The 124764-nt window shown below is 35.3% G+C and overlaps 4 protein-coding genes and 1 long non-coding RNA gene across 15 annotated transcripts; 2 read left to right on the top strand and 3 right to left on the bottom strand.

The window, feature by feature from the left end:
- Window positions 1-4077: 4077 nt before the first annotated feature.
- Window positions 4078-41144, bottom strand: TMTC3 (transmembrane O-mannosyltransferase targeting cadherins 3). 4 transcript variants are annotated; one of them, XM_042889680.1, is made up of 16 exons: window positions 41060-41144; window positions 30084-30198; window positions 29255-29471; window positions 27724-27942; window positions 23639-23738; window positions 22829-22944; window positions 21062-21234; window positions 19495-19747; window positions 14728-14876; window positions 11654-11774; window positions 10887-10998; window positions 10072-10175; window positions 8763-8932; window positions 7877-8103; window positions 6266-6294; window positions 4078-4599 (listed from the first exon to the last, which is right to left on the bottom strand). In XM_042889680.1, the coding sequence occupies exons 3-16, from the start codon at window positions 29441-29443 to the stop codon at window positions 4585-4587; spliced, it is 1977 nt and encodes a 658-aa protein (XP_042745614.1). In that variant the 5' UTR covers window positions 29444-29471; window positions 30084-30198; window positions 41060-41144; the 3' UTR covers window positions 4078-4584. The 4 variants fall into 4 exon arrangements, with proteins under 4 accessions (XP_042745614.1, XP_042745611.1, XP_042745612.1 ...); XM_042889677.1 differs by having other exon boundaries at window positions 4078-6294; XM_042889678.1 differs by having other exon boundaries at window positions 4078-6294; window positions 30084-30194; window positions 41060-41130.
- A 174-nt stretch (window positions 41145-41318) lies between these two features.
- Window positions 41319-93746, top strand: CEP290 (centrosomal protein 290). 5 transcript variants are annotated; one of them, XM_042889437.1, is made up of 55 exons: window positions 41319-41397; window positions 42307-42382; window positions 43452-43508; window positions 44076-44198; window positions 44340-44417; window positions 45150-45219; window positions 45420-45466; window positions 45844-45987; window positions 46210-46263; window positions 47140-47292; window positions 47661-47843; window positions 48189-48278; window positions 48354-48476; window positions 51002-51125; window positions 52311-52483; window positions 53609-53771; window positions 54386-54486; window positions 54571-54658; window positions 55128-55240; window positions 56352-56436; window positions 57756-57898; window positions 58423-58587; window positions 59467-59616; window positions 60354-60469; window positions 62351-62453; window positions 63435-63665; window positions 64166-64339; window positions 64999-65110; window positions 66152-66357; window positions 68304-68455; window positions 69143-69254; window positions 69994-70449; window positions 71260-71424; window positions 71654-71761; window positions 71849-71983; window positions 72538-72804; window positions 73879-73986; window positions 74524-74723; window positions 75634-75847; window positions 76053-76190; window positions 76297-76518; window positions 77081-77197; window positions 78547-78692; window positions 79617-79772; window positions 80658-80781; window positions 83053-83187; window positions 83450-83536; window positions 85165-85329; window positions 85647-85769; window positions 86133-86305; window positions 89723-89864; window positions 91447-91520; window positions 91656-91759; window positions 92607-92713; window positions 92973-93746. In XM_042889437.1, exons 4-55 carry the CDS (start codon window positions 44097-44099, stop codon window positions 93159-93161), a joined length of 7410 nt encoding a protein of 2469 aa, XP_042745371.1. In that variant the 5' UTR covers window positions 41319-41397; window positions 42307-42382; window positions 43452-43508; window positions 44076-44096; the 3' UTR covers window positions 93162-93746. The 5 variants fall into 5 exon arrangements, with proteins under 5 accessions (XP_042745371.1, XP_042745372.1, XP_042745373.1 ...); XM_042889436.1 differs by lacking the exon at window positions 41319-41397 and adding an exon at window positions 41446-41531; XM_042889438.1 differs by lacking the exon at window positions 42307-42382 and having other exon boundaries at window positions 41327-41397.
- Window positions 75182-84621, bottom strand: LOC122189926. 4 transcript variants are annotated; one of them, XR_006182021.1, is made up of 3 exons: window positions 84395-84621; window positions 81883-81969; window positions 75182-75826 (listed from the first exon to the last, which is right to left on the bottom strand). It is a non-coding gene; the product is annotated as an uncharacterized LOC122189926 (long non-coding RNA). The 4 variants fall into 4 exon arrangements; XR_006182023.1 differs by lacking the exon at window positions 75182-75826 and adding an exon at window positions 80666-80683; XR_006182022.1 differs by lacking the exon at window positions 75182-75826 and adding an exon at window positions 80922-81655.
- Window positions 88831-99434, bottom strand: CUNH12orf29 (chromosome unknown C12orf29 homolog). The gene is made up of 7 exons (XM_042889441.1): window positions 99323-99434; window positions 98488-98605; window positions 97858-97953; window positions 97384-97500; window positions 96826-97020; window positions 95234-95403; window positions 88831-94685 (listed from the first exon to the last, which is right to left on the bottom strand). The coding sequence occupies exons 1-7, from the start codon at window positions 99410-99412 to the stop codon at window positions 94497-94499; spliced, it is 975 nt and encodes a 324-aa protein (XP_042745375.1). The 5' UTR covers window positions 99413-99434; the 3' UTR covers window positions 88831-94496.
- On the top strand, window positions 99411-116212 carry CUNH12orf50 (chromosome unknown C12orf50 homolog). Its single transcript, XM_042889904.1, has 12 exons — window positions 99411-99490; window positions 99599-99704; window positions 102945-103068; window positions 104961-105137; window positions 106441-106518; window positions 106678-106797; window positions 107089-107208; window positions 108827-108931; window positions 109316-109423; window positions 109655-109858; window positions 112092-112183; window positions 113429-116212. Exons 1-12 carry the CDS (start codon window positions 99411-99413, stop codon window positions 113465-113467), a joined length of 1353 nt encoding a protein of 450 aa, XP_042745838.1. The 3' UTR covers window positions 113468-116212.
- The last annotated feature ends 8552 nt before the right edge of the window (window positions 116213-124764 follow it).

The following is a 124764-nucleotide window of genomic DNA, read 5'->3' as shown; positions in this document are numbered from 1 at the left end:
TTTTTTTTTTTTTTTTTTTTTTGTACTGGTAAGTTAGTGCTACAGCACTGCGCTGCAGCGATGATCACGTACAACAAAATACAGCACTGGGTTAGCAATTGCCAATCAAATAAAAGTGAGAAAAATTTCAAGGTATTCTAAAAATCGAAGTATGACTCCTACTTTTGGTAAGACATCCTGTAATTGTTGCATTTTCCTCCTCCACCTACTTGCATTGTGTGTGCACAAATACACATATAATTAAAAATATCTTTCTACGTGTATTTGAAAAGACAATATGCTAGTGACTACGCATAAAGAACAAAGACACATTCTGAATAGGTGTAGGAAGTCTGAATAACTTCCTTCATTTTAATGCTTGCTTTTATGCTATCCAGCATCCATCACACTTCATGTTCGTGACAGCTGCAACTCAGAAAAGATGCAAAGGATTTGCAACCTCATATAAAGCTTTTATGCTGTATCGTCCTTCAAACTGTATCAAATACAACAGTTTTTCCTTACTGCCAAGTCACTGGTAACTAGAATTTTTGCCGCCACCACCACATTTTTCATCTTTCCACATTTTCAAGGTGTAGTCTGTCACACAAAGCCCCACACACCCACACTTTTATTTTTTTGTACCAACATCTCAACAAAGTAAAATAAAATAAAAGACGACTCATCCAGACAAGTGTGTAACTTCTGAACTCGCTGCAAAGCACATTAATGTCTGGACTTGTACATTAATGTGTGGGTTTGTAGTACAAGTCACTGACAGTTCTGTAAGAATGTTTGAAAACACCAGCTGAACACAGATTTATCTATGCATGCTTTTCATTTATTTTCTATATTAGAAAATAAGATGCAGAAGGTGAAACCTGCTTGCATTATGCTGGAGTCTATAAACATTATAGCAATGTTTTGTTTTAAAAGCAAGATTCCTCAGACTGGAGAACCTAGTAACTGTGAAGTCCAATTCTCTTTCAAGTAACCTTTGAAAAAATTAAACTGTACTGTGGAAAGTTAAATTTAGTTTTCTCAAGCTCTTAGCTCAAGGAAGTTACACGGCTGTTGTGGTTTAACCCAGCAGGTGGCTCAGCACCACACAGTGGTTCACTCATTCCAACCCCTTCCCAGTGGGTTGGAGGTGAGAACAGAATACAAACAACAAAGTAGAACTCGGGGATTGAGATAAAACTATTTACTAAGTTACAGAAAAGGAGGAAAAAAAAAGATTACTTTTATATTAATAGCTATTATTATAGCGTTCTCATCCCAGAAGAATTATGCAGAAGGTTCTGTGGTGGTTTTTCTCCCTTCTTATTTGTATTTATTAATTTTTGAGACAAATAACTGTATATGAAAACAAAAGATACACATCCTGTGTGCAGAGCCACTGGTTTGTGGAACTAACACTAACATCAGCCTGTAGAAAGGAGGATTTAAGTTCTGAACACTAGCTTCGCTACCATTCACTGTTGTAAAGATAACGTTGTATTTATTTACAATTTTTTTTCCTTTTGCTTTAAAAGTAGCATAGAAACGCATGTGAACTAGTAAGTAACCCTATTTTGATCACAAAGAGGAAAGGTTTACTTACCTTTTTGTAAGCTAAGTTGGAGGTTTGTGGGGCAGATGCTCCTGGCTCAGCTGAAACCCTACACAAAGAGTGTTACAATTTTGTAAGTAGTGGAAATGAGATGAAGAGTAGATGGAAGGAGAGGTGTCTTCCACCATCCTTCCCATTTTCAATCGTTTTGCCTAAGCAAAGCAGGATTCCTAGACTGAACTTAGGCGCGTCTGACACAGGTCCTTAGAAATAGATTCTGCTTCAGTTCCAGACATTCCGCCAGGCAGAGATGGATCAGAGCCACAGTTGTGAAAAGTCCCAGCAACATACATTTGCCCAAACTGGGACTTCTTTTTGTGCCTTTGTGGGATACAGAGCCTGCAAGAGCTTGGGGCGGGTACTGACTTCCCAGAATTGTTTTGATTTCCATTGAGCCTCAATGAAATTTCAAGAAGAAACAAATGCCACAAGCCTGCGTGTTCATAGCTCTGTACCTTGGATTCAGGGTGGGCAGCTTTACAAGGTGTATACAGTCTGATCTTGCAAAAACCTAATCTGACCATGACATAGAAGGTGACTGAAGTAATGGACTGGAAAAGCTGTTCTTTGTGCCTTCTAGTCTTGTAAAGCTCTATGGATGAGAGGAAGGCAAATGTACTCAGACGCTGTGCCAGACAACCTATACGCATAGTGCCAAAACACTTCAGCAGCTTTTGAAGTACTTAACTTCTGCAATTGACATTATTTTCTGTGAGAAAGGTATTATTGCTAGCAGGTCAGTGCTTTGTTCTGAACTTCCATTAAGAGTGAGGTTGCCTCAGAATCCCACAGCCCCAGTTCAGTTCAGTGAACAAGAAAAGGACAAGTAATCAAACATAATTTTGTCAGCAATATACGTTCCATTTGTGAGGAATATGGTCACAACAGTCATAGCTCCAGAACAACAAAAAACATGTGCATCTTTTGCATCCCACAGGCACAGAAGAACCTTGTTTCTTCAGAGTAGGAGGATCTCTCAATCTGTCTGCTTCATGCCAGAGGGTCAGTGGGGAATGAGAATCTGCATGAGGAGTTGCTGTAGGCTGTAAAGGCATTATTTCACAGCTTAAAGCCAGGACTCACACTTCCCTAAGATTTCAGCACATAATTTTCCTTTTAATTAAATGCACTGAAATTGTGTGAGGTTTCAAAATAAGGTACAGACCAGTAAGTCTCTGCAATGGCAGAAATAAAAAATTCCTATAGCATTCAGTTGATTCAGAAGCACTTTTTTTTTTTTTTTCCAATACCTTCCTTGCAAGTGAACCTCCATCTACTGCTGTATTTCTGCACATTTACCCCCATCCTCGCCTTTTTACTTTCAGCATTACCTAAGCAAGGTGCAAACAGCACTGCACCATGGAAAGAATTCCTCTTGCACTTGGTTCTTTTTGACGCCAATCTGTGAAATTCTACACATGCCTGTTCATAGGAAGATATTTCCTATTCTTCATAATATCCAATAATTTCCCCTGACAGAGTCCATAAAAACAATACATTAAAAAAATAGAGCAGATATGAATGAATGTATAATTTGACTATTTTTAGCTGCTTACCTTTACTGTAACATTTTTCCTATGAGTTTAAAATGGTTGACACATCCTAAATAGCTTAAATCCAACTTGGCACACTAATAAAATACTTGTTTTTTCTACAACTTCTCTAAAACAAAAGGCATACAATACCTGCTAAGAGACCAGAAGACCTACTATGAGCATTCTCTAGTTTACATCACTCTGATGATTTCACTCATTTAAACATGATGACACCTTTGAATATCAGTGAATCTAATGCTTCTTGCTACTTCCTTAAGAGCAGGTACTTGGATGGTCAAGATGAGAGCCAAGTGACAGAAACTCAAATGCCAAAACTGAGAGTGGGCTCTTTCTCCTCTTAAATGTTCAGACCAAATTTTTGCACACTTGGTCAAACAGAAAGTATCTTTTCAAAATGGCTTTCAAATGAATTTTCCTTTGTATCAACCAGAACAATGACTACTTCATTCCTAAAGCTATGGTAAGGAGGGCAGACTTCATATGCTACTTTGTATTCCCTCAGAGCTCTACATATCAAATATTTAAGCAACAAGCATCCAAGTTATTCACCAATTAAGATAAAACAGTGATTTTCCAGGTGTTGTCAATAGACTTCTGGTGCTATGGGAAGAATTTAAAATTTGTACATGAAGAAAGGCTCCACCTAGTTATGTCTGCAGCTTTTAAATCATGGTTTTAAAAACCCACACTCTTTTCCTAGTTATTACTCTACAAGCTTGTTGTAGTAACATTACAAATGATACATAATAGTGGCAAGGTCCCTGCAAGGCCTTCAAACACCGAAGAACCCTCCCACAAAGATAAACACTACATCTTACATACAGCTGGATTACTGCCAAAAGGCAGAAAGCTGAGCAGTTACAGAAAGGACTATGGTTAAACAGTACAGTTGCTAAGGAATAATTCTACATCATTAAAGGAGACAGAACATGAAGAACAAAGTTAGATTTAATGATTAAATTATTACTGAACCGATCTCCTCTTTTCCTTTCTCAATAGTTACACAAAGTATCAGGTTTTGGTAATAGGCAATATATATGAACAAAAATATATGCATTGCACAAAGATAAAAGGAACACTGAAATTACAAAAAAAAATAATGTCATGTAGGAAATAAAAGTGGTGTATTAGTGGCAAAATGTAAATGGAATTATTTTAGTAGTCAAAATAAATATTTAATAAAAAGCACACATTCATGACAAATTATCAAAATGAAGAACTTAAGAGTTTGGAAGGACCTCATCCAAATTTCCTTGCATTAAACATTGCTAAATTCAGTGGTTTAAATATTATCAAATGGCTCTGAGCAATCACTCTTAAGTTAGTGTCATAAAAAAATCATGAGACAAAAAATTCTGTCCAATGAACTGTAAATCCACTATACTAAAAAAGAATTTCCTACACCAAGGAATCAATCCACAGTCATTGAAACACAGTTCACAAGAACCACTGCATAGCATACTGCTTACTGTACCAAAAGTGCATTTGCCAGCATTTAATGAACTGAGGGAAAAAAACAAACAAAAAACCCCCCTTTTTTTGTATATATGAATATACATTTAAAAAAAAAAAAAAACAACAAAAGCCAAACCCCAAACAACTAGGTGTTTCATAGTTGAAGAAAAAACACATTTTCTTTAAAAGTAAAAGTAGACTCTAATGATCTTAAGAGCACCATAGGAGTTATCAAGTAAAATCGTACAAAACTTTGCAGTAAGTGAAGAACAAATAACAATTATTGTATCATTCCATATTTAGAACACAACTGAAAATGTTAGTGTTGTTGCTGCATTGTCCTATGGTCTAATGGATACATACCATGCCAGTGGCATTTTATTGATTTTTTGCTGAGCCCTGGAAACAAGTAACACAGAAAAATGCTTTTCTATGTAGCATAAAGGTATAGAAAGATTTAAACTGCTGATGTGCAAACGGAAATGTAGAAAATGTTAATACAAACAGATTTTTATGGCAGCAGTGTCTGGCTTATCCCATTAGTCCTCCACTCAGTTCTTTTGCTGACTCTTTTAAAGTAGCATTCCTGAATATCCCTGGCTTACAAATAATTTTTGAGTCATTTTCTCAATTTTAAGATTCTGCATTTAAAATTGTTCTCAGCCCATTATCCTTCAATCCCCATCCATCCCCCTCATATTTAAAAGTTGTAGTTTTGTTGCATAAAACATTACTGCGAATTCTGCTTCTTATTAAGTGACAGTCAAGATGTTCTATCTGCAAAATACTGAAATCACCTTCCAGTTGGCTTATATATTAAACAGCAATTAAAAATAGTACACCCCCATACTCTATCGTGACATAATAAAGGCTATTCACCATTTAATATACGTTCAATCTCTTCTAGTCTTTTCAAAGCAGCAACTCTCTTTTTCTCAATATCTTTGATTTCTTTTGTGGATTTTTTGGGAGTCTCTTTTTTTTCCATACTGTTTTTCTCTGCTTGTTTCTTATTTTTTGAACGTCCTTTATTGTTACCAGCTGTTGTGCGGGAGGATTTCTGCTCATTTTTCACTTCTTTTGAATTCTGAATTTTTTTTTTTTCTTCTGCAGCAGCAGTGGCAGTATCATCTGCTGGAACTGATGACTGCTCCGGAGCACTAAGTGATGCAATTTTACTTCTAACTATGTTTAGATGACGTTGAATATACTCTTCATGAGGTGCCAGTGCTAGAGTTTCCACCAAACATTTTTCTGCTTTTATTAAGTCTCGTTCTTCAAAGTAAACTACACAAAGGTTATGTTTCCCTTGCACATTGTTAGGATCCAGTTCCAAAATTTTTTCAAAACACTTTTTTGCTCCAACTATATCCTTCTTTTGGTTCATTAGGATATCTCCTTTCAAAATTAGACCTTTGGTATGATCAGGGTAGTATTTCAATAAGTCTTCCAGGATGGGCAAAGCCATCAATTCTTTTGCTGTCTGAGAATAAAGCAGTGCCAAATTGAACAAAGCACTTCGAAAGTTTGGCTGTAACTTTATGGCTTTCTTCATCCATGCCTCTGCTTCTGTATCTTTTTTGTCATCCATTGCCAGCATACCCAAATTGAAATAACCATTTGCATCCTGTGGTTCTTCTTTCACATAATTTAACAGTCTTTGTTTAGCCTCAGGTCTAAGCTGAGCATTGCCTATATGACAGAAAATACATTTAAGTTTTACTCTAAACACTTGTAGGCCAGACCTGTAAATTGCTGATTTCTATATAAATTAAAATGTAACATTTGTGAAAAGGAAAGGGTTTAAAATACTACTTTTTATTTGTGTTGTGTAACAGTAAAAGTAAATGACAGTTACCTTCTTTACAGAACAAAACTACTTACAATGGACTTGTAGCCAAAGTAAGCATCATTATCTTATTATCTGTTAAATTATACTAAGATTCAGTGCAACGAATACAGAAGGTGTCTCTACAAGATTAAAAGCGGTTATTTTCATGTATGAGTGAGCAACTGGAATGCAGAGAAGTCAGTTCTAGCAAATCACTTTCAACAGAGGCAAACTTAGAATAAATATCATTTTCTTAAAGACATAGAATCAAAGAATCACCAAGGCTGGAAAAGATCATCCAGTCCAATTGTCCACCAACCAGGAATATTTCCCATTAAACCATGTCCCTCAGTACAACATCTAAATGTCTCTTGGACACCTCCAGGGATAGTGACTCAAACATCTCCCTGGGCAGCCCATTCCAGCATCTGATCACATATTGAAAAGAACTACAGTTGACAGAGATCACATACAGTGATGTTAGATTCAGCCACAAAATATATTCTATTTCACACCAAACACTTTAAAAAAATTAAAAATAACCTTCTGTCAGACAAAAGCAGCAGTTCTGGCTTGTAGTCTGTGCTATTTTTGTGAATACTTCAGTGAACATATCCTGTAAGGAATTACAGGCACAGGCTTACTGAAGGATGGGGGAATAGGAAGCTCATTTTAAATATCTTCTTCCACCTTCTCAAACAGTTCTGTACCTTCCAGTAGGGGTTAATGCAAAGCTAGATGTCTAATACTTCTACTCACTTGAAGCCTAGGTGCTACTTCAGACAAGAAACAAAGTGTTTCTTGTACTGCCTAACTTAAAAAGAGATGAGAAATAATCCATTTGGAGCAGCTCCAATCAATTCTATAATCTCATTTGGATGATAAATTACCCCTAAGAAAAAGGGAAACAAACCTTACTCATCACTTGCTAATTACTTTCAACAGCCTTTTTTATGGCAACAGCCACACATTTACTCATTAAGCTAGCAGCTGTACATATGAAAAACAAAACTAATGAAAATCCAACTTGATAATTAGAAATATTGCAGAAGAAACTACGAAAACATTTTACAGTGTTACATTTAAAACCCAAAGAAATCAGATTTTTTAGTCAGTGAGGAATGGATAAAACCAAAACAAATTCAGAACATTAGTATTATACATCTCACTTTTTTTTTTTTTTTAAGATTATAGAGGAAAAATTCTGAAGAAGAGTTTTGTATAACACTACTCTTAACAAGATGTTAAAGTGTAAAATAGCTTTCAAGGTGTTAATCAATTAGAGTATATGTATACTTGGCATATTCCACATGCTACCAATAAATTACAAAGATGACTATTATATAATACTAAAAATACTATTCCTTTTCAAAAACACATCAATTCATTAAAATCCTATAAATGCAAAGATACAGTAATTGCTTACAGAGACAACTAACTTACCAGATTCCTGCATTAGCAGGGCTGAGTTGAACAACGCCAGCTTATGCATTGGGTTGAGTTCTAGCGCTTGGTTAAAATTCTTCAGGGCTTCTGTTGGATCTTTCAGTTCAATGTAAACAATTGCCAAGTTGTACCACAAGTCTGCATTGGTTCTGTCTAGTTCTAGAGCCCTAAGGTAAGCTTCCTTAGCTTTCAGAGGCTTGTTCATTTTTAAAAGTAATTCTCCCCTGTTAAAGAATCAAATTTAACCTTCAGCAAGTTTAACTGATAGAAGTACAAAAACAATTGACAGTGTTTATTTAGAAGCTTGTTTTCCTACAGAAAGTAGATGTGAAACTTTTTTTTTTTAAATGCAAAACAGGACTTTATTTATATACCATTCCAAAAGCTCTCAGAATTTTGCACACGGGAGATGTGTGACGAGGACAAAAAAGCCTACAAAAAAAAAAAAAAAGCCCACACAGAAGTCATCAAGGACTCCTGATACAGGCCCTGGAACAGCTACTGTCAAGGCATCTTAGAGAATCATAAAATCATTTGAGCTGGAAGTGAGCCTTAAGCGTCACCTAGTTCAAGTCCCCCGCAATGAACAGGGACAGCTACAGCTAGATCAGGCAACTCAAAGCCCCCTTCAGTCTGACCTTAAATGTCCCCAACTGATAGGACACCCACCATCTCTCTGGATATCTGGTTCCAGAGCTTCAATTTCTTCATTAAAAACAAACAAACAAACAACTTTTTCCTTATATCCAATCTAAATCTTCTCTTTTAGTTTGAAAACATTTTCAATTTTATATGAACAAAATACTGTTTCTAGCACTGCAAATAAAACAGAAGTATATTCAAGAATATCAAGAATACATATCTCTAAAATTAATAAAGATACCTGCTGATGTAAGCCTGCTTGAAATCTGGCCTCATACTAATTGCTTGTCGATACAATTGATCTGCTTCTTCGAGGCGAGATTCATTTGCTCGAATTAAGTTTGCAAGATTGATATAAACATTCAGGTGGTTAGGAGCAACTCTTGCTGCATATTTTTTACCTGGAATAATCTGTCAAAAAGAATATATTTCCAAATCCCAATGAATGAAAACATGAAAAACAACCAGTAGAAATCTAACACTTCAGTCTGCCTCATTTGTTGTAGGGTACCAGTGGAGATCATTTGTCAGACTCTTTAGTCCAGAAAAAAAAAAAATCATACAAACACCACACTATGTCTCCTTAATTCTATAAACACATACAACATCACCTTAAATTTGATACAGACATTATCAGTTAATTGATCTCTGCTACTTTGTGATGTGGCTCATGCAAATGGCCATTAACAGCCAATCAGACCTTGTAAAAGGTTCTCACTCATACAAAGATTATTTCTTAAAGACTAAGCTGATATTCTATGAGAATACTTTTTCTGGGGGGGAGAAAGGAAGGAAGGAATACCAGCCATTGATACAGCAGATGAAAAACTTTTATGAGATATGAAAATGCTATGGCACTTTAAATGATGTATTGTTTACTAAAGTCTTCAGACAGCAAACATTTTAATGCCATATTCTCTGCTCAAGGGATTGATGTAAGTCTGTAAGTCTAATGTAAGTCTGTAAGTCTAATGATGTAAGCCCTGTAAGTCTAATTTTGACCTTAACTGTTTTTGCCTTTATGATCCAAAATATTCCTCCCCTTCTCTCCTTAACAGCTAAAATGCATAACAGTTGCTAGATACAAATACAACCTGACATATGGTAAAGGTAATAGAGCACATGTTTACAAAAGCAAGTTGAAGCAAAGGTGTTCTTTTTTGTTGCTGCTGCTTCAGCTGCCTTGTCTCATCTCTAACACTGCATTTAAGCCTTCCCCTATGAGTTTGAACACTAAACATTATCAATGTATTGGCTGGACGTGAAAATCAAAACAACTGTGATTAGAAACTGTAAGTTTGTATTTCTAACTTGCTTTTTTTTTTTTTTCCCTCAATTTAAGAAAAAATAAATCCAGAACAGTATAAAAACTTTTTTTTTTTTTTAAAACAAAGAAGGTCTAAGTTAGTATTTTTAAACAGCACACGATATGACCTCATTTAAGAGATTTAAGGTTTAAAACAACAAATATCTTCAACAATAAATAAGAAAATTGAATATAGGTATGATAAAGTTGCCTCCTCCCCCATGCTGATTATGTTACTAATTACCTGTGGCATCAATGATTTAGCAATCATGTATGATTTCTCAGCTTCTTTAGTCTTGTTTAAGTTTTTGTAAGTTCTTCCAACATTCATGTGAGCACCAATGTCATCTTGAAGAAAAGAGTGAAACTTCTAATTTTTCATGCACTCAGTAACGTGAAAAAATATCTATGCTTTGAGAGTAATATTAAGAACAGGTACTGCATAAAGATCAGCAAAAAAAAAAAAAAGCAATTCTAATTTATTTTTTAACTTCATTATGAAGTTAATAATTTAACCATAAACCAAAAACGTATTATACTTGGCCAAAAATTAGAGGTCATGCTTTGATGTAGTTCGTCTTTAATTTCCCACTGTAGTAAAAGCACATTAAAGTTATTTATAAGGTTTGCAGAAGGAAAGGTTGTCCAGTACTACCCAGAACTTCTTTAGCAACAGTGTGAAAAAAGAGTAAATGTGCACTTTGATATATCATAGATTGCCTATCCTTAGCATTAAATGAGGAAATTAAATAACAGCTAATTATGCTTCAAAAGGAATTATAGGTTTGATGACATTCTGTTTGGATGAACTTCACTAATAGCTTTACATGAAAAGTCTTCATTTTTGTACAGATGGAAACTTATATTGAATTTTTTTTGGGGGGGGGAATTCGTTATCTCTTAAGAGTAACTTTTATTGTACTGAGAAACTATGGATCAAGTAAGGGAAACGGTTTGCTGTTCAACTGGTGCAAAACATAACATTTTAAGGAAGCAGAGTATAATGCAACATTAGGAGAAGCGAAAAGCCATTCAATGGCACTTAATCAAAGCTTTTACCTGGCTGTACTTGAGTGGCTTGTATGAAGAACTGCAAAGCTCTTTCAAAATTCTTTTCATTTTCTAATGCATGCCCCACATTGTTCCATAGCTTTGCATTGTTCTTATTTACCTAAAAACAATAATATATATATAAATTTATAATGTATTGAGTCTCAGTTACACAACACTTGATTTTCTTCTAACTACACAGAATCATAGAATCAGAAAAGTTGGATCATCTAAGATCATCTAGTCCAACATCTCAAGGTTGGAAAAAACACACAACAAATAACAAATCAAGTTGTTACGTGTAAAGAATAACACTGCGTACAGAGCAATTGCATTTAACTTGTTGCTCAACATACATTTACCTTAGTTATTAGTGCCTAAAAATCTGCAGAATTTTAAAATACATTATAGTTGTCATGGAAAAATGAATAGATGGTTGTTCAAATTGTCCTATCATGCCATAGGCACATTAGGAAAAAATAAAAACTATTTTATGGAAAATTTTTGTAGATTTTGTATTCAAGCATATTGTGCTAGCATAAAGAGAATATATTCAACTGTTTTAACACATTAAGAAAAAAATCTTCTGTTTCTTGCACATGAATCACACTGCTTTTAAAGCATTCCCAAAAGCAACTAATTGATTTAGATACTGTCACCACAAAAATCAAAGTGGCAAAACAAGCATAATTTCTCTTCATTCTTATCATGCACTGTCAGTTTTTGTGAACATCAACATTAAATTCCATTTATCCTTTTCAATTAAGATACGATACCTTTAAAGCTGACATAAACAATGTGTACTCTGATTCCCAATCCCAGTTTCTGTGCAGTGTTTTCAAGGCATGTGTGAACAGTACCACAGCCAAACAAACCCAAGAAATTTTTCTTAGCATGCTATTAAATAGAAAAAAGGCAACAAAACAAAGAATTATTAAAAGCACGCAAACAATTCTAATTTATATTAAATGAAGCATCTTCTATGCTAGAAGCCAAATAAACTGAGGAATGAAAAAAATATAAAATATTATCCCATTCTTTTATTTAATAATCCATACAAGTTCTTTACTAAGCATATTACTAATGTTTTCCACACTATAAAACACTTCTTATTAGAGAGGTCTCCTGTAGAGACCGTTCAACATTCCATAAGCAAATAAAACTCAAACAAAAAGGAGAAAGATTCAGTATTTTAACAACTTATTTTTTATTATGAAAACTGCAAATCAGAATCATAGAACAGTCAGTGTTGGAAAAGACCAGTCCATGCAGTCCAACTGTCCACCTACCACCAGTACTTCCCTACTAAACCATGTCCCTTAATACAACATCTAAACATTTATTGAATTACTAGGAGAAGAAATCCCGCTCTGACCAGACTATCAGCAACTATCATCTAGATCTAGTTTTTGTTGTTTATTTTCTGAAGTTTAAACATTTGGTTTAACATGAACTAAATTTCAACAGACGGATCAGATGGATCTAATTGTGAAAACACATACTAGATACCTACCTAGCCTTCCTCCAATTAAGAACATCACTTCATTAACAATCATTAAAAACCTCACTCTCAAGCAGACATTACTGTTATTCAGCCTTTCCAACTATTTCTTCGTCTTTGCAAAAGTTGTTCACAGACATATGTACTTCAGAGGCTTGATAAAAAACACAAGGCTTCCCCTCACATACAAAAAGCCATACATTTGATCAGGACAGTGCTAGATTGTACTGTTATTTTGTTTTTTAAATGAATTAATATGTAGAACAGCAGAATTATGAGAGATATTTCAACATTTAAGCAAAGCAATTAGCAAGAACTGATGCACGCACTACTCCATATCTTCGCCAGGCTCATAAGAAAGCTATTTTCCCCAATCTTGTTTCTGAAGTAAGGAGCCTTTTCCACATCGGAAGACTTTTTAGAGCACTGACTGCCTGTATTTTTGTAGTAAGCCACACTGCTGCCTAATTTTCCTCCCTGCCTGTCCTCTCCTGGATCCTTGTTTTCTGTCACATCACTTTATTTTTTTCGCATCATACTGGGATTGTGATAATACTTTCTCCTCACTCCCACAGGGTATCACGGATTTTTCCTTATCCAGCTGTCAGCTTTGGCAGTGCCAATTAACACAAGTCATCCTGCAAGGTCTCACATCTAAAGACAGCAGACAATGTAGACTGCTGCCTTCCAGTTCTCCAAGCAAGCACTGGGGTAACAAGGTTAAAGCACTCGTGTCAGGAAGAAGCATTCACAGATCAATGTAGAAGACAGCAGAAAACTGGAGATACATTCAAAATATGCTTTTGAGCAGAATTTCCAAGTGAGAAATTCTTATCTAAAACATTCTTTAGTCAAACAAATACTGAACAGCTCTGATATTCATTCTTAGAACTTGAACTCTGAATGTTTTATCAGTAAATAAGATATTTTCATGTGCTGCAGACTGATATACACATGCAGTACCTAAACTTTAGTCAGTAAACACCTTTAATTGAGGTATAAATTGAATTTAGTCTAGAATGCTTTTGCTTAATCCTTAAAAATGATTTTAAAAAGAGTATCATGTTTCTTCACATAAAAGAGATGAGATAACTAGGCAATCCATTTCACAGCAATGTGTAGCTTGCGTTCTAAAATGTTTGGTGCCAGAAGTATTTAAAATATGAATTTTCTTTCAAATTAACCTTCTAAAGCCCTCAGAAAAGTAACAACAATGCCTTGTGCTGGAGAGGAATCTCAGCATTTAGTATCAAGACTATTCTTTGTAAAAGGCAAAGGATCAGTGCACTAAGGTGCACTTTCTAAGATCCTTAAACTCATCCTGTACTTCTATTAATTTGGTTTATCTACTAAAATAAAAATACCAAAAAATCTCATTTTCTGAAAACTTTTCTTAAAATCTGTCTCACTCTCCAAATCCAACCTCTAACGAATTTTAAACTTACTACTTCCAAATCATTACAAAAATCACTATTTGGCAAAATGGTCTGACCAACTATGGCAAGCTGCTATCCACTAAACTAAAAACATACTAAAAAAAAAAAAAAGATTAAAGGCCATGATGTCATGATAATGTCTGCTTAATCAAGTCATGAAAATTTCACAGTAGGCCGCATACTTCTATCAGAAGTTCTGATCTTCAGCAAAGATTTTAAGATTTTGACCTAAAAATCTAAAAACTAAGTTGAATAACTGAATTAAATACATTATCCTTTCATCTTACAAGCTGTACATCACTTTTACTTCACAAATAAGAATGTAGCACCGACTGAAAAGATCATGAAGTTACCAGTTACGATACCATGGAATTCAAATAGAACAGCAAAAAGTAACTTCTAGTGTACCTTCTTTGTAGCACTAAGCTCAACAACAGTTAATTTTTAAATACTTAATTTTAAGTACTTAACTGGATGAGTAACTTAAGATGTCAAGCTTCTGACTGCACGTCCAACATGCACATGGACAAATTTAATCAAAGGTACCTGCTGACGTAGAAGCATTTTTCCTAATAAACTGCCTAGCAAACGGCTATCCCTTAAAGCAGCACTAAACTCTTCTACAGGGAAAACAGCTAATCTACTGTTCTGAAAGCAATGTTGATGATGATGCATGTGTGCTTATAAATGAAAATATCCACTGGTCTCCTAAGTTCCTTCTTGTCATCTGTTCACACGACAGCCAAGCTGTCACTACTCCACATTCAATAATAAAAACTGGACACAACACAAGAGTTGTAATGTAATAACACCACTAAAAGATCTACAGGGAGAGCTAGCAGTCATAAATAGGTTTATCCTTTATTAAACAAAGAGAGATGAGTTAAACCAGTTACGGATATACCTACCATACCTTTTATTTGATAATTTCTTCCATCCATGCGCTACTAAAATGCAGAATCCCATGCTAGGAACATACAACACTCGTTCTGCTACTACAAATCCAACAGGAAAAAACAGATTTGATGCAGGAATGAATGGCAGCACTATTAAGCAGAGTGCCTAGAAAGGAAATACAAATGAATTAGTAAGCAAGATTGGGTTGTGACAGACTGTACTGATAACCAGATCTGTTTTACATTGAGACCATTCTGAAAATGGAAACTTAGAACTTGCAAATGACACTCCTTTTTTAACAATCAACAAACGTATTTGGTTTACCGTATTACAGAAAAGAGCAGCTGTATGACAAAACACTAACATGAAATGATCAAGCACAAAACAGGATTTTAATAAGTTACACATACAAAAACATGGCAGTCCTACAATCTTGGACATTATCTTCCATAACAATAAAAATTCTATACCAACTTACAGTGTAAAAAAGCACTTATTTTTACAATGAAATCAGTTTTTAGTTTCTCTTAAAAATATGAATAAAAACCAGAATCAACTACTGAATTAACATCTATGTTAAGACACCAAACTACTAGCACACAAAATACCTAAAATGATAATGAACTCATCAACTTCCTTAACTGTAGCTCTTAGATTGAGTACAGATAGAAAACCATCTGTTTCAAAGGATACAACCTTTTGCTTTAAGTTCTGAGTGACTAAGAGCTTTACAATCTCTGATATCATCAGAAGGTTTAAGTAGTTATTTCTAAATACATGGCATCCAAGTTACAAATAACAAAAACAAAAAATCCAAACCCCTGCATAAACTGAGTACTACTTTTAATAAAATCTCGAATTTTCTAGAAATTTGTAATTAGCAAACTTGTACAAAAGAAAATCAACAGAAAGCATCTTCCAAGCATACTTGGAAGCAAAAAAAAGTGCTGCTGTTTTGCAGACTTTTTAAATACAAGCCATTCACAATGCAGTACAGTGTACAATCTATAAGACTTGTACATTTTTTTAAACAAATTAACTCATTTTAAAACACTGATTTGAAGAAGTCATCTCTGAAGATTTTAAGAAGTTAGTTTTTTCCGTTATTGCTATTTTTTATTTATTTATTTTTAATACAGTAAGGACATTGATCTGAAAGCCCCAAGGTTAACATGTATACAGCAAAACAGTGAAATCCACTGTTTTCCAGTGGGAAGCATTCTGCAGCTCACACAGCAAGTGCCTGGTAGCACTGAGTGCTTACAATCTAGACACGTAATAAAAAGAATCATCCCTAAGTAACAAGGTTTTTGCATGGTCTGTTCTTTTTAAATTTTTCTGATGGCAACATGTTACACAATGTTTTACTGAAATTCTCTTTCAGTCCCTTTGTCTCTCCTTAGTATACTGTCCTTCAAATACAATTTTGTAAGTGACAGGCTCAAAGCTCCAGTAGATAAAAATGTCTTCTTTTCATTCACTCTCTTTATCAGTCTTTCAGCAGGTGCAGAGGTTCAGCTGAAAAAAAAAAAAAAAGTCCCAGTCAAGGCAACTGAAAAACCTAGAAGAGAAAGAAACATTTAGAGTGTGCAGAAAGCACAAAGCACATGACAAACTCTGAAATATGACCATAAACTATGATGAATAAGTGAACCGCCAGATTACTGTTCACAAGGAAATATTTCAAAGACTTAAATGTAAGCACAGAATCAAGTATCAAAGAATTTAGAAGTACTGATGTCTTGGCTGTTACATCACTTAAAAGTTCTAAAGACTTTCTCTGAGAAGCCTAAAGATACTCTCTCTGCTCTTGACATTTGCACAGTAAAAAGCCAAGAAGTTTTTTGATTGAGTACAGATCTAAACATAAGAGAGACATGAAGAAGGATAATAACAAAGCATCTTTATTAGGAACACTAAGCATTTATCAAGAGATAAGCTTTATTAAAATTTTGGTAGCTAACAAAGGCAAGTGTATACCCAAAATACTTCACATCAAAAATAAAAGCCATCACAGCTTGATTCTGGAACCTAGTGAGAAGACATCAAAGTAATTCTAGATCTGTGCTATTTTTAGTACTAAATATTTTCAATATTTATACTGCAACTTATTTTGAAAGGTCACTTACTCTGACAGTAAGTTATCTGACTGTTCACAGGGACTGAGCAAACAGCGAGTATAAAATACTTCAGTTGCTTAAGAGAATTTTGTTTCTATTTACGTCCTTCATTAATGACAAAATAATCAATTATTTCAAGCAGCATAATGTCATTAACATGCCAAAGCATGAGTTCTGATTTGCTATACACAATTCCATTTTTTTTTTTAGTTTAATGTTATCAGTTGAAAAAATAAATTAGCTACTTCAAAGAACCAATTTATCTGTTTAGAACTGTTGCAGTTCTGTTATTTTGAAAAGGCAATTTTAGGACTTATTGCAAAAATAAAAACATGACAAAGTAAAATAGAATGCCATCAACTTACCAAAGTTATTCTTCGTGGACATAACTGGTTTTAAATAGATTATGGCTGAAAATGGGTCCTTCAACTTCCACATTTCTTCTTAGTTCATTCTGTGAGAATACTTGTAAGGAACTGTGGGATGTCCACTGTCACTTGCAGAAGTAGGAGGAGGAATCCATTCTTCTGTCTCTTGTTACACAAGAGACATCCATTCTTCTGTCTCTTGTCTCACAAGAAGTACAACACCCACATCCATACCCAGCAAACGCGGAAAGACATACTGAGACATGCTTGAAGTCTCCCTTCTGTCTTGTATTTTGGATCTCTCTCATATTTTGGTTCTGTCTCCTTTGCATTTTATTTGCAGTGTATAGGAACTGCTGAATCACAGCCCGAACCTCTGACTGACTACCTGAGGTGAGCAATGAGTCAGCCCTAGGAGCACAGGTTAAGGCAATTCACCTGTGCTACGGAAAGGGCTGGAGCCTGGCTCCACCTCTCCTAGACCCCATTTGAGAACTGACTACCACTGGGGAAGGATCTCTTCTGGAAATTGCTCCTGTTGGAGTCTTCTCAGCAAGCCAAGGACCAGGATAAGCTTTCCATCCATTCTTCTTTAGCATGGTAACCTGTTTAGCTTAACTTTCTTGTACATTTCTAAATTATAATATCTATATATTCATTGATTACATGCAAAGTAAAAATAAACATGTCTATTTTTCCAGGAGGCTTGAAGTTGTACTGTTTTCAATCTCATAAAAGAAAGTCACTTGCGAATCTACCTTAGGCTTCAGCATCAGACCTGAGGGTTACAGGGGGCTAATGGAAGAACCAAAACGTGCTAGAGACTGGTAAAGTTCTTTACAAAGCCCTTTATAACTCCATTGGAGTCAGACTCATTAAGAGTTCAAAATAAACAGTATGAACAGTCACACTTTCAATTGTGATGTGTTGAAAGCACCTTTATGTTAGGAGCAATCCATGCAGACAACACACAGAACTTACACCTGTCAGGGCAATAATTTATTTTGGCTAGCAGTCAAAGTCAAGCTTGTATTGGAAGTACTAAGAACTGAGTGTGGAAAAATGCTTTCTAAAAACAAACAAAAGCCTGAAAAACAAACCCTAAGAAAAGCAAAACAAACAAACAAACACACACACAAAAAAACAAAAAAATCCAACCTGTATTCCAACATAGCTATCTGGAAAACTGCTATAAACTGTGAAAGATTCAATTTCTTCATTTTAAAGATGGTATTACAACTCTCTAATACGTAAAACAGACAAGCCACAGTGAAGAAACCTTGTAACAGAATATCCTGTATACATCAGGATATTAATGGTTAATTGTAAGACAACACGGCTTTCACCTTACAGTGTTGTTCAAAGTTATAAAAAAATAATTTTAAAAAATAAGAAGATTATATACACAACACACGTATATATGAAAAGAACTTTTGTTAAATAGTGATTATACTATCTTAAGCCTCACTGTAGTTCACAGCCTTTACTTAACGATCTCAGAAGACCTCATTATTATATTAGAACTGTGTTAGGTCATGACATGAATTGAAGTCTGTCTGAAGCCTGCTGATTAGCAGAGAAATTCTTACTGTTTAATTGTGCATAAATATTCCCACCCATTTGAAACTTCTGTTGGCTAGTTACATATTAAAAAAAAGCACATTTCTACTAAGAAAAGCTTAGATTATGCGTGCAGATCTGTTGCAAGCATAATTGCATCACTGACTTAGAACATAAAGAACATGCTATTAGCTAATCATTCATCTTATGAGATTCTGCAGTAGCAGCAACCCAAACCTTTACTTCTTAGATGAAAAATATTTTTCATTTGCTCCACTTCCTCCAAAATACTCTTTCCTGAGAATCCATTTCAATTCCAAGATCATATATTAGCAAAAAAAAAAAAAAGGAAGTGATTTTTTAGGTTGACAAATCTAGTTTTCATTTAGAAAACAAAAAAGACTAAAGAAGAGTGCTTTTATTAATGCTGAAAACTCCAGTTTTCTAGCCAACTTCTGAATATTTCAAAACAGCCATAATACAGTTGGCAAATAAAAAATAGCCATATTTATTCTTGTTTATTTTACCCCATCTCATCCCTGACACATACTTAATTACAATTCAAAGGGTTAACTGCTATAACAATTTTTCTCTTCTCTTACATGTTCACTCTAGTCCAGAAGAAGATACATCATAGTGTCACCAAAGATTAGGTAGGTGATGAAACATCCTAAGCCAGTTACACTCAGGGAGAAGAAGGATTAAAAAAAAAAAATACGAATGCATCAATCATACCATCAGTACAGTCTTGGAGGAATCCCCAGGATATCGGAGACTGAAGACAGTCAAAGATCCCAGAAAGCAAAAGAATGTAAGGGTGGCAACATTTCTGATGTCTAACAAAGACTCCACAAGTGGGATAGTTCCCATTGTCCAGTCACAGCATAATTCTGAGGGGTTGAGAAGAAGCCAAGCATTTACAGGGAGGAGGTAGTTGAAAGTCAGCTGCCTTGCTGGAGATGGACTTACAGCAGCTGGGTTATCAAACCTAAAGAAAAATAAAGGAGAAAAATGAGCTTTTAATGAAAGCAAATAATGATCTTCATTGATTTTAAGACCAGAAGCAAGCAACTCTAGATCACAGCTTGAACTGCCAATTACAGCTTCGTACTTACGTCACTCTGGAAGTAATGTCTCCTATTTATTTCCGTGGAAACTACAACAGATACAAATAGCACAATAACACTGTTTGACAGAGACAATTCTCAGCCACAGAACACAGTTTTTCAAAATCATCACTACCATGAGCTGATCAAGACACTCTTCATTTTGTGGTGTGACCGTTGTGCACTGACATCTGGAAGTGGCTTGTCTTTCACACTGTTGTCACCACTGCTTCACTGTACTCACATCTACTGTCTATCTCCATAAAAATTCAGCAAGTGCCAATGGGTACCATTTTTTCTGCATGGAGGAATTCAATGACACCTTTGCATTTATGCACTTCCACATCAGATGCCATTTTATCACACTCCCCCTCTGCTGCCATCTGTCACATGGCAACAAAATGTAGCAAAATATTGGCGGGAAGATTCAGCGTCTACTGCCATACTACCAACATCTGCTTCTGATATTGTGAGCCAACATCAGAAAGTAGAAGGTATTAGTTACAGAGCAGCCTTTGCACAATAGCTCTTGCACTGATCTTCCTGCATTTGTAAAGTGTGTACCCTGGTGACTCATGCATGACATTGCATCTTAGCATTGCAGGACAGAGCCTTCTCTGAAACACTTTAAGAATTGGGAATGTTTAGGAATGTAACCGTTCTGTTTTAACAAACTGAATGATTGCTTAAGGAAACAAATGTTTGTTGATTGATTGTTTCAACAATGATTTACAGCCCTCTTCCTGAGAGTTGCTCCATTTATCGTTTTAAAAGTTTTTGAAAGTTCTATCAAGGAAAAACATTACACTTTTATATTATTTCACATTTTCACAGTAAATTACAGTTTTTCTGTTCTACCAGTATTCATATACATTTATCCTAGATTCTGTACGTGAAGATACACGTGTTCTCCATAGAAAACAAAACAATTAATCATATGTAGACAAGGAAATACTTGTTAAAAGTTCTGAAGTACTCAGACAAGTTTCAGACACGAAGTCAAAAAAGAAAAAAATCCATAATGAAACTTAATTTCTACATCATTAGAGCTAATTAGCAACCAAAAGGTTTTTTTTTTTTTTTTAAACAACATCTTTTTAGACACCTTAGGTAAATGCATCTTTGACCGTTTTATTCAAATACCATTAAGTTACATCTTATGTATCAGTACCCGTAAGCAAGACACTTTCCATTACCTTGTAAACACTGGAAGTTGAGACTGGATAACCTGGACTCTGACAACAACAAGAAGCAGCGTACTAAACATTAGGACTATGAGCTTCAACAGTGTTTGGAGCATGGAGAAAGGAATACTGCCCTTTCCTCGAAGAATCTGAACAGCTGTATCCCACAGAACTGGCAAGGTATACTGCAAAGGAAAAGGTGTTGTTAATCAGTGTATTCATTAACTTAGGTAAATAAAAGGTATTTCATCTTTTTTTGACTTGTTTTTCTGTAAAAGCATGCTTCAAATACTTAATTCATGTTTCTGTTTTCCACATGCCCCACTCCCTAAGTGCACCATTCTAATAAAAACAACTCTACCTAGATATTATTACTAGCACTATCATAGCAGAACTCACTTTCCTTTAATACTGTATTTTGTACTGACAGATGAAAAAGTGTTCCATCCTCAAGCACAGAATTCATAAAACAAAGTATGACCATGAAATAAATTTTATTTTTTTTTTTATTAGCTCCTTTGAAAATTTGTCCAATGAACAAAATATCCAGGTACAGTAGAAATACCTTATTTCTGATCAGCCATGGCTTTCAATTTTACTCCTCTACTGCACTAACCTACCAGTCCCTGACTCGAGTGTTACAATCTTGAACATTATGTAACCTGATTTCTTCCCAGTGCACCAACTTCGTTGCCTGTGCCTTCATTTCTTGCACTAGGGACAACTTATGGCTTCACATACACTGTCTAACTGAAGTACAGACATTGATAGGTTCATGCTACACTTACACTCTCAGCAGAAGACTTTGTTTACATTTTATCTATTCTACTCAACTGACCTGCACAAACTTGTTAAAAAATTTTAAAAAATTAGATTTAGATAAAAAGTTACTTTGAAAAATAGAGGCGTGAAAAGTATGGACACATACAGATCATTCCTTTAGAAATCCAGTTTGAAAATGACATGCTTATTCACTTGACACATAAAGCCAAATAGTTGCAAACAGATTTTTTCCAATTACAAGTATGTGTAATTTTAGCCTTGAGCATGCTAAGGTAGACAATCTTTCACCTTTTACAATATAACAATTCATAATTTAAATAATTAAGGAATAGTACATTCAACATATTTTCTTGCATTATTTATATATATTTTTAACTGCCTATGAGTTGACTATTAAAAAGTCAGTAAGTCTTTCACTAAAGGAAAAATGCTTCTCTAAAGAAAAGTTCATATATGGACTTAGCAAAGCTCAGCATGAAGCCTTTAGATTAGAAACTGAAGTAATTCTTAAAGCAACAGATTTCATTAAAGTAATACTGATTCAAACAACATACTCCAAAACATCTAGTTATTCATAAGAAACTCATGAAGTGCATCTTCAGAATGTATGTTCTCTACTTTAAATCCTTTAACTAAAGGATTTAAAAACAAATCTCCATCTGTATGTACCTCAATACTTTAATCAAGACTTATACAAGTCTTTGCAAGCCTTAATAAACTAAAACATGAGGTTTTCATACAGATATGGGATTCCTTCCTCAAGTAATTCAGTAATATGTTTCCTATGTAAAAGACAACTTAGAAGGCATATGAATCCCTGTCCATGATGAATGTATTTTAAACATCAATTAAGTCAAAAAGAACATCTGAAGATTTTAATGTAACTACAGAATTAGCTTGAGCTGACAAAATCAGTGATGAAATATTATGCTTCTATGTCTTCAAGGCCTTTTTACAGAATTCTTGAGAAGAATCTGAATTTCAACTGCATCTTACCCCTTGAGCAATAAATACTTCATAGACACAGCATATCCCCACCACTGTAATTCCTTGTTCTTTACACAGTGTTGCAACAGCTACTAGAAACACAGTCAATGCAATGGGAGTCCACACTGCAAATCAAGAAGACACAATTGAAAATGTTTCATATTACAACAAAAAACTTAGTAAGTTAACCTGAGAGATGAAGACTGATTCTTTATGTTTGAACATGCTCTATAAATTTACCCAACATGTCAGCTGTTACTCAAGGCAACATTCCCAGTCTTATTCTACAGAAAATTATTTACAAGTTACCAGTTTTAAAACTGCCTCCCTTAAAATGAAAGAACTAATTAAAAGGCAAAGGTTGGATCTCTTGATAAGAAAGAAAAAAAACAATCTTTCCTAACTCACCAGGATAACTTTTCAAATGTATGTTTTAAAGGCAGTCATAAATTTTCACAAGGTCAAACTGACTCTGGAAAAGTGATAAGCCTCCTACACCTCTACTGAAACTCTGCAGCTTACTTGGGACCAACTGAAGGATCTAAGAATACTTCCACCTGCATTCAATGGAGTTAGTACAAGAATCTCTGTCATTAGAGAACTCAAGGTTTAACAAAACATTTTAAAAAATGCTTTAGTCTTGAAGAAAATAAAACGCAATTTGTGACTGGAAGTACTGCTACAGGGATATTATGGGGTTGATGGCTTTTGGGACATTCTTTGATATTTGCTTAATAACCAGCATATGTGCATTGCCATTTTAAGAGCTCTTTATCACTAATACAGAAATTAAGATACACATATTTGAAGATCATTTACCTATGGTATTATCTGGTCCTTTAGATTTAGTGTATGATAAAAATGCAGCTAGAAAAAAGATAGATGATAAAAGCTCTGCTCTGCCCACAACTCCAGTTACCTAAAAGAGAAAGAAGAAAAAAAAAAAACAAATTCTAGTTGGCTTCTAGTATTAGACTAGCGCATGCCAATATTTGGGATATGAATAAACACAATCTGTAAACTAGAAGAAAAGTTTAATAAGATCAAGACTCCTTTCAGTTCAATCACAGCTGAAAAATAAACACTACGATATAGGCATCCTTCAGATACCTGATGTACCACCGCTTATAAGTACCACCATAAATGAGATCATTGAGAAATGCTATATTGTCTTATCTTCAATAATACCAGCCACAAATAGCACTTGAGGCAGAATTTGAGTAGAATAATGACTTTATTTGAAGTAATACTTCAAATAAACTGGCTTTCATCAACAAAAATTCGAGGAAGATCTTGTCACATTCACTTACACACCCTGCAAACAGTGACATACAGAAACTACAATTGTTATTTTTATCCATGCCTTTTTAAGCTGAATAAATGGAGCTGAATCTGAAAGAAGCACTCACCTAAGTGATGCTACAAAGTTATATGTACACTGATGTCAAACTGAGTAGTGAAGGTAAAGAACGGCTCAGGCTTTACTACAGGTTTGACAATTTTTGGAATGATAATTTTGCTGGCAATATTAACATTACAGGTACTGCCCTCTCTCAGTAGTTGGACACAGAGAAAAGGATTCTACGAAAATGTGGAGAAGCACTACATTAGTATCTACTGTAGTAGCCACTGTTCTAACTATAGTATCATTTAGGACTGCCTGTAATGCATCTGATTACTCTTGGGTTCTTTTTGAGCAAACAAGTTGAAAGCAGCGTACTATAACAAGGTAGACAGTCAAATTTGGCTACAAAAACCTCATAGCTCACCATGTAATTACGATGATGCTCAAATGTGACTCTCGGCCATCCAGATTGTGCTAGAAATTTTTATAGCTAGGTACATTCCTGGTCAAGCACGATTGATCCAGCACAGCATTAACAAGAAAGTAATTCAATATCCAAGGTCATGGTGTTAAAAAAACATTCAGAACTGACTTTGAAATCATTCTCTGTTGCTTCCATTGGCAGTACAGTTCACCAAGTTTAAATTTACCAAAGGACTCACTGAAACATGCACAGTCACAAAGCATATTTCAAAACTGGTATGGCATCAGTAACTGTGTTAACATTTTGGGTAGTACAAAGGTACTTGTTTCAAAACTGTTTGGTCTCAGATGTTTCAAAGACTCTTGGTCTGCACCACAAAATTGTCCAGCATGAAGTAGAATTCAGATCTGCTGAAGGAGATCATAGGTAAAGTAAGTTTGCTGGTGTGCCTCCACAATCCCGAGCCAACAAAAGAGAGACTATTTCTGGATACAAAGCTGACTTATGAAGAGAAGACTCCAGCATTTACAAGGTTACTTGACATCCCTTGAGCTCAGTGGGTGGTCAAAATGCTTCTGGCCTGAATGGACACAAGCTAGGTAGAATGTGTGAACTGGAACTCAGAGACAAGTACAAGTGAGATGGATGGCATTTTTCAATCATTTTTCCTCAAAAATGATATATTACTTTCTCAACAGCCCATTTTCTCTCTCAAGTCAAGCAGAATTTTTTCCCCTCTATTTATGCTGTTCCACTAGATTTTCCAAGACTTTTGTCTTTTTTGCCCTTTGTCAACAGACAGGAAAAGGTTTGATATTGCATGTATTATATCTCCTATTTCAAACTCTTTTGTAAAACAATAAGACTAAATTGAAGGAATTAATTTCAGATACATTTCAAATATCCAGCAAGATATCTGAAACAAGAAGTACTATCAAATGATATGAAAACTAGGACTGCAACCTTTCTAGAGTTCTTATTGAAGTCTGAGTAAGTCACTTGACACCCAAATCTAAGATTCTAAAATACAGTCAGTTATTACCTCATTTCCTTATGCATAAACTACAACTTTCAAATACAAGAATCTTTTCTTAGTTGTACGTTACATGGCATTCTCCATGCAAACACTAGAAAGAATAAAATGCAGTATGTCTCAAAATCAGAAAGCTTAAATTTAAATGTAGGGAGAAATAAATTATTTTTCTGTTGAGTACCTACATACACAACAGCAGTGGAATCTCAAGACTATATAAAGGTTTTAAGTACAGCACAAAGTTCTAGTAATTGTGCAGTGTTAAAGTGCCCTCATGTGGCTAACATCAAATACTGCACACATTACTATACTATTTTGCTTCAACTGTATTTTATGGCTTCATAATACATTGCATTAAAGAATAAGCTTGCATGGTTTCACAAGCCTTATGCAACTCTTTGGTAATTCTATTGCAAGGTATTAAGAGCAGTTAACTGTGTTACTGTTATCTCAAAAAGAATCTGACAATTCAAGCAAAATAAACTAATGGATTCATAGAATCATACAATGAAAGAAGTGAAAAAAGTATTACACAGACACAAATCAGTAACCTAAGTCACTAGCAACTTGCTAATGCTCCTATAAAGATGCTATCACATTTACTATAAATAAGCAAAGCCAAACTTTGAAACTTAAGCATGTTTTTTTTCAAAGAAACAGAAAAGCAAGCAGAACTAACACATTACTAACCCTTCCTTTCCCCAATAATTTATTTTTTTAGAAATTTAACTTCTGCAATTTTAAACATGCATTCATTTTCTTACAGAAAGGACATAACAATAGCTCAGATAGCAGCCAATTATAAACACTCTGAACTTATTTTCTATAAAAATTTGCTTGAAATACATAGATGTAGTTTTCTGAATTTCTACGGAAAGAGATTTCTGACTTAACAAGAAAGAAAGATTAGAACTCTGGATGGATATGTCCTGAAGTAGAAACCTGTGTTCAAAAACGGCAAGCTGTGTCCAACAGGCCAAGAAAAGGTCTCTACATTACTTCTATGATATAAAAGTTACAGGATTATTATCTTTATGAGATATTCACTCCTCAACAAGAAGGAAAGCCACAAAGGACAAATTTCCTTCCCTGTGCTCTAGAGAAATTCATTCAAGAATTCAGGGCTGTCCAATCTGGAACCCAAAATGGTATCTGCACCTGTGAATGGTGATGGGTATGGTGGTGATGGGTGAACAGTTGGACTCAATGATCTTAGAGGTCATTTCCAACCTTAATGATTCTGTGCTTCTAATATTTACAATTTTCTGAAAGCTATGTAACAACATAAGAGAAAAAAGAGTTTTTGAATAGGCTTTGCAACGAACGTGAAGTGAAATCTAGGTGAGCCAACCTACATGATACGGAAGGAACAACAGAAAATTCTACGTATCTGCTTTATCATGGTTTCTCCTGGAAACTTGATCAATCACATGAAGATTTACTTCAAAATATTGCTAGAAGACTGGTTAAACATCAAATAGCATAGAATCAGGCAGTTTGTATAAATACTGCTTTCCACTGCAGAGAAACACTCCCACAGAATCAATGGAAAGGTAAATAAGAGGCATATGTATTTCTTCGTTCTGATGTTCGTTCAAACAAAGTTAAACTAAGTTAAATGCAGTATAGCAGTAACAATACTACCAAGAGTCTTACTAGCAGGATATACTGGCAAAAAAAAAAGTAGAACAGGCTCTGTGATTAGCTATAAGTAGCTTGGCAAATGAACTGAACTCATGAAAATGAATTGAGAGGTACTGATAGTACTTGTAAAACACTACATCGCAAAACACAAATATTATGTGAGCTAAAGCAGTCATCATAATAAAAGTGAAATGCTCACAGAAGAGTCTCAAATTATTTTATAGCTAAATGAATGTTTCTTTACTTATTTCTCATTAGCTGCATGAACGTCAAACAACTCAGAGCATTAAAGTTGGTCATCTCTACCACAATTCACAAATAGCCGAGTAAACAGTAAAGAAAAAATAAAAAATCACACACCTTTTGGATTTACTGTATGCAACCATTTATACAAAATGCAACATCTAAGCTTAAAAATTGCAGTTTGAACAAATCAAGCACATAGCAGGTTTACCTACCGCTTCAGTATGTATTGGGTGCACTGCAAAGAGCAGGGATGCAACTATGCTGCTCTGGTTGTCCAAGAAAAGCTTACAGACCTTGAGGAAGACTACACAAACCACCCCGTGAAAGACGAGATTTAGGAAGTGATAAGAAACTGCATTTAACTCGCTGAACAAGTAGTTAAAGCGAAATGTGAGAACTGTGAGGGGTCGGTAAGATTTATGACTCCGCTCCTGAAAGGAAATAAAAAAAATGAGTCACAACCATTTTATAATAGTACATTTATTCCAAAATATCTTTTTAAAAATCTGTGCTCTCAGGATTTCCCCCCACTATTCTGACATCTACCTTAAAAATAAAGACATGAAAATTAGTAATACTAACAATGAAGTACAGTGAATGAAATGAAAACTAAATTGAAAATACAGCTGTCGAAACAGAGAAGTTAACTCTAATTATTTTTTCCATCTTCCCCACAGTTCCAATGTATTATTCAGGTGCTTTGATCAATCTCACATTTCATATTTTAGAAAATAAAAATTCTGGTGCACTCAGATAAATGTATTACCTACATATTCTTAATATGTGTACCAGCCTATGTGCACATATGAAATGTGAAATTGCACATAAATATGAAAAACACTGAAACTGCACAAGATGTGAAACATAATTTAAAAGTCACAAACATTCAAACTAATCTGAGTTTTGCTAAGTTTCATCAGACCTTTGTTTGCTTTCTAAGTGCAAAATCAGATCTGGAATTTAGGAGCCCATGTACTCTGAATGACTACAGGATTGGCTGTCTGAAAAAGTCTGGAAGCTTTCCTTATACAAAAATTACATATCAAAGCCTATTTGTAGATCTAGAAATTATTATTTCATAATAAAATTGATGTATATTACAGACATGAAAAGGTGAAGATTACAAGGTGGAAAGTCATTTAGGCAGAACATGTATGACAGTCTTTTTTTTTCTTTTCCTCATGTGTCCATCAATGGTATCATGTGTGACTTTCCAAATTTTATGTAAACCCTTCTGGTACTGCTGCTTAATGATATTTATTGACAACTTTAATGCCAGTGCAGCTTTTCAAATAAAAATGTAGTGACTCAACATAGACTACTAACCAAAAACTCTCAATCCATAACAATATACTTACTCAAATGAACATAATAGATTAAATCCCTATTCTCCAAATCCTAGATTTGTTGTTTCAGTGTTATCTTTCCTTCCAGACAAACACTAAAAATAAATACTATTCTAAGTCAATGTGTATGTGGGAGAAGGGAAAATTGTCAAATTTGTCTAATTTCTGTACTAAAATTAGGTAACACAGAAACCTGAAGTATTTTCTTATAAGCTCTTTTACTGAAAGGAAAAATTACAAGAGACATCTACTCCTAATCCAATAGTTCAAAATACAAACATCATCAAATTCCATCCAACTGTTTTAGTGTGGTTAAAACCACATTAGGGAAAAAAGTGTAAAAATTGTCTGTATTTTTTTTCCCCTATTTCGTCTAAAAGTTCCACAGACAGTTTACCTCAGACATCGGAGTCCCCCAGAAGTCATTCTGAAACAGATTTTTTAATGGAGTAGAAGGGTGCAAATCTTTGTTGTCCAAAATTGCTGAAACATCATCAAAAACAAAGCCACAAAAGAGACTGTTCCAGTAGCAGGCTGCCACCACACCAACTATTAGAGCCACTTCCTTCAGGCTTATTTCAGCCATCTTCTCTAAGATCTTTCATGGACAAAAGCTGCAATATTCAGACAGATAAATGGGCAATTTCACTGAATAAACACTATACTTGATAAATAAAATCAAATTAATATTTTCCATATTTTATAAGTTAACGATGTTATTCACCTAAAAATCACTAACAGATTTTTTTTCCTCAAGTCTTATTCATTTTATCTAATTCAGTGTTTAAAATAAATATTTTCATTAAAGAGCTAACCCACCAACCTAAAAAGCCCTCACACAAACTGGATACTTGTATTACACATTGATACTACTGCATTTCACGTTCTACTACTAAGACCTAAAACTGGAGATGACTTGGGACGTAATTTACAGCAAAAAGCTGTGTAACTGAAGTGAATGTTGCAAACTGGAGAACTGAAAATTAGGCACTCTAGAACCCTGAATAAATTAACATGCTGATGGCTTACATTATCAGAAGGGCAGACAATGCATTAATGATTTGCATTTTTTAGTTTAAAAGTTGTTTCTAATAAAAAGTTTCAAATGCAATTAAAATAACATACTGCAAACATTCTGAAGGACGGGAAACCTGTAGAGAGTAATAAATAAAGGCATTCAAGAACTGGTACAGAGTAACTGTAATAATAACAGAAGTTAAACTTACCATTGAAGATCTCACTTAGCTCTTTTGCATATTCTGTAGAAGCTCATGAAAAAGTCATTTTTTCCTCAACTGTACCAACTTCTCAGATTTCAATGAATGTTCATGAGCGTTCTGTCTTAAAGAAAAATAGCACGTAAAAAGAAAACATTAGAAGTGAATCTTATCTCATCTTGCATAAACTTCCTAATCCCTTGAAATTATTAAATAGTAATGTTATTAATAGTAATAGTAATATTATGACTATTTCGTACATAATACATAGGTGGTCAGGTCAAAAGTTGAAAGCATCATTTATCGGGTTGTTTGAAAATAATATTCTTGGGCACAGCAACCACAAAATGACAGATCTCTATTCTTGATGAAGAGAGAAGAGGGGGGTCAGCAAAATTGCTATCTTGGAGTTCCAGAGGACAGACATTGGGTGGGAGAGTCCCTTAGGAGACAGTACTGTAGAGCAAAGGGCTCCAAAAGGTTGGACGTCCCTCAAGAAGGAAATCTTAAAGATGCAGGAGCAGGCTGTCCCTGCATCCTGTAAGACAAGACAGCATGAAAGAAGACTGCCTGCCCAAACAGCAAGCTTTTGCTGAGACTCCAGGAAAAAAAAAAAAAAAAAAAAGAGTTTACCATCTTTGGAAGGAGTAGACAGCTCAAGAAGAATAGAAGGATGTTGCTAGAATATGCAGAGGGAAAATTAGAACAGCAAGAGTCCAGCTAGAACTTAATCTCGTCACCATTGTAATAGGTAAGCAAAAGTGTTGTTACAAATACATTAAGGAGAGCCAAGGAGAATCTCCACCCTTTACTGGCTGCAGTAGGGAACACTGCCACAAAGAAGAAAAGGTGAGGTACTCTATGCCTTCTTTGTTTCTAACTTAAACAGTAAGAACAGTTATCTTTGGGGTACTCAGCTCCTTGAGCTGGAAGACAGAGTTAGGGAGCAGAATAAAACCTCCAAAATTTAGGAGGAAACTGTTAGTGATTGCTACTCCACTCAGAGTCACAAGTCCATAAGGGCAGATGAGATTCATTTGAGGGTACTGGTGGAGCTGGCAAAAATGACTGCTAAGCCACTTTATGTCATCCATCAGCAGTTCTGGTGAAACAGGGAGATCCCAGATGACTGGAGATTTGCCAACATGATGCCCATTCACATTGCCCATAAGGGTTGGAAGGAGAAGATCTGGGCACTACAGGCTTGACAGCTTGACCATAGTATCAGAGAAGGCTATGGAACAGATCTTGAATGTGATCACACAGCACATGAAAAACAATCGGGATCACACCTACCCAGCATGGGTTCATGAAAGGTAGGTCCTGCTCGATCAACCTGATCTCCCTCTATGATTGATTGACTCGTCTGGTGGATGAGAGAAAGGCTGTGGATGTAGTCTATCTAGACTTCAGCAAAGCCAAATACCTCTGCCATGGTATTCTCCTGATGAAACTTGTAGCTCATGTCTGGAGCAGGTGTACTCTCCACTGGATAAAAAAACTGGCTGGATGGAGGGCCCAGAGAGTAATTGTGAATGGAAGTATACATATAGGCCTACGTTTATGAAATATGATGTTTCAAAAATTAAGGGACAAAGTAATACTGCCATGCAGAACCAACATTAAGAATTATTTAAATTCAACATTTAAGAAAATGCATCTCTAGGTGAGCTGTTTTTAGTGATCTGAAACTTCTTTGTTTATTAGCAGTATAAGTCTACTGTCTGGTTGGAGCAGCAAGCCTTTGTAGATACTAATTTGAATCTCAAAGAGTCAAACAGGTAATTCTTAAACATTCTTAGTTCAGAAATATATAATGCTACTGAACTGGAAAGAAAATGAGATCGATTCTTAAGCAACCTCTGTCCAAAGGAATGAGTTCATCCAGTCGACTGCGAACTCAACTACTTTTTGAAGGTTTTTACTTTTCTGTACACAGAATATGTTAACACAACTATTTTACTCATGCCTTAATCTTAGGCAATTCTGGTGCTTTTAAAATCTTTCATTTTTGTTCTGAACTTCTATTATTTCTTCCAGCAAGAACTCACTCTAATTTTACACCACTACTGATCACACTGTTCCTGACTGCTACACTGACCTGCGTGCAAACTATAGAGAAAATAATGCTGTTTTCATCTGGATGTAAGAGAAATCTTAGGCACAGAGAGCTTAAGATTTTGGCTGCATCCCAAGCCTCAAGTGACTTTCCCATCACCAGAAAGATAAGTCTACAAATAATTTTAAATCAGAATTTTCTTATATGTCACTTGTCCTTCCCTACATCTGCACGTTTCAAATGTCACCAATGCAACTATGTGCTAAGTTTGTTCCTTCAAAACAACTATTTGATCCACAGACAATTCTTAACTTACTAAATTCACCGTAAGAAGTAAACACCACAAAATACATTTTAGCAACAAGTCACAGAATCACAGAATTGTAGGGGCTGGAAGGGACCTCTAGAGAACATTGAGTCCAACCCCCCCGCCAAAGCAGGTTCCCTAAACCAGGTCACAAATGTAGGCGTCGAGGTGAGTCTTGAATATCTCCAGAGAAGGAGACTCCACCACCTCCCTGGGCAGCCTGTTCCAGTGCTCCGTCACCTCACTGTAAAGAAGTTCTTGTGCACATTTGTGCGGAACTTCCTATGCTCCAGATAGTCACACAAAGCAGTGCTTGAGCTGCTGCTAGCCTCAAACTTTTGCAGTGTGCAGAAGCACCCTTGGCAGTGAAGAACACATAACAAATCTGGAAGAATCCCCCATCTTCCATCTTATAGGGAAGGTGAGAGAAAAATGGGAAAAGCAAGGTGATGAAAAAATGGAAAAAAAATGCAGCGCAGATTCTTAATATCTGCTCAGTTGCACTCTGACATTCCAGGGTCTTATTTTCTTGGGATCTGTGCTAGAAAACAAATCAGGGAAATTACTTTTTACATCTGGTCTGTCTATAGGGTAGTGTAATGTTCCTGCTGAATTAAAGTGTAACTATGGAAAAGATGCTTCTGTGGTTCTTTAGTTAAGCATGACAAGGAAAGAAAGGACTTCACATCAGAAATGCTACTTTTATCTACTCTACAACTGGGCCCATCACCAAACTCTGAATACGCAATGAGTTGAAAATGTAAGACTAAAACTGAGTGAGGCTTATGAGAGTTCAACTGTACTTGTAAGTGAGACAAAAGCAAATCTGCCATTAATCTCAGAAGAAAATAGTAATTACTATCTGGCAGCCAACATTCTCCATACCAATTAATCTGTTGTTACATTAGAAAGTAAGAAGCCATATAAGGAGTACACATGACAAAGAAACTCATGGATAGCAGATGTGCATGAGGTTGCTGAAGCCTTGATATGACTGGGCTGCTAAAGTGAGTCATGGTGAGTGAGATACTTTCCCTTTCTCACTCAACAGGCATGTTTAAATTTGGAAGAAACCCAAGTATGGTCTTGCAAGTGTTAGTATTTTACCATTTTCAGTGATGGAGTATTGATAAATATCTGTAAAACATGCTGTTCAGCAACTTGTTTGTTAATAAAGGCTTGCTGTGAGGGAGAATACCCCGGCTTTCAGTTGGGATAGAATTAATTTTCTTCCTTGTAGCTGGTGTGGTGCTGTGCTTTGGGTTCAGGATGAGAATAACATTGAGAGCACTAGCATACTGACATTTTAGTCCTTGTTGAGCAGTGCTTACACTAAGTCAAGGACATTTCAGCTTATCGTGCTGCCCTGCTGGCTGAGAGCAGACGGGGAGAGTTAAGGGGTGGACACAAGGAGCTGGAAAGGAAAAGAAACAGGACAACTGACCCTAACTGGCCAAAGGGATGTCCCATACCATATCCTGCCGTGCTGAAAAATAAAACCAGGGAAGCTGGCTCAGGGAGGAGCTGCTGCTGCTTGAAACTAACTGGACATCAGTCAACTGACATGAGAGTCCAACCTTTTGGCTTGCGTGGGACACATTGAGCAAACAGAAATTATCTTGGGCAGCACACACAAAGGTTGCTCCAAAAGTGATGCCTCCTATTCATTTCCATGTAAACTATAACAGATATAAAGAGTATGACAACGCTACTTGATAAAGATCTCATTTAGCAAAGACTATTTTCCAACATAGTCATCACCATTAACTATTCATTTTTCGCAGCTACAAACAAGAGCCAGCATGCTGCACTCAAAAATCTGCACCAATGGAGGAGACACACTGTTGCTGCAGTGACATCAACAAGTATTTGAAATATTTTTTCTCTTTCTTGAAATGTGACACGTATTTCAACAAGCAAATTTGATTTATTCATTAAGCAACAGAATAAAGTATATTTTACTTTTCTTATGTATTCCTTTACTACCTTAATGAGTTTCTAGAAGACAAGAGAGTGGCTAAGGTTTACTATTCACATCCACACAAAGACAAAAAATAATTTATATTCAGAAAAAAATTAAAATTACAATCAAATAAAAATAATGAATTCTCCATTTCTTCTTGATTCACACCTACTTTCTAACTTTTACTATTATAATGTACATAGGTTGCTCCAAAAGTACATTTGTTTCCATAGAAACTACAACAGCTACAAAGAGCACAGTAGCAGTATTTGATAAAGAAAACTCTAGCTACAAAAAACTATTTTTCAACATAGTCACCAACACTAGCTATGGATTTTCATCAGCAATGAACAAGAATCTGCATGTTACACTTCTAAAAAGCCGCATGAATGACTGACATGTGACTTGACTTCACTGCTGCCATTACTGAAACGCACCATCTGCAACCTCACCACGCTCACATTCACTGCTTGGGCTCCACAAGCTTTCAGCAAACATCAATGAATGCCAATGGGTGCCCTTTTTTCTGCACAGAGGAATACAGTGGCATGCTTTTACTTCTTATGCACTTTTACATCAGACACCATTTTGCTGGTGCCCCCCTGCTGCCATTCGTTATATGGCAAGAAAATGTAATGGAATATTGGTGTGATTATTCAACCTCTACTGACATACCACCAACATCCACTTCTGACACCATGCTTTAAAATTAAACTTAATCTTCAACATTTTTTATTGAAACAGAAAAAAGCAACAAAAATACAGAACTAGTGGAATATCTGGCTTTGTTTTTGTGAAAATAGCATATCAGGCTGGTAGCTGTAATTCCCAGTGAGTTCGTCAGATTTTTCATGACATTTTTTTGTTCCTATATTTCATCCTTGAAAAACAGTTATTCACTATCTGGTACGCACCACCAAAAATGGATTACATGAATAAGGCACAACTGCAAAGCAAGGAATGTTTTTCTCTGCTAAGATGGGGCCCATAAAAGTAAAGAGATATGGTCAGATTTTTCAGTTGAACATCTGAAACATTAGTGCAACTCATTTTGTTCCGTTTGAACAGAATGGAAAGCAAGGCATCATGTTCACTTGACTCTGTTTAGTCAGTGAATCAAAATGCACACAATTTGATTCACTGACTAAACAGTCAAGTGAATGCACACAATTATTTGCCATAACTTGAGTTAGCACCACACTTGCCTCCCTGTGCCCTGGTTTCAGCTCAGGCAGTGTTAACAGCACACTAATGTTTGGCTGCTGCCAAACAACGGGTGTGCTTTAAGGGCTGGGCCAGACCACAGTGCTATCTGTGCCATGGGTTTGATGTGTCTGGCTCAGCAGGTGGTGACTGACTGCATCATACATCACCACTTTATATATATGTATGTAACTTACATATATATTATATATTAATTATATATTATATATAATATATTACTATTTTTTATTACTACTTTTATCATTATTACTATTTTTTCCTTCCTTTTCCATCCTATAGTCTTAGTATCAGCTCAGATTCCCCTTTACGGGATGAGTGAGAGGAGTGAGCTGTGTGATGCTTTCTTTACTATGAGAGCAGTGGGGTGCTGGAACAGGCTGTGCAGAGAGGTTGTGGATGTCTCTAGAGGTACTCATGGCCAGGCTGATGGGGTCCTGGGCAGCCTGGTCTAGTATTAAATGGAAAGGTCGGTGGCCCTGCCTGTAGCAGGAGGGTTGGAGATTCATGATGCTTGAGGTCCCTTCCAACCTGAGCCATTCTTTGACTCTGTGATTCTGTGCTGAGCTGCCTGTCAGGTTAAACCATAACAGAAAACCACACTACTGACTGGTCCAATGTACGTAAACAGACTGACTGTCCCTTCAGGGGCTGTTTTTAACCTCATCCACCTTTTACTTCCACAGTAAAAGTAAAAATTCCACCTGATACCCCAATCAGCCTTCGGGCTGTACGACTGTCAATTCATGATCCAAGACAGCCACACAGTCCCCACGTGACTGGACGAAATGAGGACTGACAAATGCCTAATTTCAAAGATTTCTGCTGAATGTTTTAATTTACAGTAATATCCAAACATGTCAGGAAAAATATACGGATGCAAACAATAAGCAGCAACTTATACCTCATGATCACGAGAGATAATTATGGAAAAATAGAATGCCAAAGCTGTGCACAATACTTGCTTATTAGTCTAATTTTCTCAAGCTGTATGGCGTAGAAAAATGTGTCTTCTACTGTGCTTATTTTCATGCATGTACAGAGATGTAAAGCGAAAAGGACAAACAAGAACCAGAGTTCTCTAGCAGGCTTAGCTTATAAGGCATGCAACATTCCTCCAATTTGCTGAGAATTCTTTACAAGCTTATTCAGTCCTTTTCAAGAATTGCAAACTATAGTAAGATATTACACAAAAGCCAAAATACTTTTAGAGAAGTAGGAGAACAAGAAGATGTTTCTTCCCAGTCAGTACAAAATCCATGACACTACAGACAGATGAGGATAGCACACTGCAAAATATCAACGTGTTCATACAATGCACACGAAAACCAAACTGAGATGCTTTGTATCCTCACTTTGGAAATTTGAAAGTGAAGAAACTACCTTCTAAGCCTATGAACTAAGACATATTTAGGCAAGAGTGCCACTGCAGTCCCTAGATATGCAGCGGCTGTTTACTGCTCCATCATTACCTATCAGCTAAGTAATATTTTATTTGACACATTACATCAACAGGAATTTCAGAAGCCAATATACTTATGTTTATCATATAAATCCTATGCCTAATTTTAAGAACTTAAACATACATTCAAAACTTTACTTCTATTGGGTAATGGTATTTACTTGTTTTACCCCCTGAAGTGTATTAATAACTATGTCTTTTTTCATTATGTCTACTACAAAGAAACACTGAGTCATCTTTTTTTCTTTTGGAAGGAACAAAAAGAAAATTTTAAAGCTGTGGTACTTCCATATATGAAAAAGCCTATACAATCCACCTAACCCTCCTCACCATTTCCTATGAAATTGCCAGGAATAAGTACATTCATTAAAATCATCTCAAACAGCTGTCACAACTGCAAAGTTACTATCTAAAGCAAGTAGTTTTGCTGCTTTAAAACTTCATTTAGTACCTAAGGTTCCAATACTGCCCTCACTTGTCTTACCTACTTACCTTCACTTTCAGTATTTTTATTTGACTAAATCTAAGATTTTTTCTAACTTGATATCCATGTTTAATAATGGAAAGATATCACGATTTCTTTTCCACTGTTTCCTTCCAACATTTATCTTATCTTAAAAATATCCCTCCAAAGTAGAACTCGTTTTAACCAACTTAGACAATCGAGGTTTTCATGACTGGGCTTGGATCATATACAGGAGAAGACAAACAGTATTGGGAACTCAGGACAAATTCAAAACACACCTACAGTCCCTTTCCTCTTGATAAAGCCCAAGAGCAGAACAAATGCAAGAGATGTTTAAATGTAGTAACCTCCTGCAAACAGGACAACATTAAGAGGAATACGTCTAATCTGAAGTACTTCTCATTCCCTAGGAAGAAAAGTGCCCCCAGACTTCTCTCAGCAAAACTATGAAGTATCAACTAGATGAGGAGATGAGAAATCACAGTTCTGACACATGCTCAATGCCAGAGAAAAGATTTCCCAGAGGGCAGAGTGAGGAGCTTATTGGCAACCAATTAGTTAAATCAATGATTGGACACTTTAGGTTATTCTGATACAAATGAGGATCAAAGTATAAAGCAATTTAAACATGGATAAGAGATATAGTCTTAGCTCATGGTTTATTTTCAGTTTGTTTCAACAATCAGATGAAATACAAATAACTGAAATACTTAGGTAGAATAATATATAACTTAAAATAATAAAATACTAGGAACAAAGACTCCAGTAAGACTTATCTTTCTTTTCCCTCCCTCCCCACTCCTTTTTTCTGGGGGTGGGGAGGGGCTACCAAGCTATTCATTCAAACAATAACAAAATAATACACTTCATATTTATGCTAAAAAACATTACTTTTTTTCATAGGATAGTGATGGGAAAATAGCATCTCCAAAATAAAGCTCAAAATGGTCAATAGCCTGTGTTCCAGAAATATAAACAGTAGAAACTGCCCATTCATTAACTCCAAAGAACACATGAACAAAAGCTACATGGGCGGCATACGCTGAAAAGACTCTGCTATGCACATTCTTATTTAGTATGCTTGGTCTGTGTATGATGATTTCTATTTGTTTTTATTTTGGAACAACGTTGCATTTGAATTTTTATAATGCAGTTTCTGCACAAGGCCTTTGAAATAACATAGTGATATCAGAAACATGGCTTAATATGGATGCTGATCTCTTCCATCAGGATAAGTCAAGCTGTGGAATAAGGAGCTAAAATATTTTCTGGCTCCAGAGCCGTAAGAGTGTGTTCTCATCAAAAGGGAAATTGCTTATATAAACTTCATCACACGTTTACAAGTTGGGGCAGAACAAAAGAAATATTACTTCACTTGTTCCAAGACATTCTGTATTTTAAACATTGTCATTTTTTGTATGACTAATATTTCATCTTTTTCCCCACTCATTTCATTTTCAGTTATCACGTCTACCTCAAAATCTGCTTTAGTTCCACATCAATCTTCTCCATCAGCTGCACAAAATAATTACAAATCCAGATGTGGTTACAAAATCAACCATTATGTATTCTGGTGTTGTAACAGAAGACCACAACAAAACTTCCAAAAAGTCAAGTACATTACCAGATTGCTAACACGAAGAGAATTAAAAACTAACAAACAAATAAATATATATCTTTATGTGTTCCTATTTAGAAGTATCCTATGATAGAATTATAGAATGGTTTGGTGTAGAAGGGTCCTTAAAGACCATCCATTTCTAGCTTCCCTGTTGGCAGGGACACCTCCTGCTAGACTGTTGCTCCGAGCTCAATCCAGCCTAGCTTTGAATATCTCCAAGGATAAGGCGATCTGTTCCAGTGCCTCATCACCTTTACGGTAAAGAATTATTTCATTAAATTTAAATTAACCTTCTTTTAGTTCAAAGACATTACTTCTTGTCCTATCACTGCACCACTACACTCCTGGACAAAGATTTTGTTTCTAGTTTTCCCACTGGCCTCCTTCAAATATCAGAAGACTCCTGTAAGGTTTCCCTGGAACCTTCTTTTCTCTAAGCTGAATAACCCCATTCTCTCCCTGTCTCTCTTTGTAGAGGTGCTCCTCTACAAATCCTCTGATCACCCTTGTGGCCTCCTCTGGAATCATCATAACAGCTCCAGCCTGGACGCAGTATTTCAGGTGAGGCCTCAGAAGGGGACAATCATCACCCTTACCTTGCTAGCCATCCTTCTTTTGATTTAACTCAAGATATAGTAGTTTTTTTGGGCTCCAAGCGTACATTGCCAGCTCACAGCAAGTTTTTCATCAGCAAATACACCAAAACTGTTCTTCTCATGGATGCTCTCAGTTTATTCTGGCCCAGCCTGTAATTTTGCTTGGGATTGCCCCAACATCATCAATGGACTACTTTAGTCTCTAAATGACACAGGGATAAAGATCTGTTTCCCAGAAGCTCATCATACAGCAAGGCAGCTTTATACTCTGTATATCACCTGCCCCACCTAAAAAGTAACTCCTACCAAGAACTTTTTTTTTTCTTGTTGTTTTTTTCCTTCTATTTTTTACATTCAATCATGAATAACTTTACTTTTTAGCAAGTTTCCATCCTAGAAATACAATCCAGCCTCTCCTTCCCCTTCCTAACCACAAAGGGTATTCTCTTACCCAACACAGAGCTGTAACTGACCAACCCCAAGCTGAGAGATAAAGTCTTTATCTTCAATCAAGAGTTAAGACTTATGACATGGCTGCAACGAGTTACGTAACTACCAGGCATGCCAAACATCTTGCGTCTTGTCAGCCCTCATTAAATATCTACACCGATAAAGAGATAGCAAACATGAATAAAGCAGCAAAGAAAAAAAAAAAAAGCAAAAGCAAAAGATTATTGCCCTTGTCTTTTGGTTAAGAAAGCGTAAAAGAAAGCAGTTACAGCGCTTAACACAGCTAGTGAATGAATATGTAGGATATAACACACATCAAGTGGGAGCCGGTTTTTCTCCAACTTGAGAAGATATGTTCATGCCTAGACGAAGCTCCCAAACTTTCTGGGCTCAGATTCCTCACTTGCCAGCAGCACCCGACGGATGCGGGCAGGACAGATGCGAGCCCCTCCCGTGCCGCCCTGCAAACCGCCCCTTGGGGCCGACTACCGATACTTACACACAGAGGACGTACAGGTAAGCGCATACACGTGCCGGCAGTACCGCAGGCGCAGCCAGGCGGACTCCTGATAAGGAGCGCGCAGCCCGCAGCGCAGGGGCACGGGGCCGGGTTGGGGCAGCGGGGGGCGACGGGAGGGTGAGGAACGGAGGGGGCTGTGAGGAAGGGAGCGGGCCGAACAGGGGCATGGAAGCGCGGCCAGTACCGAGGCCGCACCTCAGCAACAGAAACAACTCATCCCCGCGGAACACGGCCGCGGTAGCGGCTCCGCCGAGCCCGGCCCCCAGATTCCGTCAGCGGAGTGCCGGCCTACGACTCGCCGCCACCGCAGCCCGCCCTACCTGAGCCCACCGCGGGAGCGCTCTCGTCGCTGCCCAGGGCTCGCGCCGGCGCCTCCACCTCACTACGCATGCGCAGATCTTCCCCTGAGCGCTACCGCCCCTCCTGCTGGCGGAGGCTGCCGGGAGAACGCCCCGCTCGAGGCCACGGGCGCCAAGGCACGCCGGGAGCTGTGGTCCTGGAGGGCCGCACGGCATGCTGGGATTTGCAGTCCGCCGCCGGAGTGCGGGGCGGCGGCTCTAACCCGCGCCTGCGGTGAGCGGCCGTCATCTGCACCGCTCTCTGCGCCGCTCCCTGCTCTGCGGGTCCGTGCCCGTGAAAATCCGCTGCGCCTTGCGCGGTTCGTAGTACTGCGGAAGCGTCGGTTTTCTCCTCCCCTACGCCTACCCGGCTTCCTCAGAACGGAACCGGCGGGAGAGTTTGATGGCGTCGCCTAGCAGCGGCCTCCGCCGCCATCACCGTTCCGGCGGAGCGGTGAGGTCGGGGGCGGCGAGTGGCGACGGAGCTGCTCTGAGGAGAGCGGTCCTCGCAGGGGGCGGCTGGGGGAGCCGCAACGCGGACGAGGGCCTCTGGTGCCAGGCGGCAGCGTCCGGGCAGTGCCCTCGGATTGTTACGCCGCACACCGCTGCCTCCTTGCAACTGAGGCTTCAGCTGTGTCCCTTTACGAAGGTGGATGTGAAATAAGGCGATTTGCTAATTTAACAGCGGTGAGATGGAGGCAGAGCTGTCTTACAACAGCATCCTGGAAGGATTGCGGTCATGTCAGTGTCAAGACCAGGGTGTATCAATCGGAACGAAAAAGGAGCCCTGCACAAGATCCTATTTTAGTTGTGCTTTGTAATTCACACATAGTGTTCTGTAGGGATAGTGCAGCAAAGCACATCTCCCACGTGCCTGTGCTATTTCCTGGTATTTAGTGGCATGTATATGTATATACATGTATATGACTCGGTTAGCCATTAGTCGCATCTTTATGGAAGAGGAACTGCTGTTGGTCGTGGTGCTTGATTTCACTGTGATAAAATCTGTATCACTACATGGATCACCTGCCAAGTAAAAGCATGTATTCTGCTGAGGGGAAGAGATCAGCTACATTTTATGAAGAAGAAATATAGCTTTTATTGTACTTTAAATACATATCTACAATAGAACATACTGTATACTTAGTTTGTGCCGCCTATGGCTTAGCGGAGGTGATGTCCCAGTAATAATGACTATTTTATTTATATACATCTCTCTCTCCCCATAGATATCATTTCAGGCGTGAAACTTTCTTAAAGAAGTTATTCTATAAGTCAGGAAGAGAAAAAGAGAAATGAAGGAAGGTAGGAAAGTAGTAAAGTTGTGAATTTTCTCTCAGAATAGTTCTGATTAACAGTCATTTTACATCCATGTTTTATACATGGAATTTTTTAATAAAAAATTTAAAATGTTAAAAAAAACACGAGGATCTTGAAATCAAGTAGCATCAGATTAACTGAAGTGGTGAGAATGCGAAAATCACTTACGTGCCTGCTTGTGATTTTCTTGTGTTTTCCATTGTCATTTACAAGGAACAGAAAAGCAAAAGAAGTAGATATTTCATCATTATCAGATCATGGACTATATAGAGTGCTCATTCCCTTAAATATTTAACAAATGTTGAAGACCTGCCCAATGCTCTGAAGGACTTCACATATTTAAAGAAGATGACAAAATGGTGATTTTAGTCCTCTGTTAGGAATAAGGCTGGATTTCAAAAATATAGAACTGTTCTTTCAGATCGCTCAGGCAATGGGAATGTAATACCTGTTCCGCCTTTCATTCAGGAAGGAAATTTTAGTTTTTGAGTCTTTAAATGATGACTGTTGAATGAGGGAAGTGATCTTGAAATATGCTTTATAATAAATCTTTGTTACGTATATTTACTGAACTTGATTTTTTTTTTTCCCAGATAATATGTATCCCCATTATATCATTAGTTTATCAGATAATACTGAATTAAATGTCCAGCTTATTTTTATTTCTTTCTTAATTTTCTTAACCATTTATGTCGTTTTAATAATGTAGTGTGATATATATAAGATCTAATGACATCTTTTAAAAATTTAGTAGAATCTAATTTTGTAAGTATTGACAATATAGGCCATAGATAGCTCCAGAAAACATTATGGATCATAGAATCATAGAATGGCCTCAAGGATCATCAAGTTCCAACCCCCTTGCCACAGGCAAGGTTGCAAACCGCTAGATCAGGTACTTGATCAGATTCCCCAGGGCCCCATCCAACCTGACCTTTAACACCTCCAGGGATGGAACATCCACAACCACTCTTGGCAGCTTGTTCTAGCACCTCACCACTCTCAGCAAAAAACATAATAATCCAGAGTTTTCAATCAATTCTTTCTTTTTCAGGTACTGTATTTTCTTCTGGGTGTATGAGAAGTCATTGTGACCCACAGCAACCAGCAAGTAAGCTTTAGAACAAAGATTTGCATTAATTTACATATGGTTTTTGTCAGTTACTGGATGGCCTGCTGTCCTTTATGAATTCAGTTATCCTAGTCAACAGGAAAGGATGCTTAATACAAGAGTTTAGTATCCTACAGATGACTACAAAGAAGTGAATACATAGCATCAAGTGAAAGCGTTCATTGTTTAAATATAATAAATAAGGATTTTGTGATTTTATGGAGGTTTTATCTTACAAGGGTTATTTCAAAGGGCAGTAGAATTTAAGAGGAACCAAAGGAAATTTGGAAGGGAAAATTGAAGCTTCTCTTGTGTCCAGATAGTCAACGTTTGAATTTTAAATTCTTTGATTGTGTATGATCACATGTGTGTATTTTGTGCAAAGAAATAGTTTTACTGTCATCTTGTTTACAATATGCTAAAAAATGAACAGAAAATTAATTAGTACTAGAAAATCCATACAGTTATTAAAATAATTTTTTGCTTCACTGCCCAGCCTCCTTTAAATTATTTGATTGATTGGCAGCAACGATGTCTGACAATTGTTACTTCTATCTTTTGTTACAGGAAATATAATATAAAATAAATATGGCACCCATTCTAGATTGGAAAAAGTTCATGAGAGTAGATCCAGATGCTCTGCCTCGTCAAGAAGAACTAGCAGACACATTGTTTGAGACTCTGTCCAAGGTACTCAAGGGGAAAGTGGAACGTACAGTACAACTATTGCTGTGTGTTCTTCCCTCACCTGTTTTTGCTCTTGCTCATGCATAAATTATTTATTTTGTGAATTTCAGTGATATCTGTATAAAAACACTATTGTCTCTTCAGGTTGATGGGAAAGACTTGAAAAATGAAACTCCTGAACAATTGATGCATCTATTTAAAATTACTCAGTCACTCATGAAGGTTTGTATTTGTAATTCTCACTTTCTCCAATTTTCTAGATACATTTGCTTTTTTAAATTTATGAATGATTACTCTTTTTTTTTTCTTTCTTCTTTTTTCTCGTGCATTGAACATACTGCTTACTCCTGAGATCATTTCATCAGAGGGAAGTGAAGTGAATAGGACAAGCATTGTTATGTGGTTAGGCAATCTTAGTTTTAAATGCAGAAAAAGCAGACAAATATCTCAGAAATGAGTTACATGTAGTGAGTTATTAATGATGGTTTTAACTTCAAGCAAAGTTGCTGTAGTGGGTTGATGTTTTGGAGTAGCTTCAAAAGTGTCTATGTGAATGGAATAAACTACCCTAAAACTGATCCTATAAATCTGTCACAGTGTCACATTCATAAACATACTGAAAACAAGAAATAAGACCTGCACAGCTCAGCACATTGTTTTTTAGAGAAGCTTTTTTTCCTCATTTCTTATTTTCAGCTGTGTGCTTTTGAATGTTTAGACAGCTTCTTTGTAATAAATCACTGAAGAAAATATTTCAGTAATCTGAAGTTCTAAATTGAAAAAAATAAAAAAGGGAAAAAAATAGAAGAGGTTTCTTTTTTTTTTTTTGGAAGAACAATACGATGTTATTTTGCAAATGTTTTCATAATCCTAAACTTGAGATCTGTGGGACACCCTCTTAGTTTGCATTAGTAATAAATCCTCTTCCTTTGCTTACTGTGATTTTTTTTCCAGATGAAAGCTCAAGAAGTAGAGCTGGCGCTGGAAGAAGTTGAAAAAGCTGGGGAAGAGCAAGCCAAATGTGGTAGGCAAATCTTATTATGCTCTTCATAAAGGATTTGTTAAATTTATTTGTTAGGTTTGTTTGTTTGTTGTTTCTTTAAATTTAGGAAATTATCTGTAGTCAATTGCTTCAGTAATGCCAGATATTTAAGGGCTTGAGTTCATCATTGTTGCTTTGTGTACACTCATGAGTAATTCACTGTATCTGTTCTATTTTAACAGAAAATCTATTTAAAACAAAGATTATGAAGTTGGAAAGTGAATTACAGGTAATTTTAAACATTTTAAAATGGTTTTAGTTTATAGAATGCTGGGGGGGGGCGGTTTATAATGTCTTTTGTTTTGTTTTTAAACACTACAATTTTAACCAGTTAAAGAGATGTAACAGCCTTAAATTTTAGTTAACGCTTTTTTTATTGGCTTTTGAGTATTCACCAGCCTTATTTTTACAAATAACTGTATATACAATGAAATGTATTTTAGTAAGCCCCATTTATTTTATTTTTTGTTGTTGTTGTTGAAGGAAGCTAGTGAGGCCTTCCGGTTGCGTTTCCTGAATAGTAGCTGTAGCATCTTTTTTTTTTTTGTTTTTCAATGCATTTCTATTTTGAGGAACAGTTTGTTATGTCACTTGTATATTCTCAAGATGGCACAAAGTTCAGCTGGTGGTCGTGATACCCGTTTTTTGCGTGATGAGATCCGCCGACTGGAGAAACAAGTAGAACAGAAGGAGAGACAATTAATAGACATAGAGAAGGAACTGGAAAAAGAGAAGAAAGTGAATGAACAGGTAAGAAAGGCTTCATTTTGGTATCTCTAAAGCAGTTGAGAAACAATGTTTAAAAGTTTGACATTCTGAAAAGAGCTTCTGGAATAAAAACCAGTGATGGAACAGAGTCACTGTTTTGTTTCTGGATTTTGCTTTAATAATCTGTGGTGTTAGCTTTATATATTTGTATGTATATGTATATATGTAACTATACACAGTAAAGGTTTTATTATCTTATTCTAGCTTGCTCTTCGAAATGAAGATGCACAAAACGAGAACATCAAATTAAGGAGAGAGGTTAGTAAAGAATGACTACTAATTTACTTAGGTTTTACATTTTTAGTTTTCTATATAATTTTTTTACATGATATGGTATTTACATTCTAGAGCATTTTCTAGTTACTGATATGAAGAGGTTAAGAGATTTTAATCAGTTTTCACGTATTTATCATAGATCTACTTGAGATCAGGATCTATGCTTGAATTTGCAGTCCTAAGATTAATTTTATTTGGACTTTGGTTATTTGAGTTTTTAATGTTTTGTAGTATTTTTCTTAAATGCTGTTGACAAAAGTCTTAGATGGATAGCAGTCAGGATTCAGTGTATGCTTGCTGCTTTTGCTAATAGTTTTTTGTTTGTTTGTTTGTTTGTTTTTTTAAAGTCAGTAGTTTACAGAGTTAACAATCAGAGTTAACATTCACTACTACTAAATTTCTTCTTGAATCATTCTTTAAGACAATTTTGTAGTTGTTTTTATACCTTTAAAATCTGTAATCTTCCAATAGGTAAAATTAATGTAAAATTAATGTTCTGGTACAAGATTGAAAATCATTCCTTAGGCCTTTTTATCTATGTGTGTGTATGTACATATACACATGCATGGGTATACAGAGAATTCTACTTTGTTTTACTTTTATGTTGATTCCTACTTAGTGTGTATAAAGCGAAGGTGCTTTCTAATATTTTTCACGCTTTGTTCTCTTGCTCTTGTTCTCTTCTTTTTAATCAGAAGAAAAAACAAATAAAGAGAAAGGTGAGGCATTTAAATTTTCATAAGCAGACTGTAGAAATTTAGATGGATTTGACTGTCTTAGCCCTTTGTGTTAGCTTGCTAGAAAAACAACTTTGTTTTCAGCCCTTCTAGATTCATTTTTGGATTGCTTTCTCTGCAGAATGAACAATTGCGTCAGGACGTAGTTGACTATCAGAGGCAAATAGATTCCCATAAAGAAACAGTTCTATCACGAAGAGGAGATGATTCTGATTACAGATCTCAGTTGTCTAAAAAGAACCTTGAGCTTGTCCAGTATTTGGATGAAATTCAGGTAAAATGGATGCTGTTGAGTATTTATTAGACTGTTACTGACAATATGTTTTTCACAAAAGCTATGCTGAATAACAGGCCAAATCACATGGAATAAGGGAATTTTTAATGCAGTTGGGTTCTGTGATGTATATACATTTTCTATCTGTAAATGTTTGAAGAAATGAAGTTTAATAAAGTTACTGACACTGAGAGATGTTTAGTGCTTAGCCCATAGGATTTGTTGAATTTGAGGAACCAGAGGTGAAATACTCTATTGTGGGGTAATTTATACTTTAAAGTATTACATTTAAGGTAGCTTTCAGTTTCTGATTATTCAGGTATCTAAGACGCACACTTCTTAAAGCAGCGGATTCTTAAATTTTGCAGAATTTGACTGAAACTAATGAGAAGTTAGACATTCAGAACCAAGAAATGAGGAAGAATCTTGAGGAATCAGTGCAAGAAATGGAGAAGATGACTGATGAATATAATAAAATGAAACTAATTGTGCAACAATCTGATATTGTTATGGATCAATTAAGAAAGGAGAATGAACAGTACAAATTTCAAGTAAGAACTAACGTTTATATTACTGAATTTGTTTTATATTGCACTGTCACATTTTAGCTTAATTTAAAAAACATTCAGTATATCCAGTTAAAAACATGTGCTCTGCTGAAGTAACACTTTCTGGAAATAATATGATCTTTAAACTTGATGCAAATATTTAAACTTGATTGCAGATTGCAAAATACTTTCATACAGTTATAGTCAAACCGTGTTCTTAGAGCCACTTTCTTCTTTAATGCTGTTCCACTGAGTTGTATGTGTTTGGTGTTGTGTATTTGTACATACGTGTTTTTTAAGCAAAGCATTTTCTTTTTTATGTCAAATTGATCCAAATTACATTTTTAGGTTCAGGAGCTTTCAGACCAGCTGAAAGCAAAGAATGAGGAAGATGATCCTCTCATGGCAGCTATAAATGCAAAAGTTGAAGAATGGAAGGTACTTTTATTACCCTTTTTTATTATTTTAAGGATTACTTCAAGCATTCTGATGGTATTTTATTTACCTTTTCAGAAAATCTTGGCTTCGAAAGACAATGAACTCATAGAATATCAACAAATGTTGTTTAACATGAAAGAGGAAATGAAAATGGCCCGACTTGATGTAAACAGAAACAGTATACTGGCCCTTCAGCAGGTATAGTCTATGTGATAAATTGCATGCTGTCTTGCTCCAATTATAGAAGAGAGTAATATATGTGTACCCGATGGCAAGATTATGACACAACAGGTCAAATGTTAGCCTGACCAGTTTATTACAAATCCTAGTTTCTTAGGGAAATGGGGAAGGGAAGATAGATGATTGAAAAGAGATAGGAAATAAAAGCAAGGAGTCTTTGTAGAAAGCAAGATAGAGAGTCACCATCAGGATTCCCGAGTTGCTCGTAGTTCAGACGTTGATTTTCAGTAGTGATGGGTTGTTAGGGGTTGTGTTGTTCACTTGATGAAGACTGCTAACGTTGAAGGTACAAACTTATTTGTAAGTCCATTGTGGTCGAATCAGTTCTTCTTGGGGTGACAGCTTCTGGCTTTGGGATCTCAGCAGGAACTCTTTTGTTCCAGGCCTTGCAAACTTAAATCAGCTGATAAGAGAGACCAGGGAGGCTCCCGCATGTATCATGTTTTCACAAGATACAATGTTATCATTCCCCAATCTCCTGTACCAGGAGTTATTTGCTTACAAGCCAGGTCTTCCTCCAGTAAACTCTCCTGTCTTTCAAGTGTAAAATTGTCCACAAAGAGATGATGTTGATTGCCAAACAGCAACACCCACCACTCACCTCCTAGATAAGTCAGTCTTATCAGAAAAAATGCCAGAAAGAAAGCTTTTTTCTTGAGCCAAGAAAAAAGAAAGGTTCAGATACGTGAGACCATTCAATAGGTAAACTACTGACCAAATAGTTTAGTCTTTCATAGTTTGCAAGTACCAGAATATTGTGCTATTCATGTTTGAGAATTATGAGGCAGATTGATTTATTCCACCACAAAATTAGCTTAATCTGCACAAAGGAAATGTCTTTTTCTGTATGGATTGGGCTTTCGATAGTCAGTTCTATTACTTTTATATTTATCTTTTCTAACTATTCGCAGAAAGATTGTTTTAACATCTGAGCGTCCAGAATTTAGTGTTGATAAATTGTAGTTGAGTTTATCTTCTAAATCTGTCAAGGAAGAAACCTTCCCTAGGGATTTTATCTTCTCTGTTCCTGTTGTTTTTCTCTGGTGCCTTGTTGTTGAAGTCTGTGGTTCAGCTTGTGAAAGCTAGCTGAATTTAAGTATCTCTTTTATTAATCCAAAATTAGATAATTCATTATGATTTTGAATTTCTCAATGTTCTTGACAAACTTTAAAACATTCAAAATAATCTCACTTCCCATTAGGAATTCTGGAATGTATGTTATGGGCCTTTGTAGACTGAATAGTTTGATGAGGTATAATTATGCAGTCTTACAGGACTGGGAACTGATAGCTTCTCAGTAGAAAATTAAAAAAACATCATCCTCTCAACTTGTAAAACTCATCCTCTGATAATCAGAAGGTGAAAGCAGCTGAAGAAATCTTTGATACGCAGTCAAACAGTCTATTTCTAACTGATCAGATGGCTGTAGAATTTGATTTTTGGACAACAGTCACTATGCTATTTTGAACAGCTTGTGGGAATAAATATATTTTAAAGACAGTATTTAAAAACTAAAGTTAATACATTGTGTTGTAACTCAAAATGGAGTAAGCTTGTTGTAGTTCAGTGTATATGCACATTTTAAAGGGTTATGTTTAGTTTCTTAACATGTGATCTATTTTTCCTCTAAGAAACCTTGAAATTTTGTTTTTCATAAATTTGGTGTTAAGTAAGGTAAGCAACTCTTGAAATTTTTATATTATATAATTATTTTCTGTAATTTTTTTCCAAGTCTCTTTGTTGTTTTTTTTTTTTCCTTTTCTTTTTTGCTTTAATGACACCAGAAATAAAATTGAGCTTTCTGTGATATTTATGAAGTTCGTGTAAAAGCATAGAAATAATGGTAATGCACAGTTTTACAATCCATGTCTACCGATGTATATACATATGCATGTTAAGCAAGATTTGGTTTGAAGTATTAAAAGTTGTCAATGATTGGTTGAAAGTTAGCCTTCAAATTAGGTGTTACGTATGATGGATTGTTAGTCTTCCCAATCTTGAATATATAACTCTCAGTTCCTACCACCTGTTAATGAGGAGGTAGTAAGAAATCTGTTTGGTCTAAAACTTTTTATCATGCACTGGCTTCTTAACTCTTAGAGAACTGTTCTGTGTAAAATTAATAAAATAGTGCCTCTGTGTGTTTGTGTTATTCAAATGCTTTACTTTTACTCTTTCTTTTGTTCTCCTTGCTTTGCCTTTAAATACGCTGCTTTTAGCTAATATCTGAACTCTATGCTGTAAGTATAGTATATATGCTTGTTGTGTAATTTTTTTTGTCATAGTTGCTTTTCATTTATCATGTACTTTTGAAGAAATGTGGTGTTCTGTACAAGTAGTTTCTGTGTCAGTAAAGAGGAATTTATTTAATAGAGCTTCTCTTTTTCTCTTTTTTTTTTTTTTTTTTTTTTTTTTTGAGTGTGCAAGAGTGAGATGGCCAGTAAAGAACTTCTTCAGTTTTTTTTGTGTGCTTTTTTTTGTAGGGTGTGCAAGAGCGAGATGCTCAGATAAGACTGCTTACAGAGCAAGTCGAACAGTATACCAAAGAAATGGAACAAAATGCATTTCTTATTGAAGAATTAAAAAATGATCTCCAAAAAGATAAAGGTAAGCTGAGCGTGTTATTTTAGGATATATTAAAAGGAAATTAAGAAGTAATAAATGTTATAGAATCATAGAATCATTTCAGTTTGAAGGGACCTTTAGAAGTCATCTTTACAATTCCCATGCAGTGAACAAAGACAGCTATAGATAGATCACTTCCTCTGGGAGAAAGTTTTAAAAGTCTCTGCACTCATTCTACTTTCCTTGTGGTCTCTAACACCGAAGATTTTAACATGTTAAAAGTCTGGCTTTGCTAATCAAAGCACCACAGAAGAAACATACCAACAAATTAAATTAAAATTATACAATCATGGAATTTCTTGAGTCAGAAGGGTCCTTTAATGGTATCTGGTCCAATTCACCTGCAGTGAGCAGGGACAGCTACAGCTAGATCAGATTGCTCAGAACCTCATCCATCCTGCCCTTGAATGTCTTCAGGAATGGGGCATTCACCATCTCTTTGGGCAGTTCATCCCAGTGCCTTACCACCCTTATTGTGAAAAATCCTTTTCCTTATATCCACTCTGAATCTCCCCTTATTCAGTTTGAAACCATTTCCCCTTGTCTATCACAACAGACTCTTGTCTGTTTTCTTCTTTCTTACAGTCTCCCTGTAGATAATGAAAGGCAGCTATCAGGTGTCTTTGGAGCCTTCTCTTCTCCAGGCTGAACAGCCCCAGCTCTCTCAGACTGTCTTCATAGGGGAGGTGTATTCTTCAGAAATATAAAAAAAAATTTGAAATATTTAAGTAAAATTTATCTCTTGATTTTTTTGTTCATTTCCATTTATCATATATGCAAGTATGGTTTAAATTTCTTCACAGAACTTCAGTGGGCTTTGGAGGTAACATAAAAAAGTAAATAATATTTTTATTTTATTTATCTTTATTTATAAAAGTAAACCTATCAGTCTTTATAGGTTAGAGTGCAATATACAAGAACTCACCTCTGTAAAGACCTGCAAATGATTAATTACATACAATTCAAAATAAATTCTGATGTCTCTTATATGCATACTTCTTATAAGGGCTGTTTTAAGGAACAATCGGAAAAAAAAAAAGCTCTAATATGTAGCTTTACTTGCTTAAAAGAACAGGTAATGAAGATCTCCTTTATAACATTATCTGAAGTATTTCTTAGGTAGAATTTCTAACTGAATTGTCACCAGGTAATTGTTTTTCTTTCCAGGTCTTTCAACTCTTGCTCAGCAGAATCGCCTAGGAGAAATGCAAGAAAAATTAAAACTGCTAGAAGAGAGAACTAAGGAGGCTGAGAAATCAGCAGAACTAGCAGAAGCAGATGCTAGAGAAAAGGACAAAGAACTTGTTGAAGCTCTGAAACGAATGAAAGACTACGAACTGGTAAACAGTTGGTTCAAGTCGACAGAATATTTCATCATAGTTTTAGCAAATCATTTTCTCTTTGCATTTTATTGATTGTGTTTGAAATTAGAAATTAAATGAATGTCTTCCAATGCTATTTTTTTCCTTTTATAATAACATTACTGCTCATTAACTGTATGCAGTTTGTTAACTGTGCATAAAAACGTTTTCAAATTGATAATATTAACATATGAACACAGGCTGAATGTGAGTGAAACCTATTGAACTTTAATTTTAATTAATAAAATTAAAATTTTATTAGAAATTTTATTAGGTCATGGAATGATGACATCATTTGATCTTTGTCCTCTGATACCATCACTCCATCATAGAAGACAGCCAGAGTGTTCAGGCATGATCTGCCCTTGGTGAAGCTGTGCTGGCTGTTTTTGATCACAGTCAAGATGGAATCTTCAAAGAATCCTATGATAAGTGGATTCAGTTTCGAAATGTGCAGCCTCTGTAATTAGAGGACAGATTTGTAGGATTTGCTTTTATTTGACAGCATACTGTAGTAAGCACAGTGTAGAAGAGTGATAATAACTGAAAAACATTTTCTTGTTAAGTAGTTAATATTTGATGTAAGTAATATATATATGTACGTAAAAATCAGGTTCCTCAAAAATTACTTTGACAATTAGCACTTTTGGTCAAATTTATATGCCTGAGGAATTAATTTCAAAGATATTTGAAAATTTCAAAATTGAAAGTCTTGCTATCCTTTAATGCAGTGATGAAGAATCACAGATACTGTGGCATGTTTTCCTGAAAATGTTTGCATGAAAGAAATAGGCACTGCAGTTAGAAATTTGCCATATGCTATGGTCAGCATTTACTTTAGTGGACACTGGATCAGGCCGTCAAGAGAATGAACTCATGTGATCCCTGTAGTCTTCTGGAAGGATTTCTTCACTTGGCTATTGTCTTTGTTTTGCTTATCACAGGTCCCTTATGATTGCTGGCATAAGTTCTGAATCACAGCAGTTCTTTCTTGTTTTATTTTCAAATAGGGTCATTAACTTTGTAACAATGAAACAGATTTGTAATTTTTTCTCTGAGCTCTGTTGGAGGCTTTGTTAATAATTTCCATTTGGATTTTTACAGGGAGTGTATGGTTTGGAAGAGGCTATTGCTGAAATAAAGGATTTAAAAAAGCAAATCAAAATACGAGATCACGAGATTGAAATGTTAATTAAGGAAATCAATAAACTTGAACTTAAAATAAATGATTTTCTTGATGAAAATGAAGAGCTTAGAGAGCGCTTAGGTACGTTGTATTTATTACATTTTCAATTACTGATTGTGTAAGAATGTCATGGACTTTCTTTACTATACCAGGTAATTACTTGGAAATACTTACATGATTTTGCTAATAGTTGCAAGTAGCTTTAGTTAGGAAAAAATGAATGAATGTATACTTCTAAATTTATGTTACAGACTCCTTTGGCTGAAGAAAGGAGGAGACTTTCGCATTGCCTTTTAAGTTTTGATTCTTTCTTGACTGTAGATGATTTATTGGCTTCATAATTTAGTATTTAGAAATCAAAACATATTGAAATTGTAATTCTAGATTGAAAAACAGGAAAAAATTGGGCAGGCTTATTTTTTTATGGGGGTATCAAAACATAAGTACAGAGAATTTTCGGTGGTATTTTATGGCAGTTTTTTGAGCAATTGAAGCAAAATTGTGATTTCTTCTGTTATTTTTACACAGAGCATAATGTGTGGAAATACGTATATATTTACCCATCAATTTACTATTTTTTTATTCTCCCTGACTGATTATATTATTATTTAAATGGGCTATCTACTAATGACCATTAACATTAATGTTCCTTCTTAATGAATGATTACACATTATATGTGTGTACTGTGTTTCAGGTCTTGAGCCAAAGGCAATGATTGATTTAAATGAATTCAGAAACAGCAAAGCACTGAAACAGCAGCAGTATAGATCTGAAAACCAGATTCTTTTGAAAGAGGTAAGTGATAAATCATATTTTTATGTAACTACTGCATTATAATACTGTGAACAGAATGAAGTACTGATTTTTAATAATATGCAGATCGAAAGACTAGAAGAGGAAAGAATTGAACTGAAAAAGCAGGTTCGTAAATTGGCTCAGGAGAAAGGAAGAAAAGTTGCCACGACAGGTAGGACATTTTTTGTTACAAACTGTCTTGTGGGAACATTGTCTATAGAAATAATGCAGCTCTGTTCAATTTATAGTGTTGATTAAATTAGAAGGTAAAATACTTTTCTCTGAATCTGTAAGATGAGGGGAGTGGTTTTATGTTTCTGCGGTCTTACAGCCCAATAGATTTTCGACTTGTTGACTAGTAATGCATCACTGTCACTGGTTTGCACTTCTTATGTATAGATTATCTCACCATGATTTGCAGTACATCTTCATAATGAATACATTTCAGAAATCTTAAAAATTTCTACTCTTTGCTGTCTAAGCAAATATAATCCGTTTGAATGGAAAGGTTTGCAGCTCCTTACTCTGCAGACAGAAAAATAGAACTCTGATCTACTAACTGGAATATATTTACTTGTTTGAAGACCAAAAAAAAAAAAAAATCATAGTCATTCATTTCTCATACATTTACTTGCAATTAGCACTGGAGGCTGGTGATGTGCAGATAACAGACAACTTCATTGAACAGAAGCAAATGAGTAAGAGAGAATTTGATTTCTTGAACACCCATAATATTGCCGAAGTAAAGGCAAAGGTAGGTTTATAAAGCAAGCTCATAAGCATTTACTATGTGTCTGTTTCATAGAACAGTAGTGTTAGTTTGTAAACGTCTGTTTAAATATTTTCTAAAATCTTTAACTACTTTTAAAAAATCACAAATTACTATTTTTTAAAAACTTTTCTTTGAATACTAATTAACATTTTTTATTTTCTGTGAGTATAGGCTAGCAACACGTATAACATGGAAATGAGAAACACGCTTGCAGATAGAATAGCATCAGTTAGCCTTTTGAACTACGTGAAAGATATAGCTGAAAAGAGTGAGGCTGTGGAAAATCTACCTTGAAGAACTTCTGGCATGCTTGGGAATTTAAATCACTTGGGAAAAAAAAACTAAAAATACTTCTTTGCTTCATTTAAATTCAAAACATGTGACAAAGTTGCAAGTTATTAATGACAGTTGTAATTCAGAAACTCTTAGCATAAGAGAACTTTTTCTATCACCAGAACTACAGTTTACATTGACATCAGGGATATTAGGTAATATAGAGATGAGAGAAATATCAACAGACTCAATATCAGACTATACATGTTTATTTTCTGCATATCATAGAATGTGGCAGGCCTCAGAAGTAAATAATCAAAATTACAGAAACAAGGGAGTGTGTAACTTCTAATTCAGACCAAACTAGCAAGGAAGATTTTTGTTTAAGGCCACTTCTTGGACTGTTCTTTTAGAATGACCAGCTATCCAGAAATTTATTGGTTAAGAATGTGCTAAGTGGTTATGCAGAATTACAGCTTGAATAATACAGAAGCCAAGCAGAGGAGGTAGTAGTAGATTGTAGGTTTTTTAAAATTAAAAAACAAAACAGAGAAAGGATATTTATATAAATTTTATTTATAGTTTAAGTAGCTTTTCTTGATGGTTTTATTACAGCCAGACTATTTCTTTAATAGCTGTCCAAGATGTAACATTTCATTTTGGTTCATATACTATATAATTTCACTGTTGAATGTAGTGGATTAGAATATTTTCAAATGTTTCATACTCACTTAGCATTTTGTAACTGCAGAGTCTTAATTAGAATTTTACTGCTAATATTCCTAATTTGCAGTTTTTAATTCTTTTTTTGTTTCTTTAGAATGAGTATCTTGAAAATGAGTTGAGAGACAGAGAGAGAGATTTGGAAAAGAACAGGACTGTAATAGTCAAATTTCAATCTAAATGTAAGTTGGAACAATATATTTTAAAAAGTACAGTGTTATCAGATACCTGCAGTTACTTGTTTGTTTATTCACCTTTGCAGTTTCTTTTAAATGCAGTTTAGTTTGGTATCTTTCACAATGATTGAATTTGCAACGTACATAGAATTCTTTTAAGCAATTATTTTGATACCATTTTACAGAAATTAGGTTTCTGAATTGATCCAGATGTTAGCACAGTGTTTGCAAACATAAATAGCATTTGTCAAATTAGAATTTCTTTGGATTGTCCTTAATGCAATTTTAAAACAAAAAATTGTGTTTATATTTATATATGTATGCATTGTCTGTTAATAACACGCATGTATATTTCTAATGTTAAATTAAACCAGTGGTAATACAAGAAATGTAGTTTATTCATATTAGATGCATTGAACAAGATTCTCTTCTTCTTAAGAACTGGACCTAGGAAAATCTTTAATACTGTGAGAGATCTTATTTAAAATGAGAGTGCATTTTTCTTGCTTAATTATGCATTCATTCTCCAAGAAATCTTTGGGAAATTAAATCCAGTTTCTACTTGTGTACACATGTGCTATCTGAGGTGCGTTGCATGCAGACTCTGAAATAGAAACAATGCTAATTTATCTGTACAAGGATCTTAATGTTTCCTAGAGAGTTTGAATTCTAAAAATTCTTTTTGGCTTTTCAAAATAGACTTGGTGACACTACTCAAACTGTTCCACATTTTGCAGTTCACTTCTCAATTTTGTGGGCAGTCAGGCATGTTTTCAAGATGCAGAGAATCTCCTCAAGATTTTTTTGTGTTTTTCCGTGTATCTATCTGTATATCTGTGTATTTATTTAATATTTCTAAACTTCTTCTTCCATACTAGAAACTCTGGAATTTCACTTGAGAGACAAATAGTGGTAGGAAAACTGTGTTATTTGAGAGTCCTTATTATACCCAATGAATTTAAATGTTTTGTTTTACCAGTCTGTACCAAGAATTCAAGCAATCCTTCTATTCATCATTGTTACACACAAATATTTCCAAGATAACTATGTTTCTGAATCTGTGAGAATTGATCAGACAGGCTAACAAAAAACTTTAGAAAGTTTCAGGAAACATGGAATACTGAAAAGTTCAGTAAAGTCAGATGTCTTCTCATGAAGGATTTTCTCTATTGTTTTATTGGTATTTCTCCAGCAAAAATCTTCTGAGCTAGTCTTCTGTATATGTAATATGAATGTTATATATAAAATCAAGAGATATTATGAAATGTTCTAGTAAATAAATCATGTTATAGTGCTTTTAGACACATTAACAATATTTATTGCAGTAAAAGAATTATCAGAAGAGAATAAACAACTTGAACAAGGAATGAAAGAAATATTGCAAGCTGTGAAGGAAATGCAAAAGGATCCTAGTGTAAAGGGAGGAGAAACAGCCTTAGTAATCCCTAGTTTGGATCGTTTAGTTAATGTAAGCTCATTCTCTTACTATTTCTCTTTATATGATTTTAGGCTATAGGTTTGTCTTTGATTATTGTATAAATAAATAGTGGCTGGTACATACTTCCTTACAAGTAAAAGTGGGATTGCATGATGTGACTTCTCTGTAAAAATAAATAAATAAAAATAGAACAAAAAGAGATAGCAATAAATAAATAAATAAATAAATAAATAAATAAATAAAGTTGATCAGATAGTATGAAACTGACTTGGATGAGTTTACTGTCCTAGATATAAAGCTTAAGATAAAAGTTAATTTGCATGTATTACATCTATGCAGGGTCTACAGGAAATGTCGAAACATTATTTAATCATCGTATTGAAAAATTAGTATTTTTATAGGAAAACATGATCATTTGTATCATTTGTATCATAGTATGTGGTACATATATCATCAGCAAAAAGATGAGCGGATTTTAAAAAGTTAACATGTCTGTTTTTCTGTTCTTTTCTCTACTTCTCTGTTGTGTGAATTAAATGTTTTTGCTATGCTAGGCTATTGAGTCAAAGAACACAGAGGGAATCTTTGATGCTAGTGTGCACTTGAAAGCTCAAGTTGATCAGCTTACAGGAAGAAATGAAGAATTAAGACAGGAACTGAAACAGACTCAGAAGGAGTCAACAAATTACTCTAATCAGCTGGCAAAAGCAAATGAAAAGGTATACAGTTTATGTTGAATGATTTATTTTTTGCTTGAGAAATGACTTGTGATCATTTAGAACAAAAGCACACAATGTGTAAGTTGCTGAAATTAGGTAATGTAAGCAATGTAATTAAATGAATATTGATTGAATTTATGAATTCAAAACATTTTAAATTCAAATGTTACTGTTCATAATGTTATTTTGGCCTTGGAATAACCCTATGATCTTGAAACACAAAGAGTGGCTGGCTTTCTTTTGGAAAGAGCTGTATCAAAAAATGCTTACAGATTGCTTTCTTCAAAAAGCCAAAACTGATTAAGTATTCTAAAAATGGTGAATAATGCTCTAAAATGATTCTTCTGTGTCATTTTTTTGTACGCTATATTCTTCTGAATTCCAGGTCAGGAAGGAGTAAAGGAATTATATCTTAGAAGAAGACAAATTTAAGTTTGCCGTTGAGGATAGCTTTTGTAATGCAAAAAGATTTCCCTGCAACTAATATTCTAGAATAATGTTTTGTGTACTGTTAGACTGGAGAACTGGAGAGCCTTTAAGAAATGAAAGAGCAAAAACTTGTTTAGAAAGAAAGATTTGTTTACATCAGATAACCACGCAATAATTCTATCCTAAACTTTATCTTTTAAAAAGTTAAAATCTGCCCTGATTTTTGGAGTCATTGACTCATTTAGCTCAAGATACTGTGCATTTAATAATATATGGAATCACATTATTTTTAAGTTTGCTTTCTATGAATGCTTTAGAACGTAAGTGGAACTGAATTACATAGTTAATAACAACTGACTTAAAAATATTGGGAAGCCAACATGTTCTCCATTTGTTGGATATTTTTAATGGAATAAAAAATGTTACTTTATTGTTTTTTCTTTTCTTAAGATTGCACAGCTGAATAATGAAATTTGCATATTACGTCAATCAGAATGTGCCAGTGTTATCTTCAAAACAGTGAATCTTCCAGAAGGGATGGTTCCTTCAAGTGTTAATATGATTAATTCTTTGAATGAATACTTAATACATCTAATACAGGTAATGTATTTACCCCTTGATATTGAGTCGTATAGCTCATTCCTCCAAAATCTACTACCATGTCATGCATAGACATAAGAAAAGTCTCCAAAATTGTTTTGAAGTTTGACATCTGGAAGCTCTTTGGACATTTCTGGTTTTTTGGTTTTTTTTTAAGCTGTAGAAGTTTTGCTGTGCTGTAAACACAAAAGATTGTAATTATGTATTTGGCAACAGTTTGGATTTCTTGTGTTTAAAATCTGAATTTTGATGTAAAAATCTACTTTACAATTCAGCAGTTTTATTGTATGAGAAATTGTCTCACTGCTTTCTGGATTTCACAGCTGTATCTGAACGTGGAATCCCTGTAACTCTTCAAAGAACAGAGTAAAAATAACTTGTTGTTTTACTATTCTTACGAGAATATTTCTTAACGGTGTAAGATAAAATAAACATTTATTTAGGAGTGTGAGAAGAGCATGGCTCTCCGTGTATATTTTCAATTGGTATTCTTTGTGAGCCAAATACTAACAACATCAACAGAACAGTTTTGTACCTGGTAATACATATGACAGTATTTATTGGACTTCCTTTTTCTACAGAAAGACATTTCATATCTGCAATTCACAGAATTCATGTTAGAAGTATCTATCATAAAAAGTGAAAGGAAAAGCTGTAATTATGACTAATTATGTTTTTATGTTTAAAGTTTGTAATAATGCCTTCAATTTTTTTTTTATTTGGAAAATAATCTTTAGGAACTGGAAAATAAAGAACAGTTACTTAAACAATTAGAAGATGCAGTAGAGGACTACAAACGAAAATTTGCAGTAATTCGTCATCAACAAGGCTTGCTTTATAAAGAATATCAAAGGTATTGTTCTTCTCTGAATTCTTCAGTTCAAATATGTACATGTTTAATAATTTTGAGTCAAAATTTACAGCTACACTGGAGTGGTTCTTTGATTACTGTCAGAAATGCTGCTGATCTTGTAGCCGGACGTCCTGTATATTCTTTAGTCCTGAAAAAACTGAGAGAACTCTTCCATAAAACTTCTTCTACCGTATCTTTTTCTGCATAATCTAAAATGATAATTGCATTGTACTTTTTGCATCTGATTTCTGATATTTATTAGAATCTTGTTACTGGCTTTCACATTGCATACAGTCCTAGCAGTTTCTCTGAGGGAGAAAAAAATACATAAAATGGTTATCCAAAGAGAGTCAGACATTTCTCTTTCAGGATTTCAGATCTTCAGTCCTTTATGCTTGTTTCAATCAATTCTTTCATATGTTTAGTTGAATCTAATTTCTACAAAGTTCTTCTTAAAGTCAAAAGACCCTAATTTGCTAAAAGCTTAAGGGTCAATCTGCTGATTTGGGTTGCTAACAGATTTCTAGTTTTATGTGTTGTATCCTTTCTATTTTGGGATTGGAATAGCAGTGACTGGTTGACTTTTGGAAAAATAGTGTTTCATCTTGTAGGAGCTTCTGTTTGTTCACTGATTTAGTTAAGATTTCCCAGATAATGTTACCATTCAGGCATTAAGGAGTATTATATATTGTCTCATATTACTTGATCAACTTGATTACATACCTCAGTCACAGGGAGGGACCTGCAGGGAAAGACCTGGGTGTCTGTTGGACATCAGGTTGGCCATGAGCCAGCAGTGTGTCCTGGGGGTGCATTAAAAAGCACCCTCTGCTCTGCCCTGCTGAGTCCTCATCTGGAGTATTGTGTCTGATTCTGGGCTCCCTGGTACAAAAAAGACAGGGGTTTCTTTGAAACAGTCCAGCCATGAAGACGATAAAGAGCCTGGAGCTCCTCTGTTATGAGAAAAGATTGAGGAACCTGGCTCTGTTCAGCCTTGAAAAAAGAAGACTGAGAGGAGATCTGATCATATATATATAAATACTAAGGTGAGGGAGACAAAGCAACAAAGCCAGACTCCAGCAATGTGTGGCGACAGGACAAGGGGAAATGGCCAGAAATTGAAGCATAGGAATTTCCACACTAAAGTGCTAAGAACTTCTTCACAATAAGGGTGGTGGGCCACAGTAAGGGTGGTGCCCAGAGAGGTTGTGGAGACCCTTCTCTGGAGATATTCAAGAATTGCCTGGATGCCTAGCTGTGCAACTTGACCTGTGGCAGAGGGGTTGGACTAGATGACATGATCTCTAGAGGTCCCTTTCAGCCCCTACAGTTCTATGATTTGTGATAATTCGAGGCTCCTTCTCTAAATGAGTTACAGGTTGAAGTAAGGGGAGGAGATTCTTTAATAGAGGGGAGTAATTTGGGCCACCGCAAGGCTTAATGATTTTATGTTTTTATTTTTTTAACTGACATAGAAAAGCTGGAGTGGGAAATGATGATGTCTGTGCACCTGAAACAAAATGAATGCTATGGAAGGAAAGACTTGCAAGACTGTTGAAAATTTGAGTTAATGTTACAGCCATTGCTTGCCTTTTTTTTTTTTTTTTTTATATATAATTTGGACCTCTGATGCTGATCTTGGATATGAGGAGTCCAAGTTTAATTTTGCCTATTTCCTAAGGGAAATTGTTAAACTTGCTGCAGCTCAAACAGAGGAGATAAGTTTTCAGTTATCCACCTGTAATTTATAACACCTTTAAAAAATTACATTATTGCTTTAAAAAGATAATAATCTTGGTTTGCAGTATTTCAATGTTGCTGGCTTTGAAAATCTCCAAGTGCTTCATGATTCTGAATGAATGTATTTGATTACTGTTTTAGAGAAAAGGAAAACTGGCAGAAAGAATCAGAAGAAATGAAAGAGGAAAAGAAAAAGCTGGAGGAGCAAAAAGAACAAGATGCTACAAAAATAAAGGAATACTCTGTAAGTACTTTTGTTGCTTCCTCTTTAAAAACATATTAATAAGTAGAAGCTAATAAAGAGTGATTATAGAACAGTACTATAGTTTATTAGAAGAGCAAAATGTTGCACAGGGAAAATCTGCTCAATTCAAATCTAATCAGAAGGGAAATTATTGATTTATTATTGAAATGTAATTATCTGTCAGGGAACTGTACAATCAATATCAAGAATACAAAAAGTAAACTATACTATTATTGTGAAGACACCTACAACATTTTACTGTAGGCCAAAAAAGCAGAAAGCATGCTAGTTGTTAAGGAACTAGATTTTTGAATTGCTTTAGGCTTCCAGGAGCCACAAGAAGGACTACTCTTCTTAGTTAGGGTCAGAGAAATCGGGGATTTTTACAGCTCCAGTTCCTTTTCCCTGTCTTCTTGGCTGATGTGTACAACAGTAAAGCTGATGCTCAAGTGTCTACTGTGACCTGAGTCACTATTGTTTCTTTCCACAACCCCTCCAGGATTTATGTATGCATACAAACATGTGCACACATGAATGTACCTATGAGAGCGCAGAGATCATGTGGTTACTTTACAAATCTTAGTTCTTAAATATGGGTCTCAAAGCAGGTCATTATTAGTGTTTGTTTTATTTAGTCTAGAAGATGATTCAAAAACATTTTGTTATGATTAGAAACATAAGGTTAGTAAAAGAATGAAAACTGATGAGTATGTAGAGAATTATTTTTATTCTAAGTTTGGAAACTATTCTTCAGAAATTAATGACTTTGAAGATTTAGATTTTTTCTTTCCTTGTATGTTTATGCATGCATTTAGTCTGCATGTGTATTTTATTACAAAACTAAATTATTTCAGTTTAATGGAATTATGAAAATTAGCCTAGAAAATGTATTTTGACAAAGGAAACTTGTCAACATCAATGGATTTGAATTCTACCATATTTCTGTACAAGACTCTTGTTAAAAAAAATGTATTTTTACAGAATTTACTCAGTGCACTTGAGCTGGATCCTGATGAAACAAAAAAATGGCTTGCAGAAAATACTAGAAAAATAACTGTTTTACGCGTTAATGAAAGGTCATTAACAAGGCAATATACCACTCTACTTGAGATAGAACGACATCTTAGAAAAGAAAATGAGAAATTGAAGAGTGAAATTACACATATGGAGACTGCAGTTGAAATGAAGATTGGACATTTGCAACGATTTAAGGTATATTTTTCTGTTACAATTTGGCACTAAATATACTTTTTTAAAAAACTTGGGCAGTACTAGTTTGTTGAATGCTTTATATAAGTGCTTGCTCAATGCTGTTTTGTCAAAGCATTCTTTGTATTTATAATATGAGATCTGTTTTCTTCTTCTGAAATAGCTTCAATAAGTTCTTTATATTAAAAGTCTCATATGAAATCATATCACACTTTTTGGCCCTTCAGGTTAATAGCACCTGCATTAACTCATCTTTATAAAGGATGTTTTTGCAAGTGTGTTATGATGTAGAGGTAACTAATGATAGAATCATCTGGACAGTTCAGTACCAGCAAAATTTTGTCAGTGTTTGTTGGAAACAGTGCATAAAGATGTATATTAATGTAGTAAGTTAAAACAGTATCGTATTATTCTAACATTATAGTAACTATTATTCTCTTTTTCTTTGAAGTAGTTTTTATCTAGTAAATCTCATTAACCCATTATATTAATTATTTTCATAGGAAATGGCTAGCTTTAAGATTGCAGCTCTACAAAAAGTGTTGGATGGTAGTGTTCCACTGTCTGAACTAGAACTGGCTAATAAGCAATATAATGCATTAACTGCTAAATACAGAGATATGTTACAAAAAGATAATTTGCTCGTCCAGCGGACAACAAACATGGAACACATGGAGGTAAAGTCTGTGTTACCTTTGAGCCTTAAGGTTCAAAACGACACCTCACTGTACTTTCATTCTGCATTTTTTTTTTTTCTGCTGGGTTAATAGAAAGACAGAACTTGTCTTCCATGGCATTGGAAGTCCTAACACTAAAATTGCAAGTTAAAACATTTCTATGATGACTATGCAATGTTGGAGCAAGTCTAATTGTTGCTATCAAATTTTAATTTGTTTACTGGTAATTTGTCAGTGTATTAAGAAATATGAGAAGTCCCAGCTTTCAATCCACGCTTAAAAGCTTCTTCTTTAATTTGTTGCTGGTATTGTTTTTGATCAATCAAACCTGTACTTAGGTGTAAAATGAAATATCCTCCAGAAGTACTTCTCCTCTTCCTGCTGGAAATGATATGCTTAGTATGACAAACTTGGACAATCTAGAATTAGACGAAGAAATCTAGGAACCAAAGTGACTGTGATGCTAAATATTCATGGTAGTAGTAGTTTGATAGTAAAATTCAACAGAAAAAGCTTATGAGGCAACTTAAGCTATTCTTGTTCCAAAACATAAATTTGTTGTACTTACGTAAAATGTGTTAAGATTTTGTAGATAATAAACGTCTAGTCTGCTAAAGTTTAATAGTTTGCTGTTATGTTGCAAATTTTCTGTCATGTAGCATGAAAATGAATCCTTAAAAGCACAGATAAATTTCTTGAATAAAGAACTGGAAATCACAAAAGAGAAACTTCATACCATAGAACAGGCTTGGGAACAAATGACTAAGCTGGGTAAGTATGGAGCAACATGAAAAACAAATGGTTCTGTGTAAAAGTTGTATTTTACAATGTTTTAAAATTCATGTGTCTCTTTTAAGAAAAAAGTCAAAATTATTTTGTGTCTTGCATTAGTAGTCTTAATTTTTTCAAGTAATTTCTGTGTGATTTTTTTTTTTCTTTTGTTTGTTTTCTTTTTACTTACCTATTCTACCAAAACCAAGATTGTTTTCTTCCTCTGGAAACTATTTTGCATTGACTTTTAGATTGCTGGGTCAAGGGTTTAAAAGCCAGAACTTGCAAAGCTATATCTACTGAATTTATTTTTTTATTTTTCTCTAACTCAGTTGTCAGTCAAAGTACTTCATTGGTGGTCAATAAAATAATCTCTTATTCTTGGATTCATGTTCTGAAACAAAATGTTTTTTCTTCTTATTTATATTTTACATATGTTATTATTCAAGAAGAACTCATTCAGTTATTTTTCTTTCAAAGATTTTTGATTAAATTTCTTGAAGATTTACCAGCTGAAGAAAAACAAAGTAAACACTGAAAGCAGTTGTTAATTCTCTAACCACGGTTGCAGATACACATTTAAAATGGATAATAATATTTTATCCTGATCGGATATTTAAAAAATGTAATAAGGCAATACTTTTTAAATAGGTGAGCCTCCAGTTTAAAAAACAATATAGAATCACAGAATGGCTTGGGTTGGAAGGGACCTCAAGGATCATCAGATTCCAGCCTACCTAACACAGGCAGTGTTGCCAGCTGCTATGTTAGTACTAGACCAGAACTAACAGTACCCAGTATCAGGACCCCATCCAACCTGATCTTAAACACCTCCAGGGATGGGATATCCAAAACCTCTCTAGGCAACCTGTTCCAGCACCTCACCACTCTCTCAGTAAAACATTTTTCCGCCATCTAATGTAGTGTATGTTTAGATAAAGTTTATATAACAAGGATAAAGGGAGACTCCTTCAAGGTGTAAGTAATTTTCATAGTTGAATCAGCCTGTGTATTCTATAATGTAAATATTTTTTAATATAGGGGATGACAATGCTGTGGACAAGGCAACGAAAGCAATAACCAACAGTGAGATTTCATCAATTTCTAAGAAAATTGCCATGTTGGAAATGAAGGAACTAAATGAAAGACAGAGAGCAGAACATTCTCAACATATGTATGAACATTTAAGAAATACTTTAAAGCAAGTAGAAGAACGCAATTTCGAATTGGAAACAAAGTTTGCTGAGGTGTGTTCAGAATTAACAACATAATTTGACATGTATTAGAAGCATATACTTGAGTTTTTTGAAAAGGATTACTCAGTTACGTATCATTTTGATTGACCAGTTTATGATGCAAAATACAGATGCCTTTTATGAGCTGCAAATTTGCATGACTGAAATTTTTTTATTAAAAAAATAAATACTGACTGTTTATTTCAAATAACATTTGTTCTCTATAAAACACATGATGAGCAACTTGACATAGTTTTCTAGTTTATCAGGAGAGTCACAGGAAGAAGCCTATTCTTCACCAGTTTCTTATGTCTAATTCATACAGTCTTCTCTGCTAATTTTCCCCTTATTATTGATGATTTCAATTGTTAGAGCTTTGTAAGTGAATGTCATGATTCTTTTGCAGACTTTGTTTTAATGTGACATACCAAGAATTTTCTGTAATACAGGCATAGAAGTAAAGTGCTGTTGAAGCTGATGATCCTTACAATTACTTGTTACATGAGTTTTAATCTTGCTGGATTTCTTTGTCCGCAGTATTTCTTTTTGAAGCTTGTTTTATAAATTCATTATTTAATAGTAGGAGACTTTATTCAGTTCTTTAAATTCTAATTTTTCTGATATTCTTAGAGTCTCTTGTGATGGAATAATTTCTCCTATTTCATTAATAGCTCAGGCATTTTCTCAGGTAATTAATGAAAACTGTGCAATCACTTTGAGAATAGGAAATCTTCACATTCTAAACTCATAAATCTCTTTCAATGTGACCTTATTTTCTTACCCTTTTCACAGTTCCCATAAGAACCTCTATTTGAGTAGTTTGATATTTTTTCAGAGTACTGCCTCAAATATATGAAATCCAGATAATAAGATATACCAAACATTTTGTTTGTTTAGGAAATTAATTATTTTCTTAAACATAGAATCACCAAGGTGGAAGAGACCTCCAAGATCACCTAGTCCAACTGTCCACCTACCACCAATATTTTCCCACTAAACCATGTCCCTCAGTGCAACATCTAAACATTTCTTGAACACTTCCAATGATGGTGATTCAACTACCTTCATGGGGAGCCTGTTCTAGTGCTTGACCACTCTTTCGGAGATAAATTTTTCGTAATATCCAACTTAAACCTCCCCTTCGTGCAACTTGAGGCCATTCCCTCTAGTCCTATCACTAGTTACGGTGGAGAAGTGTCAGATTGCCACCTTGCCGCAACCTCCTTTCAGGTAGCTATAAAGAAAGATAAGGTCTTCCTTGAGCCTCCTCTTCTCCAGACAGAACAGTCCCAGTTCCATCAGCCAGTCTTTGTAAGACTTGTGCTTATTATTTTATTGATGACTTGTATCAAATTAATCTGCCAGAACTGTATTTGGTAAATTAATTCCTAAGGTTCGTGTGTCCGTAATGCTTTTCATGTGTCCCATCTTTTCCTAATGCTCTTTGAATGTGATACTCTGTTTACTTGATATTTAACAATCAGGTTGCTTGATAAAGGTGTTTTTAAAAAAGAACAAAACAAATATGGTATTAGGAAACTGCACAGTTATTCCAGTATTTCTGTTATCAATCCTAATATGCTGGACAGTAAATTAAATATATAAGTAAAACAGTTCATTTCCTAAAGAGTTTATAGTTTTACTATTTTTATTTTATTTTATTTTATTTTAAAAGCAAGATCTTTGCTGGAACGATTTTAAGAAAATTCACTAATTAAAATAGGGTTTAATTTAGAAATCTGTTCCATGCTGATCTGTATCTCTCCCCCTAAATGCATGCAATGCTGTGAACAAAAATATGTTTAAGCAGAGAGAAAATAAACTACTCTTTAAAAATGGCTGAACAGTGTTTTGTAATGACTTTAAAAGGTTACTTTGGGCACTCTGTTTTCTTTGCAGGTTTGGGATCAGTTGTGTGCTTACAATATCGTTCTCTCTTTTTTGCTTCTTTTTTTAAGCTCACCAAAATCAATCTTGAGGCACAGAAAGTGGAACAGGAATTAAGAGATGAACTGTCAAATAGTGTAAGTAAGGCAGTGAGTGATGCAGACAGACGACAAATCATGGACCTAGAGAAGCGTGAGATGGAGCTCAAGATTGAAGTATCAAAGTAAGTGCTGAGGTAACAAATACATAATGCAGTGTTTGGATTTGTGCAAAAAACCCAAAACAACTGTACTGGCTCAAATACTTGCATATAACACTTTTCAATGTTTGATTTTTTTTTGACTCATTGTGATTTGAACAAGGAATTAAATGCTGGCCTGGATAGATAATCATATGTGTGTCCTAAAATATTCATTGCTAGCATGTTTAAACAAATTAAGGTTTTTTCCTGTTTCTGTGCCACAACCATCCACAACAAATAACATAATCCTGCTATATCCCTAAATTAGCAAAGTCTGTGGATATGTGCAGTGATTCTGATGCTGAAAATGGGGCATTAGACTTGGGGAAGCAGAGAATGGAATAGAAAATGAATCCTGTTGCGCATTTACATCTTGAACTGGGAGAGACAGAGAAGGAGAGAGGTACTTCAAGGAAAAAGCATGACTTTGTTTTCTTTGAGAAGATAACTGGTAGGAAACTTACAGGAAAAATCCATCATAAAAGGTGAGAAGCAATACAAAAGAATTTTTCTAACAAGATTGCTGAGCAGTAAAGAAGAGTGCTGAAAAGAAAAAAAAAACTTCAAATATTTGATATGAAGGTACAAAATAAGTATATTTTCTTAGCATGTTCAGTGTAGAAAAGCTAGTAGTTTGAAGCAACACAATGCTCTTGTTTTTCCTGTAAGGTTGAGAGAACTGTCTGATATTGCAAAAATGCAAGTTGAAGCTCTAGAGGCACGGCAGCAATGCAAAGACAAGGAAGTGGAATCTCTTAGAATGCAAGTTTTAGACTATCAGGTACAGCAATATTAATGTTTATTATAATTTTTTTTTCTCGGGGCAGGGAAGAAATGAAATAAATTTACAGTAAATGAGGAACCTATAAAATTATTTCAGAAGGATCTTACCAAACCAATCCTTTGTTCATACCCTTTCAGTAATTTTGTGTACTTACTTTCATAATTATGTATATATTTTTTTCCATTTCTAGTTGTACAGCTAAAAAAAAAAAAAAAGATCTTGAGCTTATTTCTATTTATTTAGATATATTCCTATATAATTAATAAGGGTCAATTTTTAAACAGAAAATCAAGAATGTTGGTAGTGGTTTTTTTTATGTTTTTATTTTTATGAGACAGGCTTTGACTTGTGAAGCTGAAGATAAAGCTTGTTATCTTGTTCAGTTACTAGCTAAAACAATTTCTGGGATTGTCTCCATCTTCTAGAATGGTTTCAATCCCTGGATATAACACTTCTGCCGGCTTTTATGTTATTATATTTGGTATGGTTGGGTTTGCTTTTCTTCCCTACTCCCTGGTATTTTGGAAGGAAACAGTTTTTCAGCTTGGTATCTGAAAAGGTCTACTTCAAACGTATAGCTGTATTAATAAGATTGGAAAAATAAGAAGTTCTTTTTAGAGACTTGTATCTGTGGAATAAAAATCACGCAATATATAAAATACAAAAGGTAATAGCTGCAGTAATACACTGCATTAACATACTTGAAGATAATTTTGATCTACAATTTTGTTCTTAGGCACAGTCTGATGAAAAAGCAGTTATCGCAAAACTGCATCAGCGTATCATAGCCCTTCAAGACAGTGAATCCATTGCTATAGGCAAGTTGGAGACTCTAAAATTGAAACTAAAGAAGGTGGAAATCCACAATCTACATTTAGAGCAGAAACTTGATGACAGAGAGCATGCCTTATATTTTGCCCGACTGGAAGGAAGGAATAGAGCAAAACATCTACAACAGACAGTTCAGTCTTTGCGGAGACAGTTTAGTGGGGCTCTACCTTTAGCACAACAAGAAAAATTCTCAAGGACAATGATTCAGCTACAGAGTGACAAACTGAAAATCCTAGAAGAAGTCCAGCATGCCCAGCAGGACCGTCGAAATGCAGAAAACAGAGCACTGGAAGTGGAGTTGAAGCTGAAAAGTTTGGAAGAATTATTAACTGCATTGAAGGATACGAGAGGAGCTCAAAAGGTTTGCCTTCTTACAGCTTTGAATAGTAATCGGAATCTGATTTAGCATTTATGCTAAATTTCATTTCAGTGTGTTTCCTGAACCTCTGTTTAATGTAGAGCTTCAAGATCTCAAAATGTACTGTGTCAATAAGACAGCTGTCATTATTGCTTTTCCTATTTTAAAAAAGTAGCAACATGATTAGTTATTTGCTGTGTAAAAGTCAGTGCAGTCAGAGTTACTAATTTTCTTTTTCTAATGAAGTGGCATAGGAAATAGGGTCTTACAGTTGCATTAAATTGCATTAAATTCAATTAGATTATGAATTAAATTAAATTATGCACTAAATTAAATACAGAGTAATATTCTGAAATTCTGTTACATGAGCTTGTACTGAAATCTTTGCTACAAATTCCCAACTTCTAAATAGATCCAAGGGAAGTATGCTCAGAAATGTTATTATACCCATATAATTCTACTTAGCCATATTTTGCTATTGTAAAAATACTGCTTTGCAATTTGAATAAGGCATTCTCACTTCTCTTCCAAATCCCTGTGTAGTTGGTTAGGTCATTTGAAAATTATTTAGAGAGAGGTCTTTGTCAGCATGGGTGAAACATTTTGCCTATCCAATTGTCTTCTGTGCTTTTCATAATTCTTTTTGCAGTTCATAATCTTATCATGCTGCCTCATTCAAAGGAAGAAACTTAAAAAGGCAGAATATTTCCCTTGCTTAGATAAGTGCTGCCTTTCCTCAAAGCTGGAGTGTAACTGCATCTAGGTGGCTTGTAGGCTTGGTAGATGATAATACTGTTTATCTTTCATTATTAGGTAATAGAATGGCATATGAAGATGGAGGAACTCCATCTGCAGGAACTTAAACTCAATCGAGAATTAGTCAAGCAAAAGGAAGAGATGAAGTATTTGCAAAACATAATTTCAGAGTACGAATGCACAATCAATAATTTGGAAGAGGAAGTTGTGCAGCAGAACAAGGTATGCATTTCTGCATTCTACTAGAAAAACAGAATATTCTTTAAGTGATTTTGAAGTGATTCTTGGTAGTAAGATTTGTAACAGATGTTTGTATCATGGTTCTGTAATACTTTTTAATAGCAAATGGGCTATTAGAATAGCACTTTATCTTTTTTTTTCTGTTTAAGTTGGTTATAAATTTTCCATTGCCTTTAATAAATAAAATGCTTTTATCAAACATTTGTTACAGTTTCATGAAGAAAGGCAAATGGCATGGGACCAGAGGGAGTTAGAATTGCAGCGCCAATTAGACGTATATGATCAGCAACAGAATGAAATACTTAGTACTGCTCTGAAGGTACATGCACTGAATTAACTACAAGCAAACTAAAAAGCACATTTTTCAGAGCTGTTGTATAATATGAATACAAATTTTTCTGTACAGTGTGAAGAGGCAGCAGGATCGGTTCCAGACCCTAGTTTGCCCCTCCCACAACAACTTGAGCTGGCTTTGAGGAAGATTCAGGAGCATGTTCGAATAATTGTAGAAACAAAGGCAACCTGCAAATCACTGGAGGAGGTAATTAAACCATAACATACCATAGAAAGGATAATGGTTATATTTCTATGTTATTGTATTGTATTGTATTGTACTGTATTTCTGTATTATATTTCTCTAACAAATACCTTTTATGAATGTCCATCAAATGTGTTGATTCCCTTAGAAATATTTTAACTCGGAAAAAATGTAGATAATATATTTATTTGTAGTTACATAGTTCTTTCAGTAGGGACAGATTATTGGGGAACATTTTTAATTAGTTTAGATTATGTCTTTACTAGGGTAGGATGTTCTTGTACAACATTCAGTTTACTAGTCTCAAAAACACCACATTAGTTTTGATAATACAAATAATAATAATATAATGCAACAAATGGTTGCATAAGTATGTAAGCAGAAAATACCCTGGGACTTTCTTGATCTAATAATAATTCCATACAGCCAAAATTAAATACAGAAAGCCTTTTGATTGTAAACCCATTTAGACAAATCTTGTTAGATTTTTTAAAATGTAAGCTCTTTTTTTTGCAGCACTTGAGTTCTGTGAATGCAATAATTGCTTTCTGTTGTAGAAATTAAAAGAAAAGGAAGCTGCTCTGTGGAAAGCTGAACAAAATGTTTTATCCAAGGACAAAATTATAAATGAACTTAGACTTCGGTTACCTTCAATGTCAGAAAAAGAGAAAATAATAGCTGAATTATGCAAAAAAGAAGATGATCCAGAGTACCATCATGCAATAAAAATTGCTCATCAAACTATTGCAAATATGCAAGTACGATTAAATCAGAAGGAGGAAATGTTAAAAAAATACCAAGATCTGCTTGCGAAAGCAAGAGAGGTATTTATGTCTTGCATAAACTTTTTTTCCATTTGTAAGGTTTTTGTTCTCACTGGTAGTGGAAAAGGAAATTTTTTTGTCTCAGAAGAGAATACAATTACTTGTTTAGTTTCTTTTTCTGTAGAAACTTCATGTATAATTTATCAACTTCTTTAAATAATAGGTTTGCTTAGTCAAGAGGTTTATGCATATGGTATATGTCTAGGAATTAAATTAGTATGAAAGGAAGATAATAAAAATTTGCTGTGAGAAGTGGACTCTTATTCCAGAGGCTTTTCAAGTATTTGCAACAGTGATCTGTGGACTGCATCTTGTAGTAAATTTGGAAGGTATATGAAAGAAAAGCATTTATGGAAAACATACTTCTTAAATATGCTGGCATTTAAAATATACTTTTAAAGTATAAACCTTGTGTTAAAGCATATTATTGTGTTCTTAAAGCAAATCCTATAACTTCCAGATTCTTAAAGTGTATTTTACATTAATAAACCTTATGTTTAGGAGATATTTCAAGACTAAAGATACATCTGTTTTAGTGTGTTTGGATCAGAAGCACACATCTGAAGCATCATTGCTTAGTTAACATATATCGTTATTTTATCTGAGAAAGATCAAGTTCTAGGATAGGAAATAAAACAGAAGATGCAGTCTTAAGAATGAACCTACTATTCTCTGTCTGCTAGTAGACATTCAACCCATAGGATCACATTAAAGTTAGTCTAAAGTAAGCAGCCCTGGAAACTATATAGTATGAATATCACTACACATAGAGAGACACAGTTGGCAAGGAGCACGAACAGCTTTTGGTGTTTGCTTTCTTGCTCCTGTTCTTTTGCAGTACACTACTTACAATATATTTTAAAACTGCAGTAGTCCATTTTTTTCTAGTAATAAGTGCTGAGAAGGGGGGAGAAAAAATGTATGGTCATTAACAAGATGAGAAATCTTGTGAAAAACAGAAGAACTGGAGGAAAAATTGAGGTACAGTACTGAGCAATAACTGAAGAATCTTTGTGGAGGGTACTTCAGTTCCATGTGCATCAGTAGAATGACATTTTTATTTTTAACTAACAGAAACAAGAGGAAATGGCAAAGAAACACGAAGAAGACATCAGAGTTCTACACCAGAAGTTAGATTTGTGTACTGAGAATTCTCTTAATAAATTGAAACAGACTGCTTTGGTGAGCTATGTGTATTTGTGGGATTAGTGAAGTTGTTCCTATATTTTGAAACTGGTTACTCAAAAGAACAGTTTTATAGTCAAAATTAAGTAATAATGATGATGAAAAATAAATAGATGGTCAATACAGAAAGAACTTCAGAAATTCTTGAATTTGACATTGATGAATTAGAGGACAAGTGTAAAACACAAAGTTTCTGCTTTAGACTATAACATCATTGTTCTTATTCTAATCTATTGACTTAAAGGGGAAGAAGGGAGGCTTATTTTTTCTTTATTCTTTTCATTCAGTTGCATTAATTCCATTTCAGTGTAGATTTTCCTTTGATAATTGATGATAAGGTGACAGCCATATGTAATTGGTTATTCTGTAGATTTTTCCACCTGCAAAGTTCTTTTCAAAGTAGCATAGGAATTGTATCTCAGTAGATAAACATGCTAGATACTAACGTTTGGTTAGAACTGAATTTAAAATGCATCACTAACCTTTTATTTAAAGCATAAGATGTTTATCACACACATTTATTCTGTTTTACAGGAGTTAATGGAAGATCCTTCTTTATCACTTAACAGCAACAAACATTTCGTCCGTTTAGCTGAAATGGAGCAAACTGTAGTAGAACAGGACAATTCTCTTGCTTCACTTGTTGGTAAATTAAAGAAAACATCATCTGATTTGGAGAAACAAAAACAGATTACTATGATGAAAATCAAAGAGTTTGAGACTATCAGAACCCAGTAAGTTGGTAATTATGTAATTAATTAACCCAACTTAACTTAATTAATTAACTTAATTAATTAACCCAAATTAATTAACCCAGTAATGTTGACAGTAAGACTGTCAACATTAAGTCACTGTTGGTCACTATGCATTGCTGTTACTGAAGTGGAATTGAGCGTATTTTAGCTGATATTTGGGTTTAGCTGAAAAAAAAAAGTAAGAGTTATGGTTGGTAAATGTAAACTATTTTTGCTTTAAAAATCTTCATTAAGGCTGATATTGAAAAATGTGGCTTGAGAAAATGTATTTCAGTTATAAACTTTGTGCCATCCAATCAAAAACAAAGCATTTAATTAGTCTTGATATGAGAGTTGTCTTTAAGCTATTGTGATACTTACCTTGCACTCTCCTCCACTCATTTGAACTTGCTGCCTAACAAGTTTAAATACATGAAAATTTAAGACTTCTTAAAAAGAAAAAAGGTTGGTGGTTTTCTTAGCAGTCAAGGACAGGAATTAAACTAGAACATTGTTCCAGATTGATCTGTCAATTGTTCTTGAATAATTAAGTGGAGACACTCTTAGCTAAGATGGCCTTTTTCCTATTTTTTTTTTTTTTTTAACCATTTCTTTACTCATGAGATGGTAAGACACTGGAACAGGTTGCCCAGAGGGTGGATGCCCATCTCCAGATGCATGAAAAGCCAGACTGGCTGGGGCCTTGAGCAACCTGACCCAGTGAGAGGTGTCCCTACCCATGACAAGTGGGTTGGAAATAGATGAGCTTGGATCTGCCATTCAACCCAGCCCATTCTGTGTTTGTACAATAATTTGTTTTGACAACACAAAATACAACATTGTTGTTTTATTTGGAGTTTGCTAGCTAATAATTCAGCAGTGTGCCCTATTAATGCTTATTTTACATTAGGCTTCAGGAAAAGCACACAGTTGATGTGGAACTACTGAAAGATGAAGCAAATGGATTGAAGAAAGTGTTGTCTCACATGGAGAAGGAATTAGCCAATGTAAAAGCTGAACTAGAGGCTCAAAAAGAAGCAAATAAGAGAGCACCTACAGCAATAATGAAGAGCCTAGTGGAACAGCTGAAGAACCAGTTAACCCTAAAAGAGAAGCAGCAGAAAGTCAGTCAACAAAAATTACATATCTAGGTCTTAAATAAAAATTAATGCTTAAAGTGGCTTAATGTTTAAGAATTTTATGTATGCTACAGCAAGAGATGAAAAATCATTGCATAATTTAACATAAAATACAGTTGCATTTTGTTATTTTCTGATGTTAATATTAGCAGCTTCTTCTGGTATTAGAACTTGCATTTTTTATTTTCAGGCTTTGAGTAAAGCACTTTTGGTACTTCGAGCAGAAATGACTGCTAATGCTGAACAGCAGATAATTTCTGCAGCATCACAAAAAGAAGCATACATGAACGTTCAGGAGATAGTTGACAGAGAAACAAAGAGGCTCATGGTGAGTACAAGGTAATATCTTTGTATTGTATTATTTGTATCTGGTATATCTTGATGGGTTTTTTTATGGTTTTTTTTTTTTTTTTTTTTTTTTTTTTTTCCTCTAGACTCAGATAGAGGAACTAAATAATCAGATTTCAAAACTTACAGATAACCTTAAACTAAGTAAAAACAGGGAGAGTGCTTTGTTAGATGAAAGGGATGAACTGAACCAAGAACTTCAGAGGAAACAAAAGGCACTTAATAAAATGATGAGAGAAAAAAATGAAATCGAAATGGAAAATGAAGAACTGAAGAAACGGATCAGGAGGCTAACCAGTGGTATTCAGGTAGAAGACATTTTTAAAACTGTATTTCATCTTGGTCACACTTTTATACTAGATGGGCTGGCTTGATGGAGGATTAACTACCTTTGACAGGCATTGAGACCAACACTCAGTTTAAAACTGTATGATTGCTATCAGCTGGGTTACACATAAGCTATTAGTTTTTCCTGCTGGAAGAATGTCTCAGATACATTGAACAGGCTAAAAATTACTTTTTCTTTGTAACAAATTTAAGACTCTGAAGAGATGAATTGCCACTTTTAAAGCTGCTACGGATGGCTAGCTTGAATTTTGTGATCTTCCTGTCTGCCCTCGCTTCTCTGTTCCAAAGTATAACTGTCTCAACTTTGTTTTTGAAATCAACTACTTACTACTGAATTAAGTTTAGAATACATTTGTTGAATGAATTGTTGAATTAATTGTTGAAGTAAACATAATTTTTAAAGTATCATTTAGGTTGTAAGCTACTTCTACCAATTGGAATTCAAATCTTTATTTTTGGTGGAGAGAAAAATACTTAGGTAGTGGTCACTAAACTTTAAGTTGAGAGTTTGTAATTTTCCAGAACAGAGCTGGTGAGCAAAATCTGGTTGATGAACTTCAGAAGAAAGTTAAGAAATTGGAAAATGAACTTGAGAAGAAGTGTGAAGAAATAGAAAAAAAAAGTATAAAAGAAGACAAGGTATGTGATAAATATAAATACTGTGGCTTTGAAAGATATCATCCTAAAGGTAGGCAGTTCAGCTTTTTCCTCTGCCTCCTAAAACAACCGTGAACCAGCCAAACTTGATCAAATCAAAAGCAGTTTCATGTCAGTAACTTTTTTGTATTCCCCGCTGAATACAAACAGTAACAAAAGTAACAACAGTTACTGTTTGTTGCTTAGTACAAAGTGCTTGTATTTTAATGCTTTCCTGCCCTTTTTTTTTGTAGAATTGAAAGTCCACAGGTTGTAGAAAACTAAGATTTTACAGGTAGCAGTGAAATTGATTAAGTAAGTGAGGTTAAATGCTCATTTACAAAATCAGTGCAGTGATAAAAATGTGAAGTACTTGAGCAAAAAGTGGGAAGTGATTATGTATCTAAGTGGTTATTCCTCACAAAAGCAGTTTCCACTTCCAGGAAGTTATGATGTTCTGGAGATGTGTTCATTTTACCATTGTTTGTTTTTCTGCTTGTTATTTTTCCATTTCAGTAACTAAATACTGGCTTGTCACAGTAATCATTCATACTCTTTATGATATTAAGTATGATTTCAAGACTAAAGTTATGCTTCCAGTTAGTTTGAGATTTTTTATATACTTACTGCTTAGTGTTTAAAGACATTTTTCACAAACTTTTTTTTGTTCCTTTTTCCCAAGAATTTACTTTCTGTCTGTCTTTTAATAACTGTAACTTTAGCGTGAAGACAGGACAGAAAGTACAGGGATGAAATGAAGGAAAGGAAACATCCAGCGACACAATAAAACGGTTGCTTACAGGATGATTTTTCAGTAGTCATTTGTGATCACATTCATACAGGTCTTAATTGATGTGTGTTTTATAAGCACTTAATTTTAACTGTAAGAAAGTATAGTAAGAAAGTACAGAAATGGACAGCTTTGCAGCAGGAGCGTAAAACCTCCTGGTGAGCTGCAAGGAAAAGGATAGCTATCCTGAAAATTGGCATAGAAAAGCCCTTCTTTTTCTTTAATTTTACAAACTTCTTTACAAGCCTGTAATTTAAATTAAAAGGATATATTTCACAAGCACGTCTAATTTTTTTTTTTAATCTGTCACTTTATTTTTTTTTTTAAGTGAACATTAAAATGTGAAGATGAATTTGATAATGTAACATTAAATTGCATCAGCCTTTTATGCCAGTTACTGCAGCAAGTTTAGAGTATCCAGCTTGGACTGATTTTTACTAATTATGGTTTGATGTTTCAAATTTTAAAATGTAAAATATGCTGTGCATGGTTTTCCAATGTGTTGTTTCCTTTAAGAAAACAGTTTGAAAAGAAATACATAATTTGTGTATGCGCTTCACAGACCTCGAAAGAGGAAATAATCAGATGGGAAGAAAGTAAAAAATGGCAAATCAGAATGGAAGGGATGCGGAATAAACTTAAAGAAAAGGAAAAGGAAACCGATATGTTAGCTAAACAGTTAACCACACTGAAGGAACTTTATTCCAAGTGAGTTGTTTTTCATACATTCTTCTACAAAGTGATGGTATAGGAGAAATCCAAATATTTCTGCCACATAATCATACCAGTTCATTACAAGATGGATGCCTACATTTGATATTGCTATTGAGATTAAAATAATTGTTTAATTTTCAGGCAGCAGGCCACTCCTTTAGTATCCTTTCACTTGCAGAAAAAAAATACAAGGTTTCTTTTCTTCTACACCTATAGAATTAACTGTCTATGAATAAAACTCATCTATGTGCATTATTATGCTTCTTGTATGTGGTGTTCTGTTGTTTCCCTGAAACAAGTAAAAGTTTCAGCGAAACGGACTGAATCTTACCTCAGTGTTATTGAATCAGACTATTAGAGTGGGTGGTGTGCCACTGTTGTGTTATGCTACTGCAGTACTGACGGTTCTAGCATGATGACACAAACTTTTTTTTTCAACAAAACGTAACAAAAAAACCAACCACATTTGTATGGCTTCCATGAAAGTTAAGTTTACTTCAGTACAGTAATGGCAGGATTGCAGTGATGATGGTTGGTGATGACCTCCAAATGATGATGGTAGTTGTAACTGTTAGATTGTTGATTGGAATTGCTTCAAAATGGCATTTGTCTGAGGTTAGAGCAAATCTCTCAGGAATTTAAGACAAAACACAGGCAAGAACAACAAATGGCTTGTGACTAGAGTGCTGCTAACTTCACAGTTGCTATTTTTTCCAGTATTTGTGATTGATTGATTGATTGATTGATTTATGTAAAGCTGTCACTATTTGTATGGTAACTTTAACTAAAGAAAAGAGTGGTGCAGTACAGTGATAAAATAAATTACAAGATTTCAGGTAGGAAATAAATTTTCTCCCAAAGAAAGCAAGTCAGCAAATGCAAATAAAGTTTTAGCTTCTATTTTATTGCATCTTGCAGGACTGAAAAGGAGAAAAGTACTCTTCAGAAGAAACTAAAAAATACTGGTGTTACTGTTGACCGTGTTGTTGGAGTAAGAGTTTCAGAGTCTGAAAAAGAACTGGATGAACTAAGGAAACGGAATTTAAATTTAGAAAATGAAGTTGCTCACATGAGGTGAGAGGCATTTCAAGAAAATCTGTAAAAAATATGAAATCATAGTATCATAGAATTGCTCAGGTTGGAAAAGACCTCATAGATCATGGAGTCTAAACACAGTGTAACCATACTACCCTACCTCTAACAACCCTCTGCTAAATCATGTCCCTGAGCACCACATCCAAATGGATTTTAAACACATGCAGGGATGGTGACTCAACCACCTCCCCGGGGAGCCTATTGCAGTGCTTAACAACACTTTCGTAAAGAAGTTTTTCTCATCAAAATGAGAAAAGATCTGTGTAAAGATCCATTAGTTCTGTGATACAGTAGTGATACAATTAGCAAAAAAAAAAACAAAAAAGGAAAAGAAAAAAAACCAAACCAAAACAACACAAAAAAACCGACCAGGTTGCAAGAGCTCTATGAGTCTGTGAGGAACAAACTTAAAGTTTCCAGGGAGCAATTGTGCATGTACAGAGATTATACAACATTGTTTTGTTATTTTAAAAGTGAAACACTTTAAAAATATTTGACTCCTTTTAAGTGAAGTTGTAATAATTTCAAGTTGATGAAAGATTCTGGAACTTAGATGTTGTGGTTATGGAGTCTGTTCCTAATCATTATATCCATTATTGCAGTGCATAGTGTACCTCAGTAATAGAAGGTGTACACATCTTAAAAGAGCAGATTCCTTTTCCCAAAATAGGTACTTTTGATTCATGGAGATTGGCTGATGTAGTGTATATGGATAACACTGATTTAGTATGACTAGTCCATTAAAATTAGAAGTTTCAGTCCAGTAGTCCAGAAGCCAGAAGCTCACATTTGTTTTACATAAAGGTATGCTGTTCTGTATTAATAGCCATTTTTCATTTTGGCTTGATTCATTTTTGGATGTAGAACACAGCAAGCAATTCCACGAGATTCTGTTGTAGAAGAATTACATTTAAAAAATCAATACCTTCAGGAAAAGCTTCATGAATTGCAGAGACAGTGTTCAAAAGAGACATATTCTAGGCCCTCGGTAAGTTAATAATATGACTATCACCACTCCACCTACTTAACAAAAATATTTATTATCTGTTACTATTCTATATCATTTGGGAAATTTTATTTCAAATAATCATTGTTCAAAAACAGAATATGAAATTTCTTGTATAGAAAAAAAGAACTAGTTTCTGAGTTCTGCTAAAATGGTAGAAGCTGAAATACTCCATTTCCTATAGTGGAGAAATAAGGGATATATATTGTCAAAAATGTGAGTCTGCAACTGAGTGACTACTTTATTCACCATGTTGATTGAAAAATGCGGCGCGCAGTTTGAGGAGATTTTTAGCTGCATTTGTTACATTAGATGTGGTTTGTTCTGCTTTGATTTGTACAAAGTTAACTGTATCGTGAATATTGAGTTACTACATTTTCTTAATTCTTCAGGACATAGATTCAACAGTACAGTCTGTTTCTTTATTTCTTCTTTTGTTTTACTGTCTTCTGCTTTTCTTGCATGCTTCATTCTGTCCTCAACTTGAATTAGAGTGCATATTATCAAACTGAACTGAACGAGTCTCTTCCTGTCAGTGTCAATAAAAAGAAGCGTTTGAATTACCTTCCAAAGAAATCTGTTTCAAATAGGGATGAAATCAAACATCAGACTAATCTTAGCACTTCTGATAACAATGAAATAGATGAGGAAGCAAGCATACAAAGTTCCTTTGTGCATAATGAAAGCCGTGAGGCTACCAGGGATGCAGGCACAGAAGTCAGTCCTGAGCAGCAGCGTCCTGAAGATAATGAAAAGTGCGAAGACGCAGATATTTCTCGGGAAGGATTGAAAAGCAACAGTACAACTCAAGATGGTGAAGAGAATTGCAGTAATAAAGAAGAAGATGTAGCCCAGCCTGAGAATAGAAAAACTAATGAGGAATTTGAAGAGGAGGACAGAAAGCAAGAAATATGCAAGCAATCAAATGTTGATGAAGAAGAAAGTGAGGAAGAGCTTTATCCTGACAGAAGGAGCTGCAATCACTTTTATTCGGGAGAACCTTCTAATCAAGTTAATGATGATGAAGGACAAAGAATCAAAGAAATTAATCAACACACCGCAGAGAATAAATGTGAAACTTACCTAAGTGATACAGAGGGAGTTGAAACAACCCCAAAACCCTGTGAAATGCCTGAGGTTGGATACTGTAGCAATCCTCTTGCATTTTTTCTGTAGATGTGACATAGAATAGTTTTGAATGGTCTGCAGCGATATTAAAGTCATTACCAAATGGTTCATAAAAACAAATCTTACACTTTCACAATTCATTTGTATGTCAGCTCACAGCTAAGTTGTCAATTCTATAGTTTTGATGCAAAAAGCTTACAAATAATCATAATGATGCATGCAGCCCAATGATCATTCTTTAGAGACTTATGGCGTGATATTACATACCTTTAGAAAAAATGTCCTATACTGAAACAGTACTTTTTTCATATTATCTTAACAGTGCATTAATGGTTCACATGGTTAATTCTATAATTACATAAATAAAACCTACAGATTATTGTATCGTCAAAAGGATTTCATCTTCACTAATATTAGCTAATAATTTTTCATATACCTACACTTGCAATTGGCATGCAAAGTACTTTTTATGCTATAGCCTCTGTGGGTAAAGTCTTAAAATATAGGAACTTATTTGTTCAGTGATCTATTTGACCTCATTTAAATTCTTATGCTATATGAAGTATTTAATAAACATATCAGAATATATTCTTAAAATTAGATTTTGTTCCCAGGTAGCGTCACAGCAGTTTACTATACTCAGCACCTTTTGTCTCTTTTAGAAAAGACAAAAGTTCATTTGTAACCAATAGTTTGATAGTTAATTGTCGTTTGGCATGGTTTTTTTTATGAGTTTATGCTCGTTTGTAAGCTTTTTGTAAAGGCTAATCAAGTTTAGAAAATATAAGAAAAATAGTTAGAATCTCAGAATCATATAACCATTAAGGTTGGAAAGGACCTGTAAGATCACCTAGTCCAAATGTCAGTGCATTATCACCATGCCCCACTAAACCATGTCCCTAAGACAAAATAGGTTAGATCTTGGTCGTTGGTGATACAACTCCGATCAGTTATATGCCACAAAATGTCTGTGATGAAAAAATTCCAAAAAAGATGGTAAACATTTTGTTTTGATTTTTTTTTCTGTGCAAACTACTAATCATCTGTTGCTGTTATCAGCTACAACTGGTGCAGCGAATAGTGTCCTATGATTTAATAATAATTATTTTTTCCTGTTTTCTGAAGACCTCAGGAGTAGGATCAGATGATCAATATCGAAGAGAACAAGAGGTTCTAAAGGAAAATCTAAGATTATCGTCTGAAAACGTTGAGCTAAGATTCCAGCTAGAGCAAGCCAACAGAGATTTGCCAAGATTAAAGGTAACATCTCTTTACCATTTGTCCCCTTTCAGCTGGTGCAGGTTAGTGGATTTTGTACAAAGAAACTGATGTTTGTATATTTTCTGTGTTCCTCATGTTCTTATGTAAGATAAAAGAAAGCTTGGTAGAAATTATTAAAAATTTCACTATAATGGGAAATTGTTTGTTTGTTTGTTTGTTTAATAAAACCAACTGTAACTTTGTTTCTTAATCTCAAACTTAAATCTAAATAAATAAGTTCCTTATTACTTTGTTCTATTAGGACCAAGTAAGTGACTTAAAAGAAATGTGTGAACTTCTCAAAAAGGAGAAAGTCGATGTTGAAAGAAAACTAAGCAGTGTTAGAGGGGTGAGTACTGCAACAACATTTTTCATCACAGTTACATACACAGTTATATGAAAAAATATTTTATTTAAGGTAAATTATTTTGAATGAATTGAAAGCAAACAGTGAATGTTCTTGTTTATTTTACCGTTGAAGTGTTACAACAAATTAATAAAATTCAGTCATTAGGACCATTAGAATGAATAGAGCTACTATATTAAATATTTGCAGTATTGAAGCTTTGTTTTGTCATTTGCATTAAACCTGTTTTCAGAATCATGTTTGTACCAAAAAGAGGAGTTACAGCATTTGTAATAAAAACTACACTTATAAAAGCTTTTTTTATTTGATGCAGATGTTAATGTAACTTGTTAGTGAAGGTGTTTTACTATGCAAGACTACACAGATTTTACATTAGCCATTGTCAGCTGCTTTAATGGAGCAATGTTTGAAAAGTTACAGGAAAAAAAGCTTCTGTAATGCTGAGTGCCTTTCCTTTTGCTGACTTCTCAAATTTATTTGTGTGAAGCAGAATTAAGCAAGTGCCTTGAATTATACAAGGAGAATGAATTCTGCTATGGGGTACCTGGAAAGAATTGTATCTTAGGCAGTTGTAGCTTTTGGATAAGGCAGTTCAGTCTGTAAAACTGCTTCATTCAAAGATTCTGAGGAGGCAGCAAATTCTGAAACTTCCTTTTCAGACACAAAGATCTGTTAGGGGCTTTTCTCTGGTTCTGCTGTGTACAGCCACAAAGCTTTTAATCTCTTCAGAGCTTTTTGAGAAGCAAGAAGTAATTTTCACTTCCAAAACTTGCCTCACTGTGTATGTTTATACAGGGCTCCTAAAATCTTCCCCATTTTCTGCTCTACTGTGGTTCTTACCTCTATGGAGAAGAGGTACTTCTGGCCCCAAAATTGGAAACAGCAGCATTTTTAAATCGTTATTGCTGAGGAAGTCCATTGCTGCAAAGAATATAAATAAATTAAGGAATTTGAACACTCTTAAAGTACTTTTCTACCTCATAAATAGAATGGCTGAAGAAAAATAGAGAAAATAGTTGTGGATCGCCTTTTTTTTTTTTTTTTTTTTTTTTAACTTACATATGCTTTAAGCTGTATTTCTTTTGCCACTTTAATTTGTAGAAGTATGGTTGCTTTAAAAAAAATAATAAAAATAAAGCGCTTTTTTAGTCCTTTAAGCTCACAGGTAGGCACTACTTCTTTTTTCCCCTTTAGATAGTGTTAGTATTCAAGCAGTTGCACAGTCAGTTGGATCAGGAAACCACTCTACAAGAAAAACAATTAAAAAAATAAAAAATCAAAACCAACTAAACAAAAAAAAAACCTAACAGCAAAATAAAACCTACTACTTTGATTTATCCTTATAATGTTTCATTTTATTTTATAAAATACATAAAATTTTGAGATTTAACTGCAGCTTTTTTAGGTAACAAGTTGAGGGAGCTGATAATTTGACTGTGGAGGTGAATGATCTTTTGGAAAGTTAAGTATGCAAGAATCTTGAGGATACAAATGACGCTAAACTTTAACAACTTTATAATGAATATAATAAAATGGAAAATATGCCATAAAAATAAGAATTGAAGTATCTTAGAAGGTTGTGTTGTATCTTTTCTTTTTTTTCTGCACAGGCTGGCAGAAGTGGAAAGACAGTCCCGGAATTGGAAAAAACTATTGGTTTGATGAAAAAGGTGGTAGAGAGAGTCCAAAGAGAAAATGAAGATCTGAAAAAAGCTCCAGCTGTGGTTTCTAATGAGAAATTACTTGGTCTTGAACAGGAAAATGAGAGGCTAAAGGTACTGATTTATCTTAAGTAGTATATTCAAATGGGAGTTCATATACAAATTAGTAGGAAAATTGAACAGCAAGCCTGTTGTTGATGTTGACTAGTACAAAAGTGGCCAGAACTAAAATTTCATTTTAGCATAAGTACTGCATGATTTATGTAAAGATAATTTGTATGTTAAGATAAATTTAAATATGTGATGAAATGTTCAGTCTGCAGTCTGTACTGTACTGTAACTGTCAGTTATATTCAGTGACTGTAACTGTGCTTCAAAAAAGGAAATTTGAAGTAATGTAAGTATGTTTTAACAAACTATTTACTATTCAGTCTGAAATGAAAAAAATGAAACTTGATCTTGGGAGCCAGCTGAGTATGCATTACGAATCTAAAACCAAAGGAATGGAAAAAGTCATTACTGAAAATGAGAGGCTACGTAAAGAGCTGAAAAAGGTATGATCATTGCAGTGATTATTTATTTATATTATGATTATATATGATGATATTTATTTATATATGATCTGATTTATGATAATTTATTTCCATTCGCTACTTGTTGTGCTAAGTATCTTTTTTCTTTTTAAAATGGTCAATGTGGTGGATATTTTTCTAAGAATTGCTATTGCCATTACAGAACTTTTAATTTCATGTGGAGGGGATACATCTAAGATACAGGCTGAGACAGAATTTGGAAGCTAGTGGTCTGATACATGTATCTGTGATACACTGTCAGCTCTGTCTCACCACATTTTTAGGTAATGCAGTGCTACATATAAGGTTAAGTATCATGCAACTTTTTTTTTTATTGAACAACAGGAAGCTGACAGTGGAGAGAAGCTACGAATAGCAAAGAACAATTTGGAGATATTAAATGAGAAATTAACTGTACAGCTGAAGGAAGCCATTAAGAGGCTAAATTTGGCTGAAAACACAGGCTCTCAGCTTGATGAAACTGACAGGAAAATCTGGAAATCGGTTGCTGTAGCAAGGTATGGATTAAAATTATTCTTCAGTTCTCAAATATTATCAAAAAATACACATTTATATTTTCATAATTTTTCTTTCCTCAGACAGTGCTTATTGTCTGACTCTATTAATAGTCTGTAGAATCAGTACAAAAATTCACCAGAGATCTACTATCCTTAAGCGCTGGCCTTGTTAGCTGTTCTGTAAAGAAGTTGTGTTCTCCCTTCTTCACCTTTAGACTCCAGGATAGCTTTGGCAGAGGAACGATTTTGTGTTCCTTGCTTCTTAAACGTACTGAATGTGTGTTCAGCATTTTTGAACCTAAAAAACACAGACTTTAGTATCTTAGCAAAAGGATAGCAATATGAGTGGGGGGGGGGCGAGGGGGGGGGAAGGGAGAAGATAAAAACAGAGGCCCGGAACCTTCATTTTCCTAGTTGCATTTGTATATCAACATTTAACCATGTGGCTGTGCGGAGGTTGTTTGTAAGCCCACTGGGATTTCTGTGTTCTTTGGGACAAGTACATGTAGGTGTTCTGAAGGCCGTGAAATGAAGTCAGCCTGGTAGTCCTGTTATTTGTAGTAGAAGGGAGAACTGGATCGTGTTTTCCAATGTAAAAAGAAGTGTGGAATCACCCTTTCCTAGCTTTGTAGATAAAATTCAAACTTTGAAAATCATCATAAAAAATTACTGTTGGTAATAATAGTGAATATCTACAACTCTTTACTAATCACTTATCTAAAACTTATCTACCCATTGTTCTGAAACTGAGGTACTACTTACATCATAGTGTGGCACACACTAAAAAACAAAGCAGTTTTATGACACCAATTTCTGCTCTACAAGTTAGACATGCATTATTATTTTGTTGCTCCTTCTGAAGATAGTTCCGATGCTTTTTCTATGACAAGCTACTTATACAGACTGGAGATCTTAACTCAGCAGACAGAGCAACTTTTAATGGCATTTTTTTCTTTGATAGAAGCAAGTTGCTTTGAACTGTTTTGTGGTTTGCTTACAGCAGTTATTTTAGTGAGCAATCACCCCCAAAAGCATTGCCAGTCCAAAAACATTACTGTTAACACCTGCTTTGAATGAGCTTTTGAATGAGCTGCATGCAAAGATAATATTCACGTGTCTCACTTGCATGTTTAATGATGAACAGATTGATACAGAATACTGATATAAGATACATGTGAAAATGGAGAATGAATAATTTTATCACTCTTTGAGGGAAAAGTTTTTCGGTATCACCTCCTGTACTTGGCACATCAAAGAATAAGAAATTGAAATAGTGTGTATGCAAGTGGGAGAAAGAAACAGCATCTATCCCGCAGAGGCAGGGAACAGAGCAGGTTTTTGTGGAAAAATACTTAGCCCTGGGCTTCTACATGATGTCATAGTAAGTTCAGGCTGCAAAAATACCTTCAGTGTTTACAAACAGAGATAGATAAACTTTTTGCAGATACTTTCTAGCTCTGGCAGCAACCTTGTAAGGGCAGAAAATTAACCATACAAGAGAGACATCTGTCTGATTTCAGACAGGGTCAGCTTGTTGTTGAACTTCAGTCCCTCTAGCCTTGTATTCCGGTGGGATCGCTTGGCAGAATTGTAGAGCTTCTCTGACACACAGCTGAACCATTTCACTTCACTGAGACTTTAGAAAGCTGTTCCTTTATTTTCTCTTTCTGCCTAACTACATAGTGAGGTAAAATGTCTACATGCAAGGTCAGATGACTGTTATATTTAGTGCGAGGAAGAGGGGAACACTGGCTGCCAGCCACAGGAGGAAGAAGAATGTGTGTTGAAGGTGTAGACCCTTAAGGCCTTACGTTACCAGCTTAATGCTTGAATAAAGTTTCTCTTTTAATTAGTCACCTTTTTGAAAAACATTTGTACTAACTTCTTTTTAGTTGATGTACGTAGTTGTGTACAGTAATGTCTGTATGTATACACACGTGTATGCATGAGAGCTGCTCCAAAAGTAATGCCTCCTATTTCATTATGTTGACTCAAGACACCAGTGGCAAAGAGTGGTGGTATGGAAATAGAAACTGAACCTTCTGGCCCACAGTCTGTTGCGTTTTGTTGCCATGAGACGGATGGCAGCAGAGGAACAGCATCTGGTATAGGGAGTGCATATGAAGCAAAGGCATGTAACTGAATTCCTCTGCGTGGAAAAAGTTGCACCCATTCACATTCATCAACACTTGCTGAACATTTCTGGAGACTGAACAGTGGATGTGAGCATAGTGAGGCAGTGGGTGATGCATTTTAGCAGTAGTGAAGTGGGTCACCTCCGCTGGTACAGATTTGTACAAGCATACCATGCAGGCTTTTGTTCATCACTGGCAGAAAAAATTCACAGCTAATATTGGTGACTATGTTGAAATATAGTGTTTTGTAGAGCAGAGTCTCACCTGTCATATAGCATTACTGTTGGAAAGCTCTCTACTTTCCACAGAAATAAACAGGAAGCATTACTTTCAGAGAAACCTATGTATATAAATATAGCATCATGACTAATTATACTTGACCATTTCAAATGGTGTGAATAAAAACTTTTTATTTGGTTTAACATGGTTTAAGATCAACAACATTTTGAAGTAAATAAATAGTACCAACCTAGAAAAGCTCACTGGAGCACTTTATCATGCAGTCCACCTCACCAACATATTTTCCAGAGGTAAATGGTAATAAAAAGTCCTTGGGCATCACCTACATGATCATTGGGATTTTACCATTTGGCATGTAGGAAGAGGTTAGAATCCACATCTGAAAAGCCTCTTCAGCAGGAATACTGGAATAGATATCTCTAGCGGTGTCTTGCAATCAACATTTCCGTATTTCTATAAAAATATTTTTGTAGCAGGCTCAAAGCAAAATGGATTCCTCCTCAGACTCCAAGACAGAACATCGTTTCTCGTAGAACACTTTGTGAACACTTTTTCTGTTCAGTCTGCATCTCCTGCATCTGTATTAAGCTTTTTTTTTTTCTTTGTACTACATTGATTTATTTTCCATTAATTGTTAAATCACAATGAAGACAGAGCTGAGAAATGCATCATCCAACTTAATGCAGCAAGAGACATGCATGGTTTAGCAAGAAATAGCCTGGTGTATACATGCAGAACCATACAGGATTCCTGTAACTCCTTGTCAGAGTATAAACGTGTAAGGTCAGCAATGGCAGAACATTTGGAAGAACCTTTATTCTAAAATTAAAAAAAATACTAAAATGTTTCATTATGCTTAATTCAGCTCACTCACTTATTAAATAAGATCAGTGATTATTTGAAGGCCTCTGCTCCAAACATATTTTAGGGTGTCTTTTACAACACCTTACCTGCTTTGAGAATATCCTGATTTTTATTTTTTTGTATTTTCTCTTATATTTTTCTCTTTAAATATTAATAACCATAATAATCGTAACACCAGGATGCATGAAGCAAAGATGAAGGAATTGGAAATGGATATTGCTAAAAAAACCCAAAGCATTATTGACCTTAAACGGCTGCTTCAGGAGGCAACAGAACGTGAACACAATGCTGATAAAAACTTACAGGATCTAAAAGAACAAGTGAGTAAAAATCTAAGCCAGATGAGTCTAAGAATACATTGATTAATTTTAATTTCCTTCTGATGTCCACACTGACAGTTTATTTTTCTCTCTGTTTTTAATTATTTTCAGTTTTAGTTGCCATAATTGTACATTTAAATATTTTCGATGATGAATAAGGATTACCACTTACCAATACATATAGATGCCTTCCCCTTCTTACAGGAAATAGTATTTCTTCATATATTTCTTAAAATCATTCTAGCTTGTTCAGCAAAGTAATTTTCCTACAGGAACTTTCTTCTTTCTACAAGTCTTTTTGGGAGACTGACTTTTCCATCCTATAGAGGATTTCTGTGTTTCTTTCCAATATGGCATCGTACTACACAGCCTTTACAATAAGTTCTTACAAATATACTTCACACATGGAAGAGTTACTGAATTTGACTAAGGAACACTTGAAAAAATGGATCAGATTTTGACTTTCAAGTATGCCAGGGACGTAGGCCTATGTCTGTGTACCTGGATTAACCTTAGCTTCCATCTTCTTGTTTATTAAGAAGTGGATGGTTTTCTTCCCTGAACATCTCGCACTGGCAGTTCTCAGAGTAAAGTGCTGAATACACATAAGTCAGACATTATCTAACCAAGTAAATGCGTTCAATAAATAGAAAAAGGACATGGAATGGAGTTTTGCAAAATAATTACTTTAAGCTTTGTTTATGTTTGCTTTTCTCCTTCTGGTTTAAAGTCAGCACTATTAACATGAACAAGCCTCTCCCGAACTGCTGGATCCTTCTTACCAATAGCAAAATTAAGAGAAAATTATTTTATTATGTGACATTACTCTGAGGCAACACAATTTCAGGTTTGTTTTGTCTCAAATGCAAATGAAGGGATGTGGTCAACGTTCATTCCATTTCAAAGAAACAGAGATCTACTGTCAAAGAGTTAGAACCAAAATCTATACCTAACAGTAGCCTTACGAGAGTTCATAAATGATCACTCTAAAAAAAAAATCTAATTTCAAAGACTTTAAATTTTTGCTCTTGTATCTTTTACTGAAAGGTACATCTACAGGCTAACTCCCTCTCTGCTTCTAGTTTATGACTGCAGATCATTTCTAGTCAGTGTCCATGACAAGTGTACATTAATTTGAGTTTTAATTGCAGTTACTTGCATTTCAAATGACACAAAGAAACTTGAGACACCTATGTATGCAAACAAACATGTCATTACCTTTAGTGTATTATCACTTTCATAAGTATATCTATACATTATTCTGATGTCTCAATTTATGTTCCTAGCATTCTTTTCAAAACCTTTTTTTCCAACCTTCATGAAATATGCAGTGCAGCTTAGCTTTAAGAGGACTGCAGGTAATTAGAAACTTTGAAGAAACTGGTTGTTGGTTATTACTTTTTTTCTCTTCCACCCTTTGTGATCACCTAGTACTTGGTTAAACCATTAGTATATTAGTGTCATTTTCTTTCATTTCATTAAACTGTGCCAAAGAGAAGTCACTAACTCCATGTGAAATACACTATCTGTGGATACTGCTCTCAAGACTGACTTTGCTTGTTTGTTTAACTTTTCTTTCAAGATTGAGCTTCTCAGCCACCTTCCTGAAGGTGCAAGGACAGAGCAAGGCCTCATCAGGGAGCTTCAGCTTTTAAGGTACTATATTCCTCAGCCAACATATATGAAATGAGAACGATCAACAAAAAGCCACTGCAGTTTTTAATTATGTGTTACTTATTTCAAAACACGTTAATATTTTTAAAATTATTTAAAAATTCTTTTATATTCCAGATTAACTAATAGCGAATTAAAGGAAGAAAAAGCAGAGCTAGTACGCCAGATAGAAGACTATAAGCACCAGATAAACGTGTACACCAGTGAGGGTCCTGCACCTGGTAATCATTTCCAATATCTAAAATAAAGATTTTTGTGTAGCCTGGGCCTAAAAGTATTTTTACTTAATATGTGTGCAAAATGATAATATAATCCAAATATTTCTGTAGTTCTATTAATGCCAATGTGTCATAAACTGGAGCAAATTAAGGTCCCTGATGTTTGAGAATTTACCTAAGATAGTTATAAAGAAGTATTAGTAAAAGTTACTTTGAGGAAGAGGCTGGAATCTTTGCAAGATTTCCCTTTCTAAGAAGTGAATTTCATGCTTTATAAACCTTAAATAGTGCTTGTAAGACTTCAGTCATTCATTAAAACCCTCCTGCTTACTCCTCTTGCCTTGGGTTCCAGGCTGCCAGAAAACAAGTGTCTATTTCAGGATACCAGCCCTGTGGATGATTTAAGATTAGCAGCTGTCAGAAAAAGCCACAGTAAAAGCAAGGAGTGCTGTAGAGCAGCATACTGCCAAAAGACAAAAAAAGAAAAAAAAAACAACAAAACAAAACCAACACATTCTTGAATCGTGAATATAATTAATAAGATCCTTAAATTCTCTTTTCCAAATTTTCTGTATCAGAGAAACTGCACATGTATTTTTCAGAAACGTGCTAATAGACTGGTCATTTGAATACTGCCTTCAATAACAAGAATTATATACCATTACCTAACTTGTGGAAGAACCAAAGAATAGCCAAGATGATTTGAAATTTTGGTGGCTGTTGATCACAACTGAGTTTACACACTGCTTCTCTTTACAGTTGAAACAGCTGAAGTATTATTGTAACAAATTTAGTCATGTAATTGATTATACTTACCTGAAATTTCCTATCAAGTCAATACTTTTTGCAGGAAATACTGAAGTTTCAAAGAAGGATAAAAATGATAACTTAATGACAGAAGTAGCAGACCTCCAGGCACAGCTGAAAGCCTCTGAGTTGGAGAAAGAGCAGCTAAAGGTGAGTTGCAGAGATGATCTTTGGCAAGATAATGAGCACAACTATAGTCAGCTAGAAGAACCTATTTAATATCCCAAATAACACTAAAACAAGTCAATTTGTCACCACTGCGCCTATGAAACTGATTTTGTTAGTGAATTTTCTCTTCCCGAGTACATTTGTCTGTAGTAGAACATATGTTCTCTGAAGAGAAAGGCAGAAAAGCTGTTGATGACAAGTATTCCCTAAGTTCTGGTTATCCCTTTGTTCTTTGCAATAGGAAGAAACAAAAAAGTTGAGAAAAGAACTGGAAAACTTCAATCCTTCCTTTTTTGAAGAAATTGAAGATCTGAAATACAACTATAATGAAGAATTAAAAAAAAATATTATTTTAGAAGAAAGATTAAAGAAGCTGTCCGAAGAGTTTGGCATGCAAGTGATTAGCCCAGCCAATACTTCCGTTGATTAGGCATTTAGTTTCCTCAGCACTGACAAGGAAAATAAATTCTAGGGCAGCTACATCATACTGATTTGTCTGTCATTCCAGGTTAAAAAATAAAATAAAAATACTGAAATTCACAGCTTGCTCAATTGATTAAGTCAATGTATTGTGGTCAATATTTACATACACCAGTCAAAATAAAAACCAGTTTTACCTCCCCCATCTACTCTGCAATATTATTCAGAAAACTAATTGCAGTAATACATGTTTTTAAGAAGTCTGAGTTCTCAACTCTAACCAGAAGTTCAGAAACTCTGAAAGCACCTTACATATGGTAAATTCCAGATCAACAATACTGTAATTTATTCTGTCTTGCATCTCAAACAGTAGACAGTGTTGTGGTCGTCTCTGCTCTTACAACGTTAATTATTTTTACCTCAATTATAGAAAATTCAAGAATAAAGAATGGAAAACATTCTTGCAGTACATCAGCCAAACTAGCAGTATTTTTGTAGATAAATGTACAGTTACCATGTGAATTTTTTCATTCTGTATACTTTATACATATAGATGTAAACTTTTGTAGCACAAATAAAAGGCCACTCAAACCACTATGCATTCTTACTTTATTATTTGTGCCATCTTTTTTCAAATACTTAATATGTGCTTCGTAAATTTAGATGCAGTCTTAAAATGGGTACTACGAAGTCAAATCTCTCACTAAGAATCTTCAAGATAGAATGAGCATGCTTCCTTTTACTTCCTCTGATCTTTGCACAAAAATAGTGGAAGTAGATTTAGGATGTAGATTAGTTTTTCAGGTACTAGCATAATGCTGCAGCTTATCAGTTGAATAATATCATAAAATATTTTCACCCAAGAAAGATACAAACATTTTAAGAAATCATCACACTTCAGACCTAATTCTGGTGCTACCAGAAATCTATTCTTCATTGATAAAAAACTAGATCCTGAATCTGAGTTCTACATGTTGTTGTGTCACAGTAATTATATTTAGAAAAGCGCATCCTAGGGAACTTTCACAGTTGATTGCATTCATTAATTAAGCTGCTAGGATCAGCCAGTTAGTTAGACAACGTGCTGTTTAACCATTAGCAGATCCAGAAATGGGTGAACAAGTTAAGGATTTTTCAAAAATAAAAATAAACATGCTTGAAGCTAGATTCTGTTCTGGATGTCACATACGTCACTACTTACAATAAATCATTTAAGAAAAACTTCAAACTATACAGTACAGAGCTTACTCTTCAAGCAGGAAGATTCCTTTTTGGAAGGGAGTTCTGTGATAGAAGAAAGCGGAATGCAGGACATAGAGCTACTGACTTAAAATAGAAAATAACTTCAATCATCAAACTTGATATCTTTGAGACTGTCAAATCTTTGACCGTCTAGTTTTGAAAACTGATGAAACAAACTCTTTGGTCCAAAATCACAGTCATAGTCATTTCTATTGAAAGAAATAACAACAGGCTGAGAATTCAGGTATGTCTCTGCAAGTGGCCAGCATAAACCAAGGTGATGGCGATGGAGCTAAAATAAGAAGAAATAGATCCATTTAGACATTTTGATATAGCAGCCTGAGAGTTCCCAATTTGAGGGGGAAGGAGGATTCAGTTCTAGGATTCTCTGTACTAGATCAATTCTGATAAACATTTATTAATTATCTGTTAGAATAATATGTCTAAGTGAAGCACAAAAAGCAAACAGGAACCACTGTGTCCTCTGAAGCATCAGAAATAAAAATTAACTTGGTAATTAATAAAAGATTACATCAACAATGCTTATTTTCTAAGTCAACATTACAAGAAGTGAACTTTTTTAAATAAAGTTTTAAAATGTTGACTAAATCCTGCGTAGACAGAAAATTATTTTATGTTCTCAATTACTATAAACATAATGTAGATAATAAAGAAATATATTAAACCATCAGCTGTACTGAATGCAGTGGCTTGCTTAATTCTACTGTAACCAAGTAATAAAAAATTTGAAAAGCAAGGTAAAAAGTGAATGATAAGCCACAATGCCTCAGCTACTACAGATTATTATATTGCTTTCTACACATCTATCTATCTATTTACCTTGATTAAACATCCATCACGGCAGTGCCAAACAATTCCTTCAACTTTACCCTCACAGCAGCCTTCAAACCACGACACTATGTCGCTTCGTTTCAAAGTAGGTGGATTCTTAATTTCAAATGCTCCATGTGGTACCAGAAGATGCACAGGTTGCTTTTTGCTTCCCAATCCTATGTTAAATGAACAAAAATCTTTCTGCAGTTATGTGTTTTAACCTCACTTTACCTCACTTTTATTATAGACATCTAAAAGTGCTCTATAAAGGCAGATCTCTATTAGACTCTGCAGCAATATACTGTCTTTAAAAGACCAATTACACATAAATATCAAATGTAGCTATCTTTTCCTCATGCAACTTTTATTTACAGAACATAAGTTAACATGCCTCAGATGTTACAGTGTTCAGTTTCATGCTCATGTTCACCTCCTCAGTAACCACAGAGCGACTAAATTCTTCATGCTTCAGATCAATCCATATCACAGATATCTTAGTTTGTGAAACTGCTTATTTTCTAATGAATGTGCAATAACACTTAGGCAAGGCTGTTTAATAAAAGAAAAGAAACATTGCCTCTTTAGTGACCGAAGATTTATACTGAAAACTAAGACCAAAACTATACAAAAAAGTTGTTGCCATTTGTTTAAATTCTAACATAATGCTCAGACCATGTACCATTTTTCCTGTACTTCCTTGGCAATTACCCTTGCAGCCAAGCAAGGAAGTTAAAATTCATCTGTGCTCATGCTGAAGTGTGTTTTCTGTTAACAAGCTTTGAAAGGGAGAAATAACAGTCAAAATTTAGCTTTAAAATTACATTTCCTTAAGAAGAGACTCATAATATTTAACTATTTTAAAACTGCAACTCGTGACTAATTCTAGGGACGAAAAAATCTAAGGGTGAATAAAATTTTCTATTTCAATAAACTAAGCAGCATCAAGGAAAGAAGCACCCTCAAACAATCTTAAAATATTTTTTAAACTGACATTTAAAACAAGTTTTCCAGTTAGTGTATTTTTTTTTTCTGGGAAATTCTCATTAAAAATGTGCTCATTAACTGTCTGAAAATTGCAGTAAGGATTAGTTAAAACCTGTGCCTTGACTACTGAGAAAGCACAGCCATTTTTCAGATGTCACAGAGCTCTGCATCAGTATAGCAGAAACCTCAGTTTTAGGTGTGGCATAAACTGTTTCCTATAAATAGATATATATAATAGGCATATGTTTTTTAAAATCACAGTTATCTTCATGCAGAAATTTTTATGGTTCTTTGCATGAATAAAAACTGCTGCTCTTTGTTGAAAAGCTACAGCAAAGCATTTTCATATTAGCTCCTGAAGAACATGCAGGCAGACAGAGGTTTAACACACAAACTTGTAGTAATTTTACGTTCTAAGCTGAGTGCATTTTGGGTACCAACCTTAGAGTATTCTTTGAGCTAGCCCTTCCTTTCCTTCCTAATAAGTGTTACATATTTAAACATGCCTTTTCCTTTCTTCTATTTAAAGAGAGAAAAAAAAAAAAAATGAACAAAATTAATGCCTTTCCAGCTAAAACATCACTGAATAAAATATTTTATCGATACAAACTTACCATATGGATTTGCATTAATATTTGTCCCAATAAGCTCCAGTGTTTGTTCTAGAAGTTCTGACAGTGATACTGGTCTAATTTCCAAAAGCCTGGGGTCAGCATGGTGTTTCAATACAAGTGCCATTTCAGCCTCATAATTTACAACAGACGAGTGCCAGCAGTACTGCTTACTGTTTTTCTCCACGGGCACCCAACCTATGACAAAACATTCCATTTTACCAAAGTATCTGAATTTATCAAATGCCAATTAAAACTGTATATGCATTAAAACCAGACCAAAACAACAATGAAAAACCACAACAGTTACCTTTGCTAAAAACAGAGTAACTATTGAAACAGATCTCTAAGAAATACAATACATACATGGCAATTTTCTAGCATGAACATGCAGAACTTCAGCTGAAGACAAACTGTAATTATTTTCAGTATGTCAGAACAAAGCCTTTCTGGATAATGAACAAATAATATTTGGATTGTTTTCTATATGTGCTAGCTACTATTTTTAATAATTCTGATTCACTTCAAAACAGTATTTTTTCACCATTTTACCATGTGTACCTGGCATGTGTCCATTTTCGTCAGGCAAAGGATTGCCATTAGAGAATTCTATTTCCTTGGCTGGGATCCAGGTATCTGGAACAGGCTTGAAATCCTCTTCAACATTCCAAATAAATTCTAGACATATAAATGCAGCATTTAGAATTTGGCAAACTGTTGGAATTACATTTTAATCCTCTGTCAATGTGAGCATTAAAATACTGTGATCTAAACCTTATTTGAAAGACAGCAGTGCACATTACTTTGTAAAAGCACCAATGCTTGATTTTCAGTCTAGAATTATGAGGTTTAAAGAAACATATTAGCCTTTAAGTAGTTAAGATTAAGAAACAGCTACCTGAATAGCCTATAATATATTTAAACTAGGACAAGAGAAGAAAAGATGAGTGACATGAAAAAAAATGGAGGTGGATAAGTGACACTTCCTGCATCAGATGAGATGCATTTTCCTGCAGAAAAAAAATCTTTACTGACCTTTACAATCTTCCACTGAATATAAGAATCGTTTGAACCTTTTTTCAGCTTGTTTGTTGGGTCTTCTGTCCAGCCTGGCCCATAGGTATGGTTGCCCTACAGATCCCAAAGTTATAAAAACAGTGGTTTACTTACGTAGTCATACCCTGCTCAGTACAGAAATCAACTGCATAAAAGTTCAAGCATGAAACTGTTGCTTATTTGTCACTACAAAAATTTTACATCCAAAGGACTGTTTTAATTAACAAATTAGTTATTGTATACAAATCTGGAAATCTACTTGTAGAATTTTGTCTAGTTTAATACAAAATTTTCTTGCAATTTCGGGACAGGAACCCCAGCGATGCAATAAGCCAATCTTCTAATTTTCTCCCAACCTCCACCATTTTGACCCTACTCAAGGAAATCAAACATCCTGTACATAAACTCTAGCATGCAAAGTACATCTACGACTAATAATTTTTGAAATGAGGCAAGTTAACTTAAACTATACTGCATATGTATCAGAGAGTAAAATCTCCAACAATTTTATGGACACTAATATACTTATAGTAACTATTACTTTAGTATTACAACTAAAACAGGCTACTAGTCAGCATGAAAAACTTGTATATTGATCTCCTTTATTACCTTTGTAGGTAGTTACATAACAGCAGGTTCCATCCACCTTTTCAGTAGGAATTGCATTGTATATATCTGCCTCTAATGCCTTTTCATTTAGGGTTTCAGTTGCCAAAACTTTAAACGGCTGAAAAGAAGACAGGTATTTTAAATCCTGATCACTGCTACATTACTGCATTGTTCTCATACATTCTTGCTTCATATCACTGGCCTCTATAAATCCAATGCTATATGCTATATTGCTGATTTCTAATACTATCAAAATGAATAGTCGTTTCTGCAAAACAAGTTTGAAAAATAAATGCTGTAAGACAAAAAAAAAAAAAAAAAAAAAAAGGCAAACGGTTTGTAAACTCTGACCGTCCTTTCCATTCTTGATTAGTATTTTGAGATTACTTTGCCTCCCTCTTTAAATGGGGCATGTTATCTATGCAGGTTCCAGTCTAATGCAACAGAATTGGGTTAGAAGGGACCTTAAAGACCATGTAGTTCCAATCCCCTGTGGCAGGCAGTGACCATTATAGGGTGCAGCTACTGATGCATTGGCATTACTCTCTTTTTTCCACTCCTTAATCAGTCAGCAAAGGGAGAAAAAAAAAACAAAACACAGACGGATCCCACCTCACCACGCAGCGCACAGGTTTTTCACTCTAACCGGACAGCAGAAAGTGGAAGCCTACAGCCGCACAGACGGATGCTACCGCCTCTGACATTTCGCCCTCGCCCCCCGGGCGCTCCCCTGCAGCCGGGCCGGATCCACTTAGGCGACACCTCCGCTGCCGCCGACTCCCGGCCTCGGCCCACCGAGCACAGCGCCTCCCGCGACCCGCGCCGCCGCGGTCACCTGGCGCTCCCGCTTGGCCGACGGCTCCTCCTTCACCTCGGTCACGAACAAGCACGGCACCTTGCGCTGCACCGCGCCCCTGCGGCTCATGGCCCTGCCGACCCGATCGCGCCGCCGGCCCCGCGCCCGGCCGGAAGCGCGCCCGCACCGCGCTGAGCCATGGGAGACGTAGTCCGGCTGCGCGCGGCAGGAGCCCCATGGCAGAGCGAGGCCGTCTCTCGCGGCGGGCGGGGGTGTCCCGCCGGGACGGGGCACGCGCTGGGGCTGAGGCGAAAGCCGTTGGCTGTTACTTCAGCGGCTGATCTCGCTCGACGGCCTTCACTCCGCCTCTGTGCGGGCATGGAAGCGGTGTCCCCAAGGAGCGGAGGCTTCTCGGTGTCAGGTTGTGCCTGGGGAGGGACGGCCGCCTCCTTTCGTTGCCCGGGTTCTCTGCGCTGTCAGAGTTAGGGTAGTTCCTGACAGCGGTAGCTGTTTGTTTCAGTGCATGCTCCTGCCCACTGATCGTTCGTTATTCATTCTCTTAATCTGTTCTCCTTAATTTTCTTAACTTTCCTGAGTGCTGAGTTCAGGTGGAAAAGTGTGCCTAACTCCTAGAGCCCTTTAAATGTCTTTCCTCTGTTGAAGCTCTTGCTTTTCCTGCCCACATTGAGCCTAGCCAGCACTTTCGAGCAAAATCATCGCAACCCAGGACAGGATGAGAATGGAGGGGTTAATTGGTAACACAGGTATAAGCTGTTCTCTCTGCTTTAGCTGTGGCAGTGGACATCATGGGAGCAAGAGAAAGCAATTAACATAAACAACATCAGCAGTCAGCACCTTAGAGCGTACTGACAGGAAGAAGCAAGTGTCTCAGTCCAAAGAGAGATACGGTAAGAAAAACATTGTGCACAAGGATTTTAGGGATAAGATTTGTATTTGGTATATCAAAGATTTGTTTTGAAGACCACAGCTTCTGCAGTGAGAAGTTGGGTATCATTTAAACTATGCCAAATGGGTCCGTTCCTTTTTACGTCAAACTTTTTGAAAGAAGAAACTTTGCTAGAAGAAATTTTGAAAGGAGTATACAATAAACTCTTGGAAAAGGTTCAATTTTTCATGCTTAATTCAGTGAAAATAGGGAAGATGTCCAAGCCTGAAACGCTACGTGATGTTATCTGATGATGTCACAGGATCTAGAAGAGCATTGGAAACCGTGGAAACGTAACATTCTAGCCACCATCTTTGACAGTTAGCAAACCTGGCTCCTTAGCTCTGCTGTACTTAGTTTTAGCTACACTGTCAGTTGGAGTTTTGTTTCAAAACAGAAGCAGAGTTGAATTTCTGAAAACTCAATTTTTAAAGAAAACTACTGTTTTCAGGATAAAATTAAGATTTCCCTGTACAGGGATAGCTTTTATGTTTTAATGTATGCTCTGCCTGAATAAAACGAGTAGAGTAGATGCATAAGAAGTGAAAATGGCTGAAGGTGGGAATAACTGCTACTTTTATTCTCCATACGCACAGGTAAAGGCAATAGATTTTGGAGTGGTCAGCGTCCTTGAATTCTTTGATACATGCATATTTAGATGGGGATTTATTACCTAACATTAGAAGTTGCTATGTCTTTATCATGGCAGTATGTGTAAATCAATTGTCTGATTTTTCAGAAGTGAGAAGGGCGAATTGTCCTAATTATTCCTGTGACTAGGGCTCAGATACTCAGGAAGCAAAGAAGTTTAAAATTCCTCTTAAAAATCACTCATCACTCATCTCTCTTTATCTGTCAGTGTTATATTAAATGAGTAGACCATGTTTATAGTTTCCACTTACACTGACTACCTGAATTTCTTTAAAGCCTGTTATAGAAATTGAAGCCATTCATAATGAGTTTTGTCCTTTAAAGAAATATTTACTTTCCAACTGGTAAAAATCCAGGGCTAGATACAGAGTTCATGGTTATTGTATCTATTTGAGCATTAGTGTTTTAGGTATTAATGCTTTGGAGGCAGGCTTTGGCTCCAAATCCCAGCATGTCTCAGTGCATGAACCAGCTATATTGACGGAATTCCAAAAGCAATGTGGTGTTGAGATGCTGCTCCTTGATTCTACTCCCTCAGCTGCTAATGTTTGTAGCTGAGTGAAACTTATTTCCCCAAAGCAGATGGGAATATTCCAGTTTACTTTGGGGAGAATTCAGGCAATTTAAAGTTTTTGTTTTCCTTAAAAAAATAAATAGACAAATTCTTTAAGAAATAGCTGGTCGTCTGCTGTTTGCAACTCTCAGCTGGCATATAGTTCATATCCCAAATATAAACTTGATTTTCCCATCTTCAGAGTGTTGTTCTTGAGCACATGCCTATTTGTAATTATGAGTTTCCTTGAGACGTGCTGGAGAATGATAGCTCAGGTTATAGGGAAAAGTGAATTGTATGATTAGAGACAATGCTAGAATCAAAATAATAAGGAGGAGAATAGAATTTTGACTAAAGAAAGGGACTTTCATTGGAAATGTGCTACTTGTGCACTATGTACACAGACATAATCTGGAAAAATCTTAATCAGTGTAATCCCAGCGTTGTGATTGTATGTAGAAGTGAAGCAGCAATAATTAAATAACTAAATGAAACAATGTCAATAATTTCTTTTTCCCATTAAGCTTCTGTGTGTCATATGAAAAAACAACTGGCAGATGGCATAGGCAGTGTAATGATAGTAGTAGTCTCAGAACATCAAATCCTGAACATTTTTGGTAACTTGTAAATATATTTCATTACAGTATTTTTATTCTTGGCTGCTCTATGGTCTCTCCCATTAATGAAAAGAAGTTTTATTGAAGGAGACTCTCACTTAAAACAGCCACTAATACATCGTATATAGGAATTTAGTATGTCTAAGCCTCAGAATCCTCCTCATTAGGATTTCTAGTGAAGATTCTGTCACTGTGAAAAACCTCTTAGCTGTGATACCTTGTGTACATCATGTAGACAAGGGAGGTGTTTACACAAAGGTAGAGAAGGGAGTGAGTTCCTTCAAGGACAATTTTAGTCTGAAGTCAAAAGTGGCTTTCTTGTGCCAAAGTGTTTTTGAATAGGAAATTAAACAAAAGAGTTTTATTCCTTTCTTTGGTAATCCATGTCTGATGAGTCTGTACAAGGATTAAAAATTCTTAAATTAGTACATTTTCCATTTTTTAAGGCATCTTTATGTTTTTGAGTTTTGTTGTCCTTATTTTTCCGCAACTCCATGTCTTTTAAAAGAGTCTATGAGTGAGATTTGCACGTATACAGCAGACTTCATTTGAGATAGGTCTGATTATCCCATTCTGTAGAAGAGGAAACTCAGGCACACATTAGTTAAATAAATATGGTATACAATAAAAATTTTTTTTTCTTCCCAACATCTCATAAAATGTCTGCAGTGGAGTATGTTGCAGGAGAGTACATAGACAGATTTACTCTATTCTTATCTGGCAACAGTTCTGTATCATTTGGCTTAAGTACAGATAACTTTAAACATTTTAGCAGACCGCTATATGGTCTTCCTAAATGTTACTCATCTATTCCTTGCAGTACAGTGTGTGTTAGTCAGTATAGTCCACGTGTATTCTTACATTTACAATGTCTGAAAATGCTTTGTCTCACAGCAAAACTACAACAACATCTTGTGTTTCTGGGAAACGCAGCCATTAGGCTGTGTGAGGATCAGTTGCATCTTCCATCATAGCAAACCTCGTACTATAAATGGACTTTTTCTACCACCTAGTAGCAGTAAGTAAAAGTATTTTCTCAACAATTTGTCTAGTAAAATAAGTAAATATTGGAAAATATCCTTAAACTTCCACTTACATAGTGCATGTTAACATCAAGAAATGCACCACTACAAATAAATCAGGCGTGACCAGCTATCCCATCAAGTTCAAAGTGAATGAAGGAATTGTATTGGTATATGGATGGGTTTCTATATTAATTTATGCAGTGGAATGTTACAAATCTTCATAGCCACTCATTACATAAAAGATAAATTAGGAAATGGCAATTTAGACTGTTAAGATTTCTGGAGTACAAATTTTACACTAACTTTTCATCTGTGCTGTATTTTTGGAGTGGTAGATGGTAAGTCATCCTTTTTTGCAGTAAATAGAAAATACAATTCAGATTTAGTCTGAAGATTTTGTTTTATAGAAATAATTAATCTTTTAGCTTCTGAATTGATAGGGTCTTTTCAGACCTCACTCTAGAGCATCATTCAGGGACTAAAGTATTAAAATATTTTCCTTCTCCAGAATGTAATAGTTGACACTCAACTGTTTCACAATGAATATCACCAATAGATTGCAGTTGTGTGCAGTACACTTTCTGCACTATCATTTTCATATATTAAGTTCATACATGCAGACAAACCCAGTAATTTTCTGAGAAAGCATCTGAAATTATCCATTTTATCTGTAAAAAATGATTAATGTAGTTTATTTCCAACTACTACAGATTAGAGAAAAGAGAAACTAAAAGCAAAGCAAATTAACACCACCTTCCCCTCTGTCCACTCTCTTCTACCTCCTCCCCTGAAGCAGCACAAGGGAATGGGGGGTAGGGGATTGCAGTCCATCCTTAATGCTTTGTCTCCGCTGCATCCTTATGATCACTCTTTGCCCAGCATGGGGTCACTCCAGTGAGATGCCATCCTTCCTGAACTGATCCCACATGGCCTTCCCACAGGCTGCAGCTCTCCAAGCACTGCTGCAACACAGCTCCATACCCCAGGTTCCACCCTTCAGGCAGTGCCCCACATGGGTCCCCACGGGCAGCAATAGTGATGTTTGTATGAGTTTCCATACTGCTTTTAGTGCAGTTTCCACATCCACAACATCAGCCTCGGCCAGCCAGAGCTATTGTAAACTTAAGTACACTTTTGGGTATGGTATGAACTAGTCAGGATGCCCAAAGACACTGCGCATGAGGCACCCTTTCTAGGAGTAATGCCCCCAAAATCAGAGTTAGAAAATGGACCTGTTTTATTTTACTGGAATATGTGTAACTCCACAGTTTGGGTGCTCACAGTAACACTGCAAGTACTAAAACTATATTTATTTGTTTCAAGACTTAAAAATCTTGTTAAAGTTTGATTTGGCTTAGTGCTTAACGGTGCTAAATTCTTCAAAATTGATGCCCTGTGGAGCAATACAGACCTGCCTGCTGTTTAACATGCTTAATATATTTCTATAAGACGAGTCCTAGAATCATTGACTTACTTCAACCAAGATATTACTAATCATATATCTCCCTATGTTGTAAACTATCTATGAAGAGACTGGAAGAAAGAAAGTTACTTAGATTTGTCTATCTACGAGCAGGAAGAGATATACAGGCTTTTTAAAACAGCATACAATGATTAAAATGCTTCTCTTTTCAAAAGACTATAGTCAGCAGAATGCTATCTTTTCCTTCAGAGGAGCTAGCATGCATACATTTTCATTCTTCCTGTGTTTGGAAGGTGCTCTTTTGCCTGACTCTGAAGAAGATACTTGCTAAAAGGCACAATTAATCTATTTGCAGATACTTTAAATATGATATTTATTTCAAAAGTTTACCTGTTGGTCTGAACCTGGATTTCATATTGCAATTCCCTCCTGAAAAAATCAGTATCACGTTCTTTTCTGCAGATACTGTATTTCAACAGGAAGGCCAAGAAGGAATTTTGAATTCAGCCCATAGTCAAGAGTCGCTCAAAATTCAGGAGGCTTTTTTAAGACCAATTCACCCTCCAGTGATTGTAGACCTCAGCCATGATGAGGATGACGAAGAGGAGGATGAAGAGGAGGATGAAGACAACAAGAATAGTAAACAAATTTTCTTTTTCTTCTATCAAGGAAGTAGAGTGGATGTTTTTCCCCTTTTGCAATGTAGTTCATAACTGATTTATTCTCACAGCCATTAATGCTCTTAGGAAAGAGTTGTTGACAAGTTTTTGAAATTGTTTTCCAACAAAAATGTTAGTCAGCAGATGCATGACTAAACCAGTATTTTCTAACTCCTGTGAAGCATCTAGTTTTGTATTTTGATGCAGATATAACTCATTTATTCCATTTTTCATCAATTAGAATTTTAAATATTCAGATGTCTTCCAAATACTCTAATGTAACATACAAGTTCTCAGTTTGAGGGTGGTCTGATTAGTTGGCATTTTCTCATTTAGAAACGCATAATATCTTCCTCTTCTCACCAGTAGTATTTGTTGACTGAGGATTTGCTGTGTGTCTTAATGTTAGCCAGCACTGCCACCAGTTAGTACTGAGAAATGTTTAGTAGGGCTTTACAGTAGCAGGTCAGGAAACAATTTATTTTCATGGTGAACAAAATATTTTTGATCTGTACAGCTCCAAGTATTTTCTTTCTTTGGGATTATCTCATGTTATGGGTTACCTATGCTGTAAAAATTGCATATTTAGGAGGTACTTCTTTTTATGGGAAACAGATTTCTGAACAGGAGTTAGGGCTGTACACAATCATCAGTGAAGGTTTCTTTACAAAAGATAGTTGTGTGCCTTCAGCTCAAGTCATTTGTTCAATTTGATTTATTAAACTGGCTGAAATCCAGTGGCCGGCCTCACTTTATTACAAAAAAGTTATTAAATCTAGTAAAGAGAGTTCATGCAATATGCTTCACTGGTTTACACACACATATATATTTCAAAGAACATATATTAAATAAAAAACACTCCACACCTGAATTTAAGCAATTGGATGCATCTCACTTAAGAGGTAAGTCTTATTAATCTTAACTGAGAAAGATAAGGAGCACTCACTTCACCAGCTGTGCCAGCAGATGTTACAGGTTAAGAACACTGGGCAGAAGCTTTGTGACCAGAAGTCCCAGATGACATGTTCATTGAGATTTCCTTGTGAGTAAACAAATGTTTTGCAAATGAATACTGAAAATGATTTTAAATCACTTCAAGTCAACAAAAATTGTCTTTTAATAGGTGCTGTAGCTGATGCTCCATTGCACTTGGGAAAACATAACATTTTAGAATAATCATGACAAAAATGAAATTCATTATGTTATTAGATAATTAAGAAATATGAAGGGTCTTTGTACAGCACGAGAAGGTATCTAGTAATCTTTCTAAAATCTGCCTACAGATATTTCTGATTTGTTGGAAAAGACTGCTGAAGACATTGAAGAGGAAAGAGCAATAAAGGAAATGTGCTATAAATCTGGTAATGAAATTAGTGATCCTTTTTTGAACATATAATAAATATACAACTAGTAACAAAACTATATAATAATCTAATAATATAATTTAATAATATAATTTATAATATATATTATATATAATGTAATAATATGATTTTTTCCTCTTTTGGGGATATGTTTAGGAGAATATTACAGGATTCATTACCCTCAGGAACACCAGTCAACAGAAATGGTATCTCCATCTCTATCTTTGGAAAATGAACAATTACCAAAGCAAACCATAGAGCATGATTTGTGGAAAGGTAGGTATTTTTATCTTTGTGGGCAAAACTTACCATGTCTCAGGTTAACCTGAGTATCATAGCATTTCCTTAGGAAACTCACATGTTATATACATCAGAGCTTAATTGCACCATACACTGTCAAAATGCGTAATAAAAGAGAAAGAAGAATATAAAGCAAGAAGTTAGAGGAAATTGCTTTGAGCTAATTACTAATTCATAGATGGAATAGAAGACGGAAGGAAGAGAATGACATTTTCATTTATTATGCTTATACACAGGGAGCTAAACGTTCTTTCTTTGCCTTTCCAGGTGACAGTAATACAATTCCTACAAAATTTAATAATGTGGAAAGAGAGAGAGAGACTTCAGGAAGGAAAGTATCAGTGCAGTGTATTAGCAGAACACATGATAAATCCTATGAAAATGAAGGTAATTAACATTGGCTTCTCGGTACTGAACATAATCTGGTAAAGAGAGCTGCCATAAATCATTATGCCTGCAATAAACTTCACTTCTTAAATATAAAATAATAATTGAAATACATAGCTTTTTTTCTTATTACTCATGTTATGTGCACTCCTCCTAATACTACACCATTAATTGTAAAGATTGTAAATACCATTTATGATTCCATTTGTTTTAAGATTATAGTAAATATAAAAAGCCTTCATGCTGATTACATTTGACTTTTTCCCTTTTATTTTGGACAAAGAAGTGGCTTGTGAAATTAACAAAGTAAGTGTAGGAATGACTACAAGAGACATTACTTTCAGGGCAATCTGTGTATGTTTATTTACCAGTATTTGCTCCTTTTTCTTCATAAATATTAAATACTGGTACAAATAATAAGAATTACTGTATTATTCCTTTTTCTCCTCTTAGTTTGTCAGTGCAAAATAATTCATTATCATGGTAGGGATGCTTGGTCTAGCTTTGAGCAAAGAGGTGTGCATGTTCTATCTTCAGACAAGTGTGAAACAGTATAAATGTATCTTACATATTATCATAAAATCATAGAATGGCCTAGGTTGAAAAGGAGCACAATGATCATCCAGTTTCAACCCCCTGCTGTGTGCAGGGTCACTAACCACTAAACCAGGCTGCCCAGAGCCACATCCAGCCTGGCTGTGAACGCCTCCAGGAATGGGGCATCCACAACCTCCTTGGGCAACCTGTTCCAGTGCTTCAACACCCTCTGTGTGAAAAACTTCCTAATATCTAACCTAATAAACTCCTAATATCTAAAACTTCCTAATATCTAACCTAATAAACTCCTAATATCTAACCTAAATCTCCCCTGTCTCAGTTTAAAACCAATCTCCTTTGTCCTATCACTATCCACCCTCATAAACAGCCATTCCCCCTCCTGTTTATATGCTCCCTTCAGGTATTGGAAGGCCACAATGAGGTCTGCCCAGAGCCGCCTCTTCTCCAAGCTAAACAAACCCAGTTCCCTCAACCTGCTTCAGCCCTTGATCATCTTAGTTGCCCTCCTCTGGACCCATTCCAATCACTCTGCATCTTTCTTGTTCTGGAGGCTCCAGATGGGGCCTCACAAGAGCTGAGGAGAGGGGAAAATCACCTCTCTCTCTCTCTGCTGGTCATCCCTTTTTTAATGCAGCTCAGGATATAGTCGGCCTTCCAGGCTGCCAGTTCACACTGCTGGCTGGTGTTCAGCTTCTCATCCACCTATTTCTTTTACTATGAATTATGTCATGTGTAGCACATGTCTTTCTTTTAGGTGATTTTTACTGTCACTAGTAAAAAGCTACCAGTGAGAAGCAATCCTGTAATTAAATTATACCCATGTGTATTTAAAACTTTTAATGTTTATCTTTTTTTTTGGGGGGGGGGGGGCCCCCCTACGGGGAAAGGGGAGGGCTTGAGGGGGCCTTAAGGAATTGTCTATTTGGTTTTATTATATTTTGTGCATTTTTTTTTTTGTTAATTTCAGTGAAAATGTAATTATAAAAACTGTTCACATTTAATTTTTCTGTATGTTCTTTAGTATGCATTATTTTCTTCAGCTTTTCTTCATTTTCTGTAGGAGGTGATTATTTTGCGGCACGGAGAAATAAATATGTTAATGGACAAAGAAGGGAGGCACAACCTTTTGAAAAAACACCAACTGCAAAATATTCAAATATAAAAGGTACTTAATTGTTGTATATTTTCTGATTTTTACACGACATTCTATTTTTTACAGTATTACTGAAGATTTTCTGATTCTTAATGGGAAACGTTCTGAGACAGAATCAATCAAAGTAATTGTACTGTTGGACTTCGTTATTGTTGAAGTTTGAGCCTCCTATCAAGATTTTGAGACCTTGAACTGGGCAACTGTGGAAATGTAGCAACTTTTGTTTTTATTTTGTGTGACTATTCTTGCAAAATAGTTAAAGAGCAAAAGAATGTTCTTTACCTATGGAGACCCGTGTATGAAGTGTGAGATTAGGTTTTCAACACATCATAGCATTTGTTGGGAAGAAAAGGTGTGCTTTTTGAAAAGTAAATCTGTTCTGTTTAAATCCTTCAGCAACAAACAGCTCTGACCAGGTGAGGAAATACCACTTCAAGGGAGTAAAGAAAAAGAAATGGATTTCTGAGGAGCAAAGAAACTCACCTAATACAGGAACAGGCAAAGGTATTTTTAGAAAACAGCAGGCTTATCCATTTCAATAAACTAAACTATTAGATAATTTAGTACTACCTCGTTCTATTCTTTGTGTTGCACATGGACAACCTGTATTTTGAGAGGATTATCTGTACAGAATATTTTTTTAATTTTTGTCTTCCAGCCTTCACTTTTCTCTAATATGTCAAATTTTGAGTAATATCACAACATTACTGTATAAATTTGTTTTTCCAATTTTAGGAATTCCCACTTCATACTCAAAAGTTACAACAAATTACCAACGAAATTATCAAAGGAGGGATGATGAAACTGCTTCTTCTATTCATTCTGTGAGACAGACTGAAAGAAACACTTACTTCAGTTCGGCAGAACCTCGAAGGTCAGCGTATGTTTTCTACCGTAATACCAGAGTCATACAGGAACCAAAGTGTAATGGATACACAGGTGAGTTCCTGCTTACACAGAATTCTTAAAATGACTCTTAAAATACCTGACTGTATTCTGCTGCTTTCATGTTTGTCATTGCTGGTGAATATTTAGGCTTTTATATCTAAATAAGAGTACCTATTTAGGTACTAAATGTGGGCAAGAGTAAGTTTAATCCAGCATAATTTTCATAATTAAATTGTGGTAATATCCATAGGCAGAGATACAAACAAACTCTGTGCTGATTCCCACTTATTTTTCCTTTCTTTCTTTTGAAACATAATGTTTAGTAGACCGTATAACCAAGATGTTATAATTGCAATATAATCAAGAGAGTAAGGCAAAGCAGACAACGATAACAAAAAGAGAATAAGTGGAAGAGCTTGCCCTTCGGTTGAGCTCACCAGAAGACACCAAAAGAGGGGATCTCCAGACAAGATCCTTCCCCTCTGGTAGCCAGCTCTTAAATAGGTCTAGGAGCCTGGCTCCACCCCTTCCAGCAGCACAGGTGAATTGCCTTCACCTGTGCTCCTCTGGCTGACTCATGGCTCACCTCAGGTGATCAATCAGAGGTTCAGGCCGTGACTCAGCAGTTCCCATACAGTAGACCTCATAATATTCCACTTTAATTTATCACCCTACTCTAGATATCAATAGTAATAGTAGTAGGAGTTGTTTTCCAGTAGAATTTTAGTTTCCTCTCAAGAAATATTTCTTGTACCACTTCTCCTGGCAGGGGATGAAGGAATGACCTTTTATTTTTTTGTCTTTGTCTTTGCAACTAGTATTTCATTTTACGTATGATTTATGATTATTTTTCATTATTTATGATTATTTTTCTTCCAGAATAAACAAAGTCTTGGACCTTATTCAAACATCTGTTACCAATTTAAGTTTGCTCTGAACTTTTGTGAGATACATTATTATGTTCTCATGTGGTCTATGTGACTGGAGGACCAAATTCATTCTCCCTGCTGTTCTTTCAGAGTAATGTTCTCCTTCATCTTTTTGCCATCTGTCTTCTTGATAATACCTACCATGTCATGAATTTTGCAAGAAGCTTAGAGTGGGGTTTAGAATCTCACATTTTACTTTTTGGCTCTTTCAGATGTAATTAATTTCATATCTTTCACTTATTTTTAACTTTCTGATTCAGCTTCACACAATATAGTAGCATAATTTCGGTTTTATTTCCAGTCTTCATCAATATTTTGATAATTGTGGGTTTTTTTGTATTTCACTTCAGTGACAAATAGAGTGATAAATAATTTAAATAATAGCAAAATAATACATTGCCAGTTTTGTTTATCTTTAAGTTGGATCTCCGTTTTTTGGTGCCTTCCTGTCTTTATTTCCAATAAAAGGAACATCCCTTGGCAGATTATTGTTTTTAGATGACAGAATGTAAATGAAATCAATCTCAACATCATTGTTTAGTCTTAGGGACTAACAGTTTGGTGGGTTATTTTGTTTGTTTGTTTGTTTCAACATTTATTTTGTTCAAATCTGAAGAGGTTTATATAAGAATAGCAGACTGAATGTTCTTAATGGAAAATATATATGTTACCAAATTTCCAGTCTAGAAAAGGGATAGAGCATTTCAAAGAAATTTTGTCCAGAGTTTTTGTCATACAAAGAACTATCACGATTTTCAGTACCTTTTCTTTGAAGACTACTTGAGCCATTGGGTTTGGAACCAGAAATTCTGATTGACACAAATGAAAGATTTTGTACCCAAACTGAAAACTATGGTACTTAGATGCTGCATGTAAACTGGAAAACAGAATTATTATGTGTTTACTTGTTGGAATTAATTAAATTAACCTGGAGTTAAAAGAAAGTAAGGGTATCAGTAAAAAAGTATTTTTAACCAAATTTTATACAGAATGATTATTCATTAACATATTGCACCTAACGCTTTTACAGGCAGAGATAAAAGAGTATGTTGGGTTATGGATTTCTTTATTCTAAAAGCAATTGACTCTTCTGAAGGATTTTCAATACAGAAACATTGATTCTGAAGAATCTGTGAGCATCGTGGAAATGGTGAAAGCTTACAAATGTTTTAATGTACCAAATGTGAAGTCTATATTTAATAATAGCTTGAATTTCAGGGGTGATGTATGATTCATCTGATCCGTCAATTGATACTTCAGTAAATGTTACTTCTAAATCACATAGCAGACTGAGATAATCTTTCCTGAAAATGTGGCTGAAATTAAGAGATCATTTTTTATTTTTCCTTCTGCAGACAAGTATTCTTCAGGATCTTACAATGCACCAACTTGGCGTAAAAGAAATCCACATGCGAAGACATTCTCTAAGTTTAAAACAACCAGTCAGGTAGATTTGTTGTAGGAATATTTGTAATTCAGTGTTTTTGTTCTCCTCATTGAGAAAATGTGTCTCTTAAAATCTTTTAAAACTTCCCCAGCCAAAGATTGCAAGATTGTATGCAGCACTGAATATTCTGAAAGAATAGTTAGTAGTTTCATTTGTGAACATACAATTTTGTCTATGTCTAGCTCAAGATTTCTAACTGTCTATAATGTTGCTGATATGAAAACAAAATATGTACCTGCTTTTTAAGTGAGGAGATACATGAAGTGAGTTTTGGCTACTAGCGCTGGAGAAAGCAGGAGAGACTGTATATGTGGACAGTCTATTTCTCTCCCTATTTGAGTGCACATTAAGTACCAGTAACAGCTGTAAGTGGAATCAAGCTACCTAAAAACTCAGAATATACCCTAGGAACCTTTAATACATTTTACATCTGTCTTGAGTGCAGGGATTAGAACTTGTATTTCCTTTCCCCCAAATAATTCTGTACTTCATTCAAGAAAGACATTTCCTTGTTATCTCCCATCTGTTCCCCAGTCTAATAGGGATTTCACTCGGCAACTGCATGGTTAAAAAATGTGGAAGAGCAAAGCAACCTCTCAGTTCTTGAAAGCTTTACCTTGTCGTTTGATGAGAAAGTACTTCTCTGAAAATGAGAAGAAATAAGTTGTTGAAGACCTGCTGAGCACTGCCCTGTCTTGGACAAATTCTTTCATTGCTGTATGCTATAGAAGATGATCGTTAACATTTTTTTTTCTGAGCAACCACTTTGGTCCTTGGAATGATTACAAACCAGTTATAGGAGATTAGTCTAAAGTGGGTCACAAAAGTGCAGTTTTGCAGTCTTGTCTTTCAAAGCTCTCCAGGTGGCCTGGTTGTTAGCATTTGGGTGACTTCACTCAGGGGAGTTCAGTGTTAACGCTGTTTAGATTCCAGTCAGAGATGCAACGTTCTCTTAAGGCAACATATAGAAGAAGCAAAGCACTTGAAACCACCTACCTATGTCATCTAGGCTTGCTGCCATGTCTGGTTACTTCATGCAAGTACTACATAGTTCTCAAACATCTGCTTTGAAAGGTTTAGGTGGAAAAAGAATGCAACAGTTTGAAAATAGATTGTTTATTAGTTTGAAATACTTTCTACTGCTTCTATGATTATTGAAAGTTTAATTCTTAAATTTCTCTGTCAGAGCATACAGTTTCACTCAAATTATACACAAAATGCTCAGTATATCTATTTTGACCACAGAACCAAGCAGAAATGGAGATGAAGAAAAAAGGAGAATGATTCATTTGCAGCAGAAAGATATGAAGTACTTCAACTTTGAAGAAAAAATTTGAGTTTAAGAGGAAAGTCACAACTGGACACAAAAATGATAAAATAAGATGCAGGAAATGCATTCTAACATTCAAAAACATTCAAAATGTATATTAAAAGTATGTTCTGTATGTGCACCTATAAAGATCTTCAGCCTGCTCACAAAACTTAAACTGCTTTGAAAATTTGGCAGTTGAAATGAGTTTTTTACAGACTTTGGCTATATACTGGAAGACTGATAGTGAAAGATCCTAAGAAGATCCGGTCTGTTTCGTCAGACAGATGCTTTAATGCATAATTATTAATATGAATAGATTTTATTAGTTATACTTGGCAGTTTCATAGGACTTTGAATGTAAGCAGCAATACTGATGCATTCTAGAAGATGTCTGTGTTGGTGTGATAACAAGCTTGATATTTCACCATTTTTGCAAGAATTAACTGCAATATGTTTCTACACATATTTTAAACAAATGTATTAAAGATTTGAAAAGGACAGAGACTTTAATATTGCTTTCTGAAGAACCAAACTGTCTAGATGTTTGTAATGAACAACAGCTTACTGATATTTCCCTAGAGGACATAAATTTGTTATAACATCTTTTCTTCATTTCAGTGATCATTGTTGTTGTTCTGTACAATGTATCAATTTGGTTTCTTACCTGTAAATGAAGAGAATGGGGTTTGATCACCTTCATTCTATGCTTAGTTCAGTATGTCAAACATTAAAGGGCAATGTGTGAAAATACATTGACTGCCACACCAGAAGGCAAATGTAAGCAGGAAGTAGAGCCCAAAAGAGGATCTTTAGGAGATAAAGACAAATGCACTCAAAAAGTCAAAATACTTTTGAATACTGAAAATTGCATAACTGTGTGCCGTGTAACAGGAAGAGATGTGTTTCAAAGAGAGTTAAGAAAAAGGGGGCCAGGAAAGGAATTATCTGTTACACATAGAATACTGGTCAGTAGCCAATGGATGTGCCTAGTACTGAATAGTTACAAATATATGAAATTATTTCTTTGTCTCAAACATTTTTCCTTTTTTCAATTTTTTTGCATTTACATGACCCTTGGTCATTCTTAAAACATAGTTTTGGGGAGCAAAGCTATGTTTTGCTTCAAACCTTTTTGGGGAACGCTGTGGTCCAGTGGCAGCCACAGCTGTGAATATAAAAGCATTTTATTTCCTTGCAACATCATTTTGACTGAACAACTGAAATTATATTGGATGCCTTCTAGGGTGCCTTCTAGTTAAAATTACTGTATTGTAATATGAGAAATGTCGTCATGCTTTATTGAAAATATCTTGCAAAAACAGGGTAGTGACAAAACTTTTATAGCTTTTAGAAATGTAATTTTAAATAATATGAATGTTAAAAATGCTGTAATTATTGCAGTTGCAATATTTTTTTGCAATTATTGCAACTGCAATAATTAATTATTGCAGTTGAGCACTGCTTTCCTTAACTGAAAATAAGTTGCTTATTTTAGTTGAGATGCTGAAATTGTAAAAGACACGAAACATCTTTTTAAAATCAATTACTAAGCATACTGAAAATGTCTCCCTCTCTCTAATGAAATCCTGGATTTTCAAATTGTACACACAGTGCCTTGCAGCAATGTTTTGTATGTTGTCTGCCTGAGGCATCTTAAAATCTTGATTTGGAGGGCTATTCTGCCCAGATATTTTTTAAAACCTTGAAAAATACTTTTATTCTCATTTTTTCTCTGCTATCTAAATGTAAATCTTACATTTAGTGATTGTTCAATCTCTCTGTAGTTTACAGTATTATATTTAACAAGATAATAAATTGAGCAGGGCTCAATTATTATTCTGGTCTATTCTCTCTCTCTTTTTTTTTTTTTCATTTAGTAAAAAAGGATTTCAATATTTAACTTTTGCAATTTCATATTTTTATTTTTTGTTTGGTTTTGAGAATAGCAAAGTTCATACTATACCTTAACAATTTTATTTTCAAGTACAGCTAATACTGTTTGCTTGCTCAGGTGTTAAGACTATTGATTTTCCTTATTGATGTACAAAAAGTGGAATTCTGAGGTGTTATTGTAATTAGTAACAATCTGTTTGCCAGAAACTTACCCAAAATTACCAGAAAGAGCAGATGGAGATAGAATTTCTATTCTGCCCAGTGTTTCAGCGTTAGGTAATGACAGAGTAGACATTGCAACATTTTTAGACTTCCCTGGTAAATTCATACTTAATGAAACGTGTTGGGAGCACTGAATGGTGTGGAAAAAACATCATTATGGCTGACATAATTTGGATTTGAAGCAATAACAAAGTGAGCTCCCAGTCTTCAAATTTATCAAACAGTAAATGGGAAGTAACTTGGTTTATTACTGTATGTATTTCCACCCAAATATATATGGTGAAATCTGAGAAATCATTATGACATCTGAAAACATAAATATTCCTCTTGATTCTCTCACTTAATCGTATTTAAACCAATAGGGCAGTGTTCATCTGTGTATTTGTTATAGTTCTGAGAAAACACAAAAGGAAATGAGTCTTAACCCCGTTTTCTTTTACTGGATGTAGAAACAACCAGTGACCAAAAGACAGACAGGTTAGAGGAGTCTAATGGTGAGCCAGCTGGAGCAGAGACTGTGCTTTAATATATAGCATTGTTACTATAGTATGTTTAAAACACAGTGTTTGTATAAAGTATGAAATAAATGCATCTAATAAAAATGAATTGTGTATGGAGTTTTATCTATAATATTTACTTTGCCAATAACAGCGCTGTAATTAATTAGATTAAAATAAATTCCACTGAGGTTTGACTGCAGAGAGCTGACAAGCGTAAGAGTGTGCCTTTATGAACTAATCTTTCACATCTAAAGTTATTTGCAGAGATCTGTGTAGCTGAAATCAATAAAACACCTTGCTCTCTTCAGTTTCTACCCCCTACTCCGTAACCAGCAGATCCCTGTTCATTGAGAATTGAGTGATCTGCAGTGCAGCAAACCTGAGTGGGCGCATGTCTGTGCTTAAAGGAAATTGAGGGCATTCAACGCTTCATGCAGTGAGGCCTCAATAGCAGATTTCTGTGTTTTCACACGCATGACAAAACCCCCACACTGACTTAAACGGATAATACTTGAAAATAAGATCTTCTGTAACATGCTAAAGATCAGAGACAGAGGGCTACTAAAGGAGAATTGAACTTGCCGTACCATGCATGCTTCAACCTAATCTGCTGCTGAGTTGAAAGGCTCAGGGAAAAGAAATGATCTGTTGCTGTCACTTTATACATGTAAAAATATGCTAATGTTTTTCCAGATGGTACTTCTAAAAGCACATCAGATATGTAGTGTAGGTGAAGCATATTAGACAGTAAACAGATTAACAGCGATGCCATCTGTATTTTATTAAAAGTTTGCAAGGTTTCCAGGCTGAGTCTGCATTCCTGAATAAACTTATGCAGATGAATTAAAACCATTGACTCCCAGGATCTTAGCAGCAGTGATAATAGTAAATAAGCTGTTCATTTATTAATATATCAAAATACGTCTCAAGTCAGCACACACGTGAGAATAAAAATGGGTTATTGTAAAATAAGAACAGAGTAAAATTTTCCTTCCTGTAGACACTGCTTAAAAAGAAAAAAATTAATAATTTCTTCCTAATGGAGACACCTTTCAACAAAAGCTGCTTTGTACAGCAGCACTTTATGTAAAAATAATTATATATAGAGGCTCTGTAAATTAATTAATTAGAGTTGTAGTCACTAGGGGTCAGTACAGTCCCAGGAATAGGCTCAGACTATGAACACGACTGGACCTTCATTACAGTGAGTTTGATTCCAGCCTTCCAGAGCTCAGCCTCTTTACAGAGTTCTGCAACAGCTTTAACTTACCACTAATGTGCCCCGTAGGTTCATTATGGCCCAGTGGCCAACTCAGGGTACAGCAGCCTGTATTCAAAACAACTAAATACCTATATTTTTCAACCTTGAAGTGACATGATGTTACTGTACTGTTGCCTTTCCAAGAGGCATTTCTGTTACGTCCCAGACTGGACAGCCATCTCAAGGAAACAGTCTATCCAAGGAGAAAGTTCTGTTCTGAAATTGAGAATCTACTTTAACCTTTCTAGTCTGGAAACCTTTTAGATATTTTGTGCTCAATATCGATTCCCACTGTTAATATGAACTTTTATTTTTTGTCTTTAAAAGATTTATCCCACCTATTATGGGACAGCTGAGGGCATAAAGAGCAATAAGCAAACCCTCTGTGACTACTCAGAGCTGTCCTAATTGACAAGTTATGCTCAAATAAATTCAAGCGGGTAGCAAAGTTTGCCTAGGTTTTGCCTACAGGAACAAAACGCAGTCGTGGATGTAGGAAAAGTAGGAGACAGAAAGTTTCACTGTTAACAGCTGCTTCAAAACTGTCCAAAAGACTTCTGAACTATACACTCTGGGGTGTCCACTTTCAGTCTGATTCAGCATCTAAAACCCTCTGCCGATTCTTCCCAGGCTTCAACCTTCTGCCAGTGCTCCTGGAAGTCCTTATGGCCTGCTGGCATCTCACAGCAGCACCACAGAACTTTCATAGTGCTGCTTCTTTATCTTAACCTGAACTCTTGGACTTGCTCCAGAATGTTTTGTTGTTGTTACTACAGAGAAAAGAGAAAAGCATTGGAAGGAAAAGAATTGCATCTGAGTAGTATTAACTTTTGTATTGAGACAGCTGTGATATGGACCACACTTCTAGGTCAGTGAAGGAATATGTGGAAAATGGAGCTTAAACTATAACACCTCCAAGAAATGGAGATTGGTAAAGCTGCAGATGACTGGAAAACTGATAACAAAACCTATTCATTCTCTCTTCAGTGAATATGAAATTGAGGAATCTCAGAAGGAGAAATTAAATGCCTTTGCTTTTCACATACTGTTTTTCTTTCGAGATGAAAATAATGACAGAAGAATACTGTTGTGGTATAGAGGTAGTGAGAGTAAAGCTCTTGTGCTTAAAATACAGAAGTTCTGCTGCTTCTTCTATCTCCAGTTTCTTAAGAAAAAGGTAGTTAGGCAAAAGTAAAGAGCAGAATTTGCAAAATGTTGTGAGATGATAATGTTCCTGTAAACATGGATGCTTTCTTTAGCCCTACGTCTTCTCCTGACGGTCGTGCAGGCAAAGATAAAGTAATAGCAATAAAAAATTAAATAGATGTTCATATAATCTGATGGTAAATATAACTCAAAATAACTTCATACAAAAGAATGCCTGTGTGTTCATTTGCATTCCAAAGTGAAATTAATGCTGCAAATGGTTCCAAATCAAGTTTTATCCAAAATGAGGCCAAGACTACAGTTCCTCTTCCTTCCTACTAAAAAAGTCAGTTTTCTTGTCTCAGAGCTCACACTTAAACAAAAATTAGATCAAGAAATATGTCAAGCGTGAAATGGAAGTGTACTGCCACAGTCAGTTTGCAATGGATCAAGACACAGGCTGTGGTAGCAGCAATCAGCAAAGAGCATACACACAGGTAAGACTCATAGGGTTATTCCACTCCTGTAGTTGCTAGTGGGCAGATTTTCTGAGCAACAGAATATTTCAGTTATTTAGAAAGTTAATTCCCAATAATTTTGACTCTTCTTTTCAGATTACATGTATAATTCTATGCTTTTTTCTTTTTTGTTTATTTATTTTTTCTGACACATTTTGCTCCCCCTGGACAAAAGCAGTATCTTCAAAGATTGCTGCTGTTTGTCCATTGTGAAGGTTTATTAATGAATTTCCACTGTAAGGAAAGAACGTGCTTCTTTCATCTTCACAGCTCCTCCTGCACTGCAGGGGAATCCTGAAGAACAGATTTTGAAGATGAGAATGTTGTAGAGGAGCATGCATCAGGCAAAGCATACTCTGACATGACCGACTGCAATTCCATTGACTTCATCAAAATTATTCATATTTTTCAATTCAAGTGTGTTTTGACTAAGCACAGCAGAGAACTCAGTGGTTTCCAAGGTTTTCATTACAGTATCTACCGTGGCCTTCCAAACTGTTGTTCCTCCTGGAGTGAATGAAGATGTAAAATCCAGCAAGACTTTTCTGAAGTCAAATTTGCCAACTGGACATATAAGATACAGAACTGAAGGAGCAACAACAATCATAGAGATGTGACAGTCATTTGTAAATAGATGAAAATGGTAAACAGATAAGAAGTGCCTTGTGCCAGCTATTTCAGTTGGCTACTTTCAACCAAAAACTTTGTTCTCTTGGCACAGGGAGCACCTGGTTAGCAATACAAGAGAGGAGCACTGAATAGCTTGTGCTCCAAAGTGCCAGCCTATGAACATTTAGAAATTAAACGTTTTGGGTGGTTTGATGTTCAGTTTATTCCCACTTACGTTTGCATCGTTATTTCTTTCTCACTGGCCAAATGTCACACAAGGTAGATATAGCTTGGACAGGCGGCCTACTGAAGTAAACTGTGATACAACTTCTCATGCCACGGCCAGATGCCAAGAGTAGTTTTAGACTGTTAAAAAAAATGAAAGTTTATAGCTGCTGTTTTGTGGAATTCTAAAATATTATAACCACATTATTTTGCAAGTTACTTAAAATTTTCTCTTAGTTCAGTGTTTTGTGAAGTGACAGTCGTGTTCCTTAGTGAAAACAGCACATGACAGTAGCACTGAGATTCCTGGTGCACTGACAGGAAGGGTTGCTGCAATGTTTCAAGTCTGGAAACTGACAGATGTTGAACATTTCTTACCTCGAGGCCACAGATACCGGCTGTTTGATTTAAAGCATTAGAAGACTATCACCATGGCTAGGACTGAAGTTGCTGCAGAATAAATAGCCACAGTAGTTGAACTCTTCTGATTTCCTATTGTTTTATTTGCCCTTGAGTGCACTGCATTACTTTGAACAGACACACTTCAGGGACTCACAGCAGACTCTCATCCCCTGATTGAAGCATGACTGATCCAACATTTGGTGTTTTGGAAAAAGCTGGTGTAAAGGCCATTATTTTATAATCCCCAGGACAGTACACACTAGCACTATTTAAAACCAAGAAACAGCAGTGCATAAGGTGTACTCTAACAGACTGGCAACACTTTTTGTGGGAGGCAAAATGGAAATAGTTTTTAACAAATCAGATTATATCATTCACCTCTCTAAGATTTTAGGTTTCTAGAATGATGGAAGACAACTTCCTGATGTAGCTGGGAAGAGATCCTACCAGGGGAGGTGCCCTGCTATACCTCTGTTCACAAACAGAGAAGAACTGGTGGGAGATGTAGAGGATGGGAGACATCTTAGACAGAGTGACCATGAAATTTCATGAATAGAACCATGAATAGTTCTTTATGTTTGGTGAAGTCAGGAGGGGGATCAGCAAGACTGCTACCTTGGACTGCCAGAGAACACATTTTGAACTGTTCAGGACGCTGGTAGGAGAGTCCCTTGGGATTCAGTCCTCAAGGATAAAATCATCCAGAAATGCTAGTAATTCCTCAAGGCAGAGGAGTGGGTTGTTCCCCTGTGCCATAAGATGAGCAGAAGGGGAAGAAAACTGATGTGGATGAACAGACAACTTTTGCTGATACTCCAGGAGAAAAAGAATGTGTACCTCCAATGGAAGAAGTGACAGGTAACTCAAGGAGAGTATACTCTCTGCAACTACACAAAAAGAGGTTGTGGTGAGGTGAGAGTTAGCCTCTTCTGCATAACTACCAATAGGATGACTGGGAATAGCCTCAAGTTGTGCTAGAAGAGGTTCAGGTTCAATAATATGAGAAACCTCTAAAAGACTGGCAAGGTGGTGGAATAGGTATCCAAAGAGGTATTGGAGTCACCAACTCTGGAAATGTTCAAGAAATGTTTAGACGTGGTACTAAGGGACACAGTTAAGTGGGGAAATACTGGTGGTATGTAAATGTGGACTAGATGGCCTTAAAGGTGATTTCCAAACTTGGTGATTCTACGATTCTATGATATATGACTTTCATCAGAGCTGCTGTAGAAAAAACCAACCTCTTCATTCTAGTGTAAATATCAGGCAAACAATCACAAAGAGTTCATGTCCTGAAAATAAATTCTCCTGTATGTACATTTGTGTTCATAAATATACATACATATATAATTTAAATATACTTTGTTTAGCTGTTGCTAAAGGAACTGTTTTTCCACATGCCACGTGACTGGATTAATTGAGCTGTTTGTATTGTAAATTTGTGACCTGTACTTCCCTTTCCATGGAAGTGACAATGTTTGCAATTTTTCCCAGTCCCTACATGCATAGGGTAAGATGGCTGAAGACATTCCTTCTTCAGGGAATCTAACAATCCAGATATCCCCATAACCAGATTCCCCGAGCATTAAGAACAGGTAGCTTTGGAGGAACTGTAGGCATTTCCAAAGCAAAGATATAAAGAGTAATTGCATTGGAAAGTTTCTTCATTTAGTGGTGATCTCATGGCTTGAAGTGATTGATTTTTGTGTTCTTTCTAGATATATCTTCCTCTCACTTAGTATGATTGAAACAATGAGCTCTATAGCTTTTTTTCTTTTTCATTTTATTTCGTATACTAAATGAATTCAAAATCAGGTTTCAAGTTCTTTCGTGTTCTATAAAAAAGTAACTACACTGAAAACAGATAATTGGTATTTTTACTCCTTTAAAAATTATGACATTTCAAAAAGGTTATGTTCCAATATTTCATTTTGTAAAAGTGTAATGTCATCCCCTCTTGTCCCCTTGTCATGTATGTGACACTATTATTCCTAACACAGTTCCTATGAATCTTGTAATGCCACTTTTCCTGTATTTCCTTGAATTCTAGGACTTTCCACAGATTATTATCAAAGAAATGAAAATTTGCTTTGATTTAAGGTTAAAATAGAAAGTTCTTAAAATAAAGGTGTAGAAAGCTATAATCATGCTGTCACAATTCTACTTATTGGAGCATTCTGGGGGAGACAGATTCCCAAGTATTCCCGAAGGAAATTTGTCCCACAGACCTTTACCATCAGGGCAGTAGGCCGTGTGAACTTGTGTCCTTTCACCTGCCCCACATATGGGGGACACATAATTGTCCCCATGACAGTCATTCAGCACAATGTAAATTCCAGTTCTGCTCATGCTTTTCCAGCTTTATAGTACAGTGTTATTGGATCCAAAGCTCCCAGAGCCTTGGGTTTCAAATTTTTGGTCATCCCCAGTACGGCTTTGCTCTGGGATTTTGAACTAAATTTTTGCTTTCTGTTCTGAAATGATCCATGACACAGATCTGAAAATCTTTATCCTAGTGTGCTTGGAGAAAGTCACTCATGTTTCCTATGGGAGAAAAGTCCTTGACAGGCAGAAGCCTTTGGCTGTGACTTCTTTGAAGTCATTTTCTTAAATAGTACATATCAGCAGAATATTTCTTTTTTGACAAATTTACTTTTTCTACTAAACCGGTGGTTATAAAATTCCCTGCTACCCTAAATTCAATTTACTGAATGTATTATTCATGGCACCCTAAATAGTACCTCTTGAAGCTGACCTGTCCCAGTGATTCCATTCCTCACATAATCGACGTTTTCCCAAGCATTTCTTCCTTTTTGCTTTCTCTCTGTAAACCCTGTGATACATTCTTTTTTGATGAAGTGATCAGCACAGAACAGTGGTTCAGAGGAAGCTTTCTGATTGATATGATGGAGTTCACTTTCAATATCATTTTCAACATCGTTCCGTTTGCATTCTAACATTCTGTTTGCTCTTTTGATCAATGCTGTGCCTTGAGCAGAGGCTGTTATTGATTTTTTTCAGAGAAGCATCCAGGTCCTTTTTCCCTCTGTGGTGGCAGGTAATTTGGAGACCTACTCCCATTAGTAGGTCAGATTATTCTTGCCAATGCCCATCATTATCTCTGTTTTCTGAGCCCTGCAAGGCAGGCAGACAGGCAGTGGTCCTGCAATCAGGCTTCCCCCACAGGATCACAGCTTGATATTTGGTCTGGGACTGTGTGAGCACACTGCAGCCATCAGGGAAAGATAATGCCTTCCCCACAGAGCCATGTCTTTCCTCAGCAGCAGTGCAACCCTCTGAGTCTCCAGCAATTACGCTAGAGTCTGGTTCTGAGTCACCAGAGAAGCAGAAAGGAAGCAGAAGAGAGGAGGCCCTTTGTTTCTCAAAGACCTATGCCTCAGAAGCTGAGGTTTTATTGCAGACTGTATAACGTACGAAGAAATTCTCTCTGGTATGCAATTGGTCAGCTGTACAGCTAAGGATGAGACTTGGCAAGGTAACTTCCTTCATTTAAGTTGCTAATTACATTTCTATAAACACATCTATGAGCTTCACTTAAAACTTCTATTTCTAAAGGCTGACTCTAAACAGGAGTACAAAACCCACACACACAAAGGGTGAGGAAAAAACAACCAACATTATAAGATGCAGTAATGGTTTTAAAGGTTTTTTACAATGGAAGGAAAAAAATAAACTGATATGTCAGGGACCTAAAAGTTCTGACCAAAAGATGATCCTGCATTGGAACAAAGGATTCTGGGAACATAATTGGATGGCTATGTGACTAGAACCATGGGCCACATGACTGTTTTAAGGAAAGCAGTATTTGCAGCTAGAGCTGTTTGTCTTGTTTTGGTGGGGAGTTGACCTTGGCAGTTATCTTGTTTTGCAGATAGTTGAGCTTGCTTGCAGGCAGGTGTTCCACTTGGGCTCTGCATCATATACTGGCCATGCGGACACAGTGTGCAAGTGGAAACACCCCTGCAGATCCTGGAGATAAGTAGGAGGTAATCTGTAATGGATTTGAGAGGAAAGTGCACTTCGAAGCACGGGACACCCTGCTGACACTACCTACCAAATCCGAAGGTGTGTTCCTTCTACTCAGAGCTTTGTCCATCTCTCAAGGGTTGGTAAGTAATGTTGTGCTTGCTTAAGGGAGCTTCAGGTTTAGCTTACTAGGGTTCATATTGCATTTGTTTAGGGAGTTTCTGCTTGCTGCTTACTAGGGTTATCTAAGTGTCTGCCTGTGTGCATGTGTCAAATAAAATGTATAAACATCCATGCTGCCCTAGCATGTAGTTGCTTGCTTCTGCTCCTGAGACATTCTGTCTCTCAGATCCAAATGCATCGTGAAACAAAGGGGTTTAATATTAGAGTGCTCAGAACAGAAAGATTTCTACGTGGATATACAACCTAGATTTAGGATGAGAGGGAATCGGCTTAAGTTGCAGCAGGGGAGGCTCAATGTGGATATTAGAAAAAATTCCTTTCCT

Source organism: Lagopus leucura, unplaced genomic scaffold, assembly GCF_019238085.1.
Source record: "Lagopus leucura isolate 7727_CA_CO unplaced genomic scaffold, USGS_WTPT01 Super-Scaffold_100159, whole genome shotgun sequence".
In the NCBI taxonomy this organism is placed as follows: Eukaryota; Metazoa; Chordata; class Aves; order Galliformes; family Phasianidae; genus Lagopus; species Lagopus leucura.
The sequence above is the reverse complement of the archived record's forward strand: the minus strand, read 5'-3'. Positions and strand labels throughout refer to the sequence as shown.

Excerpts from the sequence above, each read along its gene's own strand:
- TMTC3 (XM_042889677.1), bottom strand. The coding sequence starts at position 29,443 with ATGGCTGAAATAAGCCTGAAGGAAGTGGCTCTAATAGTTGGTGTGGTG. Across the intron at positions 22,945-23,638 it reads AGGACCAGATAATACCATAG|TGTGGACTCCCATTGCATTG; the intron begins GTAAATGATCTT and ends CTTGATTTGCAG. Across the intron at positions 10,999-11,653 it reads TGTTTATGTCAGCTTTAAAG|GTAAATAAGAACAATGCAAA; the intron begins GTATCGTATCTT and ends TATTGTTTTTAG.
- CEP290 (XM_042889437.1), top strand. The coding sequence starts at position 44,097 with ATGGCACCCATTCTAGATTGGAAAAAGTTCATGAGAGTAGATCCAGAT. Across the intron at positions 72,805-73,878 it reads TGCTTGCGAAAGCAAGAGAG|AAACAAGAGGAAATGGCAAA; the intron begins GTATTTATGTCT and ends TTTAACTAACAG. Across the intron at positions 79,773-80,657 it reads AATGAAGTTGCTCACATGAG|AACACAGCAAGCAATTCCAC; the intron begins GTGAGAGGCATT and ends TTTTGGATGTAG.
- CUNH12orf29 (XM_042889441.1), bottom strand. The coding sequence starts at position 99,412 with ATGAGCCGCAGGGGCGCGGTGCAGCGCAAGGTGCCGTGCTTGTTCGTG. Across the intron at positions 97,954-98,487 it reads TTATGTAACTACCTACAAAG|GGCAACCATACCTATGGGCC; the intron begins GTAATAAAGGAG and ends TGGGATCTGTAG. Across the intron at positions 95,404-96,825 it reads TATTAATGCAAATCCATATG|GATTGGGAAGCAAAAAGCAA; the intron begins GTAAGTTTGTAT and ends CATTTAACATAG.
- CUNH12orf50 (XM_042889904.1), top strand. The coding sequence starts at position 99,411 with ATGGCCCTGCCGACCCGATCGCGCCGCCGGCCCCGCGCCCGGCCGGAA. Across the intron at positions 105,138-106,440 it reads GGATGAAGACAACAAGAATA|ATATTTCTGATTTGTTGGAA; the intron begins GTAAACAAATTT and ends ATCTGCCTACAG. Across the intron at positions 109,424-109,654 it reads TAATACAGGAACAGGCAAAG|GAATTCCCACTTCATACTCA; the intron begins GTATTTTTAGAA and ends TTCCAATTTTAG.